The sequence below is a fragment of the Platalea leucorodia genome (assembly GCF_965183815.1).
Source record: "Platalea leucorodia genome assembly, chromosome: 19".
Lineage (NCBI taxonomy): Eukaryota > Metazoa > Chordata > Aves > Pelecaniformes > Threskiornithidae > Platalea > Platalea leucorodia.
In genome coordinates, this window is record NC_138841.1 from 1707336 (window position 1) to 1842596 (window position 135261).

The window sequence follows — 135261 nt, forward strand, 5'->3', positions numbered from 1 at the left end:
CCCGGGCTGCCTCCCAGGACTCCCCCGAGGCGTGCCTCCGTCTTTGGGGGTGTCTCGGCCCCGCCACGGGGCTCCAGGGCAGAGGGTGGGAGCGGCCCGGGGGCTCCCGCGGTGTCACGCGTGGGTCCCCCGGCGGGGCAGGGGGTCCCGAGGGGAGGGGACGGGGCAGAGGGGCCGCCCCGGAGCCGGCTGCTGGCTGGCTGGACCGGTGTCCCTCCTCCTCCTCCTCCTCCTCCTTCCCTCCCCCTCCTCCTCCTCCTCCTCGCTCCCTCTCTCCGCCCGGCGCCGGGGCAGCTCCCACCGGAGGCGCTGGGGACATGGAGCGGACCTGAGCCGGGCGCGGCGGCGGAGCCCGCACCGGCAGCGGCGGCAGCACCGGCAGCGGCGGCGGGGACCGGGGCGCAGCGCTGCAGCGCGGCGGAGCCGTGAGTGCGGCCGGGGGCACGGCCCGGGGCGGGGGGCACGGGCATTGCCCGGGGGGGGGGCACCGACACGGCCCCGGGGCGGCGAGCATCACCCCGGGGCGGCGAGCGTCCTCCGAGGGTGGCGAGCATCCTCTCGGGCCGCGGTCCCCGACTCCGGCTAGGCTGAGCGGGGCTGGGGGGGCCGCCTGGCAGGACCCCCCCCAGCCCCTTTGCTTAAACAGCAGAAGGAAAAAGGGGAAGGGGGGGTGCAGGGCCCGTCCCCCGCACAGCCCCGTCCCCGCTGCAAAGTTCAGGGGCTGCAAACTCTCCTCCGAGAGCCCCCCCGCGCCGGCAGCCGTGCGGGGCGAGGGAGAGCCGGCAGGCAAGGGGTTAAACCATAGACGACACCCCTCCCCCCCGACCTGGCTACCAGGGGTCGCGCCGCTGAAGCCCCCTCCCGGGACCCCCGTGCCAGCCCCCCGGGAAGGTTGCTCGCCCCGTCCCGCTGGTCCCCGCGGCTCCCGGCGGGACCCGGCCCCGGTCCCGGGCACCCAGCCCCGGCCCCCGCTGGCTGCTCCGGGTCGGGGATGCGGGGGCAGCGGGGCCATGGGCTGGCAGCCCCCCCAGGCACGGCACTGGGGGTCACAGCACGGACAGACAGTGTGCAGGGACAGACAGCCGCGCTGGGCCAGCACAGACAGGCACCGCGGGCCAGCCCAGGCGGGCAGAGGGCCCGGTTGCCATTCCCGGCACACGCGGGTCCCCGCAGGGCTCGGGGCCGGTTGTGGGTGTTGGTGACTCTGCGGCGCCCAGGGGTCGGGGTCCCCATCCCTCGTCCCCCGCTGCGCCATGGGGCGGGTGGGACGCTCCTGGGCCCCGCCGGGCATCGCCCACCGCCTTCTCGAGGGGCGCTCGGTGGGCAGAGGGGGTCTCATTGCTCCAGCCTGCCCCGGGGAGCCGCCTCCCCGCAGGACCATCTCCGCTGGGAAGCAGACGCGGGGTCCGGGCAGGAAAACTTGCCAGCGGTGCCACGCACGGACGTTTGTCTGTCCAAGAGGGGCTGGGGCTGTTCTAACAAACCGCGGTGACAGCATCGCCATAACGCGCCACCAGAGAGAGGGTTTGGGACCGGGGTCAGCACCAAACTCTGCCGCTTGCCGAGACCTCGGGGGGGATGAACCTTGTCACTGAGATTACGTCTCCCCCAGCAGCCGTGGCGGGTCCTGCTCGCGTCTCCCACCCGTCCTGGACAGATTTGGGTCTCTGGAGGCTGAAGCTGCTGCACAGCGGAGCCCTCCCGGTAGCGGGGTTTGTGCCGGGGCCGTCGGGCAGCCCCACGGTGCTGTGCCGGGGCCGTGGGTGCGACCGCGGGGGGCTTGGGGGATTTCACCCCATGGGTGCTGGGAGAGCTCGGCTCAGGGAGCAGCAGGGCGGGCGAGGGAGCGCAGCCCCTGCACAGAGCTGGGCGCTCGCCCCCGGGGACCTCCGCAGTTAAACACCGACAAAGTTGGTGGCGGAAGAGAGAAAGGGAGAGCTGCGTCGCCTGGCGAGCCGCGAAGGAGAGGTTTTCGTCTGAAATGCGCAAATAAATACAAAGCTTTGCTTCTTTCCACCTCTGCCTAATGATTTCCAGTGTTTTATGCAGGGGTTTCGGTGCCAGTGAGGGATGCTGCCCAGGAAAAATTACAGACCGTGGCCGCATATTGTTCGAGTCTCAGTTACATCTTGTGAGGTACATTCAGCACGGAAAACACTTGACTTCCAAAGCAAATCTGGAGTAATAGATTTTAGGAGTGAAAAAGGACCATTAGCTCAGCTAATGTGATTTTCTCCATAGCACAGACCAGATAATATCACTCAGTTACTCTCCTATTGAGCCAATAACTCGTGTTTGTAATTCATGCAATTTCCTTTTAGTTCAATTTAATTTTGCACAGAATCCATTCTGTTGACACTGATACAGTACTTTTTTTTCTTTTTTTTTTTTTTTGAAAGCCTGCGATTTCAGAGGCTTTGTGTTAAAAATAGCTGCTGTCCTTTGACAAACGTGGGCAGGCTAAGGACAGTTTTCTAAATCATTTGCGAGTGACACATTTTTACCAGCATCTCCCTTCGTGCTGTTTATTTGTTGCGCCCACGAGTGGCAGAGCCGCTGCCGGGGCTCGCCCTTGGCACCGCAGCTGGCATCTGATGCAGGAGGCAAAGTCCCTTCGGAGCAGAGTAATAGGTAGGAGCAGAGATCCCAAATTTTTAAAAATCCGTTTTCCTCTCTGACGCGAAGCTCTCCCTGCAGTCGGGCAGCTCACCTCCTCCGGCATGCCCGTGTTGCTTTTTTTACCCCTGCCAAATTGGAGCACCCAACCCGCCCCCCCCGCAAAGTCCTTCTGATGAGCAAAGTTTGTTCCAGCCAGGGTGCAAGATGTCCCGGGGGGAATAGCTGGGCTTTTTGTCTCCCTGCCGAAAGGTCCATTTTCCGTGGGGGTGCCGGGGGTGCCGTGCCCTGGCATGCAAGGCCGTCGGGAAGATGGAGCAGGTCGTAAACTTGTTATGTGCTAGAGGGGTTTTGATTTCGTTCATGGGATGCAGAGGAAGGCTCCTCTCCATGCAGGGAACACAGAAGCACAGTAAATCTAGTCTTTCAGTGGGTTTATTTTTATATTCGGTACTTGCTGGTGGGCTCCCCGGGGCGCTTGCCCGAGCCTGCCGCTCTCGCTGCCCGTCGCCTTCCTGGAGCCGAGACGCGCTGGGGCCGAGCAGCCATTACGCACCCTGCGAGCAGGCCGGGGGCCGGGGGCCACGGGTGGCTCTGGGACCCGGTAGCAGCGTCCTTTGCACTCCCCAGGTGAGCGTTTAGGGCTGGTTCGGGGGGAGATGGCGGGGCTGCGTGCCTGCTGCCGCCGGGGCTGCAGCGTGCCGCAGGCGGGCTGGGGCGCGGGTCCGAGCTGCGTCCCCGGACAGAGCATCCTCGGGGCCCTGCAGGTGCTGGAAGTTTGCTGGCGAGCAGGAGGGGTGGCAGAGCGAATCCCTGTGGGATACGGGGGGCTGTGCAGTGACCAGCACGGGACGCTCGGCTCGCTGCCCGGGGAGCCGGGTCACCGCTGCTGTCCCCAGCCCTCCCGTGTGCCCGGCGCAGCCACGGCTGCTCGGGGATCCCGCCCGTTCCCCGGCGTTCGATGAAACCAAACCAACTTTGAAGGATTTTGGCGTGGTGCAGGCGTCGCAGCAGTGCTGGTGGCTCTGCTTTTGGGGGTCCCACACTGCAGACCCAGCAGACTGGGGGGCTCGGGGACCCTCGGGGCTGGCAGAGCAGCAGCCCAGCCCGTCAGCCCACGGCCCGTGGCTGCTTGCCGTCCCGCACGAGCGGGCGCGGAGTGCAGTGAGCCCCGCTTTGTCTGCCCGCCGTGAAGCCGCGTTCCTGCTTGCTCCAGCTTTATCCCATTGTACACACTTACCGCGGGTTTGTGTCGGGCCGGCTTTGTGCGTGCACGTGTAATTGCAGAAATCAGAAAAGCTTTTATTACCGAAGCGACAACCTTTAACAGACGGCTGCGACTGACTGTAGGGATGCACTGTCGGTGCAGCTCTGCTCTGCTTTTACACCCTGAAAGTTTCCAGCCAGGCTGATAAAATGCGTACTGCTTATTTTCCTTAAAAAAAGCATTTATTTAAAAAAAAAAAAATCCACTTGCAGGCAGGGCAGTTGCTACCTACAGCCTGCGATGCCGTGGAGAAAGCCCGCTGGCCTCTTTTGTTCTCTCCTGCGGCCGCGCTGCTGAACGTAGCATCGCTACAAACTGGGAACTAGTAATGAAATATTTTCATTTTCCCTCAGCTAGAAAATACCGACGGGTCAAAGCTGGCTCTTTTTGTGCATCTGACAGCAGCCTGGTCTGGCAGCGGGGCCGATGGGGGAGTTGTGCTCGGCGGGAGGGAGAGCCCAGAAAGAGGGGCAGCCCCGGGGTCGGGCGTTCCCCGGCTGGGGGTCCCTTGCAGCATCCCGGCCACCCCTGACCAGCCGGGGCTGGGCTCTCCTGGGCTCTGCTGCTTTATTTTTCACAAACTGCATAGAGGTTTTGGTTTCATTGCACTGTGCGGAGGAAGATTTGAGCCACTCAGAAGTTTTGCATGAGGCATCGCTAATTGCCACCCCGTTTTAAGCCAGTAAAGCACAGGCAAAAGGGAAATAAATTAGTGCAGCTTATGATGGTTCTGCTGAAAAATATCTCGGTGCCTTTAGCCCATCCTGCGCCTTTTGAGGAGTAACTTCAGCAGCCAAATCGGCTACCGGGGCAGAGCTGCCGCTGGCCCGGCCGTGCCCCGGGGGCTCCCCGCGGCTGGGTGCCGGGCTGAGAAGTGCGTGGGCTCCTCCAGCGCGAGGAAAGTTGGCAGGGTCCAAGGCATCAACTTTTGGAAAATTTTCTGCTGCTTGGAAGCCCTCCCTCCCTCGCACTCCGTGTCCACCTGCTCCAGGACCACATGTCCCAAGCTGGAACCGCTCCAGCCCCGAACAAGGGCCCTTGGTCTGCCCAGTCCCACCAGTGCCGAGCTGGGGGCGGCTCGGAGGAGGGCGGCTGGGGAGGCGCGGGGGGCACGGCTGGCCCTGCGGGGCCCTGGCTCACATCAGAAACGCCCCGGCCGCTTGGGTGGGTCAGTAAAAATTACGAGCGGGGGATGCAGCGGCTGAATCTGCCTCAACAAAGCGTTTCCCCGTGTGTGCTGGGGCACACGGTTGAAGTGGAGGGCAGCATTAGGGGCACTGCTGAAGCGGCCTCGTCCCCCTCGCCTCCAAGCACCCAGCAGCACCTCGGACCCCAAATGGCTCTGCAGCTGCTTTTAGCTCAGAAGTGTTGGTTTTCAAGGGGAAAGCTACTTTTGTGAACGTCGTACTGGAGGGAAGCTCCCTTCCCTGCCTTCTTGCCCCGCTTCTGCTTGCAGCCCTTCAGCTGAAGAATGCAAATTGGGAGATGGATCTGAAATATTTGAAATTCTGCCTCTCCATAATTTAATGCTCCATTACCACCCAGGCCTGCTCGAGGCATGTGACCGTTATAAAAGATGCAGTCTGGTGGCGGCGGGGGCCGGCAGCCTCCCCCCACGTACGCCCGGGAGCCTGATCGGAGAGGAGCAAGATAATGGGGCTCATCATTAAAGCCGCCTGGAAGACCCCTGCGAGCACCCACTAGCCCAGGCCAAAATCTGCTGGCCTGAGTTATTATTTTTTAATTCTGCCTGGTGAAGGCAGCTCGTGGCAGTTCATTGTCTGTTGGGAGGAAAGAGGATAAGATTATAAATTAAATATCGCAAAGAGAATTAAAAGAACGTGGGGCAGCAGTGAGCCCAGTGGGGGTATTTGATCCTCTTTGCCCATGCAAAATGGGGTTATCGTGAGCTGGGCTGAGCCAGAGCCTAACAGGAGAAGGAAGAGAAGATGTAGAAGCAGGTAGACAGAAATACCCGACGGCGTTGCCAGCACCACACGGCAGCTTCTGCTGCCGCCGCGGTGCTGGGGCTGCCGCCGGGGGCCCATGGCTCTGCCGGGTGAGAGCCAGAAATCGAAACTCTTCGGACATGAAAGTCAACCTGGGTGCCTGGATGGCTGTGGGTTTGCAGTGAGCAGCCCTCATCCCCCGTACTCGTCCTCCCTTGTTCTGGCTGGGTGTTGATAGCACAGAGCGGCTCCGGTTTGCAGCCTTGCTCAGAGCCTGCAAACCCACTTGTTTGAAAGAGCTGAGCGAGGTGATGGTGCGGGTTGTGCTGCAGCGGACGTGCCAGGGTGTGCAGAGCCGGCAGTCCTGGGCTTGCACGTCTGCTCTGCTCCCCACGCCGGCTGGCGAGGCCACTGGGGAGCCAGGCCCCCCGTGCTGGGCAGCCTACGTCCCTCCTGCCACCACCCCGTGGCTGGCGGGGTGCTTTGTCCCCATCGTGTCCCTGCGGGATGCAGAGAGGAGAAGCAGCTCGAGGTGGGGAGAGGACAGGACCGAGGTCTGCAAAGAGGCAGTGCACAGCTCATCCCCGCTGTCCTGACACTGGGGACACGGGGGTGCCTGAGGCCACTGCAGCAGAAATGGGGGACCACGCAGAGCTGGGACAAAGCCCACAGGGCAGGGCGAGCGTGGCTGCAGGGATGAGGGGTGTGTGCCCAGGTGGGCCACCTCCGAGCGGGGCAGGAGGGTCCCCCCCAGCCGCCCCTCTGCTTCACTTAAAACCGAGCTGATGTGGGAAGGGGTTAGAAAACCCTCTGCCCTGGCCCAGGGTGGTGGCCCTGCCTGCTGCCTGCCTGCCTGCCTGCCTGCCCACGAGGGCGTAGGGGAATGCCAGAGCCTGGCTTATCTTTTGTCTGGAACAATAGAGGGCTTGGCCCTATTGTTCTACCTTGCACGCCCAGCCGGAAAGCCAGTCCCCTGGGGCAGGGGCTGCAGGAGGGGATTTATGGGCAGGGACGGGCAGGGCTGGCAGGGGCTGCAGGAGGGGATTTACGGGCAGGGCTGGCAGGGCTGGCAGGGCCATCCTCGCCAATCCGTGCTGCGTGGCCCCGCGTGGGCGCTGCCACCCGTGGGCAGCTCTGCAGGTGAATTCCCGAGCGGGAGAGGCGGTTGTTTGGGACCTTTCCTGCTCATTTTTCTTGCTGTGACCCAGGGATTTCAGGAGCTGGAGGGTGAATGTGGGGATGGTCCCCAGGGCACGGCTACCCCATGGCAGGCTGGAGCACCCATCCTGCCTGCGTGGGTGCAGCATGGGCAGAGGCAGAGCAGTGTCTGCCTTTCTTGGAGGCTCTGGGGCTGTGATTTGGGGCTCCAGGTGCAACACTTTGGGCTTCTGGTGCCCAGTCCTTCCTGCTGCGTTGCCTCAGGTCTGTGGGTCCGTCCTGGGAACTGGCTTGGGGAACACACATTTTTGCAGGGGGACGGTTGTGCCTGTGTGTGTTTTCAAGCAAGGCTGGGTACCGGGGGCTGGGTACTGATGTGGCTCTTGGTGCAAGTGGCACAGCCCAGGGGAGCACGCAGCAGGAGCCGTGCGAGTGCTTGAAGCCAGCGCTGCCCGTGAGCGCCTCGGGCTGCAAACCACGGCCCCGCGGTCCCTTACAGCCCTCCTCCTGCCTTCATTTAGGGAGGCAAAGCGAGGCTGACCCGACCCCACGCGTGACTTTGCCAGGGCGCTGTGAAACGCCTCCCGTCCCTCTCATCCTCCCCGCGCTGCCTGAGACCCCCCCCACGGCACGCAAGCGGTGCGTGGCGCAGCGGGGTGCGTGTGCCTGCCTGCGTCTGCCTGTGCAGGCAGAGCAACTGTGCCTGCCCACAGCTCCGCTGAGCCGTGCAGGGGAGCACGCCGGGACACGGCACGTGGCGGCAGGAGCTGCCAAAGCCCCTCGCTGGAGGGAGCGGGCTTCGGGACCCCAGGGAGATCGGGATTTGGGGAGGGGGGGACAGGTGCCACTGGGCACAAAGAGCCCCTTGTGCGCTGGCATGTGCTGCGGGACGCAGGGAGCCCCGCGCTGGCTGGGGGCAACTGGACACCCCCTTGCAAACGGGGAGGGCCGACAGCTTCTTGCTGGAGCGCCTCAGCCCTCGTCTGTGCTGTGTTTTTGTTGTGTAATGAAAACTATCCTGGCGGGTCAGTAAAAGCTTGTTTCCAAATTTCTCTGCTCCCCCGGAGGAGAGGAGGCAGGCCAGGAGCCGCTGCACGACCAGGATTTCACGGGCTTTAGTTCCTCTGAAGCAAGAGGGGAGAGGAGGGGTGAGGTGTGAACCCAGCCTTGCAGGACGGTCGTGGTTTGGAGGGTCGCTGCTGCTGGATCCCTTGGGTCCTGCAATGGGACGGGTGGTGGGGTGTCCCCCACCCCCCAGAGCCCGAGCCCTCTCCCTGAGCCGAAATCATGGTAGTGATAAAAATGGCATGAACCAGACTCCTGCTCCTCCTCTTGCCAACGTGAGACCTGCCCAGTTAACGTGACCACCGGCCCCGGGAGGCGATGCCGGTCGTGAGCCCCATTGCTGCTGCTGCAGGATGCTCTGGCTCGGGGGTGCAGAGCCACGGGGACTGAGCTACCTCCCGAGCCGTGAACGCGGGAGCCTGTATCTGCACCCTAAATCAGGGGTAACACCATCAAAGTGACTGCGGCTTACACTAATAAGGGGGAGAAGTCAGGCCGAAAGGGTTTTCCTTGGGGGTCTTCATCCAGACTCAGCCAGCCATGACTCTTCTGAGCCGAAGCACAGCAGGAGCGGAGTCAGGGTTGCCATTAGTAGGGGTGTGATGGTTTGGGGCAGATGATGGACAGCTCCTGGCACTGAGCACCCGTCCTTCAGGCTGCCTTTTCTTTCAGAGGGAGGTTGACGATGGCCCCGGCGGCTCCTGGGGCAGCTCCCAGCATGCCAGCAAAAAAAATCTGTTGTCGAAATGTCAACGGCCCCAGCAGCTGGAGCTCCCCCAGCCCCGAACTTGGGCAGCAGCTGGGGAGGGCGAAGTGGCTCCGCAGAGGCTTTGTACCTCTGTATCCAAGCTCGCGACAGCTTGGCCACAGGGACCTGTTTGCTGCAGCTCAGGATCCCCAGCAAAGGGACCCCGAAGGTTTCCGGGGCGCTGCCGGCTGCGGGGCGTGGGGCGCTGCGGGCGGAAGCACGGCCCCATGGTTTTCGGCTGCCATCATGGGCTCGGGTGCTGTGTGTGAGAGGTGCCGGGACTGGCTCTGAGCATCCTCAGCGCTCACGTGTGTGCCTGGCTCACCCGAGGAAACATGAGTGCAAGCAAGGTGGGATGGACCCCCCCAAAAAGGGTCCCCCCAAAAAAGAGCCCCCCCCAAAGCCTGGGGGTGGCTGGAAAAATAATGACGGTAGTGAAAGGTATAAAATGCCACAAGAAGCTCAAGGAGGGTAGGGGGTGACGGCCACCAGCCAATGCCATGGGATGCCATTGGGATGGACCACAGGGCTGTGCCGAAATAGCACCAGGTCCTGCGTGCCACAAACGTCACCCGTGGGTCCCTCGTGGCGCCGTGCATGGAAAAAGGGCTCGGAAAGCCCTGCCCTGCCTGCAGCCCCAGCCCGGGAGGCGCAGGGCAGATCACTGCCGAGGCGAGTGAGCCCCGTGTCTTTTTTTTTTTTCTAAGCAGGAGAGGAAAAGGGTCAGATGTCTTCGCCCCTCCGTCATGCGATAGGAAAGTATTGTTTACGAAGCAGCCGAGTCAAACGTGCCCTCCGCTCTGCCTGGAAACGCTGAGTGAGTGAAATTACACAAAAACGACACCGAGATTGGCCTCCCCGATAAGCCCGAGGGCCGCTTTTGGGTGAGGGGAGGACAGAAACTGCGAAGAAAAGGAGGGAGACTGCTAACCGCGCTCCCTTGCCGTGCCGTGCCGGCCTCGCTGCGCCGTCCTGCCGGGGCTGGGTGAGTTGTCCCTGTCCTTTGCCTCCTGGCTCTGGTGGCCTCCTGCTATAGGGCTGGGGATTCTTTATTTGCTCTGAGTTTGTTGATGTTTTAAATGTCTCTCCCATGGTTGATTGATGCAAATCGGTTGACGTGGGGAGTGGGGTGATGGAACAAGCCGCTGCCTGTGCTGGGGTGGTGGGAGGGGGTTTGGGAGCAGCCCCAAGGGCCCCCGCCGGGTCCCAGGGACCTGGCCGCTCCCCTGGCCACCCGCCACCCCGGGGACTGTCGGCCGCTGCCGGCATCGGTGGGACCATGGGCCTGATCCAGCCCCCCCGGGTGCTGCGTGTGAAGGCTCAGCACCCACGAGCCGGCCAGGCTCTGCTGCCATTTTTTTGCATCCAGGCAAAGCCTTGCGCGAAGGAGGAAACCTGTTTTAAAAATTATTTCTAATGCAGAAAAAATGAAAGAAAGAGTAAATACCTGTTCTTGCTTCCCCTGCATCTTCCCTGGTTAACATGCTGTGATATTTCTGTGTTTCATTGGCTTGTAATGCCGGGGAAGAAAGGAGGGGCAGGGGAGAGGGATGCAATAAGGAGGTCTCTGAAAATATGAAGATCGTGGGGTTTGCACTTTTCCCTGGAGTATTTAGACCTGCAGGGAAGGGAAGGTTCTTCTTGCAGCACTTCTCCCCGGCTGCCCCTGCCCGCGCCGCCGCCCGGACCCGAGCGGAGCGCTCGCCTCTGCCGAGCACCCCCTTCTCCCGCTGCGCACGCCTGCACCCTCCGGGGCTGCCAGGCCTTTCCTTAAAGATGCTTTCAACCACATAACCTTCCCTGGACAAAAACCCATCTGCCTGCAAAGCCGGAGACAGTGCAAGGAGATTTTTCCTTATTGGTACGCCTTATTGAGTGGAAGAAAAAAAAAAAACAAACCATCCTGCAGACTGTCTAGTCTTGAGGCCAGGAAACGGGAATGACCAGCGCAGTCCCCGGCCATCACGTGGGCTGTCGCTGGGATTGTTCCCGCGCCTTCTTCCTCTGGGCTTTGCATGGTTTTAAATAATTCCAACGCGATGGAGTTTCCTCCGCTTCCCTGATGAGATCATTCCCCGTCTAATAAATCTCGCGGCCAGGAAGTTCCACCTGAGGTTCAGTTTAATTTTTCCCCTACTTAAAACCCTCCTATCACTCATCCCAGTAAAGGAAAAATGTGTTTGGGTCGTGGCTGTGAAGGCGGTGGACCTGCGCCAGTTTACACCCGGGGAAGGATCCAGCCGCCTCTTTGTATTTGATTTCGTTATTTGGATAGTTAGAAAACTACTGGCTGGTTTTTGTCTGCATCCTCATGCCGCCGGGCTCTCGAGAGGCGGCATCCCTGGATTTTGGGTTGCGGAGGCACAGCCGGGCGACGGAGGGGGTTCCCAGCAAAGCCCTCGTGCTGGGGGGCAGCATGGCAGGCAGCGGCTGAGTAATCCTTCACGCCAAGACAGGAAAGCGTTTTGCAGCGCTGTGTCCCTCTGCCATCTCATAAGAAACCAGAGCAAGGTGACAAAAACCCCCTCAAAGCACTGTGAAACCGGAGTTAGCGGTAAGCTGGAAATTGTTAGTAAGAGGGGGCATCAGGAGGCTGGGACGTGGCCCAGTTAAAATGTGTGCCAGGCTGGATCAAATGGACCCGTGTACCCGTAGGGAATATGTTGTGCTTGTCTCATCGTTATCACGGGAGGCCTCGGTTTCCCGTTCCCAGCTGGAGCATCCCGCCTGTCCAGGCTCCATCACCGCCTCCTCGGGTCCGGCCGGTGCCGAGGCAGAGGACAGCCCTGCGCTGCAGGGACGGGGCAGGGCGCAAACGCCGAGGGGGCGAGGTGGATTTTGGCAACTGGGGTTATTCCACGAGACTCAGAAAAGCAGGAGCTGAGTCTCTGAGGAGAAAGCGGCCCTCTAAGGACTCCATCTGCTGTAGCTTAGTGCTCGCACGAGCCATCGGCCGGTGCCCGGAGACAACCTCCCCGGAGCTGGGATCTCCTGGTGTGCGTAGGCGATGGAGGACATTTAGCCGTCCTGTTAAGCAGCCCAGATCCTCTTCTTCCTGCTGCCACAGCCTGAGAACTCATCTTTTTTCTCCCTGTCTTGCAAGTGTTCACTTAAGTGAATTTAGTGATTAATACAGGTTATTTTCTCTCTCTCCTCAAGTTTTGAATAGCAGGATTGATTCAATTTCCCCTTGAACCTCCGAAGGGCTTCTCTGCTGGCATGCATCAGAGAGATATGCATTTCATTAGCAGTCCTGGATATGGCCCGGAGGCCTTTGAAGAAGGCAGGTTGGGTTTTTTTGGATAGAATTAGTAAATGCCATGCTAGCTGGTTGTAATTGCTTTAGGGTTAAATCTTCCAAGTGCTGTGCGGTAATAGGAGACCTGCGTTGCTGCTTTTCATCTTAGCAGATGGAGAATTGATGCTCCCCCCCGCAAAGAGCCGTAACGTGGCAGTGCTGAGGCTGCGGCAATAGGAACTCTTCCAGGAGCGAAGGGGGCGATATCCCCGCGGGGGACGCCAGGACGGGGTCCCACGCCTGGCTGGAGAGGGGACAGAGGGGACCCGGGTGGAAGGTGGGGTGCTCGGGGCGGCACATGCAGAGGGGTGGCCCCCTGCTCCTTCCTGTGCCGGCCGTTCCCGGGAGTTTCCGTGATGCCGATGCTCTCACCGTAGCATCACCGCTTTGCTCTGACCCTGTAGAGATGTTTCCGGAGGCCATTATCCTTCGGGGGAGAGAAATTGCCTTCAGGGAACTGCTGGTGCCTGGAAGTTGGACAAAGACCAGTCTGTTTTGTGTGGACAGTGGGAAATCCCAGCTCCTGCTGACGCCAGAGCTTTTCCCATGGGACCCCAAGTCTTGCCAGGACGGAGAGGGGCAGTTGGGGTCTGGAGGTCTCTCTGGGGTGGTGAAGCAGCCATCGGCTATCGCTGGGCAGGACGTGCCTGGCAGCTCACGTCGGCATCATCCTGCCCGTGGCAGGGCTTAGCATGCAGGTGCCAGCTTGCTGCCCAGGTCTGCGCTTGCTGCTGCCCCTCTGTGCCCCGGGGCATTACCCTCCCCAAATGCCCCCCCACCGCCAAAGATCTCCCTTCTCGGCGTCGATTTTGCAGCTTTTCCGGCAACCTGAGCTCTCGGCAGCCTTCTGGGGCAGAGGGAGGTTGTGGCTTTCCGCGGGAGCGCCGCTGACAGGTAAGATGTTAAAAACACAGCGTCTGAGGATACATAAAGTGCTGGCTCGTGCTCCCCCAAATGCAGAGTGTTTCCGTTGCTGCGGCACCCTGGTTTGCGGGGCAGCACGGGTGGGTGCGCGCCCGTGACGCAGCCCCGCGGGGCAACACGTGTCCTGCGAGTGCCGCTGCTCCGAGCGGCTGCCGCCCCCCAGGGACACGTGGAGCTGCGGCTCTCACGTGGTGACAGCATTTCTGGGGCTGAACACGTTCAGCATCCAGATGTCTTCTGGGTGTAAAACCTGCTTTTTCAGAAGCGGTAAACCCTGAGGTCTTACACTTTCTGCCCCGTTTCACCTGCAGTGTGTAGCCAATGTGCTGGCATCCCCCTCCATCCACAGCTGGGGGTGGCAGAGCCCGCAGCCCCCGCAGCCGCCTGCTTTCCCCTTCCCAGGGAATAACCTGCCGTCACGGGATGCTCCGCATCCCTGGGGGATGATGGCAGCCGTGAACTTCCCCCGGCCGGGGCCATTTGCCGTGGCTGTCCCTGGCCATCCCTGCCCGGGCACGGCGGAGGAAGCCATCCATTCTTTTATGTGCGAAGGCACGCCGGGCGGAAACGGTTGGAAACAGCCCCGAAAGGACATTCCAAGTCTGGCAGGAAAGTGGCCCTCTCATCTGGCAGGAGACGGGCTATTGTCTGTCCCGGTGGCCGGCCGGGATTCCTCGGACCCTGCTTAGAAGAAGAAAACGTCCGTGTGTGTCTTATTTTTTCCTCTGCTCGCTCTCTCCCTCGAGGGGGTGCCGGGGGCTGCACGTGGCTGGTGCGTGCATGGTGGTGGTGTTGCGCCGCCCCGGCTCTTGTCGGCGTTGCTGTGTTTGCGCGTACGGTGTTTTCCCTCTCGGGTGTTTGCCCTGTGTGTTGCTCCCCGGCTGGGTCGGTTACGTGGGCCGCGGAGGCAGGATGCGGCCACGGGGTGAGTGGCCACGTGTTGCTCGGATGGGTGGGTTCGTTTCAGGGTGGCTGGGTACCACGCTGCGCTCCTGGAGGGAGCCGTAACCCATGAACTGACAGCTTTCTGCTGGAATTGGGGAGAGAGAGGAAACCAAGAGCCCCAGGAGCCTCCCCTGCTGCCCTGGTCAACCTGATGGGCAGGCGGGGGCAAGGGCAGCCCATAAACCTGGGTGTTGGGCTGCCCCCGACGACTGCTGGCCACTCTCCCCGAGTCCCCCTTCTGCGGGGGCCCTTTGCACCGCAGTCCCCTGGGGTGGGCTCAGCCCCCAGTCGAGGGGCAGGATCAGCCCGGAGGCAGGCGCGCTGCGGCACGGGGCAGGGCTGCGGCACCATTCCCGCACTCGCGTCCTCTCCCAGGACCGGCGAAGGCGGCCGTGCCGCGGTGCCGCTGCCCCGCGCGGAGCAGCGCTGTGGCTCTTCCTCGTGCCCTGGCGGTGCGGGAGACTTTGTGTGTTCGTGGCTTTCTGGCCTCCTGCGCTCGCCGGTGTTTTTGCAAAGAGCTTAGGTTTCATGGAACCTCAGCTCCTGCAGACAGCCCCGCTGCCTTCGGGCAGTCTCCCTCCAGCCACCCTGTGAGCAGAAACCCTTTTCTTAGGACTACAGGCAGGATCTGCTGCGGGATGAAAGCCTGGTCCAGCCGGCACCACACCTTTGCCGGGGCAGCTTTTCGTCTTTTCTTCCCCTTAGTGCTCTGTGCCAGTGGGACGATGCTGGCAGCAAAGCCAGAGCCTGCACAAGCGACCGGGAGGAGGCTCTGGGTGCTGGGGGTTCTCGGCACCGCGCCAGCGCTCCCCGAGCTGCTGCGGTGCCGGGCAGGGTGGGGGCTTGCTGGCACCTCGGCCCCCCCAGCCTTTCGAGCTGTTCTGCTGCAGCACAAACGGGGCAGATAGGATCGGCCGGCGGGCAGGAAGGGTGGCACGGCCACGCGGAGAATTGCAGGACATGCCGTTCGGGGGTACGAATGGAGAAAGAAAAGCCGTTGCCATCCCGAAAATCTCAGCCTTGCCGGGCTGGAGTTTGGAGGCAAGGTGAGCACATTGATGCCTGCACAGTACGGGCATTTTAGGGCTTCAGTGCTTGTGAGATGAGCCCCCCTCGTGCTCCCCAAAACGCCGCGCCGGGGGAAGCAGCCCCATGGCTCCCTGGTCCCTTACCGAGGCCTCGTGGCTCCCCGGCAGGTCCGTTTTGGCCCTCCAAGCTGGCACTTCGCATCCCAACGCCGTTCCCTCCCCTCCCCTCCGCCCTGCATTAAATGGGAAACATTAAAGGGAAGATCTGTGACGCTCCCGGTGCCAAGGCAATTGTTCCCGGCCCTATTGTCTGCACCGGCAGCCCCGAGCCCAGCACCTGAGCCCGCAGCACAGGGCTGCCGGGAGCCAGCCCCGTGACAAGATAACGGCGCCGTTTTCTCCTTTTTCTTCTCTCAATTTTTTTTTTTTTTTTTTGTTCGGCAAACCATATAATAAATCCACAATGAGGCCCCTTTCAAACAGACCCCTATTAAAGTACCGGCCCCATTTTAGGAGTAAACTTCCAGTGGCACGGGGAGGTTAGGTACAATAGAAATGTGACCTGCCGGAGGAGTGGGACGTTGCTTTTGTGCGTGTCTCAGACCAAAGGTATGGAAGGTATCGCCCTGTGCTGCAGCATTGCTGCTGCCGCCCCATTGCCTGGGCACGCGGGCAGCATCCCAGCCGCAGGGAGGGAGGGAGGGATCCTTCTGGCAGGGATGCACTGAGCGGGGGTTTTTGCCTTTAAAAAACCAAAAAGCTGGAAGGAGGGAGTGGCTGTGCACCCACACCTGCAGGTCCCGAGTTAGGAAGGCACCCAGGGCAAGGTGCTGCAGCTGCCGTGCATTCGTGCCTCAGTTTCCCCACCTGTAGCACATCAAGAGCACGGGCTCTGGGGCAGCCTCGCAGGGCAAATCCTGCTTCGGTGGAGCTGGCAGAGCCGTGGGCACGGCTTCCCGCTGGCTGCCTGCCACCGCCGCGCCGCTGCCAAGCGTGTCCCGTTCCTCCCCGGCCGAGGCGTGTCGAAGGCAGGCGATGGGTTTTTCGGGTGGGCGCTGGCCGTGCCCAGGTCGCCCTCCTTGCCGCCGGGCTGGCCAAGGTGAGCCGGGGGCAGGAAGGGGCGACGCGGGCGGTGCCGCAGGATGCGGCAGATAGCGGGTGATGCCGATGGCGGGAGGAAGCCCGCCGGCCCGGCCAGCGCGATGGTTTGTTCAGCGGAGGGCAAGGGAACTGAGATTAAAAAAAGCCCCGCTAAGATCAGAAAGGCTGGCGCGCACAGTGCCCTATTGTGGAGCTGTCACACTTCCCTTTACTTTATTGCTTTTGTCCAACACCCTATTGTTCCACTTCCTTTTGTCCCCTATTCACAGCCCTGGCTTTTCATTACCCAGCCGGCCTTGTTGTTTTCGTTTCTTTTGTTTGAAGTTCCTGAGAGGAAGGTTTTATTTTCAGCGGTTTGATTAATTCGCAGCTTGAGCTGGGCTTTGTTTGTTATGTAATTGCGGCCCGAGTCGGCAGCCCCGGCTCAGCCCCGGCTCAGCCCCCCGCCCCAGCGCGCACCCCCAGCCCTGATTTCGGGGGGTCCCGATGAGCCATCGGGGTGCGGGGAGGCGAGAGGGAGCAGAGCTCGGGGGGTTCCAGTTGTGGGGTGCCAGAGCCCGGGCAGGGTGCTCTCCCCATCCCACCACGACCCCTTCCCACCTCGGCAGCCCCTGTGGTCCCGGATCCTGGCTCCTGGCAGTGGCCGGTGTAAATCCCTTCCTTAACAGCCTCCTTTTCCCATTATTCCTGCCTGAAAGGCGACCTTTGGGAGGGTAATATTTGTTCCCATTCTTGCTGTGCAGCGTGAGGGTCGGTGGCCCCGAGAAGGCAAATCCCTGCGAGCACGGCTGCGGGCAGGCGCTGCCCCTTGCGCACCGCTGATCCCTTTGCGGTGAAGGCTCGGCGAGCTCCCGGCTGCCCGGCACTCGCCCAGGGATGCGGTCCCTGCAGCCCTGGTGCTGGCTGTGACACGTCGTTTGGGGCAGATCCCATTGAAAATACTGGCTCTGGCCGTGCTTGCGGTGCCCTGGGGTTATACAGCTCGTCCCCCATAACAGCTCACGGTCACTTCTGCGGTGCCCAGCCGAGTGGCTGGCAGCACTGGGAGCTGGACCGGCACCCATGGCCATGCTGGTGAAGCCGAGGAGAGCCGTCCCCCAGGGCTGGCCCCTTGTCCTGGCTGCGGCTCAGCCGGTCCCAGCTCCGCGCCATGCCTGGGACTCCCGGAGGAGCGATTCTGGTGGCCGTCCCAGCCATTGTTCGGCGGGGCCAGGATTTCCATTTCCCGTCGGAGCGGGAAACCTGCCTGCCGCCCCGCCAGCTTTCTAGGCACGGCTCCTGGGGCAGCGCGGGGGGGTTGAGAGCCGGGGACCCCTGGGGTGCTGCCTCGGGTCTGGCACGGGTCTCCGTTGCGGTGAGCCTTGGGTTGCTCTCTGCCAGGCTGCTGGATGAAGCGCACGTGCTCATATTGGCCCTAAATCCCACACTTCTAGGTGGGCTTTTTTTGGGACCAGGAGAAAAAAAAGGCGTATTGGGCTTGTTTCCCTCAGAGCTTCTGGCCATTGATCCCTAAATTTGCTAAAACCCAAGCTCAAGAAGCCAGGAACAAGGGCTCAGCTTCACCAAGCCATGGCAAAAGGCGAGACCATTGCCCCTAGAAAACCAGCAGCACGGGGCACCCCAGTATGGGGCAGGGCTGGGAAAAGGGGTGCCCGTGGTCGGGGGTGCCCCATGGCTCCGCTGATGGCCCTCTCCCCCCCTAGGATGTCCATGAGGAGCCCTGTTTCTTCCCACCTGGAGCTCGATGGAGCGGGCAGCATGGTGAACTGCACCATCAAGACGGAGGAGAAGAAGGAGGGCGGCTACGAGTCCCCGCCGGGGGCTGCCCCCAGCACCGAGCCCCGTCCCCACGACCCGCCGGGGCCACCGCCGAGGGAGGGCACCGACCCCCAGGCCCTGCCGCAGGTGGGTCCCACGGCTGTGACAAGCACTGGTCCTGGCTGGGTCCCGCCGGGCTGGCAGAGCATTGAGGCCGTCCCCGCTCCGGACCTGGGCTCCGGCCCCTGGCAGAGGGGGGTGGTTGTTTCCCTGAAGGGTTTTTCCTCATCCCGAGGAAACGAAGCTGAAACCTGAGGCTCCCCAAGGCTTTCTGGCTGTTGTTGCTGCTCTCAGGTCAGCTCTGGGATTTGAGTGCTTTGCTTTTGGCGTGGAGCTCCCCGTGCCCACCTCCAGATGAGCTCTGTCCCTTCAGCCTCCTTTTTAATTGCTCGTGGGTTTTCTCTCCCCCTGACCAGCAGCCTCAGCCCTCCCATTCCCCGCACTGCCTCCTGCGGGGGCCGGGGCTCAGAGAAGCCAGGCAGTCTAAATAAATAGTAGAAAACTCCAGCAAACAAGTCTTTGTGGCATGAAGAGCATGAGAGAGTAATGCTGTATGTGTCGCAGGAGTCCCGCTCGCCCGCCAGCGATGCGCTGGAGCCCCGGCGCTCTGCCTTCGAGCCGGCCGTCAGCGGCCAGGAGAAGCTGGACTTCAACAGGAACTTGAAGGAGGGTAAGAAAGGTTTCTGAGTGGCCCCTGGGACCACCCCCTGCTGCCTTCGGGCCCCTCGTTGTTTTTGCAAAGCTGTGGGATGGGAAGAGCCACCCCGCGCCATGGCGCACAGCCTAGGGCTGTGCTCACCTGGCTGTCCCCTCCTTCCCATTGCTTTGCTGACCCCGGTGCCTGCCGGCGTGGACAGTGATGCCAACCATCGAGAAATTACTGTCCAGTGACTGGAAGGAGCGGCTGCTGGGCCGAAACACCGCCGAGTCCAAGGAAGTGAAAGGTGAGGTCTCCTCCCAGCCACCCACCTCCGCTGGCCTCCCTCCTGCGCCCCGGGCCCGGGCCGCCTGGGCGGGAAGCACGGCATTTCCGTGGAGGGGAGATGTGCCTGCGAGTGTGTGCGTTTCATAGGGATTTGTACATTTTTAACCAAAACATTACTTTGATTTTTTTGGGGGGGGTGAGCATCCCTGATGAAAGCTTGCCTCTGACTGCACAGAGGGGATGGTTCAGCACATGGGGGTCTTTATCCCCGCCACGCGTTAGCCAGCCCCTGGCTAACCAGCAGCATCACCCATCGCCCATAACCCATCACCCATCGCAGCATAACCCATCGCCCACCAGCACCCAGTGGTGGTGGTGATGCTCCCCAAGCCTCTGACCCACAGCCGCTCGGTTTCTTCCAGGAACCCAGGAGAGCCTGGCGGAGAAGGAGCTGCAGTTACTTGTCATGATCAACCAGCTGTCCACGCTGCGGGACCAGCTCCTGACGGCCCACTCGGAGCAGAAGAACATGGCCGCGATGCTCTTCGAGAAGCAGCAGCAGCAGATGGAGCTGGCACGGCAGCAGCAAGAGCAGGTGGGCCCGGGTCCCTGTGGGCAGCCCGCTTGGGGGAAGCATCTGCCGGGGACCGTCCGTCCCTTCGGGGATCCCTTTGGGATCTGCTGGCTGCGGGTGCAGGACCAGGACAGGGTCCCCCGGGAGTGGTGGGGAGGTGGCTTTGGCGTCGGGGGGCAATGGGACTTCGTCTGTCCAGAAACCCTCCCGTTTTCTGTGCCCATCCCAAAGACTCCCTGTCTTGCTCCCTGGTGCCAGGAAGATGAGGGTCAAAGGAGATGGGAATTGCACTCCTTAAAATAATTAAACCACACTGGGTCCTTCCTGGCTGTGCTCTCTTTGCTCTTGGGACACTTACTCTTCCTCTCTGGTGGCCCATGCGGTGCTAAGGGCAGGGGTGACACCCCCTGGCATCCCCGGTGTGGGGGTGACACCGTCCCTCCCAGCCTGTTTCTCTCCCCATGCCCCGGGAGGGGGCTCAGGGGCAGCTCGGCCACCCCCTGCCTGCCCTCCCCACGGCCCTCGGGACCCTCCACAGACCCCTTCTCTCCGTGTTGCCGGTGTTGGGCAGCTCGTGCCGGGCCATAGCCCCGCTGGGGCCAGCTCAGCGCTGCCACTGATGCCGCTGAGCCCCGCTGTCTCCCCTCTGCCAGATCGCCAAGCAGCAGCAGCAGCTCATCCAGCAGCAGCACAAAATCAACCTGCTGCAGCAACAGATCCAGGTAAAGGCCGAGGACACCTCCCCGTGTCCCCCTTCCCGTGCTGGGTGATTGCAGCCCCCTCGTGCGCCGGGCTCGTGTCCCCTCCCAGGGCCAGGCAAGGGGACGGCACCTGCCTGCAGTGTCCTGCAGCGGTTATCTGGTCTCTGCTTCTCTCCCCCTCTTCCCTCCAGCAGGTCAACATGCCCTACGTCATGATTCCTGCCTTCACCCCCAGCCACCAGCCTCTCCCTGTCACTCCCGACTCCCAGTTAGCGCTGCCCATCCAGCCCATCCCCTGCAAACCAGGTGAGCGGGGTCCCCTGGGACTGCCCCAGCCCTGCGGGGTGGCCTTGTCCCCCAACCCCTCTCCCTCTCCTCCCCGCAGTGGATTACCCGGTGCAGCTGCTGCACAGCCCCCCTCCTCCCACGCTGAAGAGACCCGCTGGCTCGGGCCACCTCCAGATGCAGGTACAGCCCCAGAGCACCTCCATCCCCTGGAGCGGGGTGCTGCGGGGGCTGCGCTTCACCCTCCCTCCCCTCTGCCGCAGGAGACCTCGCAGCCGCTGAACCTGACGGCCAAACCCAAAGGTTCTGACCTCCCCAGTGCCTCCAGCTCGCCCAGTTTGAAGATGAGCGGCTGCCAGTCCCTCACACCGAGTCACGGGGCCAGCAGGGACCTGCAGACCAGCCCGTCCAACCTGCCTCTGGGTGGGTTCCCAAGTGCCTTCACTGGTCCCATGCCCTCTCCTGGCCACCTCCCAGAGACAGGGGACATCTCTGCTCCCTGGGGTGGCCTGGGTGGGCACCTGCTGCTCTGTGCCACCCCCTGGGGCACGCAGTTGCGATTGCTGGGGTGGGATGGGGTCTGCGGGGTGTCGGAGGAGTGGGCGCTGGCACTGATGGGTGCCCGTGCCGGTGTCCTGCCAGGGTTCCTGGGCGAAGGCGATGCCATCACCAAAGCCATCCAGGACGCGCGGCAGCTGCTGCACGGCCACAGCGGGACCATGGAGGGATCGCTGAGCAACTCCTACCGCAAGGTGAGGGATCCCGCCGGGTCGTTGCCGTCCCCCTCTCCGACCCCGCTGTTGGCGGCCAGAGCCGGGTCTCCGTCCACGGGCAGGCTCCCTGGCTTGGAGCTGGTTCCTGACTCTCCCGCAGGACCACGTTGGGATTGATTCTTCCCCAGTGAAGGAGCGGATGGAGGAGACCCCTGCCCACCGGCTGGACGAGGCTCTGTTGACCTGTGAGATGGACGGTAAGGACGGCTGAGAGCACCGCGGTGTGACCCCCCCGCCTGCTCCTTCCTCTGGCTCCTGACCTCGGCCGGGGTTTCCCTTGCAGGCTCACGGCACTTCCCCGAGTCCAGGAACAACAACCACATCAAGCGGCCCATGAACGCCTTCATGGTGTGGGCGAAGGACGAGAGGAGGAAGATTTTGCAGGCCTTCCCGGACATGCACAACTCCAGCATCAGCAAGATCCTGGGTGAGTGCTGGGGATGGCGGCACGGAGCTGGGCCAGGATGATGCTGACCCTGTTGTAGCATCGTGGGCCTCATCCAGCCAATGTCTCGCACCCCCCTGACAGCAGCGGTCCTGCTACAGCTCTCGGTCACACCAGCCCTACCCCACGGCCATGTCGCTATTAAAAGCAAGCGATGTGGTCACCAGCGAGCCTGCCCAAAGGGCCAGCAGTGAGCGTGCAGCGGCGCAACGCAGCTGCGCCATGGGTTACCTCCGACGCCCGCACCTCGCTCTGCCATGGACTCGTTTTAGCAGCTCTGCTCGTTAAAGAAAAAAAAAAGAAACAACCGCCAAGCTTTTCCCTTTGAAGGAGCACGTGGGCAGCATCTGCTCCGTTTACCTCTCATGACCACGGGGGCCGGGGGGGGTCCAGGAGCAGGTGCTCTGTGGTGAGCTGCTTGCTGTCGAGGTAGATGTCCGTGGCTTTAAATAGCTGCCCAGGGAGCCAGAGCCGCTCGCTGCTCGAGGGGTGCAAATTTAGCAAGTGGATACCTGCAGACGGATGAGTGGGCCAGAGCAGGTATGCACCCAGGTGGGGGGTTCGGTTCCAGTGTGCTCTCCTGCTCCTGGAAACGTGGATCCGAGCCGGTGCGAGGGACCAAGCGCATGGGGAAGGAGCCGGTGGAGGACGCCTGAGCGCTGTGGGCAAGGGGCTTGCATGCCTCCGTGCCTTGGTGTACCTGGGCCCCCGGCCGTGGTGCAGGGGTGGGAGGTGGAGCTCCCTGGGGTGAGGGGCACCCAGGAAAGGGGCACACGGGGACTCACGGGAGGATTGAGGTGATGGGGGGTGCCTCTGGAGGTCGCCAGCCCAAAGCCCAGCCCAAAGCCCGGCTAGCTCCACAGTCCCCTCAGGATGCTCAGGGCTGTGTCCTGTTGACTGATGAGCATCTCCAAGGATGTTGAGGATCTCCAAGCATCTCCAGCTTGTCCTCGCTCCCAAACTGGATGCTTGTCCAGCTGCAGCCTCCCAGGTGCTGAGCTGAGGGGATTAATCCCTTCTCTCTGCCAGCCTGGCCTCGAGCCCCTCTCCAAGCCCAGCAGCCTTTGTGCTGTGCCCTGCTTTGCCCTCCTGCCTGGGGTGCTGGCAGCGATGACAATAAAGGTCAGCCAGTGGGGGAATGTGAGTCACACGCCAGCACAGCCTATTTTAGCTGCAGCACCTGCTCGCCATACCTTGGAGAGGATCGAAAGCCGTGGCCCAAGAGGTGCCCGGGGAAGGTCAGGGCTGGGGACCTGTTCCCGGTGTGCCCAGAGGGCTGGCTGCCCTCTGCGGCACGGGGCTCCCACCGCTGCAGCCGCTCTCGCCAGCTGTGTGCAAATTCAGTTCGCACAGGGGACGGTATGAGCATCACTTAACTCTGGCAATGGCTATCCTAGCCAGGAGCTGGCGTGGGTTCCATCACAGCGGGCAGGGGGTAAGCATGCTCCGCGGCTCCTCTCTGCACAGGCTCCCGGTGGAAATCCATGACGAACCAGGAGAAGCAGCCCTACTACGAGGAGCAAGCCCGGCTGAGCCGGCAGCACCTGGAGAAATACCCCGACTATAAGTACAAGCCCCGACCCAAACGCACCTGCATCGTGGAGGGGAAGCGGCTGCGCGTGGGCGAGTACAAGGCACTGATGAGGAACCGGCGGCAGGACGCCAGGCAGGGCTACTTGATAGGGTAACGCGCCCCTTGCTCTCGTCCGAGGGGGCTCGCCGAGGTGCCCGCGGGCTGGGTGCCCCGGGAGGCAGGGAGAGCACCTCGATGCCCCGGCCGGTGATTGCATTCCCCTGTCCCGCAGGCCCCAGGGCAGCCAGATGCCCCCCGCCTCCTCGGACGTGCTGTACCAGCGGCCGGTGGGCATGCAGCTGACGCCCCCCCTGATGGAGCACTACCTGCCCCGCAGCATGGACCCCAGCATGCCCGTCATCGTCAACACGCGCAGCCTCAAGGAGGGTGACGGCGGGGATGATGGGCACTCGGTGGCCGACGGTGAGATGTACCGCTACAGCGAGGAGGAGGACTCGGAGGGCGAGGACAAGAGCGATGGCGAGCTGGTGGTGCTGACGGACTGAGGGGGCCCGGGCGGGCGGCGGGTGGGGGTGGCGGGGCTGGCTGCCACCAGGAAAGAGGCCAGAGCATCCCCCGATGGGATGGGGCTCGGCCGAGGGGCTCGGCGGGAGCAGAGCAGAGCTGCTGCACTGGCAAGCAGGAGTCACTGCTGCTTGCCGGCAAATGGGTCCCCCGAAGGTGGGCATCCCAGTGTTTTGGGTGGGGGTGCTTCCCAGTGGTGTGACGAGCAGTGGTGTGTGCTGCATGGGGCCATGGCCGGGACGCGCTGACCCCGCTGGGCAAGCTGGCGAGGGCTGGCTCAGCCTTGCTGCGGTGGCGGGGGCATGGGGGGCTGAGCTGGCCCAGGGATGTGGGTGCCATGGCTGCTGAGCTGTCACCCACCTGCAGCCCCCCCAGGAGTTACCTGAGGGTATTGGGGTGTGGGAAAACCTCCAGAGCATCTCCCAGCCCTCCAGCACCCACGGGTCCCTTGCAGAGAGCCTCACCTGCAGCCGCCAGCCCCCGCTGCCGCGGACACAGGATGGGGACAGGCTTGTCCCTCGCTCAGCCCCGCCTGACCTCCCCGCCGTGTTTCCCACTCGGTCTTTAGAGCCTGCCAGCAAATTCCCATGGAGCCAATTTTAGCTCTCGCCTGGCCCAAGTACCAGCCAAGGGCTCCGAGGAGCCCTTTATGCTCCTGACAGCTCTGGCCCACTTTGTAAATAAAGTGGGTGCCTGTTCCCTGGCTGTGCCGTTACCCCGGCCCTCCGCCGTTACCCCGGCCCTCCGCCAGCCCCTGCCCCGGGCACGGCCGGGCACAAGCCCCGGCTGCGGTGGGTATGTGCCCCGTCCGTCCCTGGGCAGCTCTCCCTCCTGCACCCCGGCTCTGCGAGCCGCAGGCCCCACCTGTGATCTGCATCGTGAAAACGACAGCAGGAGAGAAAAATAGCAGCAATTAAAAAAAACAAAAAAGAAATAATTAAAAAAACCCCACAACCTTGCTCCGGTCAGAGCCCGGCCCAGGGGTGTTTGGGGTCCAGTGTGGCTGTGCGGCCGGCTGTGCGTGCACGGTGGCTGGCTGTGCGTACGCGGTGTCCAGTTGTGCACGCACAGTGTCCGGCTGAGCGCAGAGTCCGTGCACCGCCCTGTGGCAACAGCCAGAAACAGGCACCGCAGCTCGGGCTGCAGCCACAGCCTGGCCTCCAGCCTGGCACCGCGGGGACCTTGCCGGGGTGCAGAAGGAGCCGTGGCCGCCCGGGCTCCAGGCTGCAGCGGGGGGACGAGCCCTGCAACGGGGGCTTTGCAGCGGACCCGTGCGCTCAGCCCCAGGGTGGGGGTCCGGAGCAGCGGCTCTGCAGCATCGGGGCCCGGTGCTGCTCCCCTGCACCCCGCAGGGCTGCAGTCAGGCCGTTGTTTATCCAAGGGAGGGTGCTGCCTCCTCACCCACCCAGCAAACGCCTCTCTCCTCTCTTGCCCTTGTCAGTGCTTTATTTATTCCCCGTGCTGCTCTGGCAGGGGCCGGGGTCCCTGGGGAAGGGGTGCCGGCTCCCGGGGTGGGATGGGCTGTGCTGCAGAGGGGGCTGGAAGCAGATGCGCCCTGCAAAGATGCAGCTCTTCCTCTTTTTTTTTTTTTTTTTTTTTTTTTTTAAAGACTGTAAATATAGATAGAGCTTTATTTTGTTAATAAGACAATGAGTAACTTAACCTGTATATTTCACATACTTGTTTACAATTGTCCCCCCACCCCTTGGCACAATAAAGGTGACTTTTTGGAGCAGAGATCTGGGTCTGGACTTTGCCAGGCTGGGGTCTGGGCGAGCCGAGGGCTGGGCGGGCAGCTCTCACCCCAGGCAGACAGGGCATAGTTGGGGGGTGCCTGTCTCCCCGCTTCCTGAGGCTCTTGCTCCCTGCCATGTTTTACTCGTGCTGTTTCTTAGCTCTTTCTCCTGCCCTGTCCATCCGCGGTGCGTCCCGAGCGGCTCCCCTCTCCTTCCCACCTCTCACCTGTGTTTTCTTGCGGTCTCGTCCCACGTGGCAGCAGGTTTGGGGCTCAGCCTCTTCCACCCAGTGCCCGCTGCAGCCAAGTGCTCCAACCTGCCCTTGCCAGAACCGGAGCCCAGCAGGGCCTCGGGGGGCCGCGCTGAAGATGTGGGGTCAGCGCTGCAGAAGGCTGGTTTAAACCACAGGGCATCGCTCGGACAAGGCCAATCCTCGGCAGTCGCTGCCTGCAGGGAAGGGGCAGCAAGCGCTGCGTGCAAACACCCGAAGGGAGGTCAGGAGCATGGAGGGCCATCAGCAGCCCACCCTGGGAGGAGAGACCTCCACCAGCACCTCCAGCTGCAGAAGGGCCGAGTGCACCCCCAGGTCCCAGGGATGCTGTCCCTGCTCCGGCACCAGTCTGCACCAGTCCCCACAGATTCGCCATCCCCCATTTCCAGCTACCAGCAGCTTTTATTTTGCACCAAAACGAACACCAGATGCAACAACAGTCTCGGTTCTTGCTGTGCGGGACAGGTTCCTGTGCCCATGTGGAGGGGACGGCCACCTTGTCCCCACACCACTCGCTGAGCAGCCAAGGCAGGGGCGGAGGGGGCTGATCCCATACTCCAGCCAATGCACCACCACTGTCACGAGCTAGGCAGTGCTCAGCAGGCCAGCATCACCCTCGCAGAGCCTGTGGTGGGGGAGCAGCCAAGTGCCGACGGGATGAAGCTGTGTGCAGCTCATGGAGCAGGGTGGCTTCATTCAACCTCCTGCCAGGGGGTCCCACGCAGGGACACAGCCAAGAGAGGAGCACAGGGATGGTGCCCATGCGAGGGGCAGGATCGACCCCCCCAGCCCTGGGGGAGATGGGGAAGGCAGAGCTGGGAGCCCCCTGCTCCGGCAGCACAGGATGCTGAGGGAAGCCATGGTGGGAGCAGGGAGCTAATGGGAGTCTGGGAGACCACCGCCGTCGGGAAAAGCAGAGCCGGCCATGGGCTGAGCACATTGCAGGGGGTGCAGGCACCCAGTGCTCACCAGCAAAAGCCTGCTGGTCCCAAGCCTGTGTGGCTCACAGCTGTCGCTGCCCCTTGCCCCTTTGCACGATCTGAGCCGGAGCACAGCAGCACCCACCCCTCGTGGAAAAGGGTCCCAAGCCCAGGATCAATACCGACCCAAGAAAGGTGCTGGTTTGGGGGTGGGAGCCCACGTGGCACCGAGCAGACAGGGCAAGAGGGGACAGAGGGAGCAGCAAAGGCAACGGGCACGGTGTGTGCTTTGGGCAGCTAAAGCAACTGGGCAGCTCTGGGGGCTCCTGAGCAGACGGGGGGGACCCGTTTCCCCCCTCGGGGACAGCACAGAGGGAGCAAACGGGGTGCCAGGCCAAGCAGCAGTAGTGCCAGCAAAGCACGGACCTGCCAGGCACCGGGGCCGAGCCAGGGCTCGGCCTTAAGGCGATGGTAAGGCTTCCTTGCGTAGGCAGGGGCCACTCCGAGGCCGTGGTCCTCTCTAGCATCTCATGGTCCAGTCTCAGGTATGTCCAGGGTCTCCTTTAATCGGTGGCTGGGTCAGAGCTCCTCTCCTCCCTCTTCCCACCATCAGGACCTGCCCTCGCCCCCAGCTGGGTGGGGAAGGGGCGAGGGGGATGCGAGGGCTGTGGACGCAGCAAGGACAAAATAGCTCAGGGTCTCACAGGCTGGAGATGCTATTTAGAGATCTGCAGGGCTGTGACCACCGGCTTCATCTTGAAGTACTGTTTAAACCTTAGCTTTGCATATCTGCCGAGAGAGGAGAGAGGGACAGACGTGAGACGCTCGTGCCCCAGCCCTGTGTCCCCTGGCCACAGAGGATCCCTCCAGGACGGAGGGACCATTGGGATCCTCTTGCTCCAGTCATTTAACACTGAACTGCACTGGGAGCAAACGCCACCCCAGCCCCGGCGGACTCACCTTAAGAAGTTAAAGTCTATGGTAGAGTATTTATCCTGGATCAGGCCCCAGCACGCCCAGAGGAAATGGGATGCCTGCGACAGACAAAACAGGGATTGGAAATGGGCACGGAGCATCCCTGCCCGCGGGACGAGTCGCTCACGCCTCTCCTGGCCGGGTCCCAGAAGTCCCGCAGCTGTGACGACAGGACACGGGGTGGCAGCCAGCTGGGGCTGGCCCACACGGGTGTTTTTATATCCTGGTCCCAGCCCGGGCAAGGGATGCCAGCAGGAAGGATGCTAAACAGAAACACAACATGATCAGGGTACCGGCCTCTGCCTTCGCAGCCGGGATGTCCCTCCTGGCAGCTCCAGCCAGGAAACCAGCCGAGATTTTGCCCTAAGTTTCCAGAAAGTTGGCTCTGCCTGCCCATGGCATTTACCAAAGAGGATTTCCTCATGCTCAGCTGCACCCAGGGTCTGCCTGGCCTCTCTGAAGAGATGCCCAAGGCCACAGCTATCAGAGACATGCTGCCCCTTGGCACGTCTTGGTGGGAGGGCAGGTGGCCAGCGCTGTCTTTGACCTTGCCCAGGGGTTCAGTGCCTCTGAAGTGCAGCCGGGCTCTTCAGGGCAGCCCCCTGCCCCAGGTGCCCCCAAACCCCCAGGCTGGTACCTGCACCCCTGTTCTTGCCAGCCGAGCTGCAGCACGAAGCCCCGGCTCACCCGAGAGCAGAGGAAAACCCATCCCATGGGCAGCCCTCAGGAGAGGCCAGCTCCTTCCCACCTCCACTCACCAAAGAAAACTTGTTCACTTGCACGTAGAGAGCCTCCAGCTCCTCCTCGGACACCCCCGTGCCTCCTTGGTCCCCTTGGGTGAGCTGCTTGTAGGCCTGCAGGTAGGAGTGCAGCCACTGCAGCTGGGTCTCCTTGCTGGGGTAGAGGCGGTAATCCACCTCCTTCACGCCTGCGAGGGGAGCCGGGGTCAGCGATGCCCAAGGGGCAGGAGAGCGAACGGGAGGGATTCTCCAGGGCAAAGCAGCGTGACCACGGGGCTCTCCCTGCGCATGACCGGGTGAGCAAACCCCTGCAGCTCCAGGCTTGCACAAGCCAGGGATCAACCCGCTGATTCGAGGCACGCACCCAGCCCTCGCGTGGTTAAGAGCTGGGCTCGTGCAGGCATTGCATCGCCGCGGCAGCCAGGCTGCTCACCGCCGGCAGCACAGCGCCCAGCGCCAGCAGAGACCCTCCCTTGCACATCGCTCTAACCCCAGGCAGCCCGAGGAGGAGCTGCCCCATTTCCCACCATGGGACTGGGGATGCAACTTGCCTCCTCCATCCCCAGCAACGGGGAGACCCTGGGGCAGCTGCTGCAACTGGGGGGGACCTTTGGTGCCACGGAGAGGAGCCCGACTCACCCGCAAACTCATTAAAGTGGTTTCCAATGTCGAAAGCCTGGTAGTTGTAGCCAGTGTACTCGTAGTCTATGAAGCGAACGTGCTCTGCGGAGGCAAAGGCAGGGGCTGTGAGAGGGGCTGGAGATGGAGCGCCAGCCCCTGGGGAGGTGGGCAAGGGACAGACCCCTCCGCGGGGCGTGCGAAGCTGCTGCCACGAACCTTGCGTCCCGTCATAGATGATGTTCTTGCAGAGCAGGTCGTTGTGGCAAAGCACGATGGGGGACCCCAGCTGGGAGAGCGTTTCCTTCATCCAGGCCAGCTCGTGTTCAAGCACCTCCAGGCTGGGCACATCCTGCTGGAGGCTGGGGAAGGGGACGGGGTGGAATCACTGGTGCTCACGGGGAACCTCCCTCGGGGGCGGAGGGGCAGCGCTGCCCCTCGCTTCCCTCCGTGCATGTTGTAAAGGAACTCATCAGTGACGCACAGCGAGGGCTAACGAGGCCATTTTTGGTGGGGAGGTTAGGTTTGGCTTGGATGTCCTCCGGCATGCTGCGTGGTACCCAGGGTGCCTGGCAGATGCCACGGTGCAGCCTCAGCCCTTCCCTGCTCCCCACGAACACCCGCATCCATCCCCAAATTCACCCAACCAGCCACCGAGCCCCCCAGCGCTCACTCCCAAAGCACCCGACTAACCCCCAGGCAACGGGAAGTTTTTGGACCCTGCCAGGGTGCGTACCCTCTCATTAAGCTTCAATGCCAAGAAGAGAGCCCGTTAATGATTACCTAATTGGCTGCACTGAAGGCACAGGCTTGGGTAAAGTCTGCCTGCAGAGTGGCGAGTGCTGAGAAAAGCCCGTGTCCTGCCACTGCTGCTCAGCGAACAGGTTAATTATTTGCTTGCCTTCAGGTTCATTCACCTCTGCCACCTCTTGGGGCTGCCTGCATCCTTCCCAGACACCCCAGCACTCACCCAGTGTGAACCCAGGCTCCCAGAAATGGGATGAACTGGTTTGAAGTGGGAACTGGCTGCTTTAATTTATACTGGGTTTCTAGCATCCCCTCCAACATCAGCTCAACCTTGCTGCTCAGATCCCTGCTGTAAGTAGGGCTTGAGCTTCAGCTTATTCTAGGGAGGGCTTAAAATGCAGGTTAGATTTGCAGGGAGGAGGAGGAGGTGGATTATTACAGCAAGTGGGAGTCTCTGGCTCAGGCCAGATCCTGCCTGGGTGCTGTACCAACACAACCCAGAGCTGTCTCTGCTCTAACACTGCTCCCGGACTGGCGGGAGGGAAGGTGCTGAAGGGTGCACAGAGATGCCTCCATCCCAGCTGCTCTTGGGGGCCTGGCAGAGGGATCGTGATCCAGAAGCGGCCGCGTGGCCGGATCCAGCCCCGACACCATCCCCAGCCCCACTCACCAGCCCTAGAGTCCTGCAGAGGCTTTACCTGGGAACCGGGGCTCTTTCCCCCGGTCCCGCACAGGGAAGACTTAGAGACGGGTGGGCAGCGGATGCCCAAGCCAGAGCCTGGCTCTTTGGGATCCCTCTGCCTTTACCTGGGGTTGGATACCTTTGGGCTGAGATCCGTCTTCACAAGGGTGAGGTATTTGTGCAGCTTCTGCCAGAGGATGGGCTTGGGGAGGCTCCCGTTGGCGTGGATGGCGTGTACCCGGGCCATCTCCTGGGCCACCAGCCTGGAAGGAAACACGGATGCGCGGGTGAGAGGTGGGCGTGCAGCAGCATCCCCGAGGGGAGTGCTCCTCAAAACCAGCCTTGAGACATCGCCAGAGGAGCTCCCTGAAAGCCATGTTTAAAAATGCAGGGTCAGCACAGCTGAAACTCCCCTCCACTTCAGCTGCGAGCCTCTGAAGCATTTCAAGACCCTGTCTGGGTCAAAAGCAGCATTCACCTTTCCAGGGCAAGTTCAGATAAAAGCCGTGCTTCTCATGCAATCTCTCTTCACCAAAAACTAATGCTTTAAAAACGTGGTGATGAGCCCGGCTGCAGTTTGGCCCACTTATCCCCCAGCACCACCCAGGTTTGTGCACATCAGTGACGCTCAAGCACCGGTCTGGAGCAAAGGCAGCGACGGAGAAAGCTGGAAACACGGAGCAAAGCCCTCACCGGTTTCCCCATCCCACATTCCCTCCCCGGACCTGCAGACCTGAAGATGTGGGGGTCTCGCACGTGGTCGGGCCCCAGCGCGATGCCCGGCAGGAACTGGTAGCAGAGCCCGTTCTGGAAGGCGCAGTAGAGGTCGGGGGCGCAGCCGTGGGCACGCAGCACCTGGAAGTTCCTCAGCTCCGTCTCCCGGTCCACGAACAGCTCCGTCTTCCTGCCATAGACACGGACCAGCACCGCGTCCGCCATGCCCTCCTCCGTGTAGCAGGCCACGAGCTTGTTGGTGATGCCATCGGTGAAGAGCTGGAGAGGGAGAGGGGTGGCAGAGCTGATGTCTGTACATCCCTGCCATGCCAGCCGGGCACGGGGGAAACACCCTTCCCACCAGCAGACCCCAGGGAAAAGCAACGTGGCAAAGGCAGTAACGGGCAATGGGCAAAAGAAAGCACAAAGCAACAGTGCCCACAGCAGCCAGGAAAGCTCCCATGGCACGAGTTTGCAAGGCCTTGAGGCTCAGGCGTGACGTGGGCTCTGCACGGGGCCACAGGCACGAGGCTTCAGCTGCACCGAGCTGGCGGTTTGGGTGGAAAACCTGCCACTGTTCACCTGGGATCAGCTCAGGCCAGATGTGCTGTGAGCACGCTCGGCACCCGAGCAGCCCCGGGAATCGCTCCCAAAAAAAATCAGTGCAAATCTTTTGGCACAAAATGGAAAGAAAATAAAAAAAACCCAGCAAACAACACGGAGCAAACACCACCACCCCATCTCCTCCTCCCGACCCTCCCCGCGGGGCCGGGTCGCTGATAGGCAGGGATGTCTCTGCTGGGGACGTCTCGTGTCACTGCTCTGATGGCTCCTCACAGATGGAAAGAGAGTTTTGTTCTCCCGTCGCCCCGGCTTGGCCGCCTGCCCGCGCACATGCAGGGGCTGCCGCTGCCGCCCGCGCCGGGCTCCTCTCCCCATCCCGTGGCGATTTCAGTCGCCTCCGGTGCGCTGAGGGGTTTGGGTCTCCATCGCCCCACAGGAGACCCCTGCCCCAGCATCCCCCACACAGGCAGGATGCTCAGCCCCGCTCAGCACCGAGGCTGAGCGTGCTGGGGTGCCGCTGCGCCCCAGGAGAGCGATTTCTTTATCCCCTGTGGGTTCGGGGAGCCGGAGCAGGTGTGATGCTGGCGGAGCGGGAGGGGGGCGAGGGCACGTGCTGCGGCAGCAGCGGTGCTCGGGGGTGGGACAGCTAATTTTAGACATCCCACTCAGCAACTCTCGCTCCTATATAGGGTGCCTATATATAGGGCTCCCCATGCAGCCACCCGAGGGAAATTCAAAGCACTGGAATGAGACACCCGAAGTTAGACGGCGGTAACACCCCTCGCTGCACAGCTGGCTGGTGTTGGATTCGGGGCGAGCACAGCGGGTGGCGAGCCGGGTGCCACGTCCCCTCGGGCTGCTGCCCCTTGGCTGCGTCGGGGCAAGCTGAACCTTCTCAAGCAACCGAGCTGCTTTTCCCAGGCCAGATAATCTGTGTTGCCATGCTCAGCTCTCTCCTCTCCTTGTCCTGCCAGGCCCCAGAGGCCAGAAATTCAGCAAGCGAAAGGTGTCATGGCCCATCCACGCAGGAGACCTTGCGCACTGGGGCCGGTGCCCTCCATCAGCCACAAGCACATCAGCTGCAGGTGAACGGCTCCACGTCAAGATGCACAGCGCTGCCTCGCCTGCTAAGTCCTCACGCTGCTTTGTTTTGCTGCTCGACAGCCCAGTCAGCCCCTTCCAGCAGGTTTAACGGGATTACTGAGCCTTATCCCCCCTGAATTCCAGGCCGCTAACTTTGGAGACTCACACGTGGTTCGTCAGCAACCTGCACGCAGGGGCTCGCCTGGTTTGGAGGCAGCAGCTCCTCCAGCTCCCGAGCGTGGCTGCCTGGGGGATGCCCGGTGCTATTCCTTATGGATCCAAAGTGCAGTCAGCTATCAGCAGGGCCACAGCGCTGCCACCAGCCCAAATCCTTCCCTGCTGTGGCTGCATGACGGCAAGGAGTGGGGGAAAGCGAGTGTGCCTCCACAGCAGGAGCCTTGCGGCAATTAAACGCGAAGCGAGACCCAAGCCCTGTGCAAAGATGCTGAAGCGAAGCAGCTCCATCCGACATCCCAGTGCTGCGCCTGCCAGGAGACCCCTCGGCACCCCCGAAGCACGGCCGCGTTGGCTGCCTCCCCGCACAGGCACCCCCAGCGCCGCTCGCCAGCCCCGGAGGCGGCCGGCAGCCCGGGGCCGGACTGCAGCAGGGCACCTTGTTGCCAAAGTCGGGTTAAAAAAGTCCAGCCATGCCAGAGTCCTCACACGGGTTTGGCTCCACATCGCTGCTGCTCTTCTTATCACCAGATGAGGGATGGAGGAGTGCCTGCTTCCCTGATAGCGTGGCTGGCTGACTCACCGATACCGCCTGTGCCTTCTCGGTATGGAGATGCTGCTGCCCAGGGACAGAGCTTAGAGGAGGAGGAGTGGGAGCCCTGGAAAGCGGGCACAACCTGGAGCACAGGGGGCTGAAGACCCCAGCAAGCAGAGGGCAATCAGGGGAGGCCGAGCACCCAGGCCCTTCCTCCCCATCTTCCACACCCTGCCCCAAGCGCTGGGAGATGTTTTTCGGTGTCACCGGCGCAGCCTGGTACAGCCCCTGCCAGCAGCTGTGCACCGACACCGTGCAACGAGGTGGTGTGAACCGGGCACCGCTCCAGTGCGCGGAGGAAAGCGAACAGGAACGCTAATAGGAACCAGCTGGGGACCAGCGCACTGCTCCAATCCCCTCCCGAACAGCTCTTGCAAGAGCAGCTCAGGGAAATGCAACTGGAGGTTCCCCCCCCAACTCCTAAGGGTTTCTTTGCCTTTTTTTTTTTTTTTTTTTTTTTTAATTAAAAACACACACACGCACACACAAGCTGCTGTTGAACACTGACCCCCTCCGATGCCTGCAGAAAGCCTGGATACCAGAGAGCCGGGTCCTTCCCAAACAACCATTGCCACCGAGGTCCGTGCTCGGTGCTGCACAGAGCCCGGGACGTTTCCTGCTCCTACAACTCCCCGCTCCGAGGAACTCGAGCTCCGCGCTTCCTGCCTATTGCCATCTGCCCTTTCATATGTATTTTCCTGCAGCTTCTTGTATTTAATCACACTTGGCTATTAATATATTTTTAACGACACTCCAGGCATACGGGAAGCCTGTGCCTTCAGAGGACAGGCATACACACGTATGTATGTTTAAGTGCACCCAGCTCCGCCACCTCCACGCTGCCGTGCCCATCGCCAGGAGCCCGGTGAGGGCACAGACACCACCAGCCTCGCTTTTCCACCCGAGCCCCGGCTGCCCTGGGCAGAGGTGAGGAGGGGGAAAGGGACTCCCACGCCAGCCCCCGCAGCAAAGCCCTGCCAGCTCCGGACAGCCAAGCCCCGTCCCGTGCAAGGAGCCCAGCGTTGAATCCCAGCTCCCATCCGAACCTGCGCTCAGCCCATGCGACCTGGCAAAGGTGCAAACCCACGAGTAACCCAAGCGAGACCTGCCCCCGGGAGCAGCTACTCCTGCGGGCAGGGGCCTGGCAGCACCGGGTGCAGGCAGGGGTGCAGCACCTGCAGGAGAGGCTCTGGGGGCACCGGCAGTGCAGGCTGCTGCCCCAGCATCCCCCCAGCCTTCACCCACCCTGGCAGCCTCGGGGGACCCTGGGGACACGCTCGCATTCGCAGTCAGCGCTCAGTGACTGCCCGAGGGGTCCCCAAAGCCTGCGGGGGGGTGGTGTCACACCCCAGTCATGCTCGGCGAGTGGAGGGGAGAACCGGGGGTGGGGGGACAGGACGATGGTACCCTCCTCGGCAGGTCCTATAGCCCCCCCCCGGCGGGTCCTGCAGTCACCCTCACGTCGACCTTATAGCCCCCCCAGAGTGAGCTCTACAGCTGCCCCAGGGCGGGCCCTATAGCACCGCGGGGTGAGCCCCGCAGCCCCCCTCGGGCGGACCCTACAGCCCCCCCGGCTGGGCTCTGCACCCCCCGGCCGCTCCCCGGGGGGGTCCCCGCAGGCTCCCCCCGGCCGGGGCGTACCTTGGTCTTCACCCTCGCCGGCTCCCAGCCGGGTCTCAGCTCCCGCATGAGCCGCAGCGCCCCGGGCAGCACATCGCCCTCATCCACCGCAACGCCGAGCTGGGGCACGGCGGGGGTCCCGCCGCCACCCCGCTCCCAGCCCGGGCAGTCGGGGCAGCGGCCGGGCGGTACGGCCATCCCCAGCTCGGCTCTCCCGGAGCCGCGGCCCATGTGCCGGGGGCTGCCGCGGGGCCGGCGGCCGCGGGGAGGAGCCGCCCGCCGTTGGGAAGCCATGAGTCACCGGCCCGCCTCCCGCCGCCCGCCTCCCGCCGCCGCGCCCGCCCGCATTGTGAGGTCAGCGGGACCCGCACCGGGACCGCGCCGGGACCGCACCGGGACCGCACCGGGACCCCCCGGCAGCCGCACCGGGGCCGCACCGGGACCCCCCCGGGACCCGCACCGGGACCCGCACCGGGACCCCCCCGGGACCCCCCCGGGACCCCCCCGGCAGCCGCACCGGGACCGCACCGGGACCGCACCGGGACCCCCCCGGGACCGCACCGGGACCCGCACCGGGACCCCCCCCCCCCCCCCCCCCGCACCGCACCTGCTGCCGGTGCCCTCCGCCCGCATCCCGCCTCTCTCCACCCCCTTCTCCATCCCCGGACCCCCTCAGCCATCTCTGCTCCGCAGAGCCCCCCCCCCCCCCCCCCCATCTCTTTGGGGGCTGGGATGCACCCGCAGCATCCTAGGCTCCAAGAAGGACATATCCCCTCTGCACCAGCCTCTCCAGCCCCGCCACCAGCTCACCCACCCAGCACTGACCCCCACAAGGGATTTACAGGTGGGCTGGAGAGAGGGTTGATAGTCAAAGGTAGAGCACGACTCGCCCCTTGGCACAGCCCCCCGCTGACACCGCTCCAGCCCGGCTTCGTTATCAGAGGAAATAACAACTGCACATGGCTCGGAGCGGAGAATGCCCCGTCCAAAGTTTACAGCTGGCTGTGGCTGAAAACAGTTAAATGGACCATGGAGACTTGGGGAAAATCATTCAAGGAAGGGGAAAAAAAATAAACCAGCCAGTTCCCTGCATTTCTAAATATAGAGCGAGCTCTGTCAGTTTTAATAGGACGGTCATAATAGCTCCCGCCGCTTTGCTGGGCTGAGCGTGGCCTAATTGCTCGCCCGTAACAATCAGGAGCGTTAACACGGGGCAGTTGCGGGGTAGCGGTGCCGCAGCCAGGACTGCGCAGCAGCCACCGGGAAATTGCCCTGGCCCAGGCGATTAGAGGTGTTAATAGGCTGGCTTAAGGGGCCCAGCAGCAGCACCGCCAGCAGCCCAGGCATTTTGCCCTCCCGCTGCTTCAAACAACTGTGCTGAATAGGAACAGAACTGGATCCACAAAAACATCCTATTTTAGACCAGCCTGACCACTTTCCAGCTGAGGGCTATAGGCAGAAGCCATCGTGGGAGCTTAAGTCACCTGGTGCTTTTTCAAGCTCCGATCCACTCGAGTCTTCTCCAGACCAGAACCTTTGCGGTGTAGAATTGAGCAGAGGAGGCTTAGTTATTTCCAACAGGAGAGTTTCTCTGCGGCAGGAAGGAAGGGTAGAAGCTTGCCAGCATCTCTGTGCGGCCAGAAGGCTGCGGAGAGGCCAGGCTGTAGCTCCAGCGCTGACCTGTGCAGATATCCCCATGCCGGGGGGCTCTGGGCAGCTCTGCCCTCCCTCCCGTGCCCTCCCTGCCTGTGCTGCCGCTGCTTCCCAGCCCCTGGGGTCTTCCCATGCTGATGAGCCGCTGCCTGCAGTGCCCGGGCGTGCTCAGGAAACGCTGGATGAGAGCAAGATACGCTGACCGCTGGGGCCCCTTCCCTCCACCCCCCGGCCCCAAAGAGCCGTGGCCACCACTCTCCTCGCCCCCGTGTTGGAGGTGATGGATCAGCGCTGCAGAAGGCGATGGCAAGAAACAAGTAACATCGTTGGGTGCCTTGAACTTCCCATCCCTGGAGACCCAGGGTTGTGCATCCCAACTTTAAGAGGTTTAAATGCTAGACAGCTGCAGGGAGCCTCCCAGGAGGGACAAACATCCGCTTGGCCACATCCTCTCTGCTGTAAGGCTGCTCCGCGGGGCAGGGGACGAGGGGCCGTGCTGGGAGGGAGGGCTGGCCAGCAGAGCGGAGCCTGCTGCCTGCCTGGCTGGAAAGGTCAGGCAGAAGCAGCCATTTCGGTGCTGGCAGGAACATGGCTCTCCCGAACATCCCTGCAGCCTGCGAGGCCGCTCGTGTCAGCCTGTGCTTCGGGCAGCACTGGGAATTCATCAGCAGTCATCACTGGTGGCAGAAACGAGGACGAGAAGCTTCTGCGAGCGACTGCGCTCAGATGGTGGCTTGCTCCAGGCTCTGCTCCACAAGCCCAAGCATCGTGCTCTGCTGTACCGGCACATTTCCCGGGGCTCGGCTGCGGAGCACGGCAGTCACAGCACCTGAGCTGGTCGAACTGGAGATGAGAGCGTGTTGCAAATCACTTGGCATCGGGCAGTGCTTGGATTCACAGCTGCTGGGCTGTAACTTGAAGCACCGCAGCCCTCCCGCAGAACTGGAAACACCAGCCTCCGGCTGGGAGCACTGGTCTGCCCCTCCTGCAGGGCCAGCCAGCGCGGGGCTCGCAGCTCCAGCGCGCTCCCGCTGAGCATCTCCGCACACGGCCAGGACCGAGGCAAGCCTCTGGGTGTTAGCTGGAGCCAACGTGGCAATGAAAACAGATCCAGGCACTGGGGCAGCAAGAGCTGCCTTCCTGGCGGGGCAGAGTCAGCCACCCTTAATCAGACCTGCAAGCACCTTCCCCTCCCCAAAGAGCAGCAAAGCCAGGGCTGTCCCTGTCCCTCTGTCCCCGGGGTGCGACCAGTGGTCCTGAGCCCCCCGCGGGAAGGCAGGTCGAGGCACGGGCACCCACACAGCAGATCAGCTCCTGCAGAAAAGGCTTGTTTGCAAAGACCCCGATTTGCCTACACGTGGGTGCTGTGGCACTAGCTGGGAGGGTGTTTCAGTCTTATGAAACAGGGAAGGACATAAATGTAGTGGTGGATCTTAGCAGAGGAATACTTGTTGTCCAGTTCTCTTTATAAAAAGTGTCTGATCTCTCCCCTCTGCAAGAATAAGCATCCACTCAGTGTCCTGTTGCTCTGAGATTGTTTAATATCAAAGTCATGGAGAGGGGTAGGGTTAACATCAGCTAAAATGGTCATCAAACACAGCCAGATTATTTTTCTCCCATTCAAAGAATAACACAAATGGTAACAGATCATCCCTTCTCGGTCTCTCTGCAACCTGCGAGCACCTCCACGCCAGCAGCGAGCCACTGCATGCCAGTTGTACCATCGCACGTCACCCAAAAAGTCCCTGGAGGTGCAACTCCAGACACAGGATCCCGCTTTGGTTTCCAGACTGAACACGCTCGCTAGAAGATGCATTTAAGGCTCAGTTCTCCCCAGCAGCAGAGACTCTCGGGAAACAGAGCGGGGGTTTTGGAGTGGGAGAAGGCGAGGTTTTGCAGTTGCTTCAGTAAGGAGAGGAGGTGGCTGAGCTGTAAGGAAACGCTGTTCTCGGTTGCACTTCAAATCGGTTCTTCTCGGTGGTGCTTCCAGGCTGGTTCCCCCGTCCCTCTCCTTGGCTTCCCCAGCCCTCAGCGGGCCGTGGCAAAGCCGATGCGGTTGTTGTGCCGGTCGAATTTGGTGTAGTAGTGCCCGATGAAGCTGGCGCCCAGGATCCAGAGGGGACCAGCCGGGGGTGGGATGTCCAGCCCAGAGAAAGCCACCACGCAGACGTCCTCTCCATACTGGGATTGCTGCAAAGACGAGGAGACCCACGCGGTGCTGGAGGTGCCGGGAGGGAGATCTCTACTGCAGCGTGCCCGAGGAAGGGCTGCGATCCCCAGCTCAACACCCTCTGCTTGGCCTCCACGTTCCTGCCTCCAGGAAGGGGGATGCCTGCCTGTCTCTGCTCTTTGCTGCTCACCCCAAATCTCCCCAAAACCACCCAAGGAAGCAGCGACAGGTTGGTCTGCCTCATCTGGACACCTCTGCCGAATAGGAGGGTTTGGGGAAAAACAAGAAGCATCCTTCTGGGCTCATCTCAGCTGCTTTAGGGGAGCCAGGAGGGTGCAGGATGGTCCAGGAGAGCTGCACCCCGAGATGCACCACTCTCCCCAGCAGACGCACCCAGGCTATGGGAGAGCTGCCCTCCCGCCCCGCACGGAGGGACGCAGCTTACCCGGAGGACGTAGGCTGAGCCGCCGAGCATGTAGGCCTTCCCACCCAGGTGGAAGGAGATGTTGGGCAGCTGAGGGACTCGGTCGCAGTCCACCACGTACTGCGGGAAGGGGAGACAGCGCTGAGCCCGTTTGCTGGGGGAGGGATGGGCTGGGGTACAGGCAGCAAGGGGGCAGGGACACGGAGCGGGGCAGAGGGGGTTTGCTCACCTCTCCTTCGGTCATTTCTGCTGCCCCGATAGCTTTCATCAGCACGGAGATGGGGCCGGCTGGGCCCGTGATGTAGGATGCTCCCGTGTCGACAGCCACCGAGCAGCCTTCCTTGCAGAACAGCATTTCGGCCCCTACGGACACCCTGGGGCGGGAGGGGAGAGGGGTGACCCTGAGTCCCCCACGGTAGCTGCAGCTCGGCTCCCAGGGCTGTGCGTGCCCATGGGCGAGCGTGCCACAGCTTTGTCCAGGGAACACCGGCCACGCCGAGCATGTGCTGCTCCCGGTGCCTCCGCGGTACAGGCTCTCCAGGCGCGCCAGCAACCCTCCCTTCAAGCTTCTCGAATGTGAACGCTAAGCTTCATCATGTGTGGTTTTTATTTTTTTTAAATTAAACAAAGCAGAATTGTTTCAGTGCCTCACGCTCCTTCTGCAGGACTAAAGGGGGTTAAACTCTTCCACTGCAGCTTCCAAGTTGAATCAGCCCACGGTGCCACCCCCTCTGCATTCCCCAGCTCTGCTCCGGGCTCCTTGCTGAGCACAGAGATGCAACTCTCTGCTGGAGGAACCGACCCCGCTCCCCTCCAGGGGGGAAAGCACCCACCAGCAGCACCCAGTGAACACATGCCTCCGGGGACCACCTTCCCCAGCACCCAGCAAGCTTCTCCCAGGCCCACCCTCGCACGCCCGGGGAGGTTTGCAGGATGCGGCCGGCGCGGGGCAGAGGCGCTCCCTGGCCTCACCCCTTCATGCTGATCTGCCAGTAGCCGCTCTTGCTGACGTTCAGGTAGTGGAAGTCCCCGGTGTAGTAGGCTGGGTCGGTGCCTCCGAGGATTATTTCTCCCCCGGGTTTCAGAGGAGCATTCCTAGGGTGCAAAACACAGTGGAGTGATTCCCCCTCGGCTGCTGTCCCTGAAAAACCGGGGAGAAGGGACCAGCCCCAGCCGTGAGGCTCTGCTGACCCGGTTAGCAGCGGCAGAGAGCAAGATGGAGCAGAAAAAACCCCAAGTTAGTGCACAGGGTGCAAGAGCCCGCAGGAGAGGGGTGCCACATGCTGAGGTCTCCGAGCAGGTCGGTGCTGGCTCCTGCGCGGGGCGGGCGCGCTGGCAGAGCCCGGCGCGGGGCTGATGAGGCTGTGAGCTCCCACGGGCCAGTGCCCAGCTGCCAGCGCAGGGCTGGGCTCGCCTGGGGCTGGCAGCGGGGTGTGCTGCCCGGCCGCGGGGCGCGCGGGTGACTGTTAGTGGGTGCTGTCTCGAGAGCGCTCGTGCTTTTCGTCTTCTTACTTCGAAGCTCTGCAAAGAGAGAGATGCTCCATAAGCCTGCGGTCCGAGCGCGGCTGTGTCCCCGGGGGTGCCAAGGGGACCCAAGCAGCACTTGGACCTTGGACGAGGCTGCAGTTGCAGCCAGCATCATTAGGCTTTGTTTGTTATTGGTGGCTCCACCTTTAGTTGAGGTAAAGAGCTACCATGCCTGCTTTAAGTGTGCGTTTCTGGGTCTGTTTGTCACTGCACATTGCCAGGCTGCTGTACCTGGGGCTGGGGGGGAGTCCTGGGGCGGGGGACGGCATTCCTGCTCTGCCAGCACGGGCCCTCCCGCCGCTCCTGCGGGTTTGCGTGCTGCTGGGAGGAGGGATGCTGGGGCACAACAGTTTGGGGCAAGAAATGAAAGGAGGTTTGGCTGCTAGTGCAGGTTTTTCTTCAATAGATTTTTGGTTTGTTTTTTTTTTTTTTAATTTTGCTTGTAGATGAAACACTAAATCCGCTCCCGGCTGTGGTTGCTCCAGCCCCGCTAGCAGAGCTGGCAACTTTGTGCAATCCGACAGTGACAAATGAGCGGGGAGCAGCCGCTCCCAGCCTCGGCACTCTCCACCCAGCAGCTCCAGATAAGCACCCACCTGGCTCTGCCTCTTGTGCTGCCTCATTCCACCCCAGCTCCTCCAGGCATCCTCCATGTGCCCGGGCCCTCCACCCCACCCCAGGCCCCGCAGCCCCAGCCCCAGCTCTTTCCCAATCCTGAGATGCAAACCCAGCACCGCCATGGTTGCAATGCCCGTGCCCTGCAAAATAAACACCTCCCCAGCCCCGGCACCGGCTCCCCACCAGACCCACCGGCTGTAGTAGACGGAAAACACGTCCTCCTTGAGGATCTGCTGGGAGAGGATCCGGTCGAAGACGGGGGTGATGCCATCGATGGCCTGGCTGGGGTAGCCCATCCCCAGCACCCCGTCAAACCTGGCAAAGATGAAGGGGAAGGCAGGCAGCACCGTCGCCTCGGCGAAGACCTGGATGATGGGGATGTCTGATACCTGGGGAAGGGCACAAGTGTCCTTGCAGGGAGCTGGGGGGCTAAATCTCCTAAAGAGCCACCCGTACTCTTGGGTAACTGGGGATGCTCTTGTGGGGGAGCAGAGCCACGCGTGGGCATCTGCTCGCTGAGCCAGCAGCTCCAGATCTGCGAATCCAGGGCGCGCACTCACCATGACGATGTCCTGGCTGAGGAAGCCCTTGACGCTTCCCGTTCCGTAGCGGATAGCGAAGCCCGTGCCATTGGCTATGTACGTTCGTGACTTGGAGGAGTCGTAGCGGCTGTGGGAAACTGGGGAGAGGGAGAAGGCGCATCAAAGAAAGTGAGGGAGGTGATGGCAGGACCGGCTAAGGGTCTCTGCTTCCCCAGCCTCCGCGGGATGATGAACCCACCCTGTGCCAGTGCCAGGGGACCGGCAGCAGCAGACGCCGCTGTGCAAAGGTAAACCCACCCCAGCCCACTCTGAGCAGCCCTCGAGACGGAGGGACATGCCGCCGTACTCACCGCAGGCGCTGTAGAGGGGGGAGCACTTGTAGGACGGCACCCACAGGTTGGCCGAGCCCGTGTCGAAGACCACCTTGAAGGTCTGCGCGGGGGTACCGATGCTGATCTCGCCGAAATACTGGGTCTGGAAGGGGCACGGCAGTGGGGAGCATCACTGGGGTCACGGCTCAGAGAGGAGAGGGGGCTCACGCAGACGTGAGCGCAGCGAGCGCACCGTGGGGTGCAGCGAGTGGGACTTGCGGGGTGCGGGGCCGTGTTGGGGTGACGAGCCCCCACGCAGGCAGAGACTTACGTCCAGGTAGTTAGTGAGGAGGGTGGGAGCCGTCCCGTTTCTGGGGCCGGCCACGCCGCTGCGTCTGCTCTGTCTCAGCTCAGGGAAGACGTCGGACACCTTCACGCCCATCTCCTGCAGCGTCTGGCGGATGGAGGGCATCCTCCGCAGCGCGATCCTGCGGGGGGGCGGGCAGGGCTGGGGGGCCGGGAGCACCCAGGGACCCGCAGGAGCCCCCCCCCAGCTCCCTGCCACCCCCAGCACTCCCGCTTTGGGAACTCCAGCCGGGTGGCTCTAGATGGCAGCAGCTCCCCGCAGCACCCGTGGGGCTGCCAGCCGGGCCGCGGTGGGAGCCGCTCCCGCGGCCCCGCCAGCCCCACACCGGCCCCAGGGGGGGGGAGCACCGCGGCCCACCCGGGGCAGGGACCCCACGGGGGCTGGCTGCTGCAGGAGGCATCTCCCGACACCGGGCAGCCACCCCTGGGCTGAGCCCGGCCCCGCGCTCGGCTCCTTTGCTTTGCAAGTGAAACGCTTCCTCTTGGCCTCCTTGGTTATGTGGGAGCCGGGGTGCTGCTGCGCCGTGCGGTGCTCAAGGGGAGAGAGGGAGAGGAGCGAGGAAGAGCGGGTGTGCTGAAAAAAGGAGGTGGGAGGGGGTTTCCCAGCACGGCTGCAGCAGGAGGAGAGCCCTTCGGTCCTCAGCACCACCCCGAGCACCCAAAACCAAGGGGAGACAGCAAGACCCACAACATCGTGGGCCGCCTGCAACATGCACGCCTGCTACCTCTGCAAAGCCTGGGCTGGCGAGGGGAAGAAGCTGGCACCCCAGGTCACGGCCAAGACCACCAGATACCGCTGCACCCTCCTGCTGTGTCCTGCCGGCATCGCGCTCTCCCAGGGCAGCCGCCTCCTTTGCCAACAGCTTCGTTGCATCCCAAAGGGGAGGATGCTTTTATAGCCTGGGTTTCTGCATCCGTGTGGGTTTCTCCTCCCCGCCGGCCGGGGGAGGGCCGGGGATCCCGCGGGCAGCACTGAGGGCAGGTAGCTGGATGCTGACCGTGATGGCCCCCGCGGAGGGTGGCACAGCCGGGAGAGCCCCGTGCCCGGCGGGCACAGCTGACAAGCGTGGCTGGCAAGGGGAGCTGCGAACCCACGCTCCCCGCAGTTAACAGCATTGCTACGTGTCAGCGCCCGGCCATCGCTGCCACGGCGTGTGCGGGGCACGGGCCAAATGCCTGCTGGTGTCAGTCAGGAGAGCTGGCGGGTGGTGCCGACGCAGGTGGGGGTGGCTCAGGTCTAGATGGCAGTCTGGCCAAGGCGATGTCCCTGAGGTCCGTGCTGCAGAGGAATGGGGTTTTCCCCAAAGGTCTGGGGGTGGGAACAGCAAAGGGCCCTCAGCCACAGCCCCCTCGGCCACGCAGACACCAACCGCGAACCCACCGGACCCCGCTGCCCTTATGGGGGCTGCTCTGAGCACAGCGAGGGGGAAAATCCCTCCCCGCTCTGTTAAACCAGCGAGGGAGCCGAGCCTTAATGCAGAGCCTGGGGCAGAGAACAGCTAAACTCATTGCAGTTGTTACATATGATATTAGATCAAGGTACAAGTGTCCACAGCCTGGCCAGGCACACGGCGGTTGGGAGGAGCGGTCTGTTCTCCACCTTGTACAAGCAGAGCGCAGAGGAGCCCAGCCGGACTCTGGGTGCCCGAGCTGCTGTGCCCAGCCCTGCCCTGCGTTTCAGAAGGGAGATGCCGCTCAAAATCCTCAGCGTGGGCTGCAGGGGACTCCTTCGTACAAGGTGCATCGCTGGCCCCCGGCTCACACGCGGCCGTGTCTCCCCAAGCAGTGCCCAGCCCAGGGGGGTGGGTGCCGGATCAGGCCCCGTGGCTCCCAGCCCAGCGCTTGGCCCCAGGGAACCTCGGTGGGAAATGACTGTAAAGGCAATAAAAACGTTCTCGGAAGAAACCTGATGACACGCTTGCCCCTGCCTCGAAACCCCCAGCTGCGCAATCACACTGGAGCACTCCTGTTGTGGATGGGATTTGTTTAGGGCACTGCTGTCACCCTTGTCTTGGGGACACCGGTGCTGGGGGGTGAGAGGACACCCCACAAGCTACAGACAGCTCCCCTCCAAACCCGGGGCTTTAACGCCTCTTTCCTCTGTGGGATTTTGGCTGCGGTGCTTGGAGCCAGGGGAAGGCTGACCTCGGCGGGCACCGAGGCTCTGCCCCGCGGGTTGCAGCCCCGCTCCCCCGGCCCTGACGTCTTTTCCCACGCTGAGCCCCAGCGCTGCGTCACTCGGGGAAGCCTCGTGCCCCGGCACAGGTTGCAGCGAGGTGCAGAGGTCAGGAGGCAGCAGCCCGGTCCAGGAGCTGCAGCGATGCGAGAGAGCGCCTGGCAGGGAGCCACCGGACATAAATCCCCTTCCCGGGCATCCCGCGGGCTCTGCCTGCTTTGCCAAGCCCCGTTCCCCAAAGGAGAGGCCGGGGCTGCAGTGTGACTTCAAAGGCAGAGGGCCACGTCAGCCGGGGGAGGGTGGTCCCAGGATGTGGGGCCATGGGGCTCTGGCGTTTCCAGCTCCCCTTTGACCCAAGGCCAAGGGGAGGCACGTCTGCGGGAGCCCTGAGGAGCGTTAGATGCTCTGGGCATGGCTTTCCCCTAGGAGGACAGACAGACTCCCCTCCCGAGGGGCAGCCAGAGCGGGATGCAGCTGGGAAGGGCGGAGGGCTGCGGGTACCAGGGAAGGGGCAACGCCAGCCCGCTCCGGTCCCGGAGGAAGACAGCCCTTCCCTGCCAAGGGGATGGCATCACAGCCCCCTCGGAAGGGAAACCAAGGCATAAACAGGCAAAACCAACTTACCCAAGCCCGTCAGAGAACTGAGGCCTGTTGCCTTGCTGCGGCCAGTGCTAGCCCTGAGGCTGACCTGCCTCGCTGGTGGCACCAGGGCTCCAGGATGCCCCTCAGCACAGGGCTCCTTCCCCTGCGCAAGGGAAACCCCCGCAAGGCACTTCCCAGTCACCAGCAGGGATGAGCAGCTGGTGCATGGGAGCAGCGATGGAGAGACCTGACGCGAGGCTTTAAATAACCTGCAAAGGGTGCGTTTGTGCACAGGGTTAGAGGAACCAGGGGAGCGGCAAGGAGCATCGCTCTGCCGGCTCGAAGGGCCGGAGCTGTGCCGGGAGCCAGGCTCTGCAGGGCAGCGCGGGAAGGACGGCCACAGGGACATCAGCCGGCTCTGGAACCACGCTGATTTTATCCCCAGCCCTCCAGGAGACCCAGACCTGCAGGGAGGATGCTTAACTCTTCCCACACAGCCTCAAAGCATCAGGCAGCTCTAAGCAAAGCATCACTTAACCTGAATTTGCAGCGACTGAAGGTAGCAGGCCACCAGGCAAGGCTGCAACCTCCCTGCTCGATTCGTGCGCTGCTGCGGGAAACCTGCTGCAGTTTGCTGCAAAGGGCTGGGGTTTCGTACAATTATGTATCCTACAAAGAGCAGCTCATCTGGAAATAGCAGGGGAATGCTCTTAAGTTATTTCCCCGCCTACTTTCAAGGAGTGAAACGATTGAGCTAAGAGTAAATTCAAGGAAAATGCTTTCCAGAGAGAAACAAATGCTTTCCTGCAAGATAAATGTGTTCCTCTCTAGTGTTGGGCTGAACAAGCACATTTCTTAAAATACAATTTGAAATATTAAGTCCTTCCCTCTCTAAATAGAATCATTAGGAAGTTTTACTGAATAGCCTTATTTCTTGAGGGACCTTTTAAAACAGTAAAAAAGGTAGATGCATTTCTGTCCTTCCCACACATTTCACACGCTTTTTAGTTCATGGGTTTGTTGCTAGTAAAAACACACAAGGCTTGTGAGGATCCTTGTTCCGGATGACCGAAAAGCTCAAGCACAAAAGCAACTTTTGGGAAGGACTTAGAGGAGGCTCTGGATGGCACCGACACCGGGGGAATTCGGCCATTGACGTCAGCGGAGCCAGGGTTTCACCCAAAGTGCTTGCTTAAAACCAGAACTGCTCTGGCAGGGCACATTGAAATCACAATTTACTGAACCAGAGGGAAAACATTCCCCTGCAATAAGCTCCAGAAACGCAGGCTCGGGCTCGCTGCTGCCTGCTCCGTCCCGGGGCAGCTCACAGCGGTTCCCCGGTCACTCCGGGGCTGGATGGGAAGCATCCCCGCTGCCACCCAGGGATGATGCTCCATCCCGGCTTGATTTTCCTAGCAGGGTGAAGTGATGGGGGCTCACACCCTGCTCATCCACGCTTGCTGCCGTGGGGATGGGGGTGTTAAACAGGGGCAATCACACCAGCCTGCATGGGATGTCTCTAGGACCACTTCTCTTTCTCCTGGCGAAGCCCTGAAGATGAACCTTGGCCAGAAAAGGTTGCTCTACAGCCCCGGTTTTCAGCTGGGGTGAAGCAAAGACAGGAATTGCAGCTAGGCACTAGGGAGGCCACGGCTCTTGCTTACCTGTGTGATGTCCAAGCCCAGGCTTCCTCTCCCATCCCTCCTCCGCAAGCAGCTGCCCAGCTCTTGCTCTGCTCCAAACCCCTCTGCTTTATCATCAAAGCTGGCCCTGATAGCAGCAGGACTGAACCCATCTCTACCTTCCTCCTGCCCACAGCCAAGCTCATGCTAGGAGCTCATTTTTCCCCCCCCTCTTGAAAGCCTCCCACTGCAATCTGTGCTCAAAGTAAAGGCACCATCTCAAAAGCAGCAGCAAGGAGCAGCTCCCCCAAGCCAGACCTCCCAGGGACACAAAGCAACCCCACTGAGCCTCAGGGGGGCTGCCCTGATTTATACCTGCTGGGAGCTCCTCCTCTGTAACCAGGGCTCAGCCTGGCTGCTGGGCTGGGGTTTGGGTGCCCAAATGAGTTTCCCCCCTGCAGCTGAGCTGGCAGAGCAGCTCCCAGCTCCGCTTCCACCTGGTGCAAACCCACTGCAAACCTGGGCACCGGAGCAGTACCTGCTAAGTGCCAAGGGGCGCTGCCACCAGCTCAATCGGGCTGCGCTTCAATCAAGAGGGAACAGGTTTAACTCAAACTCATTAATTAATTCTTGCAAGTTAAGAAGGGTATCTGCACAGGGACTGGCTTTGATGTGATTGCCTTGGTTTAATTAAACTCCTGCTTGCACCCAGCTTCCCAAGTGCTCATAGAAACCTGGCTCGCATCCATTCAGCTTGTGTCTCTGATCGCGCAGACCCGCTGAGTTATCCAACCAGTTCTCCGGCAGTGCTGGCTGTGCTCCTGGGGAGAGGAGTTTCTGCAGCCCGAACAACATAACTCCTTTAAAATCATCTGACGTTAAGCTAGGAGAGCCCCACACTGTCCTCAGGTTCCTGCCTGCCGTGAAGGTCTCCCTGCGAGCAGCCGGCCCCTCGCACGGGGGGATGCTCGTCCTCCAGAGCATCCAGCAGCACCGGTCCTGCCTCGAGCAGGGTTTAAAAACACCTGATGTACCTGGGCCTGAATGGTTCTTGTGGCCAAATCAGCTGCAGAGAGGACACAGAGGGGACCTGGTGGGCAATGCGATGTGATGAGCCCCCAGCAGCTGGCCAAAACAGCCACTTTCTGTCCCTACAGAAACACGCTGGAAAGCAGCAGCTTCCCATCGCCCTCCCAGAAGGTGCGCGGGGGCTGGAAGGATGCGCGGCAGATGAAAAGGCACTGGGAATGCCAGTGGATGGGGCTGGATCCCTCTCCGGGCCGTGAGCCGCAGATCTCGGCAGGCTCCCCCGGAGCGGTGCAGGCATCCGGGTCGCAGGTAGGCAGCCAGCCCCCCCCAGCACCCAGTGCTGGAGATGTTCCCCTGGCTCAAACCCTGGCAGAGCTGTCCTGGTGCCCACCACCGCCGTAGCTCCAGGCAGCAGCCAGCGGGTCCAGCTCTGCTCCCCCCTGGCCGCATCCCGCAGGAAGCAGGTCTATGGGAAATGCGAGTCCTGGCCCATTGCTCAGAGATACCAGCACTGTAACTCTGTGTCTTTGCTCCAGCCCCCGCTCCCACCCCAGCATCTCTCAATTAATTAATAACCCCAGATGTCATTTGCTTTTTCATGGTCGCTGAATTTGAACAGGGTAATTTACTCTCCTCCGATCAGGTCATGAAATGTTAATGTGGTTTAATGGGTGTTTTCCTAACCTCCCCTGCCCTCTCCCGCGGCTCCCCGGGCTCTGCTCTCCACAGCCCACATCCCCAAGGGATGCATGGGAAGGCAGTGCCACGGCCACTGCCTGCGAGCCAGGGCTGCCCGCACTGGCCTCGGCCCGTGGCCAGGGCAGCCAGGGCCATGGCCACTGAAAGGTCCCCGTGCCATCTCCAGACCTGGCCATGGGAAGGTGCCCGTGCCACCTCCAGCCATGGCCATGGGAAGGTCCCTGTGCCACCTCCAGCCATGGCCATGGGAAGGTCCCTGTGCCACCTCCAGCCATGGCCATGATGCCTCTTGATGACACCAAGAGGAGCCAAGGCTGGAGCAAGCCCTGAGCCACAGGAAAGGAGCACAGTCAGAGTTTGGTCTCAGACACCCTTTTTAATTAAATCTTTCGACAGGGGAAGACAAAAAGTATGAAATAACGCTAATAATTCCAGAAGCCTGTCTGGCACAGCCTCTGGTCCCCGGAGCCTCTCTCAGAAGCTGCTCACAGGAGCCCCACGGGGCAGCAAGGCACCGTCCCCACAGCAGGGGTGGCTCTGGCTGGCGCTGAGGGTCCCGGGGCCAAGAGAGGCAACAGCTCACTGCAGGGGAGCCGGACCCAGGGCTCACTCGCGCTGTCCCATCTCCAGCGATTCGGCTCATCTCACAGGTCACACCATGGAGCTGCTGTCTCCCATCTTCTGCAAGAGCTGCAACAGGGACAGATCCTGATTAGCAGTAAAATTCTCCAGTGCATCCTCAGGGGGCTGCGGCGAGACCACCGTGACCTTCCCTGGCTGGTCCCAACCACGGTGATCGGGATTGATATCACCCGGGGACTGCAAACCCCAAAGGTCACATCTGCCCAGGAGAACCGTGCCCAGCGCCCTGCTCACCTTGCTCAGCAAGGGGATGTTTGCCAGCGAGCCCAAAAACCCAAAAGCCACTGGGAAAAAACTCCTGTACAGAAACAAAAGTCTCTGTTATCCCCATGCCAGGATTTCGCCAGGATGGGAGCAGCGGGGTCTCTGCTCGGGGCTGCAGGGCATGAGGCTTGCCCAGCTCCCGCTCGCCAGCCCGGGGCACCCATGCCACGCCGGGGAGCCGGGTGCTGTGGGACGGACCCGAAGAGGTTGATGAAGCCGTAAGCCTCCAGCAGCATGCCCAGGAGGGGCCACCGCATGAGGACGATGAGGACCCCCCCAAGGAAGAAGCTGGTGCCCTTCAGCTTTGGCCGCTGGAAGAAGAAGGTGAAGGTCCTCCTGAAGCCGATGATGAAGACCAAGCCGGAGAGGAAGAGGATCTGGGAGGATGAAGGGGAGCAGGTCAGGGAAGCCCTGCCCAGATGGACCCTTTGCTCCATCCTGGGCATCAGCGCCTGCTGCGGGGAGCCCCAGCCCCACCGTACTCACGTTCCCGAAGGCCAGAAGCACTGAGTCAAAGTACAAGAGCATCCCAAAAAAGACGAAGAAGAGGCCGAAGCCAACCAGTCCCACGCCGATCCCTGCGGAGGGTGGGAGGAGGGCTGAGACGGGGGCTCGGGCACGCAGCTCAGGCCCCACCTTGGGCTGCGGTTGCTCTCCTCGGCACCTCTCTGACCCGTTCCCTCCCAGAAGTGTACTTTGGATTTGTCTCCAAAGCTTAGAAACAGCCTTTCCATCTGCCTAAGCCTTGGGGAGACTGTCAGGTGCCCAAGAAACTCCTCTGGGCTGCCAGATAAAGAATAAACCACAAATTAAAAATGAACGGGAAGGTTGTCTCCAGCATTTTTCTGAACAGTGGCACGAAGGGTGTCTGTGCAGGCAGCCGGTGGGAGAGGCTGGCAATGCTCTCTGGATGAGCTGGGCACCTCCCCAGTTGCTGTTCCCGATGCAGACCTGGAGCAGAGGGTGAGGGCAAACCTGGCTCTGCAGTGCCCGCGGTGCTGGTCCCCATACAGAGCCCTGCCTGCTCCCCGCATCCCGGCAGGGCTCCTGCCGCATCCCCCAGCCCAGGATGGGGCTTCCCATTGCACCCTCTCCCTGCCACGATGACTCCAGGCAGCAGCTTCCAGCCCCGGCTTGGCACTGTGGAGCATCCCCACGGTGCGCCCTGGTCCCACGGGGCCAGGCATCGCCGCCGGGACACGGCCACCCCAGCCCGCCCGCCCACTTACGCTGGAAGTCGGTCAGAGACACCATCTTGCCGGCGGCGGGGCTGGGCGAGGGCGGCTGCCCTTCCACGTGCCTCCCCAGCAGTGACCCTTGGAAAGGCCTTTAGTCCCCACGTCATCCTGCAAATCATTAACGGCCCCGCAGTGCCTGCCCCGCACCAGCAGCACCTCCTTCGGGCGGGACGCGGTGGCCGGGCATCGCTGCAGGGTGACACAGAGGGGCTGGTGGCCACGGCTCCCTGCCTGGTCCTGCTCTCCCTGCGCCAGCCTGCATGGCCTCCCTGGGAAGGGATGGCTTGGAGCAATCCCCAAAACAGGGGGATGCAGGTGGCTGTGGCGTCCCTTGGGGTGTCTGAGTGGTACCTGGGGCACCGCGAGCCCCGCACGGCGCTGGGTACTGCATGCACAGCTCCCCGCAGCATCGTCGCTGGTGCATGGCGCGGGGCAGGGACCGTCCCAGCTCACAGCCAGGCTGCCCCGCGGGAGAGGGGAGCTTTGGCACCCGCCGTGCCCCAGCCCCATCCAAGGCCTGGCCCCCGGGGTTTGCTGCCCGCTGCAGGGCCGATGGCTCGGCCAGACCTGCTGCCTGTGGCCGATGCAGGGTCCCTGCATGGCACGTGCCACCCCTGGGCCACCTCAGAGGGACCTCTACCCCCGTGTCCCTCGGGAAAGCCCGCAGGGACCAGCTCTGCACATTTACAAACCAGCCACTTTCATTCCTTGGCTTTATACAAACTTGCCAGGTACAAATGTGGTGTTTTTAGTCCTCCAAGAGGGCTGGCTACTGAGCAGCTACAGCTAAAATAAACTCACTGGGAAAATACCCCCCCAGAACAGGGAGAGGAAGGAGAAGGTGCCACCAGCCCTGGAGCGAGCTACGGGCAAGGCGAGACCCTTCCCGAATGGTTGAAATGCTGTAGCCATTCGTCCACTGCCTCTTCGGTCTAATATTAAAGTGTTATCTGAGGTCACCGCTAGACAAAAGGCACCGACACCTTGTTGTTTCTTAGATACTTTTATTTCTCTAACACTAGCAAAAAAACCCAGAAAACAAATGCCTCCCTTCCCACCCTCCCCAGTGCATAAATAGATTTCCTCCCAATGCAAATTCTTTCTTGGTTACAAGTCACTGGTATATGAAGTGTTATGAAAAATAATAACCAAAATAAAATTAAGTTTTTTTAAAAAAAAAACCAACAAAATAATGACCACCGGGTTCCACAATAGGGCAGCCATGGGGTCCCGGTGCAGCGGGCTGCACTCACACCTTGGGGAAGGCTCAGCCCCGGCCACCGCGGCACGGCTGAGCCAGGGCTCACCGGCAGCTTTGGGCACGCCAGGGGCAGGAGCACCGGGATGCTCCTTGTCCCCTCCGGCCCCCAGAGATGGGAGGAATTGCTGCCTATGGGTCTACGTGCCCCCTGGGCTCCCCGCCGGGCAGCACGGCCTCTGCGTGGGCCACAGCCGTGCACCACGGGCCCGGCACGGCCCCGGCGGTGTCCCCGCAGCCGGTGTAAGCGGGGTCTGCCCCGGTTACACGAGCTGGGGAGCCCGCCCCGGCCGCCACGCCGCTGCGCTCGGGGACAGGGAAATAAACGCATCATCTCTTAAAACTTACAGTCTCTTTATATTTTATTTTAAATAAATTTGCTTTTAATAAAAGCAGAAAAAATATATATATTTTAAATAGGTTTTTTTTCTTTTTTTTTTTTTTCTCTGATAAATTGGCAAAGAATCTGCTTTTGTAACTCATTGGCAGGGCTGGTGCCAACAACCCTGCGGAGAGAGAGATTAGCACAAAACAGTACCTCCCAGAAAAGAAGAGAAAAACAAATATAGATATATATTATAAATGTATAATTTCCATAAAACATATATTAAGGCATGTAATAGCAAAATAAAGGGCCAGCTTTATGAGCTAAGAGGGCTGCGGGAGGCTCGGGAGCGGAGCAGGACTCGGGGCTCCTGGGATCCTACCAGTATTGCTAAGATGGGGTGCGCGGGGGGCGATGGGATGGAGGGGGGGCGCACGGCAGGGGTCCTGGTGGGTGTCAGGATGAGGCCAGTAGGGAAACAGCTGCAGGATGGATGGTCTCTAGCTCCTCACTCCATCTGCCTTGTCCACCCCAGCCCCGTGGCGGCAGCCCTGCCAACCGCACAGCCTCCCGTGGGATTCCACTTTTCCAGGTGGAACCAGCTTTTTTCCTCCCTCCAGAAAGCTAAAGAAAAGGGTTAACTGCTACAGGAAAACCAAACAAACGGAAGGGTCTGGAGTGCAATGGCAAGGTCTTGGGGTGAGACACGGTGCCAGATTTTCAGAGGGGCAGAGACAGAGGTAACGGCAGGATGGGGGAGCAACCGGGGCGCTGCGCCCTGCCCCGAGGGCGAGCCCCACTGCTGCCGCACGGCCCCAAGCCCCTTCCCCTTCTCGTCACCGTCCCCATCCACCGCAGAGGGATCCCTGCCGAGCCCGCGGCTTCGCCATCCCACCTCGCACCCCAGCTCCCCGCACCGCTCCTCTGCTCCTGTGCAACGTCCCCATCCCTGCCCAGACCTCCTGCTCCGTGCCAGCAGCACACCAGTGCCCCGGCAGCCCTCGTACCACTCCGATCCTGAGCACATCGCTCCACAGGCACCTCCGTGTCCTCCCCCCAGTCCCATCTCCATCCACCCTGTCCCCAACACAGCTCCTTCTTCCTCCTGCTGAGCCACCAGCGCGAGGAGCGATGGGACAGGCCAGGCTCCGCTGGTTACTACTCCCAGCCAGACGGATGCTAACAGCAGGTTCAGGGCACAGGGAGGAAAGAGGAGCCCAAGGAGCAGAGATGGAGCATCCAGGTCCAGTGTAAGGTGGAGGCACCATCCATGGTGGGGACTGGATGGTCTCCACCCAGAAGAGCCCCTTCACAGACCTCTGGGAGACCAATGCATCAGCACAGGGAGCCCAGGGAGTCCTACGCTCCCCCAGGGCCGCCCCAGCAGGGAGACGGCCGCTGTGCCGGGGGCTGCTGCTGCAGATGCCCCTGCCTGGCCGTCCACACAAGCCTGACGCCCAGGACACCGCCGATCTGTCTCTGCGCCAGCTGGCAGCCTGGGGGCTCCTCGGGGACCACGCTCCAGCAGACAACCTCCCGGCACCCGCACCTCTCCTCCGGGACGGCGCAGAGCAGCTGGTGCTGTCGGCGATGCATCTCCCCACTCGGCTATGCCGGGTGGTCTCGCCGTTGGTGGGAGGGAAAGGGGTCCGGGAGAACCAAAAACGATGGCGAGAGGTTCGGTGTCGTGTCAGGGCGCTAAAATGTGGCCCCGTGGAACTTGATGGTGCCGGCAGCAGCCAGGGCTTGAGCTGGAGGGAGAGGAGAGCGGGGCTGAGCTGCGCGTAGGGTGGCCGGTGGTGGGGCAGCCCCTGTGCCCACCTCACAGCCCCCTCCTGCCCTGCTCGGAGGAAAACCTAGCGCAGATTCAGCTCTAGGCCCCCAGCTGCCTGTGGGAAATCTCCAACCGAGCAGGGGGACGCTGCGTCCCCCCCAGTTTGCAGCCACCAGTTTGCAGATGTGCCAGGGCAGGCGTCCCCCAGAGCCTGGCCCTGAGACCAGCCCCCGTTTTGCTCCGTGTGTGGGCCCCCCCTGCCCACAGCAGCCTGCCAAACCCTCCTGCCCACACTGGGGTCCCTGGCTGACCCAGCCCAGGGGCTTCGCCTTGGAGGACACTTGTGCTTGGTCCATGGGAGGAGACGGGGCTGACGTGGCTCGGGAGACGTTAGGTGGAGCAAGCAGCGATGGACAGACACCGGGCGCAGAAGCAGCTCCCCCCGCCCGGCCCCCCATGATGGAGAGAGGATGGGATGAAGTACGAGAGAAGAGGTGCTTACTTCATGGCTCAGACACGCATAAAATGGCTGTTGTCGGCGACCCGGGATGTTTCAGACGAGAGGGGGTTGGTCGGTGGAGTCGGGGAGGCTGGGGAGGTGGGAGGGCTTGGGGTAGCGCATTGAGCTGGAAACGAGAAATGGGAGAAGGGCGTGAAGAACACAAGCTGCCGGCAGCGGCGAGGGGAAGGCAGCGACCCAGCGAGAGGTTAGCGGAGGGGAGGAAACAGAGAGGAAGGAAGGGGGGAAGCAAGCGCGGTCAGGACAAACAGCCACAGCGGCGCCCGGCCGCGGCGCGCACACGTGAGCTCCCCGCAGGGCTCCTCATGGACAAGGCACGGCTGCCACCACGCTCGCTCGGGCACGGCGTGCCACTGCGTGCTGTGCGGCCAGGCGCTCCCATCCTGCAGCCTCGCCAACGCTTCTGACAAGGTGCCAAAACCTGCGCCCGGCCGAAGAGGCTGCTCCATCCCACGGTGCTCGGCGCTGCCACAGGGGAGGGCAGCCCCAGGCACTGCAGGCAGGGTGCCGGCAGCTGCCGGCATCACCAGGCTAGCTCTCCCACTGCACAGGGATGCCCTGCGCCAGGACCGATGCAGACTGCTCTCCTGCCTGTGTCAGCCCCTTGCTCTTGCTGCCTGTCCAACCCATCAGCTGGTCCTGTGTCCAACCTGCCCGATCTGCCCTGCCCTCACCCCTCCTGCCCGCTTGGCACGTAACACTACCTGCAGTCCGCTCTCCCGCAGGACTGGCGACTCTGACCCTCCGTGCCCGCCCCACGCCTTACCTGAGAGCATGCGGCCCCGGCGGGAGGCCTCGGCAGCCAGCGCGCACGAGATCTCTATCCTCTTCTCCTGCTCCTGCAGCTGGGTCTCAGGGTCCTGGGGGGTGTCCACCTCCCCCTCGCCCAGAGGGATGACGTTCTGCAGGCTGCGCAGAGCACCCGGCGTCAGCACCCGTGCCTGGCCCCAGCGGGATGGACCCCGCGGGGATGGCCAGGGAAGGGGTGCAGGCGGGTGGCAGGGTGCACCCCGCAACAGCCAGCATGGGTGCGGGCATGGGCACAACAGCCTCACCTGGATTTGGCAATGAGGGTCTTGATCCTTTCCACCTTCTTCTGCTTCTCCTTCATCTCTTCGGGGCTGAGCGGCGTGTCTGGCTCCAGCTCGACGTACCGCTCGGGGATGACGACTTTGTCCGGTGTGGAGAGCTGGGCATAGCGGCAAGGGCTGAGCCAAGCACCAGCACTGGGGACCCATCCCCGCGCCAGCACCCACCTGCCCCGCTTGCCCCCAGCTCCCAGCACCAGTCTGGGCACCGCCAGTGGCTCCAGGATCCTGAGCGATGCAGGAGGACGGATCGACCCCCCGGTGCAGGGTGCGGAGGGAGGGACGCCCCATGCCCAGGCTGCCAGCTCCCCCAGGACAGCCCGTCCTCACCTCCTTGTTGATGTCCACATCATAGTGCTGCGGCTCCAGCTCCATCTTGCGCAGCCGAGCGATCTCCTCCTGGGGCGTCTCGTAGACCTTGCCAGGGTCGTCGGAGCGCAGTGCTGCCTCCAGGTCGGAGATGTCCACCTCGTGGATGCTGCGGTGCCGGCGCACCTGTGAGGGACCCCAGCCCCGCTGAGACCCCCGGAATGGCACACTGTCCCCTGCTGCAGCAGCCACCCCCTTCCCCAGCCCCCAGTGTCCCCTCTGCTGCGTCGGGGACCTCAGGCGCTCTGCAAAGCAAAGGCCAGTTTGCCCCAGCCCCGCGGCCAGTGCAGGGACTCACCACCTTGTAGGAGGTGGGTGCCTTTGTGCCGGGGGTGTCGGGCTGCTGGGTGCTGGGGAGCTGCAGGCTGCGTCGCTTCTCCTTCATCGAGCCGCTCTGGTGGCGCTTCATGCGGTCGATCTGCTCCTCCACGCTCATCTTCACCTTCGTCTCGTTGGCGAACACAGCGCTCTTCGGTCTCTCCTGGGGAGAGCCCAGCCCCACGGTCACGCACCCCTGCCTGCAGCAGGGTCCGGCCCCATCACCCAGTGCTGCAGCCCTCTGGGATGGGGCTGCTCAGCCTGCTCCTGGGGTGGGGGGAAGGTGCCGAAAGAGCCCAGGGGGTCCCGAGGAGCTCGATGCTGAGATGTGGAGCCATGCAGGGATGGGCTCCCCTGTGCGCTGCCCCAGCTCTGCAGGCTGAGATGCAGCCCCACTTTGCTAGCCAAGCCCCACCACCCTGGCCCCCAGCCCCTCGACACAAGCCCTACCCCAGAGCTGAGCCCGTTGGCCATGCCGCCGGTTCTCCTCCTTGGCACGCCGGCCGCAGGCACCACCTCCTCCTCCGCCGGAGACTTGGTCCTGGGGGGGACGATGCCCACTGCGGAGCAAAACAAAACACCAGGCTGAACCCCCCCGGGGACGAAGGGCAGGGTCCCAGCAAGATGCCGGGTGTTCCTGGCAAGCGTGGGGATCCCGCTGGAGTGGGACCCGCCGACCCCGGTGCCGTACCCTTGTTGAGAGCCGCTTGCTTCTCCGCCTCCTGCTCCTGCCGGCTCTGCGGGAGCCCCTCGGTGAGGGGCCCGGGGGGGGCCGGTCGCTGCGACTCTTTCTTGCTCTGCTCGAAGCTTGGCTTGGGCTGCGGGGGAAAGCAGGTCCTTGGTGAGCCCCTGTCCTGCCCGGGGGCCATGCTCTGCCTGGGAACAGACCCACTGCTCTCCGCAGCCACAGGGTGACATACGGCCCACAGACACACTCCCAGGAGTGGACGGACACACAGACACCAGCCAGGTGGTACCAATGCACCCCAAACATGTGGGGAGAGGGGCTGGCAGAGCTCTGCAGCTCTCTCCCCTGCTACATCCCAGCCCACTGGGCCTGGGCATCGATCGCTCTCCCCATAGGACAGGGTCCTGCGTGGGAAAAGCTTCCTTCAGGGGTGACGATCCCGCCACGGCTCGGAGGTGGCAGCTGGGAGCTCCAGGACGGGGACACCCTGCCTCTGCTGAGCTCCAACAAGATCTCGTGCCTGCAAGAGGGGACAGGGTCCCATGGGGGCAGAAGTCAGGGCAGACACTGTGCAGCAGCGGAGAACAAGCAGAGGGCCGTTTTTGGGGTCCTTCCCTCCCTGCATCCCCTGGGCACAGCCTGCCCAGGGCCCGGGCACTGGTGCCACGGTGCTGGTACAGTGGAGGGGTACGGCAACAAGCTGAGGAGCCCAATGTGCCCCCCTCAACTGCCCTGTGCTTTTCATAGAGATCGCGCATCCCGACACCCCTTACACCCTGTGGATCAGCACGCAGCCATGACTGCGGTACCCTGCAGCTGCACGGCTGTGGGAGATGCCACTTGTGCTCACAGTGGGGTCTGTAGCCCTTCCCAACTCGGCACGGCCGCTGCCTTGCAGTGCCAGCCCCCGCGTGCACTCATCCTGACCCCCTGGCCGCAAGGATGCTTGTGTCTCCTGGTGCCCAAACCTGGCCCCTTCCCCCGGCGGGAGCACGGCCGAGGCATTACCAGCAGTTCCCAAATCCTGGTTTCCCCTGGGTGGGCAGGAGTTGGGGGGGTCACCCCCATCGGCAGAGCTTGCCAGTACTGCATGGTGGGGAGCGGTGCCGCAGAAGGACAGCGAGAGAGGCGAGGGCAGAGGAAAGCAGAGGGGCTGATACCGGGGGCTGCAGCAGCTTCGGGGGCTGCCCAGGAGGAGCCAGTCCCCGTCCTGAGTGAGCGCAGCGGGTGCTGTGCGTGGGTGCAGGGGACCTGGTGGGGACAGGAGGGCCACGGCGAGGCTGCCGGGGGAACGCTGCCCATTGCTCCCCTTGGAGAGGGCAGGTACGAGCCACACGCTGCTGTCCGCTAACCGAGTGCCACCTCCATGCTGTCCCTGTCCCCGCTGCCAGGGCAGAGGGCGGGCAGCCCTCCCGCCCGTCTCGTCCCAGCCCCTGCCAGCTAACGTCTCGGGGAGGAAGAGGACGGGGCCGCTGCTGCAGGGCTGCTCTGGAGAGGTTTCGGTACCTGTCCCCTTTTCGCCTCGCTGCCTTGCTGCCAGGAAGGGGAGGTGGGGTACGGCCAGAGGCGGCTCTCGCCGGGGAGCGGAGGAACGGTCGGAGGAGACTCCAGGGGTACGTAGGACTTGGGGAGGGGAGGTCGAGGTGGGCCTGGTTCCTGGGGTGGAGAGGAGCGTGAGGCGTGAGAGCAGAGACACTGAGAGCCGGGAAGGAAGAGAGTTAGAAAAAGATTGAGACAACACACAGTGGAAGCGTCGAGCCAAGGAAAGGAGGAGGGAGAGCAGCCGGCCACCGCTCCCGGGGCCCCGTGGTCTCCGTGTCTCTCCATGCGGAGAGGACAGCGCTTCCCGCCTCCTGCGCTGCCCTTGCTGCTGCACGTCCCCCCAGGGCAGCGGGGCCAGGCAGCGCCGGGGGGCTGCCCAGGCGAGGGGCTCCCCACCTTGGGGCTGGCAGCCCCCAGGAGACATTGGCATTGCCTCTGCGCAGCCAGGTGGGGCTGGGGAGTCCCCAAATCCCACCCTAAACTTCACGTGGATGAAGGTCAGACCAGCACTGCTGGACCCCGAGCAAGGGCAGCGAGAGGGGTCTGTGGTGGCAGCAGGAGCTGGTCCTGAAGCCAAAGGCTGGAGCTGAGCAACTCTCAGCCTTCAGGGCTGCTTGATGCAGGAGCCCAAAGGCTGCGAAGCCCAGCCACAGCCCCTGTGAGGACCCCGATGTCACCGGGGGACAGCACAGCCCATGCATGTGGCCAAAACGGTGCCCCAGGCAGAGCCACGAGGAAACCCAGCCACGCTCTGTGCCCGGTGGGTGCCCACCCGTCCCCTGAGAGCGAGGGCTTGGACCAGCCTGCGAGCCAGGCTGGGGACCCGATGGTGGCAAAGGACTCCCTAGGGACGCCCTGGCCCACTCACCTCGCCGGGTCCTGGCTTGGTGGGAGAGCCCTGGGAGCCAGAGACGAGGGAGAAGGGGCTGAGGGGGCTGGTGAGGCTGGCCGAGCTCAGGGGGCTGGCGGGGCTGTTGGAGCTGTACGTCCCCGAGGGGCCAATGGCCACTGCAGAGAAAAGCAGAAATAAGTGCGTGCACCAGGGCCTCCACCTCCCTGCATGGGCGCTGCCGTGTGCATCATGGCAGCCCAGGCACCGGGGATGCCCCAAGCTGTGGCACGCTGGGGTTGGTGCTGTGCGAGGGCACGGATGGACCCTGCTCACCTCTGTGCTTGGCAGTGTCCGTGCCGCGGGATGGGTTGTTCTTCCTCAGCCCCTCCATCACATCCTGGATCCGCCAGATCTCCTTCTGGATCTGCCGGTTGAGCATTTCGTTCTGGAAGGCAGAAAAGGCAGTGGTCAGAGTGGTTCCCACCACTGCCAGCCCCACTGCACCCCAGCCCCGCTGCACCCCAGCCCCGAGCGGAGCCGTGGGACCCACGGGCGCTCAGCTGAGGCAGACACAGCCCAGGGGGGGTTTGAGCCATCAGGCCCACGGCTCGTCTCCTGCCAGCAGCCATCTCTCCGCTCTCCCAGGTGCCCGCCGCAGGCTGGGGGGAGCTGACGGAGCCCCAGCAGCACAGGGAGCGCTGGGCTGCAGCCCCTCGATGGCACCCAGGTGCCCACGGTTCCTCAGCCCCTCTGCCCTTGCCCAAAGCTGGACACTGAGGGCTGAGCACGGAGCACCCACTTGCAAACCGGCTCTTTGGGGGGAGCGGAGGGCTGAAGGAAACAGGGGGTTTCCACCTCCATGGGGATGGCGGGGGGACCCCGGGACTGGCAGAGGGACCCTGGGACTGGTGGGGTCCTGCTCACCTGGATGTCCAGGTTCAGCTGCTCCCAGAGGTCGTCGTGCAGGGCGGACACCTCGCTCTCCAGGCTCTCGTACTCAGCAGTGCTATTCGCCAAGGCCTGTGGGGGAAAGGTGGGTGGGTTAGGGGGTCTTTGGCAGGTTTCTCCCCCAGCTGGCAGCAGCCCTGGCCAGCGCAGCATGGGAACACCCAGGAAAGCACGAGGACGCTGCACCCAACACAACCCACCCTGAGCCACGGAGGGGCTGGCGGTGGGGCTGTGCCCCAGCCAGGCTGTGCCCGTGGGAGCGCCCGGTGCCGAGGGCACAGCAGCGCAGGGCAGCCAGAGATGGAAGCAGGAGCTGAAATGGCTCTGGGCACGTTTGCCAGCTCAGCACCACGAGGGTTAATTTGCTTTGTCCCCAGCGAGGGACTTTGGCTCCTCTGGGACCTCAGCCAGCCAAGGGGATTTCCCTTCTCTTTTTTTTACAGGAAGGGAGAAAAGGGGTCACGGCGGGTGGGGGAGACAGTCCCAGCGGCTGCTCGGGGCTGGTGGGACGGGGACCGCAGCGGAGGGGGAGCCGGTTACCGTGCTGGCCTGCGACAGCTCGACACGGATGTTGATGAGCTGGTTCTGGAGCGATTCCTTCTTGTGCAGCAGCTTCTCCGGGTAGGCAGGCTGGCTCCCGAACATCTCCAGCTCCTGGTGCGTCCCCATCAGGGCACTCTCCAGGCTCTCCTGGAGCGGACAGGAGGAAGATGCAGCCATGAGAGCCCAGCCAGTGCAGGAGCTGCAGTCCCCCTCCTTAACAGGCCATTAACGCACGGGGAGTCCCGGGACCATGGCATGGCCAGGACATCTCCTCCAGCTCAGAAAATCCCTGCTGAGCTGTCCCCAAGACAGCAGGACATGTCGCTTCCTCGCCACGAAGGTGCTGCCTGGGCACGGCCATGACCACGCAGCCAGGTTCGTCCCCGGATGGCCGCCTGAGCTGCCCACCACGTACCTTCTCTGCTCGGAGCTGCTGCACCAGCCTCTCCTGCTCCCGCAGCACCTTGTTCTGCTCACAGAGCTTCCCCAGCAGCTTCTGTCCCCAGGAGGGAAAGAGAAAGGGAGGAGAGGATGAGAGCCCAGCGATGGGGTGTGCGGGGTGTACCCGTGCAAATGCCTCTGTGCTCAGCCGGGAGACGGGATGCAGCCAGGACATGGCCCATGGGGTTGGCTTGATGGGACAACACATGGCCCTGGGGAGGGTTTCCAGCCCGCTGCTCTCATTGCAGGGACCTCATCCCCGGCCAGGGTGACACGGGCCAAACCTGGACTTGGGGCAAGACCAAGCAGCTAAGCTCAGCGGAGGATTTAATCCCCGAGCAGCACACACCGCACTTGGGGCAGCACCAGGTCCCACCCGGCTGTGCAGGAGCACTTGGGGACAGCAGACCTGCTGCGGGGGACGGGGACAACAGCATGGGGCAGAGGAGGGACACACAGGACAGATGTTTGCTCTTACATCGGTGTCTTGCTCGCTTATCTTGTAGGCGTGCAGCGTCTCCCTGTAGGCCTCCGGGAAAGGCGTCACCTGCAAGCAGAGCGTGGGGTGAGCCCGGCTCCGGAGCCCCTGGGGAAGGTGAGGCAGCTCCCAGCCCCTCTCCCAGCCCCGGGAGCGGGGAGTGAGAGGCGAGAGCCGAGTCTCCGGAGGCGGCGGGTGCTCCCCGCAGCCGGCACAGCCGGGCAGACGCAGCCATGGGTCGGGAGGCAGCAGGTGCCGCAGGCAGCGCGGGATGTCGGGGCTGGAGCTCTCACCCTGGCCAAGCCCGGTGGCTTGGATGAACGCACAGCCTCCCTCCCCGTTCCCAGCCCCAGTGCCCATGGCTGGGCGAGCCACGGGAATTAGCCGTCTCCGCAGGACGCCAGGAGCTGAGTTAAAGAGAGGCCTCGTGAATCATTAACTGCCTGGCGTATAACTGCCACCATTTCACAGGCAGGGAAACAAAGGCAGAAAGATTAAGCTGTAATCCCACTTAGCAGAGTGGAAACACCTATAAATCAGCAGGTCCATCAGGGCCTGTTTACCATCCGGCTTCTCTGTGAGTCATTTTCCTTTCCTGGAAATCTAAATTACTAATGGGACCTCAACAATTAAATGCCTCCAAGATCTTGAGATGAAAGGCATAAGATAGGAAGAAGGGGATCATTATTGCTAGAAAGCAAGACGCTACTTTAGAGCCATTTAAAACTATAGGACAATGCAAATAGACCTGAACCTGGGAAATGCCCAGCACTGGAGGCAGAGCCTGGCAGACGGCGATGCTGCTGCCTCCAGGCAGGGAGCCCGGCCAGCGCAAGCATCTCAACACCTCCAGCTTCGTCCTCCAGCACGTCCCCGCTCCCCGCGCACAGCAGATGGGAACAGGCACCTTCCCTTCATTGGAAAACCCCAGCGATCGCCCGGTCGCTGCAGGCTCGCGCAGCCGGGAGATGCCCTGGGCGGATGGCGGGGCCCCACGGCCCCCTGCCCGGGGCTGGCAGCACGATGGGCTGTGGGTTGCAGTGCACCTGGAGACACGTTCCTGGGTGACGGGAGCTGCCTGTGCTTGGAGGTGCAGCCCAACATCAGCAGGGACATCCTGATGCTTTTGCAGCCCTCTCCAGGCAGGGAACAGAACGAGCCAGAGCCTCAGGGGCTGAAAGGCTGTTTTCCCTCTCTGTTAGGGGAATTATTGCTCTGGTTTAAGAGCCTTGGGCTGGATTCCTGTCTTTAAGTCATCCCACGCCTTCTCCTTGCCTCATCAACACACGATGGCAAACAGAGGGTGAGCAAAGCACCCGAGTCCAGCCCAAACGAGGATGAGTTCCAGACCACTGCATCCCTACCTTGTGCTCTCAGCACAAGGATTTACTGGGTTTTAATGGCTCATGGATGGATTAGCAAAGCCTGTGATGGACTAGCAGGTCACCGAGAGCGTGATGTGCCGGAGCTGCATGGATGCTGGAGTCTGCATGAGTGGAAATGGCAGGAGGTGACCTCAGGGATGAAGCGCGGGGCGGCTGGCGTGGCTGCCATGCACGAGCCATGTGCGGCCCGGCGGCCGGAGGCTTACTTGCATGTAGAGCTGAGCCCTAGGGGAGGAGGTCTCCACCATCCTGTTCACCATACTGATCAGGGTTTCGCTCTCGCTCATCTGCGGCAGACAGGGAAGGAAAGTTCAGAGGTCAGCAGAGATGGGCTCGCGTGCTGCGGTGCTCGGGTGCCGTCGGAGCAGCGGCGCGGCTCAGTCCAGGAGCCCTCAGGGCATCGGGCTGCAAGATGCCACCTCCAAGAGATGTCCCAGGGGCTCAAGCCACAAGGCGACAGCTGCCCCAGGCTGCTGCTGCTCCATTTTGTGCAGTCAAGAGCGTCCTGGGCTGGTTGCACGCCCTGAAAACTTTGTTGAGGGGAAGACACAGATAAAACCGAGCCAGCCCCGAGCTGGGCGCCAGCAAACCGCACACACAGACACAAGCTTGCACAGAGACTCCACGGCTGCAACGCACAGTGTGGTCCCAGCGGACAGACAGACGGGCCCCCCTCCTCGTGCTGACAAACGGCTCGGTGCCCTGCCCTTGTGGCGGAGCCGGGGCTGGGATGGCCCCGCTCAAAGCGCAGACGAGCTCCAGGCACAGGGGAAGGTGACGGAAGCCTGGGGCTGGGGACAGCAGCGTCCCCCTCTCCAGTCCAGCAGCCTCAAGCAGCAGAGCCAGCTGGGAACAGGGTGCTCCCGTGGCGATGGCACATCGCGGCCATGCTGCCCAGCAGGGCAAGGGTGCGACGGTGCTCAGCATGCCTGTACCTCCCCAGAGCTGCAGCCGGCCGGCAGCGCTGCCCCGGGCTGTGCCGAGCCCTCCAGGGGAGCGGGACAGACCCCAGCCCCGGGGCCTATTCGCAGCCCTGCAACCCAAAGGGTTTTGCTGCTCTCACTGCTGCCAGGACGTGCAGCCGGCAATGGCCGCAGGGTCCCTCAGTACCGTGCAGTGGAGCCGCTTAAATCAGCGGCACCGGAGCTTCACCGCTGCCTTTGCCTGCAGAAATGCTGCAGGAGCCCGCAGCCCAGAGCGGACGATGCAAGGAAACGTGCCCCTGCGGCCACGACCCTCGAGGTCCAAGGGGCAACGGCAATTTAAGCACAAACCAGGGACGAAACACCGACTGGGGCAGGTCAGCAAGGTGGGGTGCAGCCGAGGGAGCCATCCCCACAACCGGACAAACAAGGAGAGAGAAAATAAAGAAGCAAGCTGTTTGAAAAGAGATACTTGACAGCGTCACTCCGAATTAGTCTCTCCAGAGGTCAGCAGGAGAGGAGGAGGAGATGCAGAGCCTTTTTAGGGAGTGTTTTAAAGAGCCTCGGAGAGCGAGCATTGCTGCCGACGGCTGTGAAATAATCCAGAGAGCTTTTATTGCAGCGAGTGCTCCTGCCTGTCCTTGGCTCTGCTCCAAGGCAGACACAGATCTTGGCGATTACTGCACCGATGGAGATTTGCAGACTAATGAGATTGTCTCTGGAGCAGCTCCCTTAGTGCAAGCCTGGCTTTTGCAGGCGAGCGCCGGGGCTGCAGCACTGGCCGACACCTCCTGTCCCTGGCTTTGACTTCAGCCTGTGCCTGCCGTTTCCACCCCACCAGTCCCAGGGGTCTCTCCCGGCCAGATTGCCCCCACCCCGCTCCTGGGATGAAGTCAGTTCACAGCTTTCCTCCAAACACCCCCTGCCATGCAAAAACCTGGGAGCTGCTGCTTTGGTGTCAGTCCCAGCGGGTGCCTCACCCCAGCCCTGCATCAAGCCTCCCGCCTTCGAGGAGGAACAGGGCCAGCGCGTCACCGCAACCACCTCGCACCCCGCCGGCTCCCCACGGCTCGTCCGGCCGCCCCCGGCACGGGGGGCACCAGCCGCAGGACCCTGCAGCAGCCCGGCTCGCACCAATGCCGGAGGCACTGCTGGGCATGGGGATGTGCCGTCCAGCACGGCCGCGCTGGCACCACGCACCGGTGTCCTGCGCTGCCCCGAGCCAGCGCGGTGCAGAGCGACCTGGTGCGGGTTTCAGAGCTGGCTGCACCCCGGGAGCAGCTCCCCGAGGCCCCGGGCACGTGGGAAGCTGCCCTGGCTCCCCCCAGGACCCCCCACCACCTCCAGCACACCACACAGAAGGCACTGTCAGGGGGATTTTTCTGCCAAGCAATGAGTGACCCTACAGACGGGAAGGATGGAAGAAGCAAACCAAAGACAACTCGTGCTGCTTTAATGCCAAGAAGGGTGAGGATGGATGTTAGGGGAAGAGATGCTGCGCTGGACGGGAAGGGGACGCCGCAGGGGACAGGGCACACGGGGACGTAAGCAGTGTGAGGCTTGCAGCCAGCTCTGCCTACCTGCTGGTCCAAATACTCTAGGTTTCTTTGCAACTGAAGGTCTAAAAGTTCATCCTACCAGGAGCCAGCAGGCATGCGGCAAGAAACGAACACACAAAACATATAAAAGAAGAAGCAAAGCAGTTAGGTGAGGGCTACGGAAATGCCAAGACCTCTCGGCCGGGGAAGTGAGGCACCTCCCTGGCACAGAGCCGGGAGAGCTGCTGGGATGTGCCCTGCGGGAGACCCGCTCTCCTCCCGGCTAACGGTGCCTGGGAAGAGGTACGGCCCTTTCCCTGCGTCTCTGGCTAGCGAGGATGGATGGCAGCGTGGGTGGCTTATGGTAACTCGTGCTTCTCTCTCCTCCAATGACGGGTCCTGCCCTATGGTTTTGGGACCGCGCTCTGTGGGGGGATCTCCCGGTCTCACCCCACCGGCTCCAACCCCTCAGCGCTCCGAGGGGAAACACAACGCAGGAAAAAGCAGCAGCTGTAGCCAGAAGAGAGGAAGCAGGAGGGGGAGAGGTGCAGGGTGTGCGCCAGCCTCAGCCCCGTCCTTGCCGGGGACCGCCCAGGGGGTGACGAGCCCGGCCCAGCATCGCAGGGCGTATGGGGGTCCCAGGGTGTCCCACTGCCCCTGTGACCTGGGGCAGGAACCGGGGGTCTTTCCACAAGGACTTCCTTCGGGCATGGCCGGGAGGGACCAGAGACACCAGTAAAAGGACCTGCGGTCCCGACCTGCCCCAGAGCAGCCCAGCTCTGACCCAAAAAGCTGCCCCTGGAGCGGAGCCGTTCCTCCTCAGCTGTCCGAGCAAGGAGCCCCTGAGCTGGCCCACCTCCCCGAGGGGCTCTGTGCACGCCCGTCCGCCGGGGCTCAGCCCCTCGGCGCCAGCAGCGTACGTACCATCTTGTCATGGACGGTGGGGGATGCCGGGTAGTGGTACGGATACATTCCCACAGGGATGGGCCGTCTGTCGCCCAGATAGTCGTACTGAGAAGAGAGGAGACCCCCCACCCCAAAACCAGAGACACGTGAGAGGTGTGCGAGAGGCCAGAAAGCATGTGCAAGGGCAGACCCCGGCCCTGCAGCAGGGTCAGCCCCGGCTTTGGGGCACGCAGCAGCGCGACAGGGACACCAGCACTCCCTGCTCCGGAGCACAACACTCGTGGTGGCCCTGAGCACCCCTGGGCTCCCATCCCATCCCCTCCTGCCCCATCTCTCCAGGCTCGCAGCAGCGCAGGAGCAGCCAGGAGGGAACAACCGCAACCTGGACAGCTTTGCAGGATGGCAAGGAGGGACCTAAAGCCATCAGCTGCTGCAAGCCTGGCATTTTGAGGCCAGGCTTTACATGCAGAGGGGACAGGCTGTGCTGCAGCATCCCTGCCCTGACGTCCCCAGCGAGGGTCCCCCTCCAACCCCGTGCACCCTGAGCGCTGACGGGCATTTACCTTTGGAGAACTGATGGATCGTCTCATCATGAAGGTGGCGGGGTCGGCGTAAATCTCCTCTCCCCGGGGCGGCAGCCGCTCGAAGCGGGCGCTGGGCGAGCGGACCGGGGAGTATACCCGCGCCCGGCTGTAGGATCCCTGGCTGGGCGAGCGGGGCACGGAGCGGGAGCGGGGCTGCAGTGACATCCGTCGCAGAGAGCCCGAGGCTGCATCCACCTCGTCCAAGTAGGTCGGCTGCCTCCCTGGACCCGGCAGCCAGAGCGGGACATCTTGCCGGCCGAAACCGGGGTGCTCCTTCCAGTCACGGAGCTGGTAGGTGCCACCGTTGCGGAAGGAGTGCCGCTTGTCCTCCAGCGCCCAGGGTGGGCTCACCCGCTCGTAGGCGGGCATGGAGCAGATGCTGTCGGGGCGCACCCCGGGCGGGTAGTACTGGTAGTCCTCAGGGTACTGGGGTGAGTAGGGGGAATAGTAGTCGGGCACTCGGCGAGACACAGGGTAAAACCTGGTGGGGCTGGAGGGGAAGAGAGCTGTGAGAGCCAGGCTGGCGGCCAGGCGGTGCCCGGCCCCTCGCTCCGCAGCCGGGGGTCCCGGTGGGTGAGGACAGCCTTAGAGCAGGCAGCTCTGACACCAGCACCCAGAGAGCTGGCTGGCTGGCATCCCTCCTCCCCGGGACCCCGTGGTGGCCTCCCCTCCAAAATCCACCCTGCTCAGCTTTTCAGGGTGTCCCACGCACAGCTCGGAGCTGGCATGTGGGGACAGCCCAGAAAGGAGATTTTCTGACCCCAGGAGGGGATAAAGCAGCTGAGAAGGGGAAAAACATTCCCAGAGCATCACCTGAGGGACAGCCCTGGAGAAAAGGAGCAGGACCCTCCTCTGCCCCCGGCCAGCCCCCCGCCGCCCTCACCTCCGCAGCTCCTCGGGGGGCACGGCCCCCCGGCGCGAGTTCACCCACTGCTGCAGCTGCGTCATCGAGCTCTTGCGCTGGGCGATCTTCTCGGGGTTGGTGCGGGGGGCAAAGCCCCGGCGGTGGGCCACGCTCTCCCCGTCGGGCGGGGGGTATGCGGTGCTGCCGGGGCGGCTGGGTGACGAGTACGGCCAGCCGTTGGGCTGGGGCGGCCGCTCCACGCTCGCCGGCACCCGGGGTGCCTCGGGGTATGGACTGCCGGGCTCTGAGGGCATCTCCTGCCCAGTGATGCCGTTGGCTTTGGCCAAGGGCTCCTTCTTGCTCTCCGTCCTCTCTGACTTCCTCTCGATCTTCTCCGAGCCACGGCCGTCACCTTCTCCCCGGGTCTTGGTGTCGGGGTCGGCTTTGGGGTGCTCGCGGTGGGCGGCATTGCGGTGGTGGTGGTGGTGTTTGCTGGGGGGGATGTTTTCAGAGTCTGGCTTCTCGTGCCTGGAGGGTGCCGAGACAGGAGAGAGGGTTACCTTCCCTTTGCAACGCCCCTGGCACGGCCGGTGACGTCCCGTCCCTCCCTCAGCCTTGGGGGGCCAATGCTCCCCCAGCTCCATTCTCCAGAGGGACCCTCACGCTCCCAGGAGGTCCCTGGTCACGATGCACAGCCCCTCCACCCCATCTCCAAGAAACCAGGGGAGAGGGGTGGCACGGGGAGATAGCGGGCACTGACCTCTGAGTCGGGGGGATCTGCACCCGGGCGGCTTCGCCCATGGCTTGGATCCAGGACTCCTGCTCCTCCGTGTTCTCGGCGCTGAAGAAGTAGGTCCGGATGCCAGCATGCTCGGCCTGGGGAGACAGGGACTGCTCGTTACTCGCTGGCATCTCCTCCACCCAGCACACCGTCACCTGCAGGGAGGCAGAGAAGCGGGGAGAGAGACAGACAGGAGGGTGAGAGCTCCATTTCCACCCTGGCACGAGGTCCTGCCGCAGCAGGAGAAGCCAGGCACGGTCCTTCCCTCCCCTGCCTGAGCCTCACGGCCACATGCACCCTCGGCGGCACCGAGCGGGAGGAAGGCTCTGCGGGCAGAGCCAGCGCCAGCCCTCATCCCCTCGCAGGGGATCCCCCGGGGCCACGAGTCCCCTGCGGTCACCCCCAGCGACGCTCGGGACCAGCCCTCCCCAGGGCCCCGCGCCGGAGGAGCAGCACCCCGGCGCAAAGGCTGCTGCACCCAGCGCTGAGCGGGTCCCCGCGGGGCGCAGGGGGCAGGCAAAGGACACGTCCCAGCGAGAGCGGCAGTGCCAGATGGAGCATTATCCTTCATGCAGGGTTAGGGGGAAGGTGGCTTCTGGGCCCAGACAACATTTTAGGGGAAAAAGGTTCGCTTCTGGTCCAGGATGTTGGTGCCCACTCTCCACCCCACGCTGGAAGGCAGGTCTGGCTATTCAGGGCCTTTTCGAAGCTTCCACCTTCCCCCTCTCTGGAAAGGGACGGGAGGCAGCGAGGAGGAAGGAAAGGGAGAAAGCAGGAGGTTTCTCCCCCTGAACGATGGGAAATGGGGTTCTGATTAAAACCCTCCCTCGGGTTTCCATCTTCCCCTTCCCCAGAGCACGCAGCCGCCGTGCCCAGCTGCGGGGTCACCTCCTGCAACCCCCATGCACTCCTGCCTCTAACAGCTCTGCAGCCAGAGCAAAAGTTCAAACCAAACCGATTCCTCCCCTGGATTAGTGCGAGCGGGGTGAGCGGAGCATGCTGGCAAGCCTGCGGGTCCCTCACCCTTCTGCATGCATCAGAAACACAAGAAGGTACTACCTAGGTGGTGGCTGGGTGCTGGCGTGGTGGACGGGCATGAAGAGAGACCGCCTGTCCGGGGATCCTCACCCACGGAGAGAGGAGGAAACACAGACAAGGGTCAAGCTGCAGCGTGGCAGGAGCGCGGGTGCTGCACCACAGACCTCTCCCAGCCGTCAGGACCCTCTCTACCCTTCTCCGAACAAAGCCATCCCCCAAAACTCTCGTGTGCAGACGGAGAGGCAGGGACGCGCCTGCAGAGCTCAGTTCGCGGGCAGCGGCTTTGCAAGGCTCTTTCCCCACCAGTGTCACAAGCCAAGAGACGCTTCAACACCCCCAGGCCACTTCTCTGCTCTCACCTGCAGAAGCTGCAGGCAGAGACACCTCGCCGGCTGCCAGCACCAGCACAGGCACATGGGAGAGCCCATGCTGCCACTTGCCAGTGCTCACCCTTAAACCGTGCTCAGCCGCAGCTTAAATGCAGGTTTAAAAGGAGGCAGCTACAAAAATCCATCCCTTAGATTGGAAAAACTCTGCGGCAGTGCCCTGCGGGGACCCCAGGCGCCGGCTCCTGCCGTGCTCACGGGCAGGAAGGTGCACGCTGGGTTTCTGCACAAGTGTACACGAGTGCAAGCCAGCCCGTGCATCGGTCCGTCACCAAGCGAGTGCTAACGCAACCCTCCCAGGGACCATGGGCAGCACGAGCAGCTGTGCCAGTTGAAGGTGCACAGTGATGCCGACAAGTGCTGCGCGGTGCCGGGGAAGCTCAGCCCCTGCTCTGAGCGAGGGACAGCCAAGGTCTGCTGCCGGGGACGGGCGCGGGAAAGCCCCGGCTGCAGCAGCCGCCCTCCGCCTCTCGCTGCTCTGCTTTCCAACACCCGCTGCTCTGCTTTCCAACACCCACGGCAGCGCAGGCTGACGAGCAGCAACTCATTACAGGCTACCCCCTTGCAATTACATTTCCATTTGCACACCAGTCAAAACAGGCTAAAAAACAAAGAGGAGTTGGGGACACCTCTCTAGGTCTGGCTCCGGGAGCGCTGCCGAGAAGCGCCGCAGCAGCCGGCAGGGACAGGCTGGCCGGGAGCAGCGATGCAGAGGGGAAAGCGGGACACGGAGAGGGCTGAGAGCATCGCCGGCGAGGGCAGCGCTGCTGCTCCCCTGCACCCAGCACCTCCCCGGGCTGGGGAGCAGCGGTGCACCCCAAGGGGCAGAGCCCAGGAGCAGCTCAGGCCTGGGGTGGGTGATGACCTTGGAGAGGCTGCTTTGCCCCGTGCGTGCCTCAGTTTCCCAGGCAGAAGGCACATCCGCGCAGGGTATCCCCGGAGGTTACTGCAGTCACCCCTCTCCCCAGCTGGCTCCATGCCCCGTCACCAAAAAAGCAAGAAGAGGGAGCAGCAGGGACCCTGCGAGCATCACCGCCACCCCAGCGCTGTCCCGGTGCTCCGTCCCCTCCAAGCCCCGGCACAACCACGCACTGACCTTGAACGTGTGCTTCCTGCTGATGTTGTCAGAGGGCTGCACGGCCGCCACGCGGAAGCTGAGGAGGGGGATGCTGCCCAGGATGCTCTCCTCCTTCTCGTCTGGTGGGCAAACGCAGGGGTTACACGCACGGAGGGGCTGGGAGCCCCGGCTGCCCGCCAGCAAAGACCCACGAGCTGCTGTGGGGACACGGGCCCATCGCTCCTTCCCGTGGCAGCCCACCTGTGGGAAACCGCTGCCTGCCTGTTGCTCCCCGGCAGCTCTGTGCAGCTCGGCTGGGCTCGCACAACAGCCTGCTCAATTATTCATGCCCGCCCTGGGCTGCGCTGCCAGGGCTGAGCCCAGCGAGCTGCCAGGGAAGGCGCCCGCATTAACCCCTCGGGTCCCCGATGTGGCAAATGCCCGCACAAAGGGGTGCTGTGCACGGCCACCGCTCCCCGGCGGGCTGTCACTGCACGGCCACCGCTCCCCGGCGGGCTGTCACCCCCAGACCCCACCAAAACCTGCTCTGAGCCTGGTAACGGCCCGGGTTCACATGGAGGCACCTGGCTGGTGGCCGCCAGGTCCTGCCAGGGGGGACAAGCTGCCGGGGGCACCTGAGGCAGGTACTCGCTGCCGTACCTTTGTAGTAGAAAAGGCAGCGATCCACCAGCACGAACCAGCGCTTGTTCCACTGCTTCACCCCCGAGCTGGCCTGCGAGAGAGGGGCAGTGAGAGCAGCACCCACCCGGGGAGGGGGTGCTGCCGCAGGCGGCCGGGAAGGGGAGGGATGGCACAGCCCCAGGGGGGCACCGGCACGGCGGGGGCTCGGGTACCTGCTTGTAGAGCCAGCCGCTTTTCGTCACGGCGGCGTTGGGGTTCCTCTTCATGGAATTGGAGCGCTTCCCGAAGGCGATGCCCTTGCGGGAGGAGCGTGAAGCCTGCAGAGGGGGAGAGGAGCCGCTCAGTCCCCGGGGGGGCCCCCGGCACCCCGTCTCTGCTGCCGCCTGCCGTGCCGCACGGCTCTGGGCACCCACCCGGCCTCCGGCGCGCTCCGGGGGCACCTCCGACACCATGGTGTGGTTGGAGGGCTCGCTGGTGATGGTCGCCGGTCGCTTGCCGCCCGCTTTGCTTGACATGTCCAAGGTCAGTCTGCGGCACAGGAGGAGAGCTGAGTCAGCAGAGCTGTGTTTCTCCACCCCGCAGGAGCTGGTCCCCAGCATCCCTGCCCCGGGCACCGGCCCCCCATGCCCCAGCCCACCTTCGTCCCCCACCACAACCCACTCCCAGGCCCTGAAACCGGGGGAGTCAGAAGCCAACCTACTTTTGCAAGTCAAGTCTTGAGTTGTCCTCGGGGACCTGTCCCGTCACTGGGTGCAGGAACGTGTTCCGCCTTTCATTGTGGCTGTGGGAGACAACGGCGGGGCGGTGGTTAGCATCTCCCATCCCCGTAACCCTTTGCCTTTGGCACCACATTTGCTGCTCCAGCCCCAGCGTTTCGCTGTCCCACCCCTGCCGCGGTGCCGGGGCTGGCTCCCTGCGCCCGGCCCCGAGCATCGCCCTCCCCTACGCCCCCGCTGACCCCACGCTTCAGATCTGCTCAGCACATTTCATCGGCGTTTCCCAGAAAGTGCTTGCCTCACTGGGAGCTGAAACGAGGTCTCTGGTGGCCGAGCCCTCGTTCCTCCTGCGGGACACATCCCCGACATTACCAGAAACCCCACTCCCGCCCTCAGAAGTCACTGCAGAAGCAGCGGCAGCGATGGCCCATCCTGGGCTGTGCCAGCAGCGACGTCCCCAACGTCACATCCTCCCCTTCGGCTCGCTGCTTTTAGAGCCATTTGCCAAAACACCTTGAGTCAGGCTAAGAGAAGGGTCACCTGGCCACGCAGGGCTGTGCACCACACAGACCCCGACCACCAGCCCAGGACGCACCAGCAGAAGCTGTTGCAGCTGGATCAGGCCCAGCTCGGCCCCAGCCCTGGTGCTGCTTCGGCGATGCTGGGGTGCAGCCAAAGGCGGCCGCTGCCGGCGGTGCAGGACTCCCTGGCAGCGCCGGGAGGAAGGAGGCAGGGCTCCTGCCGGGCTCGGCTGGCAGCGTCTGCCGTGTCCCTGCCCTGTCCCGCAGAGCCGGTATTGCCAGGCACCCCGGCACCTCGCTGCTCCGGCTGGGGAATCTGCTCACATGCTGCTTCCCGGGGGCCCTCGCTGCCGGAGCTGTGTCAGGAGGAAAGGACAAGGAGCACCCGCAGGTTCAGGGCTCCATCCCGGGAAGTTTGCCTTGGACCCCTTCCCTGTGACAGCCCTCCTTCCCAAAGCTGCCAGGCACCAGGACACGGGTGCCCCCAGCCACCCGCGAAGCCAACGCGCCAACAGCCCGGAACGCTGTTGAACTTCTGCGTGTCAGCAAAACAGGGGAAGTTTGAGCAAGAAAACGCAGCTGCCAAGACCATCCCATCCATACACGCTTCACCCCGAACCTGGGCTCCAGCCAGGCTCTGAAGATATTAACTGCTTTCTGTCCAAAAAAGCCTCACCAAGAGCTGCTCCCCCTTGCAGGTCCCATCCTGCGCCCTGCTGCGGATCTGCTCTCCTCCGCCAGCCCTCCCCCTCGCTTGGGGTCACCTTAAAAACCTGGGCAATGTGTATGCACCCCGCAACGAGGGGCAGCGCTCGCTCCCCAAGCCCCCCCAGCACCGGGCTTTTCTGTGCCACGACTGACACGAGTTATCCGCCGAGAGAGCCTGCCCAGCCCACACTCCCACAGCAGCGAAGGGGATTTCTGTCACCCAGGGCTGGAGCCGCTCCTGGACCGTTTGCCCCCGGCAGGTGACTTTGGAGGGGCACAACGCGGCGGTGCCGGGGCAGGTGCCGGGCCCCCTGTGATGCTGACACATGGGGAGGGCGCAAAATGCCGAGCGAGCAGCACCCCGACTGCCCCAGCACTGGAAAGAGGGGGCTGCTGGGACCTGTCAGCGTGCCCGAATCCCAGCCGGGGACGTCCCCCCAACCCTGCTTGCAACCCCACGCCACAGCAGGTTTCTGTTCCAGCAGGCTGGATTCTCCCCCCGCCCCGCCGCCAAGCCCAGGGCACCCACCCTGCTTTGCAGCCCCCACGGCTCCTCCTGGCACCCACCCCGGCGCCTCTCCCCACCCCCTCCCAAGTCTGCCCCCACCCCCAGGCATGGAAAGACCCCGGGAACAGCCGGGGAGCCTCCTTAAACCACCCCCTGGCAGCGGCTCCCTCGGCTGACCCCGCTCCAGAAACTCCCGAGTTCACATCGCCTCCCAAGCACTGCAATGCAGCAGCCACTGCCCGGGCTGAGGGTCCCCCACCACCGCCTGCCCATGGCCCCCGCCAGCCCACCCCGGGGTCCTACCTCACTCGCCGGTCTGCCCGAAACTTCAGCATGGTGCCAGAGGCCTTCCCAGCTCAGCGCTGGCTCCCGGCTCCCACCATGGCAGCGGTGGGCACAGCGAGCCCCGTGCCGCCTGCTGCCACACTACGAAGCGATGGCACGTGCCATGGGGGCAGCAGCCCCACGCGGGCAGGGGGATGCCGGCAGCGGGCGAAGGGTCTCACTGTCTTCTCCCAAGCGTCCCAGTCCCTCGAGCCCTGCGCCGGTGGCATTGGCGTTCCCGGTGGCAGTGCTCTCGCGGATGCCGGCGGCTCCGGTGCAGCCGGGGCTGGCGAGCCCCGGTGTGCGGCAGCCAGCCGGCAGGCGACGGGGACAAACAGCTCCCGCTCGCGTCCCCGCGCAGAGGAGAGGCGAAGGGCAGCGCTGCACACGCCGCCTCCCCCAGCCCAGGTGCAGTGCCGGGGAGCCGCTGGCGGCAGGCGAAGGGCGAGGGGGGCAAGATGGGGGGCTCCGGGCCCCCCCACCCTGGCAGGGCAGCGGTGCGCGGGGGGCTGCTGCCCAGGAAGGGGGGGGTGTCGCGGCGAGCGAGGCAGCTGCGCCGCGATGAGCTCTGTCGCTGCCCTGGATTCACCGGCTGCATCCCTTCCCCCTGCTTCTGTCCCCAAACCGTCCCCGCTCCCCGCCCCGCACCGCCATCCCTTCCCCAGGTCGCACCAGGAAAAAATCCCGGGGAGCAGGATGGGCAGGAGCACTGAGCACCGAACAACCCAGCAGCGGCGGGGGGGGACGGGACCCTGCAGGGCATCCAGCAACGGGGCTTCAGCACCCCCGAAAGTCTGGGGAGCCCTTTGCACCCCAGCAGGTTAAGAAAGGGAGCAGGATTTGGGGTGACCCACCCTCTGCCCGGGCACTTGGAAAGCAAATGCAAATACATCGGGACTGTTATGATAATGGGAGGGAGGGAAGGCAGCGCTGACATTTCAAAGAAACCTCCAAAGAAGGAAGCGGAGCACAGAAAGCCAGCTGGCCTCCATCATGCCACGTCCCCGCTCCGCCAGCACCCCAGGACCACCTCAGGACACCACACGCCCGGCCAGCCCGCGGTGCTGCTCAGCCCGGCCTCTCCCGGCCATGGCATCATTCACCTGCTCCTCCCAAAAACCGGTGCCCTGAAGTTACAGCTATGCCAGTCGGTCAGCGAGCTGGGTCGGCACCAGCGCCCGGCTCAGGGACGCTCCCGCTGCTCCTCGGCTGGCACAAGCGGTCCCTGCCAGGAGGGTGGTGGGGAATAGCCAGGGACGGGAACCATGTCCTCAGTGCAGGCAGAGGATGTGCCAACGCAGCGGCGTTACCACTCCCAAACCAACTAAATCCACCCCTTTAGGGCACCCTGGGCCAGAGCTGCTCTCTGGGCACGGAGGAGCCAAGCGGTGCGGCCGCTGCCCTCCTTGCTGGCACGCTGCTGGCCACCAGCCACAGGGCCAGACGCGCGTGCACGGAAAAACCTGCCCACCACAGCACCCACGGGCAACACCAGCCTCGTGCCTGCGTCCGCACCGCTGGCAGACCCACGGGCGCTGGCTGTCCCCACGTCCCCGCAGCCGCGACTCACCCGCTCCGCAATCACCGCCGCCCTCCGCAGCGAAGCAGCTGGGGGTCAAGGTCCCCCAACATCCCGCGGGTGCGTGGCTCCCGCCCTCCACTGTGCAACAAAGATGATGCTCACCCGGTGGCGGGGCTGCCACGGAGGAAGGGGAGCCGCCAGCCGAAGCTGTGGCCCCTTTTGGGGACGGCAGCCCCGGGGACGCGCGCCAGGAGCAGGAAAGGCGGCTCCTGGGCAAGCCGGACACTGCAGGTAGGAGCCACAGAGTCCGCCCGCAGCCGCACCGGAGGCACCGTTCCCCGCAATGTGGGGCTTTCACCCCCCCGTCACCCCCGTTCAGTGGCACAGGGGGCTGCACCGGGCTCAGGTGCTGCTCTGGGAGCCTTTAACCCGGGTACAACCCCGGCTTTGCCAGCCCGGAGCAGGCGCTCTTCTCCCTGCACCAGCTGGGCTCTTTCACAGTCATTAGTAGCCGGGGGTGGGCAGGGACACGCCATCCTCCGCGGCCGATCGAGCGGACACGCGTCAGGGCTCCGAACAGCAGCTCAGGGGTGGGGGGCTCCTGCGGACCTCCCAGGAGAGCCACGGGGGAGAGGAGCTGGTCCTTTTTCTTGGGGTAAATATCAAAGAAAATCCCTCTAAACCTTCTCTTGCTTTTTCATAAAGGTAAGGAGCAAGAGAAGGGAATAAATGCAATAACTGAAGAACAAAACTTTCACTCAATGCTGCTTTTCTTCTTCCCCAAAGCTGAAGTTTGTTGAGAGCAGGAGGACAACCCGCCAGGCTCCCCCTGCCCTTCCACAGCCCGGGAAGGTCACGGCTTTCCAGCTCTTGCAAACCCCAAATCACAGCTGGGGCACATCCCCAAGCAAAGCCCGAGGACCCCCACAGTCACCGGCACGGTGCGTGGGTGCCACCCCCCACCCACATCGCCCTGCGGTGTGCGCCGGAGCAGCACCGGGTGCAACCTGGCTGTGCCAGAGCAGCAGCAGGCAGGAGGGCAGGGGGGTGGGCTGCTTTATAGCCGCTCTCGGCTGCAGCTGAGGGTGCGAGAGCGTTAACGCCGCCCCAGCTGGGATGGAGCAGGTGAAATGGTGACAGGAGGGAGCGATTTCCCAGCACCAGCCCACGCTGGGGCTCGGTGCATCCAGGGTGCTGGCAGCCAGCTCCGGGGGAGCGGGCGTGGGGAGCAGGGAGCTCCCAGCACGCCTCGCAGTGGGGCAAAGCGCCGGAGGGTGATGCCAGCCATGCTCCAGCTGGGCAGGACTCCTGGCTCGCTCCTCGTCAGACACGGGGCCGGTGGGATGGAAAAAGCCCGCTGAGGGCTGGTGTGGGGCGCGTGGGGAGTCCTCTCCAAGAGCAGACAGCAAGAACAGCTCGGCTAGCTGGACACAGCCAAGCAGCCCCCAAAACCCCCCAGCGCGCGGCAGACGTCAGCTAATGGGAACCATTCCCACGCCACAGCCCTCCCCGGGGCATCGGGGCTCCTGGCTGCTATCTGGCGACTGCGAGGGCAGCGAGCGGGCGGGAGGAAGGGAGGCGCAGGCTCACCGCCCAGGCGCTGGAGCCTGCCAAGCCCTAAATCCAGAGCAGAGCAGCCGGGCAGGGGGGCTACGGGAGCCCGACCACCCCCTCCCCACCGGCCCTGCCCAGGCTGCGCCGGCCGGGGTGCGATGCCGGAGCCCCTCCGAGCGCTCGCCACAGGCTAACACCGTCCCTCCAGCTCCCAGGCTGGCTGCGTGCCACGGGGACCCAACCGCCTTGTCCTCCCACGCCCCAACCCGAATTTCAGCTCCGGCAGGCGCCTCGCCGCCCCCAGCGCCCCGGCCCCGCGGGGTCTCGGCTGGGACGGAGGGGTTACCATCGCGGCTGCTGGGCTCTGTCCCCCTGGGACCGTGGCAGGCAGCAGCAGGAGGAAGAGGAGGCAGGCGGCCAAGGCTGCCTGCAACTCCCCTCCAAAGCGATAATGAAAACCCTTCGTCTGGAGGTTTTACCCGTGTTCTCGGGGCGAGCATCCAGGCAGCTCCCAAGCAAGGGGCTTGCGTGGCCACCAGCCAAACACGCCCTGTGTGTTGGCCTCCTTCCTCTGTTTTTCTAGCCCTTTCTTCACCTCTCCCCCTCCTCCTGAGCCACATCCCTCTCCTCCGACCGAAACCCTTGAAAACTCTTTTCTCCCAGTTGACTGCAGCGCTCAGCACCCATGGGAAGGGATGCGGGGTCACCCTGTCACCCGCCGCCCCTGCCAGGGGCCTGGCAGAGAAAATCCACGCTCAGACAAGCAAGTGCAAACTGCCGAGTCCCATCTTGCCAGGGGCGCCCGGGGCAGGAGCAAATGCATTATAAAGCACTAATAAACCGGACCCTCCAGCCCGCGGGGCCGTCCCGCTTGGCGCAGGGGGTGCAGGGGGCTCGGCTCTGCCCCGGGGAGCCAGCGCAGCGCATGCTCGAGATGCAATAGGGGGAAAAAAAAAAAAGAAAATTTAAATTAAATTCTGCAGGCGCAGCGCGAGCGGGTCTGGCGGAGTCACTGCAGCCAGGGGACGAGTGCCAGCAGCTCGGCTGCTCCAGCGTCTCCGTGCGGGGCCATCTCCAGCTCCGGCTCTCTGCCGAGCGAGGCCCCGGGCTGCTCCATCGCTGCAGCTACTTCAACCCCCGTTGGATGACTCAAGCAGGAAAAAATAAAAGCTACCCCTGTGCACTCTCCACGCCCTCGGCAGGGCTGAGCCGGCCGCGGGGCATCCTGTGCCAGCCCCGGCCCTGGCCAAAAGCCTGGGCCACAACCCAGTGGGAAATGCTGCTCGGCGTTCCCAAATTGCCCTGGACTTACAAGAGTTATGTGCCAGCCCTGGGAGAGGGCAGCAAAAAGAGAAAAGGTTGCAGGGGAAGAGGAGATGGAGGCAAAGGCGGGATGGAGAGCTGCAAGAAACTCCCCCAAGCCTGGCTGGGCACCGCCACGGGCCCGTCAGAGCTGACCGGCAGCCCTGGAAATCCCAGCGCCTGCCGGACTTGCAGCGAGATAAGCCTTTGGGAAGAAAGCAGCTTGTGGGCACTCGAAAACCAGACCTCGGTGCGGAGCCGCACGCTGAGAGCTGAGGTTTCCCTCCGGCCCATCCCCGCAGTGCTGCCGGCTGGCTGGCTCCCGCAGCTCCCAGCACAGCAGGGACCGGCAGCCGGTTCTCCTCCATAACCTCATCCCTGTCCTAATCCCGGCCCCGCCATCCAGCTGAGCAAGCGTTTCCGGCACCGCGTCCATCAGGGCCGGGGGCCAGGAGGCAGCGCAGCCCTCCGTGCTAACGAAACCAGGCTCCCGCGCACGCACAGCCTCCTCCTGTGCCCGGCTGGGTGCCGGCACGGGGGCACAGCCGAGCAGCGCCCGCGCCCCTGACCACGGTGCCCCTGACGACGGTGCCCCTGACCACGGTGCCCGCAGGCATGCTCCTGTCGTGCTCCCCCTCCAGCGCAGCTGCTTCTGGGGTTAATTTGGCTTCTTGCCCTTGTCCGTGCCGGGTGCTGCTACGACGCAGCCCCGGGAGGGAGGGTGCCGGTTTGAGCACCCATCCCTCTGCCACCTCACCCCTGTGACAAACTGCGCACGTCAGCTGCCATCATGCATCACGATGGCCAGGCAGGGAGCACCCTGGCTCACCGCCCACCACCGATGCCGGTGAGAGCCTCCCCGGAGCAAGCAGCCTCTGCCCGGAGAGCTTTGCCCCATCCAAACCACCTCGGGAGGGTTTCGGTGCGAGAGGCTGCAGCCAGTGAGCACCGCGGCCAGGCCAGGCTTTACCACCCGCTTCTGCAAGCTCGACATCAACCCTGCGAGTCCCCACGGGACCCTTGCTGGGAGGGAAGGCAGAAAAGCCTGAGCTGGATCCGGCTGGGAAGCAGCAGGCCTGCTGTGCCGGGCTTGCCGAGCCAGGGCAAAGTCCTTGGCAAGGGCGGACAGCAGCTCCCACGCACCCACAACCCGCACGCAACGTCACCACCGCCACGCAGCCGGGCTGGCTCAGGAGCAGCAGTGGCCCTGAGTAGGGACATCCCGGCTGGCCAGAGTCCACAGGGATGGAGAGTGGGAGAAGCCCCCGCTGTCCTCGGCACGGCAGAGCGGGATGGCCGGGAGCAGGGGGAAGTCAGGGGATTTCCAGAGAACAAAGCAGCTGCTGGCAGCCAGCATCGCCGGTGGCGGGGAGGGCGAGTCCCCCACTCCCGCTCCAGCTGGGGTCGGGGAAAAGCACAAAAAGCACCGACAGTTTGTGTTTTATCTCCCTGGCAACCCCGGCTCCGTCACAGGCATGGCCCACAGGGGCGGCCCGGCCAAACCACGCTGCTGCGGGAGACGGAGAGCTCGGCGCAGGCAGAGCAGCGTCCCATATGCACGGGGTGATATTTGGGGAGTGTCACAGCGGTGTGACAGGGTGGGCCAGGACCCGGGGCAGAGCAGGTCACGGGCCATGCCATGGCAGTGCTGAGCGCGTGTCCCTGCTTTAACCACGTCGCTCCATCGCCCCTTCTTGGGGACAGAGCCCAAACCCCATGCGCACGGGATCGCCAGGATCCCCGAGCCACCGTGCCCACAGGGGACAGAGCAGTCTCACAGCAGCTGGCAGCTCTCCTGTGGCATCACCGGCCAAGCATTCTTACCCATACCCCTCCAGGGGACCAGCAGGGATGAAATCAGTCATGGACAGATGGAAATGCAGACCGCGGGGCGAGGGGCCGGGGCGGGAGGCTGCCGGCACAGCGAGCCGGACTCCAGCAGACGCCAAGATGCACGGGGCACCAGCATGGGTGAGTGGGCATGGGACATCCAGAGCGTTTATTGGATCAGGATGCAATCCTTCAGCCTCTCCCCCCGCACTCTGCAGCCTCCCACAAACCTGGAACAGTTGCGGGGCTGCAGACCTTCTCCCTCCCTCGGCCCGGCACTGGGGCCGCAGGGGGCCGGCGTGGCAGGGCCACGGCTCGTGGCTGGGCTTGGTGCTGGGGGGGACAGAGGTGCTTGGGCAGCTGCAACACCTCTGCCAAAGGTGATCCACTAATGCAGCCTCCGAGCCGCAAGCTGGACCCAGACCTGGAGGGTTTAAACCTCTCGCTAGGCTCTTTAAGGAACCACTTCCAGTGGGCAGAAATACCTGTCCTAAGCAATCGCTGGAACGAGGCATCAAAACAAAGCCGGCCCCAACCCCTCCCCAGCCTGGTCAGGTCAGGAGCGGGGATTATGGCAGCGCACTGGGAAAATCCTGCTGGGACAAATCCTCGGCACCTGCTTAACCCATCGCACACGATAATCACACCGGCATCCCAACGGCGACGGGCACCTTCCCTGCTGCGCACCGCGCCTGCCAGATTTCCAGCTACGCCCGTCGCTGTGCCGGCCGCCCTCGGGTCCCCGGCTGCTCTCGGCCACCTCCAGGCACCGGCCAGACAATGGCCCACGTGTGCCATGGCCGGGCTCCATGCCGACGCTGCACGCACACACACACGCACGCACTCACCGGTGCCACTGCGCATCCCCTCCGTCCGCGCCGCTTGCCAAGCCGGTGGCTCTCGTGCGGCCAGGGTAGATGATTTTCTTCCAAGCCCACGGAGACCGTCACTGGTATCAATCATTAACAGCCACCGCAGCTGCCAGCAGCCTTAACCCCCTCGGCACCGTGCCGCTGCGGGATGAGCATGGGAAGGCATCCTTTGCTTGCACTGAAAGGCCCTTTAACGGCACCGCGGTGCGGCAGGCCACTGCAGCCCAAACCGCCGGGGATGCAAAGGGGTTTCCAAGCGGCTCCGCACACCCCATGCACCCGCAGCCGTTCCCACAGTATCATGTCTCTATGCACCCCAAACCGCTCCCGCGGCAGCACGGGCCCTGGGAGCAGCCCTGCACATCCCCATGCAGCCCTGCACATCCCCATGCAGCCCCGAGGGCTGTATCCTGCCTCTGCATCCAGCCGAGCCATAAGCAGCTCAGCCACGGGGAAGCCCCAATCTCCTCCACCCTCGGGGGCAGTGGGCAGCGGCCATCCCCGGGGGGCCGAGCCCCACAGCCCTCTGCCCCCCGAGGAGCGGGACAGCGCGGCAGGGCAGGGGGCTGCTCCCCCCCGGCTGCCCGCAGAGGCAGGAGGCAGGTCCATCCCCTCCTCGCTGCGGGAGCCAGGGCAGGATGGGATCTCTTGGCTCAGGGGTCCCAGAGCTCGCCCTCCGCGCAGCTTTTCCAAGGAACATCAATGGCTGTAACTTTATCCGAGCGTGTTTACAACCCAGCCGCGGCTCTTGGCTCCCTCGGCCGTACCGGGGGCCGGCTCGGCTCCCGAGGCTGCTGCTCAGCTGGCGCGTGGTGCTGCCAGCGCCCTGATGCCAGGGTCTCCCGCACGCCGCGGTGCCATCGGGATCACCGCTGCGTGCATCCCCATGGAGAGGAGGCACAGGCACCCGGAGCTGGAGGAGGAGCACAGAGGCTGTTCCTATGTCTGCGGTCTGGAAAGCAGATGGACAGATGTCCCCGTCCCCCACTGGCTGCAGTGCCGGTACGTTACCCAACCTGCTAAGGGGTTGAATGATTAACCTCCAGCCGTGCCATCGCCAGGAGCCGGGAGAGCCCTGCTCTGCCCATGCACAGTCCCGGGGCACAACGGCACCTGGGGAGCAAACCCCTATCCCCCCTGGCCCCAAGCCCAGCCGTTGTCACCGGCCCCCGCTGTCCCAGGAGCATCCCGTGTCACGCTCCGGAGCAGGGACACGTCCAGCTTGGCCAGCCCGGGGCAGCCGCCACATCCCCCTGCAGAGGGGCACAGAAGGGGCTCAGCTCCCGTTCCCGTCCCAGCTCCCATGGGTCTGGAGGTACTCACAGCCCGCGCCGCCCCGCTGGCACCGCAGCCCAGCTCCGGCTTTCGGACACCGACGCGCAGCGAATTTTGCCTTCTCCAGCCCCAGCCGCGGCCCCGGGGGCGTCCGGGCTGCGACTGCTCATAAATAGCCTTGGACAAACATCTGCACGGCACCACCCCGCGCAGGCTGGAAAGCGGAGGGCTGCTGTGGGGATGGTTTTAATCATGATATAAGACCATCAAATGGCTAAATAAACCACAGACGGGAGTGAGCTGTAAATAAGCACAGACACAGCGGCTGATAAGACCCACCGGCAGCGGGGCTCGGCTCCCCGCGCCCACACAGCTTTTGAATTTCCCATTCCCCACACCCACGCAGGACACAAAGCCACAAGCTCCTTGCAAACACCCTGAGTTGGGAGCACTCGGAGGGCGCAGGGCCCGGATCAGGGTGCAGCGATGCTCCGGTGCAGGGTGCCTCTGCTCCTGGCAGTGGGTCCTGGGGCTCTGCACAGCCGGGCACTGCTATTCCCGCTTGCCTCCAAGCCCACCGGGACAGGGAGCGGAGCGAGCCCCAGCCTGGGCTCGATCAGCCACGGCAGGTTGTACCGCTCCCTGCAGAGGCTCTTGATTGTTTTTGTCTAAATTACCAATTTTCCACTGTCGGATCTGCCACAGACTGCTCTCACTCCAGTACTTCAGCAGAGTGCGCTCATACGGATGAAAAATAAAGTCATAAATGCAGCACCCCAGGGTGCGGGGGCACAACACAGCGCGTTGCTCTGCTAACACCGCCGTTGCCAGCCTGCACGGCATGGCAGCCACCGCGGGACCCCGGCAGAGCGCTGCCGGCACGCTTCCCGCGGGCGTTTGGGTTCAGGGAGGCTCTGGGTTAGGGGGTTGTGGCAGCTCTGGCTCTGCCCCAGCTCACGAGCTTCACCGTGCCGCTGCCAGCCCTCCAAGTGACTCATCAGCTGCTCTGCGCCCCGACCTCCCACAGTCAAGTCCCAACGCATTCGGCACATTCCTGGCATAGCCCGCTGTGCCGTGCCGTGCCGGCACGGAGCCCCACACCTGCCGGAGCAGTGAGACTGGGTGGAGGCCAGCGGCACGCTTGGGTCTCTGCAGAGTTTCATGCATCCCCAGGCTTCATCATGGTCTGCTGACCAAGATGGCCCAGCGTGGCCACGTGTGCCTGTGGGGATTTGCCCCCGGGCGGGAGCAGCTCAGCTCTGCCTCCCGTGCCGCACTGAAGCTGGCCCGGCCAGGGCTGTCATCGCGGGCAGCCTGTCATCCTCCTCAGCGGCACGAGTGCTGTCCCGGTTGCCTTCCTCGTGCAATGCCACACTTCCCTTACGTCAGCATGGGTGTGATGGCAGTATATGGAGAAACTCTCCATTTTTAGATCTGATCCTGTACCTTCACAGGCCTCAGAACAGCTTGTAATCGAGCTGTGATGCAACAGTGCACGCGTCTCGGTTGTGCAAGTGCATTGCACCAAATAGCTCCCAAGGACGGGGCAGGCACCGGCTCGGGGCAGCTCGGGGCTGGCCGAGGCTCTCCGACCCTGCAGCCGTCTGCAGCGCGTCCCACAGCCCCGCAGCGCAGCTCGTGATCACAGTGTGGGTGCCAGCGGGTGCAACGTGTGGAGCAGCCAAAAGCGCTCCCGAGTGCCCGGGAAGAGCCACCACGGCAGGGATCTGCCATGGGCAGGAGCCGAGCCTGGCACCCACCGATGCCTCTGGTTCCTCCTGGCCCCAGCACCGACAGCCCCCAGCCCCGGAGCCACCCGCACCACCGGCCTCTGTGTACAAACAGAGCGGGAACCAAAGGTCCCCCAAACCGGGAGGTTTGTTTTTAAGCAAACACACCAAACCAAACACGCACAGGCCCCCCCAGACCCCAGGCACAGGCTCAGGATCTGCTGCCTTTGTAGAGCTTGCCTCCACCTCTGGCAGCGGTGCCATCCCGGCGTGGGGCATCCCTGGTGGGGGGAACCGCAGCCGACCCCCCCGAGCCCCGTGCCGAGCTGACGCAGCCAGAACGGGTCTCCGGGGGCAGAGATAAATCAGCGTGTCAGGGCTCTCTGCACCAGATCCCAGTGGTCCCGTAAACCGCAGCTGACCAAGGTGCTGGCCCCCGCTGCCGAGCTCGGAGCGGCTCTGCACCAGGACGTGGGTGCTGGGGAGCTGGGCATTCCCTGTGGCCCTGGGGGATCTGCCAGCTCCCCCCTCCAGCACAGCCGTCCTGGGGCACAGCCTCCAGCGGGCAGGTCAGGCTGGACGCCGTCCGGTTCCTACGAATGCCTGCTATCTGCAGGTGCTTGCCATATCAAGCCATTAGCCTCCTCCACCAGCCATTAAACACTCAGCCCAGCCATTAGCCCCAGTGCCAGGATGGGCGCAGCAATTCCCTCGCTGCCCTCGGATGGGATGGCCCTGATTTTATTGCTCTCTCCAGCCCACCACACCCTGGTGTGGCAGGGCCGCGGCCGGGGCAGACGGGCACAGCTTCCCGGTGAATCACTGGTCCTTCCCAGCTTCCCAACCGTGTCCTAATTAGTGCACGAAGCCGAGAGCAGCCCTGGGGGGCAGCTGCAGGGGAAAAGCAAGGAATTTGCCAGGGAAAGAGCAGAGGGAGCTGCAAACCTTCCGCACCCCTCCAGACCGGACCCTCAGAGTCTCCCAGGGTGGTGCAAAGCCAGCACGGGGACAGGGCATGCCTCTGTGCCACCCAACAGCCCTCGTCTTGTTCCCCGTCCCCCTCCCGGCAGCCACCTCCGCAACAGTGCAAACGCCGCGAGCGAGTTTAGTAGCACGGCGTCGGCTCTGCAGAACGAGATCTTCCCCTGAATGAAGTTTAGTCACCGTGGGATGTTTCCAATTGGAAATCAGGACAGTTCCAGGCTGAACGCACGCCAGCTTTCCACTTCCCAGAAATCCCATTTGCAAGCGAGCCTGTTGCCGGTTCCCCCTTCTCCCCCAGCATCACGTAAGTAAACACCGCCCCAGCCCTCCCTCTGCCGCGGCGGGGAGATGCAGCCTGCGGGCTCCGGCTGCAGCCCAGCCAGCCCGGCCACGCAGCCTCCGGCCCCGGCCCCGCGTCCGCTGCCATGCCCGGGGAGGGAAGCCGGCAGGACGGGAGGCGCTGGGCCGGGCTGGAGCTGGGCCAGTCCCAGCCCGGCGAGGGCCCTTGGCGATGCCTTTGCCGCCGGCGGCGCAGGCTGGATGAGCCCTTTGCCGACACACCTGCGCGCAGCGTCCCCCCGAGGATACTCGCGGGCAGCCGGGACGAGGGAGCTGCATCAGGGTTAGTCGCGGGAAGCAAGCGCGGTGGCTGCCCGCTACAAGGAACTAGCTTGCTTGGCGCTGGGAAGAGCCGGGGGCTTGTGCCGAGTTTTCAGAGGCCAGAGGTGGGCTGGATACCCATGGGAAGAGCAGTCGGGTGCCAGAGAGGTGGGAGATCGGTTTGCCAGGTACCTGCGGCACGGTGGCTCCTGCTTTCCTGTGGGTTTGGGTCAGGGGAGAATTCTCCACATGCATGGAGACCAGTGTCCCCAGCCCAGTCTGGCCCAAAAGTCACTGGGAATCAAGGGGGTGGACAAGGGAGAGTAATCACAAAGCTCAACTCCTTAGGAAACCAGTAAGTGGAAAAAAGCCAGCCATGCACCTGACTTGCCCCGATGCGTTCTCCCTCCCCGTACGTCTCCCGGCCCCAGCAGGACAGAGCAGGCACCGCGCAGGGAGCACAGAGGTGACATCCCCGCTCTGTGCTACACTGGGCATCGCCAGAAGCTGCTAAAGGTCCCTCCTTGTCACAAATCAATTAGTGGCCCTGCAGCACTGGGATGGAGTGAAGGACAGCTGCCGGGAGGAGGGAGCGCTTTGCTCCGGACCAGAGCCCGGTTCTTTGCCCGCCATCGCTGGAGCAATAGGGAGGGAGGAGCAGGATAGTGCCAGGGCCAGACTCAGCTACGAGCCCACCGCCCTGTCAGCGCTGGAGAGAGGTGGGGAGATCGCTCCCATTTCCCAGGCATCCTTGCAGATGGCTGGGAGCAATGGGATGGAAACCACAGCCATCCCACGCTACAGGCCAGAGAAGAGCCACAACAGCCACCCGCTGCTGCCAGCTGCCGAACAGGGGCTGCAGCACCCGCCTCTGCCCGGTGCTGGAGCATCCTCTGGTGCTTGCAGGGTGCTGGCATCACCCTCTCTCTCGCTGCTCTGCAAGACGGCAGCAGCTTGGCTGGAGGGTCTGGCTCCGGGAAAGCAGAGGGAAGCATGGCAGGGTACAGCAGAGGCTATAGCAGGGTACAGCAGAGCGTTGCTTTAAAAAAAGCCGTTCTTAAAACATCCCTTTAAACAGAACAAAGCAGGCGATGCAGCTGGGTCTCTCCCCCAGGAGGAGAGGTGATTTTAAGCAGCACTTCCAGGAGATCGTAGCATGATTCCCCAGCCAGCTCAGCTAAGGGCAGGGACGGCGGCAGCCCCAGGCTTCAGAGCCAGCCCATGGCACAGGGCACCGGCACAACCCCTCCCAGCCAAGAACCACCGGGTGGGCAGGATCCCACCCCACATCCCGGCTGGAAGCAGAGCTGTGTGTACGAGCTTGGGTGCCTCTGCCCCACTCCCAGCCCTGCCAGCCTTATCGTGCTGCCACACCTTCCATTTAGCTCCCTGCAAGGAGTTTAACCCCTGGGAGAGCGCAGCCGGGCTTTCCTGTGCGCCATGCCCGTGCCCGTGCCCGGTGGGATGCGCTGCTCGCCTGTGGGCACGGTGCAAATGCCTCCAGCCTGCTGACACCCAGGGCTGCGCCCACGAGCCCCTCTCCTCGTGAGCCCTTGCCCCAGGAGCAGCCCTGCAGCCGTCCTCCAGCAGAGCCCGACTCGCTGGCTGCCCCAGCGCAGCGCAAACCCCTCCAGCATCTCCATCCCCTTCGCTCCAGCCCTGGGGGCTCTTCCTCCATCCCCCTGGGTCCCCCTTGTCCCTGCCATGGGCCAGGCTGCAAGAGCAGAGCACCCACAGCCGGCACAGCCTACCTGCTCGCTGGGTGCTGCCGGGGCCATGCCGTGGGGAGGGCTGTGGGCTCGGTGCCAAGGCGGGGAGCCCCGGGCCGGTGGGAAAGGGGGAGAAGCGTCGGCCGCCTCCGAGAGCCACCAGGTCCGAGCGCGGCAGGGACGGCCCGGCTGATAAACGAGGTCTGAAATCTGAAACTGCAGGTTGGCTCCTTCCTATATAAACAGGCGCTCGCACACACGCGCACACACACACCCCCGTGCGCGCCGGCTCTCACGCCACTCCCGCTGCTCCCGGCCACGCCAGGCACCCGCCAGCCCTCCACCGGGATGGCCACGCCGCCCAGCCGGCGGCCACCGCTGCCTGAGCCCCTTGCTGCCGGTCCTGGCCCCGAACGCGCTGGCACTGGCTCAAAGCGAAGCCTGACGCTGGTTTATATCATGCTTCAGATGTGTTTTCATTCCCCAGACAGCTCTGGCTCTGCCTCCGGGCAGTGGGAGCGGGATCCGTGCTTTGGGAAAGGAGCAGGGACCCACCGGCGGGCACCGGCCGGGCACCACCTGCCTGGGTGCTAAAAACAGCAATATGGGAAGACCAAATAGTGTCTTTTTTAACCTCATAAAATGGGTCAGAGGGACTCAGCACCATGCTGGATCATCTGATGGGGTGCCTGCGGTCACAGACAGTTTTGGTCCCCCTCGCCCAGCAGTGACGGGCAGCGATGCCGTGGTGATGACCCAGGGTGGTGGGTGCTCGTCACCGTCCCTGCCGAGCAGCGCACGCAGCTGAGCCCCTCCGCTCGCCAAGGCCATGGTGGCCAACAGCCAGAGTGTCGCTGTGCCGTGCCACCACGGGGACTTCCTCATGCCAGCGCCGCCATGGCCGCGCTTCCTCCAGCGGGAGGAAACACTCAAGAAGACAAAACCCTGCCCTGTTTTTCCCAATTCTCCAGGCTTACCTACAGCCCGGAACCGGGGCGGCCACATACCACGGCTGCTTGCTTCACCCCGGCTCCAGCCCGCGGGGCGAGCGGGGCCATGCGCTGCGCCCTGTTCGGGGACGCGGGGCCGGTCCGGAGCATTTCCCAATGGAAATGGGGAGTCCCAAAACTGCTTCGCCCGCTGGGGGTGAAGCCGCTTTGTGGCACAGAGGGGGTCTCGGTGGGCACGTCCACGAGGAGCTCGCCACTGCACAGCTGCATGTGGCATCTCTGTGCTGGGGAGCTCAGTGCTGAGAAGGGGCAGCTCGCATCTGGGGGCTGCCGGCTCTGCATGAGCACAGCCCGGGGTCTCCCTGTGCTCCTGGAGCTGGATCCGGCCGAGGCGTCTCCATCTGGGATGCAATGAGCTCCACAGTGCTCTGAGCCAGCTCCCCACCCCGGTTGCACAAGCGGCCCCGGGGCGCTGCCGGGCAGTGCACAAACAATAACAGCCTGTTTACGAGCAGGCAGCACGAGGCCCCGGCTGCGGGCAGGGCATCGCCCCAGCCACCTGCCTCCGGAGCTGTTATCGCCCCGCCTGATCGCGGGGAGGAAGAGCGGGAGACGCGCCGAGCCCCGGCCCGGCTGCCCGCGGCTCCCCGGGCACCCTCTGCCGTTCATTCCCCCTGGGGCTGCCACCGGAGCCACACCGAAACACCACCGCAGCACGAGGACCCTTCCCGGCACAGGCACCGGCACGGCAGGTCTGCCCCGTGCACCACCCTGACCCCCAGAATCTTGCAAAGGCACTTTGGAAGAGTAAATTTGCCTTCACAGAGACTGGATTGACCGGGCGCGAGGGGGATGAGATGGCCTCGGGTGGGGATTTCCTCCCCAGGGCCACCCCGCGGGACTTCGGCCCCACGGCGGGTCCTCCTGCCCCGCCGGGACAGCACCCACCGTGCCCCGCAAGCAGCCCTGTCGCCGGGCAGCACTTCTGCACGAACATCTCCCCTCTCCAGCTCCTCCAGTGCACACCGACATGGCCCAGCAGCACCCAAAATTGTCTTCTTCCAGCAAGCCATAAATCCACTGGGAACAGAGCAGAGACCACCAGCAAGGTCCGGGGCTCCTGCCGGCACAGGCTGACATTTTGGGGGTTGGGGAGAGAAGCTGGGGACCCCTCCTCAGGTATTTTGAATACACCACTTCTACTTAAGCAGCTACATGAGCTCACTGCCATCTTCTTGGCCTAAAAATGGGTTTTTGCACTTTCTTTTGCTTCAAGAGAAGAAGGGACGGGGTCGAACCTGACATGCAGCTCCCAGCCCCGGTTTCTGCACCATCCAAAGGCGCATCCTCCACCCGCCGGCGGGAGCGCGGCAGCCGTGGGGGCTGCTTCGTGCTCCCCCCCCGGCACAGCGAGGTGCTGGGGAGCCGAGACAGCAGGACCCCGCACCGGTGCCCCCACCCCGAGGGGGGGGACTTGGCCCCCACGGTGCATCCCTGCTGCCCACCCGCGCCGGGGCCCGGAGCATCGCTCCCCGCCGCCAACCGGCGCCTGAACCCAAGGTCCTGCTTATCTGCAGCACAAGCATGTCTGGTGATAAGCCCAGCGCAGGAGGGATAAGATAAGGCCCCGCGCAGCCTCGCTGCTATCACAAGCCCTTCCTCCGGCGCTGCGCCCCAAGGCTGAGGGGTGCTGCACCACCGAAGCCCCCCCCAGCACGCACACAACCTCTCGCTGTGAGGAGCTTTAAAAGATTCATTACGTTCACACACAACAGTTGCTTGTTGTTTCCGAATCAGACAATCCGCTTGATTCAGGGCAGAGGGGGTGGGAAAAAAAAGAAACAAAAACCACACATCAAATCAAACAATTTGTCTGGGGAAACCTGGCAGCGAAGGCGGGGGGGTGACGGGGAGGGGAGAGGCGCACGCAACCCGATGGCATCAGGCTCGCAATAAAAACCGGAATTGTTCATCATTGCTGCTCAGCCGACCTGAAAGAAGAGACGCTGCCGAGGAAAACAAACCCACAGGACGCGAGCGTGGGGCACGTGGACTTCACCCGGGGCAAGCACACACACCTGAGCCTTCCTCGGACGGCTTCTCCTCCTCCTCACCGCCTCTCACCGCATCACCCCTGCCCGCGCTGCCCAGAACCGGGGCTGAGCATCCCTCGCAGGGCCACGCCACATCCCAGGGCGGGAGGATGCAAACCCCCCCGGGGAAAGGGGGAGAGCGGCTCTTGGGGCCACCCCAAAAGATGGGCTCTCCCCGGCGCCCACCCATACCCAGCCCCTTCCCCCCCCCCAGCTCAGCGCCAGCCGCGCCTGGGCATGGCGAGGGAGGAGGCGGGGTGGATTGGCACGCTGGGTCCCATTCCCAGGATCGACAAAGGGGATCTGCCAGCGCGTGGGCACCCCCACCTCCGGCAGAGCCGGCCTGGCCTTTAAAATAGGAGGATTGAGGGAAAAAAAAGACCAAAACAACCCCCCCCCCATGCATGTTTGCCTCCCAGCATCCGTGCCAGGCTATTAATACCCGGCACTCCCTGTTCCGGCTGCGGGGTGGGGGGGTTTAAATGGGACCGGAGGGAAACGGCCCCGCAGGGTGGGAGGAAGGGAGGGGAGCCCCCTCCTCACCCAGCGGCACCGGGGGGGACATGGGGCCAGGATGGGGTGGCTCTTGCCCTAGGGCAATGTGGGAGCAGGGCACGGTGGCCACAGGTCGGGCAAGCCGGACCCTGCCAGCGGGGTGGCCGTGCCAGCGGGGTGGCCGTGCCAGCGGGGACAAGCGGGGGCGAGGCAGAGGAAATCCCCAAAGGGCCCTGGAGGCAGCGGGACGGGTGCCAGGAGGGAGTGAAAGGCAGTGCTGATAGACACCGGGGCAGCCTGCCAGGGGACATGCCAGCTCCCAGTGCCCCCAGTGCCACCCGCTGGAAGGAGCAGAGCGGGAGGGGGGTGAGCGCAGAGGAGAGCCCTCTTTCAGGACATCCTGCCCCAAAGCTCTCCATCCCGCTCCCGGGAGGAGTGGAGCCAGCGTTGACCCCACGGGCAGGCACCCACCCACCCCGGCACCCTGCAGAGGAGGACGGGGCTCGGGGTGCGATGCCGGGGGGCTGCAGGGAGCGGCCCAGGGCGGGGGAAGTCCTTTTAAGTGCAGCCCCGCCGCAGGATTGCTCTCTCATTACAAAGCAATTACAGACTAATTATATGATGGTAACACCCAAACCCCGATCAGGAAATGGGACTGCTGGGTGCCAGATAGTGCACGCGTGCACAGGCGCACACACACGCACGCTCACCCCACGAAACCTCAGGAGCTCTCTGGAGCGGAGACAGGACCCATCAGAGGGAGGCATCTGGCTGGAGAGAGGACCCCGGCTCAAATCCCCTCTATGCTGGCTCTGTGCCTCAGTTTCCCCACTTGTGGCTGGGCATCCCGCTCCCAGCCATTGCCCTGCCCCAAAAGCACGGACCGCGGCTCTGCCTCGGCGAGGAGCATCCCCGTCCCACCAGCCCCATCTCGCCGCCCTCCCCTGGCCTCACGCTGGCAGCGGGATGCTGCCGCCAAGCCCTGGTCCCACCGGGCTGGGAGCTGGGGTCTGTGCCACCCCACTGACCACGAGCACCCTCCCGGGAGCCGGAGCAGCCCCGAGAGCCCGCTCCCAGCAGGGCCAGGGCTACGGTGGCACCCAGATTGGGGCCACCCTGCCACCCCAGGGACTGGGCAGCCCTGCTCTCGGCCACCCCAAACCCGCCGTGAGCATGGGCCCAGGACAGCTCCTAACAGCAGGTGAACTTTAACCGCATAAATAACATTCCTGTTGGCCCGCCGCCGGCACAGCCCTTATCTGCGGAGGGCTAGCGCAGGCCTGTCCGCAGCCCGGAGAGGCCACCGGCCCTATCGCCATGCCCAAGGACGCCAGGGAAGGGGACAACTCGCCGGGAGCGTGCGGGGCCAGCGGTCACAGGCAGGAGCTGGACCCTCCCCACTGGCACCCCGTGCTCTGCTACATCCCCCCGTGGCACCGCGAGCCCGTCCCGGGCTGCCCACTGCCCGGGACCCTCGGGGACAGGGGGGACGTTTTGCCACGGGAGCCTCCTGCGACGGCAGCAGGGGACAAGGTCACGCCAATAACAGATTGCAGCTAGCAGGGAGGAGATGCAGGGAGGACGGGGACAGGATGCGAAGAAGCAGCGCTGGTGGCTGGTGAAGGGCCTGGCATCTCCGGGCACACAGGGAGAGATGGGAAACGAGCTCTTTCCTCCCCTCTGGGAACTCATCACCACGATTACAACCGAGTGTTGGAGCCCAGAGGCCCTGCAGTTTGCACATAGCTCTCAAAACCCTCATCTCCCTGACAAGCAGGCGAGCAGCCGGCAGCCAGAGCCGGAGCTCCGGGTGGCCCCCGCGAAAGGTCACTGCATTTGCACATTCACAAAACATGCATTTGGGGGGAAAAAAAAAAAAAGGGAAAAAAAAAAATCCCGTGCTCACACAGCAGATCAGGCAAACGCGCTGCGGGAAGATCAGCACGGCGGAGAAGCGGGCGAACAGCAGCCCACCCTGCCCCAGCCCAGGGTGCCCCCAGCCCCCAGCACCCCAGACTTGGCAGGCTGGCACCATGCAATTGGCTTTAAAATAATCAGACACAGGCGAAACCAGCAGATTTATATCTCCTGATTTGCTTTCTCTTTCTGGGCCCTGAGGGTGCAATCGCATTTTCAAATTCTCTGGAAGAATAAAGGCTAGAAAATTAGTTTCATTGCATCAAGCAGATGGCCGGGGCTTTGGGGGACCTCCCGCCCCCCGAGCATCCCCCTGCAAGGGGGGGCAGAGCTGAGCACCCCGCCAGGGCTGCAGGGCCCTGGGGTGCAGGTCCCGGCCGTGGGACCCCCGCAGCCAGCCTGGCCCCGAGGACGGCTGCGCAGGGGGACACGGGGACAAGTGACAGTGACTCCAGGGACCGGGGATGGGGGTGAAAAGGGAGAGCGGGAGCCTGGAGCAGGAGCTGAGCCGCCTCCGGCCGCGCTCGCGGCGGGTCGGGGATGCTAAAGCCGCATGAGCTGCTCTCTCCAGCACGGCTGGAAACAGGCAGCGTTGTCTCGCTGCCCCACGCACCCTGGCCTCATCCTGCACCCATCCGCCGGGCCCCAAGGAGCACACAACACCCACGCCACCAAATCACCCGAGGGTTTTACATGGCTGGAAGTGAATCCCTGCAGAGCCGGGGGGGTTCACCTCCCACAACCACAGCGAGAGGCAGAGATCGCGGTGAAGGAGGGGAGGCTGGGCTGAGCCCCCGGCACAAGCAACCTGCAGCCGGGCTCGCCCTCGTCAGCCCCACCTGCGCCAGCAGAGCCCTTTGAACCCCGCCGGCTCTGGGCTGTAATTAGTCCTCGCCCGCCGGATCACAGGCACCGCACCACTCACCCGCCGGCTGTGGCTCAGCGCCCGCCACGGAGGGGCCGGGACCTCCCACCCCAGCTGGGTCCCTCCAATCCCTCCCGGGTGCCTGGCCCAGAGCGGGAGGCTGCTGGGGGCAATGCCAGTGGGATGGAGTTTTTAAGTTTCTCCCCACCCCAGCCTGGGATGCTGTGCCCAGCGCTGGCTCTGCCGCAGGCACACACACCCCATCCTCAGCCAGCGCCGAGCACGGTCCCCCCGGGGGCCCAGCACCCCAGGAAGGGTGCTGAGCCCGGTGCTGAGCCCGGCACCACTGCATCGCCCAGGTGTGCAGCAGTTCCGCCGCTGGGGCGCCCGGCCGGTGCCCCGGGAAATGGTGAGCACGGGGCTCGCTGTGCCGGCTGGTGCAGAACCGGCCGAGCAGGGCTGGGAGGCGGCCGGTGCCGCCAGCGCTGCCAGACTGGTCTTGGCTGTTCTGCCGGGCGCCAGCCACGGACGGGAGCCCGACCCACGGCACATCATCCCCCGGGTCTCTGGGGCAGGAGTGGCACTCCCGCCCCAGCTGCATCTGGAGAGGCAGCTCCTGCTCAGCCCGGCCCCAGCCGAGCCCGGTGATGCCGGTGCCGGTGCCCCCACCGCACGGTAGAGGCAGTCAGCAGCCATACGCCTATTGCCAACGTGGTGCTGGGATGGCCCTTACCTGGCTGCCAGCAGCCGGTGCGAGGCTCCAGGCCCCGGCAGCACCGAGCTGCCTGTGCTGCCTGCACTGCCGAAGCGGCCGCGCTGCTGCTGCCGGCGGTTATGTAAGGAAGCCTCGGAGACGAGCGCTGGCTCCAAGTCCCCGGCGACTGCAGGCAGGCGGAGAGGAACAACAGCCTCTCGCTGCTCGGCAGGCACGCGCGGCCCCGCCGGCGGTGGCAGCGGGAGGAAGATGGGTGCCGGAGCGGTGCGTGGTGGGAGGACGCGGGAGGATGCTCTCTGCTCGGTCACCGGGCGAGCCGCGGGGCCAAGCCCCAGTCCTCAACCCCAGTCCCTGAGGGGCCGGGGACACTGCGAGAAGGGGGAGGGATGGTACCTGGCGAGGGGAGACGGTGGCAGTGGAGGGGGCCGCCCGAGCCCCGCGTTGGCCGGATCCTGCCTCCCTGCTCCGCGAACAAAGGGCTGCGCTGCGAAGGCTCTGGTGGCCACTTAATCACCAGCGGGACGCGGGGGCTCGGAGCAGCTGAGCTGCCACCCGCGTCCCGCAGAGCAAGGACGGGAACGGCTCTGCTTTAAATGGTCAGAGGAGCATCAAGCGGCTCTTTTGAGACCTGGCGTGGTGGGGATGCGGGGTGGTGGAAGAAAACCCCAAGCTGCCCCAGTCTGCCAGGCTGGAGCAGTGGGGCAGGCAGCGGGGCAGGCAGCGGGGCAGGCAGCGGGGCAGGCAGGGAGATGGGCCAGCGGGACACGGCGCAGGGGGATCACCGACATGGTACAGGGGGACCACAAACATGGCACAAGGGGATCACCGACACAGTGCAGGGGGATCACCAACACGGCACAAGGGGATCACCAACACAGTGCAGGGGGATCACCGACACGGCACAAGGGGATCACCAACACGGCACAAGGGGATCACTGACATGGCACAAGGGGATCACCAACAGAGTGCAGGGGGATCACCGACATGGCACAAGGGGATCACTGACACGGCACAAGGGGATCACTGACACGGCACAAGGGGATCACCAACACAGTGCAGGGGGATCACCAACACGGCACAAGGGGATCACCAACACGGTACAAGGGGATCACCAACACAGCACAAGGGGATCACCAACACAGCACAAGGGGATCACCAACACAGTGCAGGGGGATCACCGACACGGCACAAGGGGATCACCAACACGGCACAAGGGGATCACCAACACAGCGCAGGGCGTTTGTGACAGGATGCCAGGCACACACAAAAGCCGTCTCATTATCCCCTAATTAGTGCCTTGCCATCTCCTGCAATTAACACCCATGCAAGCGGCTGTTGTTGAGGTAAACAGAGGGTTAGAAGCACCCTAGAGAGACGGGGGGGCCCTGGCAGGGTGCAGACCACCCATGGTCGCGCACCGAGGAGCAGGTGGCCCCGGTGCTGAGCCCGGGAGGGTCCGACCCACCTTCCCGAGCCCCTCGGCTGCTCCGGGGGAGCCTGCAGGGCCGGGCAGGGTGCGATCGCCCTCGCTGCAAGGCTGCCCCGCACCTTGCAGAGAGCAGGACGGCAGCAGCGGGACCTTGCGAGGCCGGTGGCACTGCCCAGAGCATCCCGGGGAGCGGGACATCGCCCAGCACCCCGCGGCAGGGAGCACCCGTGCTCCGCAGGGAGACGAGAGGCTTTCTCCCGAGCTCGGCCCGTGACTTGGGAGCGGCCGGGGCTGGACTCCAACCTGCGGGTCCTGCCGCGGAGGTGGCCCAGCCACACGCCCTCCTGCCCAGCACACGCTGGCACGGCGTTTAGTCACAAGTCCTCTCCTTCAGAAACATCAAAGGAAAGCAATCGCCCAGGTCTTAAATGGCCTTTCTCCAGCTGACCCAGAAACATGGATCAAGAGCTGTCTCATCCCTTAATTGAGAAGTTGGTGACTTTGAATCTTTATTAAAGAGCTTTGGTGAATTCACAGATTAAGGGCACAACCGGCCACTGGGATCATCCAACCTGATCCCCCGCATACCACAGCCGGAGCAGCCCTCGCCGGGCTCTCGCCGGGCTCTTTGCGCTGCTGCAGAGTAAAAACAGAAATAAAACCAGAACCGCGCTGGAAATCAGGAGGGCCCCAACCTGCCTGCACATAAACAACCCGTTTCTAGGACTTTTTTTCCAGCTTCAGATGCTGGAAGGAGCGGGCAGTGCTGGGGGGTGGGAGTGCATGTGCCCCCTCCCTCCCTCTCCCTGCAGGTCGCCTCTGCCTTCCCGTCCGTCCCTCGTCCCGTGCCGGGGGATGCTCTCCAGCAGTGCCACGAAATCAGGGGGGTTTGCGGAGAGGAGGGCTGGCAGGGCACAGGGCACCCCCTCCCCGCGCCGCGGTGCTGCCCGTAGGGCGGTGGGAAGGGGGCTGCGCGGAGCAGGGCTTCCCCGGGCGGGTGCGGAGCTGCCAGATCCCAGGGAAAAACGAGGCTAAAGAGGAGACGGCACATTCCTCAATGTAGTATTTCTGCCTGCTGCGGATTATCGTGTTTCAAGCTAAGGAAAACAGAAGGGGGGGATGCTACTACAAATGCCTGAGAGAGCGGAGCAGCTAAAGAGCTGCGCTTTCCCCTCCAGCGAGCAAAGACAGGCAGGAGAAATCCCCAGCCCAGCTGATTCCCAGGGGCACAGATGGAGCAGAAAACAACCCAAGACCCTGCCCAGCTGCCGAGGGTTCAGGCGGCCCCAGCAGCCTCGAGGGGGATTAAGCCCCATGCTGCCCATCTGGGTTGGTGTTTGCACCCAACGCCAGGCCTGGCCGCAGAGCAGCAGCGCAGCGGCATGCACGGGTGTGCACACACACGCACACACACACGCCGGGGCACGGCGAGCCACGGCCGGCAGACACGGTGATGCTGGTGCATCTTCCCCGTGGTGGGGAGCTGGCATGGCTGCCGGCACCCTCGCAGCAGCCAGCACCTGGTGCAGTCGCTTCATCCCGGCAGCGCCAGGCGTGGAGCTCATCCTCCTGCCTGCTCCTGCCCGTCCCTCCTCTCCCTCGTCCCGCCAGCCCGGTGGCTGCTCCCGCTGGTTTCTATGGGAACTCAGCAGGAAAACATGGTTTCCAGCAAGGCCAGCGCCGGCCCCAGCAGCCCAAACCCAGGCGGTGAGCTCCCCCATCCCAGGGTCTGCCGGGGGTCCCCTGCACCTGGCCTTGCCAGGAGGGCAGGGACCCCTCACCACAGCCCCTCGCCCCGAGGGGACAGCCAGGGACGTGGGCAGGGTGATGGGTTGCTTGGAGCCAGGATGGTGCTGGTGGCCCGGTGCAGCGGGATGGGTGCCACGGCCGCCAGGCTCCCCAGCGTGGGCTGGGGGTGCTGGGGCTGCTCCCCCCAGGCAGGCTCCAGCCGCGGCAGCCAGAGACCGGCCAGAGGGGACAGCTTTGCGCTCGCCATGTGATTTTTAGCAGACGCTCAAGAATTTTAATGCCTTGGCCACCCCCTCCCCAGGAGTCTTAATCCTGGCTCTGGCTCCCCGAGGGACTGGTTCAGGGTGGGCGACGGGGCCGAGTGTCCCTCAGCCATGGCTCCTGCCAGGCGGAGGAGGGAAGGAGGCTCCCTCGGGGCCGTGCGGGGAAGCCTCGTCCTCTCCCGGTGGAGTGAAGTGGACAAGAGGGACCAGTGCAGATCGGAGCGGGACTGGAGCTCTCCTTCCCCGCGAGGAAATGCCAGCAGGGTTCAGGGGAAGGAATCAGAGCGGCTGCATGCAGAGACACAGCCCAGCGTGTGTGCATGTGTGTGCACACGCATGTGCATGGCTGTGCAGCATGGGATGAGCCATACTGGGAGTGATGGTGTGGGGAGCAGCGGCCCCAGCTCCCGCGCTGCGCTCAGCCCCGGGGATGCATGGCAGGATGCACAGCGGGATGCACAGCGGGATGCACAGCGGGATGCAGACGCTCTTGACGTGGAGAAGTGGGAGAAACCACCGGGTGCTGCTGATTCCCAGCTGCAGAGCAGCACGCAGCGCCGCAAACAGCCTCGCCTGCCTGGGAGGACGTCTCCCCCAGCAAATGCCACCCTGGTCCCTTCCGGGCCCGTTCCCTGGCAGGCCTGCCTGCACCCCTGTGCACCCCGGGATGGCCATGCGCCCCCTCCCCGCTGCAGCTTCCCTCCCGCCTCCCCGCATGGAGGGATTACACAGCTGCTCCAGCAGCCATCTGGAGGGGGGAGCCGGCCCCCCGCACCCAAGGGACCGCGGCGCACGTCACGGGTGGGATGGCGGGGCCAGGCGGTATGGATCGAACCGTGCAGACGGGACTCGGCCCTCCCGCGCCACAGCACAGCCCTCGTAGGATGGCAAAGACCCTGCAAAGAGGTGATGGAGGGGCTGGACCTCCCTCCGCAGAGGGGCACCGCGCCTGGAGCTGGGGTCCCCACCAAGTCCTGGGGCAGGATGGCCCACAGCGGCCAGTCCAGCCCCTGCTGCTGGGGTTTAACAGACTTGTGGCGTATTTAATGTGCCCCATCATGTGATGAATCAGACCCTGTTCCCTCAGATCTAACAGCGGCGCAACAAAGCTGCGATTGACTGCTCAGGGTAGCGGCTGTGGCTCACGCGCCGTCTCCGGCACCGCCAGACACCTCGATGCAGGGGGGGCCAGGCAAGCACAGCATCTCGCAGGCGGCGCATCCCCGAGGTGGTTCGCTCTTGCTCTCTGCCGAGGAGGGGGAGGCTGCCTCTCCGCTAACAAGCAGGCAGCGAGACGGGAGCCACGAAGCCCATGGAAGCGCTCGGATCCCTGGGAAGCGCCAGACGACATCTCGGGCTCCATCCATCACAGCCTGTCCTGGCTGCGACCTCAGCAGAGCGCCAGCCACAGGGACCAGCAGGGCTGGGGGGTCTGGCCCACCCGAGCCCCTGGTCACGATCACGGGGGTCTGGGGGTGCTGAGCCAGGGCTCCAAAAGCCGGGTCTCTCCCTAAGCCCACCTGTGCGCAGAGTCGGGTCCGAAGCTGGGGGACCCCAGCCCGCAGCCGCGGGGTCCGGGGACGCGAGCCAGCACGTAGCACACAAACAGACGCGGGGACAGCTCAGGGGTCCCCACGTCTCACCGAAAGCGTGGCGGGGGCGGGGGGGGTGCAGGGGCAGCCTGGCCCCCGGCTCCTCGGGCAGCCGGGAGGTGCTGGTCCCCGCAGCGCACCCTGCGCTGGCCATGGGGTGCGCTCAGGGCGCCCCCCCCGGCTGGAGCACAGGTCCCCCCCGGGAAAGCCCCCCCTGCACGGCTCGCTCCCCTCCCGCCTGCCCCATGGCACACCTCCCCGATGGGGGGATGCTCCGCCGCCCCCCGCAGCGCCCGGGAGGAGGAGGAGGAGGAGGAGGAGGAGGAGGAGGAGGAGGAAGGCAGCCGCGCCGGGGACACTCACCGTGCGGGGCGGGCAGCGGCCGGGGTCCCCCCGCTGCCTACGGGCGCAGCATCCTCCCGGGCAGCCCCAGCCCGAGCCGCAGCCGCAGCCGGAGCCGGAGCCGGAGCCGGAGCCGCAGCCGGAGCCGGAGCCGGAGCTGGGCATGCTCGGGGGCCGCCGAGCGGCACGTGATGCCGGGCTGGCACCGAGCACGGCGGGGGGGCCGCGGCTGCCGCCCCCGCCCCGCCGCCCCCCGCGCTGTCCCCCCCCGGCATCGCCCCGGGGAGCGGCGGGACCGCACCGCCCTCCCCCAGCATCACTCGGGGGGAGCCGCGGCCGGGCTGCGCCCCCCTGCAGCGCTTGGGGGGGGGGGGGGGGGCTGGACCACCCCGCCCCCCCCGCATCCCTGGGGGAGCAGCCGGGACCGTGCTGCCAGCCTGAAGCCCTTGGGGGGCTGCAGCCGCATCCCCCCGCATCCCAGCATCAGGGGGACAGCCCGGAGCGCGCTCCCCCCGCATCCCGCATCCCTCCGGGGTGGGGAGCCCAGCCCTTCCCAGGCAGGCCCATGGGAGCCGCGGCAGCGGGTCAGGCAGCACCCCCGGGCTCTGCACCCCGGCAGGGAGAGGATGCAGCACCCGGAGGACGGGCAGAAAAACAGCTCAACAACCACAGCTTGTCCTCTGGAGCACAAAGGCCACCGCTCCGTCCCCCGGGCCGTGCCAAGGGCCAGCGATGGCTCAGGCCGGGCTGGCAGGACCCTTCCCCAGCCCTGCTCAGGCCCCCAGCCCTGGCCCGGTGGCAGGGTGACTCCCGGTCTGCAGAGCCGGGCGCTCGCAGGGGCGCTGGGGAGCTGCAAACTCCAGCCCTACAGCAATGGCACCGTGCCCTGATCTATGGCACTGCCCTACTTCTGCCTGCCAGAGCTGCCAGGCAGCATGGCCGGCACCCTGCCTGCACCCAGCCCGCACCACCCCGCAGCACACAGGAACCCTTCATCCTCCGCGGCCGAGCTGGCATGGGGAGGGACACGGGCTCTCCAGGAAGGAAAAACCAGCGGCTGCCTTTGATCCTGTAACCCCCCGTTAGCCACAGGCATCAGGGGCTGGGGAGGGGGCTGGCTTTCACTGGATGCTCTGCATCCTGCATCGCTCCCTCCCTCCCCTCCCTCCCCGCCAGCCCGCAGCAGAGGGACCCCCGCATCCCCAGGGTTACACGCTGTGCCCGCGGGTCGTTCCCTCTCCAGGGTCGCTGTCCCCAGCCATTCCCCTGCTCCGCGGGCAGTGGGGACCCGCTGGGGTGGCTCCACACCCCACTGCCCTCCTGCTGCCCAGGAGAGCCCTGGGAGCTGCAAAACAGCCCAGGAGGCCCCTGAGCAGCTGGGGAGCTGCGCTGCTCTCGGGGAGCCCCCAGCCTAGCCAGGCAGCCCTAAGCACCAGCCGCGCGTGCACCCCGGCCAGGCTGGGGCCGGTTGTTCCCTACCCCGTTGCACAGACAAGAGGTGCGTGGTGCTGCCACATCGGCTCCCAGCCGCATCTCAGCCCGAAGGCACAGACACAGCGGGGCCTTTTCTTCTGCAGGCAGAGAGCTGGAGACAGGAGTGGGGTGGAAAAGAGCCCTTTTGCTCACGGTGCTTCCCCGCAGTGCAGCAGAGGCGGGAGGGTGCCCAGCATCGCAGGGAGCCAGCAGGCGAGCGGGCCCCTTCTCCGCAGCTGGGCCCTGCACACGTGTGCAGCAACGTGCAGGGCATGCACCGCTGCGCCAGCCTCAATGCCACCTTGTGGGTGCTGTCGCAAAGGCAGGAGCCAGCGCAGGCCATGGCAGCCAGGGCTGGGGGGAGCAGCTCCCGGTCAGAGCCCCCCACCTCCAGCCCCGACCCTCTCCTTGCTCAGCCGCGGCATTCCCAGCTGGCATGGTGCACAGGGAACCACGAGCACGGATAATATGGTGGGCACACAGCAACAGCTGACTGCGGGGGAAGCCGGTCCCTGCCATGCAGAAGCATTGCAGACGTGCTGCAGGCACGCAGCTCAAACCTGACCGGGAGGTTCACCACCGCAGCCCTCGCCCAGCAAGCCCCACTCCCGGCGATGTCTGCACGACTCAAACACGGGGCTGATTCAAGGCCACCTTGGTTCTGCTCAACAGATTAGACCGGATAATCCCGGCGCTTTGCTCCAGCCCTCAGCCCACCTTGGGATCTTTGCTCTCGCCGGGTTTATTGCCGTCTGAGCACACAGAGAAAACTCCGTGCGTGCCAGATAGGGACGGGCTCAAAGATCACGTCTGAAACACCCTCACCCAGCAGGGCCTGGAGCCCCACGCGAGGCGAGGTGAGGCGGCGGCGGCAGCCTGCAGCTCAGCCTGTCTAGACACCAACATCACCCCGCCAGGGTCCCGGTTCCTGGACTGGAGGCAGGGAGGGGGCACGAGGCGATGGGAAACAACCCGCTGGGATGAACCGAGGCTCTCGGAGCAACGCCTCGGGCCAGATCCTCACCAAGTTACGCTCCTGCTGCATTCACCCCACAGCGCACAGCCAGCTCTGCACTGCATGCCCCGGGAAGTGCCTGCCCCGGGGACCCTTAGCACCACTGAGCGTCCTCCCACAAGGGCTGGGTGCTGCAGGGCCCTGGAGAAAGTCCCTGCTGGGCTCCAGGGGACCTTTCCCGAGGGCTGGCGCAGGGCGGGGGGCTGGCTGGCTCTCCCACGCCACCCCGGAGCTCCCAGAGCCCTCAGAAGAGACATTTGCATCTGAAACGGTAACTTGGCACAGGAGCTCCCTGGCGAGATTCGCCTGTCCCAGCAGCGCCGGTTGCAGGATCCAGATGCAGGATATAGCCCGGAGCTGGGTCTGGTCCCTGCTAACAGGGACCGCCACGGCCACGCAGGGACAGGTAACTCCAGCCCGGCCTCGCTGTGCTGTGCTGGCACAGGCTTTAGCCCCCTGCTAAAGCTCGCCGTGCCCGAGTAGGCAGGGCTCGCTCACCGCAGCATCCAAGCAGCCTCTGAGACATGGCCCCGCGCATGTCTACCAAACCCAACGCGCTGCTTTCTCCCTCGCCAGCGGCAGCTCCGGGTTTGTTCAGCTGCTGGGACCGCGGGACCACCACAGCCACGTCCACAGCAGCGTGGGACGAGCCACAGCGGGGCCGTGGGCACCCAGCCGCCCGCCCAAGCCCAACACGCACCAGCAGCACAGACCCCAGCCCCGTCCTCTAGCAACTGCTGCGCTCCAAAGCCTCCCAGACTGCATCTTTCCTGCCCTGGTCCTCCACGAGGCTGGAGGACAGCAGCTCGCGCTGCACTCGCAAGCATTTTGGTAGCAGCTGCCTCTGGGCAGAGACGAGCCCAGGGAGCAGCATCCTCCGAGGGTGCAATGGCACTCGCGAGCAGGAGGCAGAAGCTTCTCCCCCCCGGTCCCTGCTCACTTACTTGATGAAGTAGAAGCCCCCGTGCAGTGTGGTGTCCACCTCCCAGCCTCGGGGCAGCCCTGGAAGGACAGGGCAGAAGCAGCGGTCACCCTCCCTCGCCCTGCGCAGCCCCTGCCCTCCCCACCGGTGCCCTGCTGCGGGCTGTGGTGTTGCACCGGAGCAGAGCGCTTGCCCGAAGGATCTGCTGCTGGATGGTCAGCAATGCCCCGTGTTGCACCGAGGCCCCACTTCACCAGGAGGCAACTGCAGAGACCGCCCTCGCAGGAGGCAGCACTGGAGAAGGGCAGGAGCGCACGGGCAGGGAGCCGTGGGACGATCACGACACTCGTGGGGTGCTGCGTCCTGCTGCGGTCGGCTCTCATACACTCAAACCACATTTTTAAAGCAGCTTGGGTGCCCTCCCCATCAGTGACAGGTCTCAGACACCGCAGGGAGTCTCTCTGTGGAAGGGAACTCTTAAAAGCCCCCCGAGAACACCTCTCCAGCTAGAAACCCCGTGCCTGAGAGATGCAGCATCGCCTCGTGCATCGTTCGAAGTCCCCCGACCCTCCCCAGCTGCAAGGCAGCTCCTGCTCGCTCAGCTTTTTGGGTCTCCTTTGCATTTCTGGAGGATTTCAGTCCACACCTCCAGGTTCTGGTCAGTGTCCGGGGAGGGCAGAGAGCAAACGCGGAGACGCGGGAGCCGACCCTTACCGGCGCAGGAGAAGTGCCCGCTCTGGATGGAGTAGCCTGTGCCGGGGTGCACCCAGCTCGTGGACTTGGTCTCATCGCTGCAAAAGACAAGGAGTGGGGCTGTCAGCACCCGCGGGGCCCGGGGAGCCCCTTCCCACCGCCGGGGAGGGGTCCCTGCAGCACAGGTGACTTTTCCAGCCAAAGGAATGGAAGGACGGGACTTTAGGGAAAGAGGGGAACAGCTTCCATCAGGCTGGGACAGCGGTGAGCCCCAAGGAGAGAGAAGTGGGGGGAAAGGAGAGATGACCGCGTGTGATAGGAAAGCAGCCGGACGCAGAGGCTTGCAGCAGGGCGCACCCCCTGTTCCCAGCCCAGACTAAGCCCCCCACCCCCTGTAGCCCCCCGCCATGCACCCAGCTGCCCCCGCACCCCAGCTTGAACCCCATCCCCGCGGCGGCCCCCACTCCGTGCGAGCTGCCAGGCAGGACCGTACTTGATGAAGAAGACGCGCCCGTCCCCGCAGACGCCGTAGGTCCACCTGCCCGGCAGGTCCAGCCAGTCGATGTCATCCGCCATGGGGGCGGCGGCGGGGGGCTCGGGCGCAGAGCAGCCCCGCGCTGCGAGGAGGGACGGTGCCCGGCTCGGGAGGTGCCGAACAACTCCCGCTCCCCCCGGGAGCAAACACTTGCTCAGCTCAGACCTTCCACCCCGACTCTGTTTGCTGCAAATAACCAAGGAGGGAGGGAAAAAAAAATCCCAACCAAACCCATCGGCTTAACCCTCTCGGAGCCGGGCTGCCACCCCGCCTGCGAGACGGGGTTCAGAGGGCATCCTCCCAGCACCGCGGCATGGCTCTCCAAATGACTCTTCGGGGCTAGCCCGTCACAGCTTCCTCCGCTGCCTACTCAGTGTAATTACCGTCAATTAACTCGGGGTGAGTAATTATGGAGTTGTTACTTCCCTCTCCTGTTCATTTTAAACAATGTCAAATTCTTCTCCCCGTCTGATCTCGCAGCCAAGCCGAGGCAGTATGTAGGGCACCCTGATGATTATCTGCAGCGCTCTCCGAGCTGCCCAATGGGTATTTTCTCTCTGCTTGTTCTTAGCCGTCAATTAAATGTCTTTTAAGGGGAAAGGTGGGGTCTGGGAGGCACCTGGGCTGGGTGGCTGTGAAGGAGGCAATTGCCCTCGTGTCTCGGCGGCGCCTTCGCAAAGCTTCTCATGGCACAAGGAGAAAGATGCTGGTTCAGGAGAGGCCCGAGAGGTGGAAAGGAGGGAGCTGGTCCCCGAAGCGGGGAGGAAGGGGCCTGCCCTGCCGAGCTTCAGTGCAGTCCCCACATCAGAGCAGTTCTCTGTCATGATTTGGGGAAACCAGTTCACCCGAAGCCTCGGGAAGGCTCTTCCTATGGTTCTTTGAACCACTGGGTAGGAAAACATGTCTGGTTAGTCCCAGTGAGTCCATCAGGAGAGCATCCGATGGGACCCCGGCGTAGCACAGAGCGATGCCACGGTCCTGGGCATCGGTTCACCTGGGGAAGCTCCATTTCGTGGGAGAAATGCTTGGCTGCAAACCATGGGCCAAGCTCACGTCCTGCCTGTGCCGTGGACGCGGCCTGAGGAGCCCACAGGCGAGGACGTGCTCAGACCCCCACGCTTGCAGCCCCGGGGGGGCTCGGAGCACAGCTCCCCAGGGTTACGTTGTACGTTGGCTTTCTGAAAGATTGGGCTTTTTGCCTGGGTTCGGGCTGACGGGATAGCGTTACGCCGCGCCTGCCTGCCCCAGTCAGGTTACGGTCACGCCGGGGCGGCTGGGGAATTGCCACCCTTATCACGTTACCATCTGTGAACCCGGCTGCAGCGCTAAACATCAATCACCGCCCGATTAACGACCACGGGAACTCCCGGGGCTTTGATGCTGCGATGCGCCCCGAGATTGGGGAGGTCAGGGCATGACCCCGAGGGAGGCAGCTCTGCCTCCCCTGCTCCGCTCGGCCTCCGCCGCCACGCAGGGGCTGCACGCCGGGGCCAAACCCCAGCGAAGAAATCCCGGAGCTTAATGCTCGTGGCCGAACCTCGGGAGCGCGCGAGCAGCTCGGTGCGGTGGTGCTTCAACCCGGGCAAACTCCACCTGGGAGCCAGGACATGCCACCCCTCACCTAAAATAGGCATCCGTGGGCAAAGCTGCCGTGTTAAACTGTTTCCATCGTGGTTTTTGGGGGGGGAATCCCCACGGCCAGCCCTGGCCGAGAGATGGCTTGTGGCATGCACTGGCTCAAGGCAGAAATAGTTTTATAAAGTCAAACGCGGCAAGAGGTCTGTTCCTAAGCTGCCCTAATCCTATTCCAGCACTGGGGGAGGCACTGCGGGGATAACCACGGCGCTCCTGGAAACGACGGGTCCCCCGGGGCACCCTGCCTCCGCAGCCGGGGTTCTCTTTACCGGGAGCGGGCTGTAACCTGGGGCACGGCTCGCGCGCGCTGTTACTCCTCAGCACAAACATTTCGGGGAGCCGGGTCTGCAAGCGGCTCCAGACACCGCTCCCGAGGCTCCTCCGGAGATCTCCCCATCGTACAGCTTTCAGGACGGAGCTTTCGAAACCGATGCCAATTTATTTATACAGACGTGAAACAGAAACCTTAAGAGAAGCAGAAGCGAACGAGGCCGCCCTGCAGTCCCAGGGTTCGGAGCCCCCTGTGCATGGCTCTCACCTTCCAGCCCCGGGCAAAACCTCTCCGTTACCGTTACCGCAGCGTTATTCTCACACTACCTCGAGGGTACGCGGGATCAGGGTCCACGCCAGATAAGCTCAGCTGAGCCTAAAAGATTTCCTTCCTTCCCTAGGACCTCCCAGGGAGGGATGCGCTTCCCTCGCCACACGTGCTCTCAGGTCCCCCTCGCTCGTCCCTGGCAATGCCAGGGGACGGACTCACCAGACGCCAGCACCAGAAAGGCGAAGGAGCTGGGGCAGCCCCCGGGGTAAACAACGCGGAGGTCCTTGGAGGGCTTTGCAGGACCTTCAGCCAAGAATCCCAAGCAGCTCCAGGCTCTCTCCTGCCAGGTACATGAATCAACTTTTATTGCTTTCCACAAGAGAATTTTTTTCTCCTATTTCGTTATATCTTAATCCAATGGAAATTCAAAGGGGAAATACCAGCGGGGCTTTTTGTTTTCATTTAGTTTAAAATCCTTTTAAAAGCTCCTTGTTTGCAGCCACCCAGGTTAGGAAGGAAGGGGACAGCAAGCAGGCACACACCCAGGTTTTCTTCGCAAAACCACCCATATTCAGTGTTTCTGCTGGCGGTCCCACGGAGGCTCCCACAGCATCGGGCACCACCACCTCTGCCCCGTGCACCGTGTCCTTCCTTTAGCGGGGACACGGGGGGACGGGGAAGCCACGGGTCTCCCACGGGACCATGCTGAGAGCAGAAGCCCACCAGCGGGGAAATGGATTTACATCAGGACCGGGCACAGGGAGGAGATGGAGCCGCTCAGCCGATGTATTTGCTATAGCAAAAACCAGTCCCAGCACATCAGCCATCCTCTGGAGACGCACGGCCACTGGCAATTCCAGCAGCACCAGGCACCCTTGTTTGTGAGACGCTGGTTTGGGCAGAAGGATTTCGCTTGCCGACGTGCCAGGAGCAGCGCGGCACCACAGTCCCCACGGAGCAGCCACCGGCAGCCACCTCCTCCTCCATCCGCGCAGCGCCCAGCCTTCGCTTCGAGCCACGCCGGGACCACACGGAGAACAAAAGGCAAAGCACGCGGAACAGGGCTGCGCCGGGTGAGCACCGGCGTGACACAGGCACCGCCGCGGCGGAGCTGCGGTCCCCGGCTGCCCGACGCCCGGCTCCCAGCCCAGCGTGGGTGACCTGCCCCGCCGAGAGAGGCGAAGGAAGGCGGAGGGTTTCCTGCGCGGAGCCCTCGTGGGTCAGGCGTCAGGAATGCCACAAAACCGGGCGTCTCTGCACGGACGGGGTGGTTATCGCCCTTGCCCCACATTCGCCCGTCCTGCCCTGATGCTCGCTCCAGAGCAAGGCGGCGGAGCATCGGGCCACCGCGGAGGGGTGGGTGGGAGCGGGCTCCGCAGGGGGGACAGCCAGGGACCCACTCGGCCAGGAGCACCTTGGGGTGGCCCCGGCAGCGTTCCGGCTGCGAGTCCCGCGCTGCCGTACGGTTCTGGCACCATCTCCTGGACAAAAGCTTCCCCAGAAACAAGACCAGCAATGCAGCGGCAGAGCGAGTCGGCCGGGCGCTCCCACCGGACCCAGCCTGATGCACCCCGAGATGCACGTTGTGCCCCTTCCCCGCCCGTTAACACGCAGCGGTCTGCAGTCTGCCCCCCGTGACTTCACGCTGTTATCTCCTCCCTCCGTTACTCCAGACGCGGCCCAGCCAGCTGCTCAAAGGCCCCACCTGGGAGCCAGGCTGGGACGCGATGGCCATCGCACCACCGCGCTTTGCGATACCGGGGCAGACAGGAGCACCCCGCTCCCTCTTGGCTTTCCCAGCTCGAGCACGGGGACCAGCAATCACCTCAAGCGAGAGGGAGTTGCTAAGCAAAAAGCCTAATTGCTCCATGTTCTTTATGTCTGGTTGTAAACTGCTTGTAATTTGATAGATGGTGCCAGGGAAGGCCGCCGTCGGAGCGCTGCGGGGTGCAGCTCAGCGGATCCTACCGGGCTGGTACGCTGGAGCCCAGACACCCAGATTGCAAGCAGATGTTTAACAGCCTTTTATCACCCATCTGGGTAACACATTTACCACCAGGCGCAGCAGCCCCCCGCTCCCACCTCCACCCCAGAACTCCAAACCCGTGTACACCTCGTTACCATAGCTCCCACCGGCCGGCACGGGAGGAGGCATGGAAGGGTGCCAGCCTAACATCCCCCCCAGTTCTACAAGTGAAATCTTTTTAACCTGCTCCTGCTTCCCCTTCGCCAGAAGCCTTGCTTAACTTCAGATCTGGCCTAAATTATCTCAGCAACCTGAAACAGCAAGCCTAAAACAAGAAGCCTGGTGCAGGAGAAGGGGAGAAGGTGCCGAATCCAACTGCCCCCGCTGGGTCTTTGTTTCTCCTCGGCACAAAGTCCCTGCGAGAGACCGGGGACCGGATCCCGGCTGCTGGCAGCCGCAGGCCGCTCTTTGCATGCAAAGGGGCTGCAGCGGTAGCTGATTTCTGTTCCTGAGGAGGCGCCTGGCGAGGGGGAAGGAGGCCAGCCGGCGTTTGCCACGGGGCAAGGAGCGGCTCGCGCCGGGTGCCGCGCAGCAGCGGGGTGGGAAGAGCGGCTCCAGAGCGATGTTGAACACGCTGCTCCCATGACACAGACCTCCACAGACCCATCGAGCGTCAAAGCCCTGTTCTCCCGGCAGGACCTTTCTTTGCTCTGCTCTTCGAGTTCTTCTTTGTGGCAGCTATCTTCCCTAAAGACAGGCTTTCAGACTGAGCTTAAGACAGCACCATCCAGAGCTGTCCAGACCGTATCCGTGACAAAGACAGCAGGAACTTATCTTCAGCAGCTTCGTTTTACAGCTGGCGGGCTCACGCAAACCAGGTTTGTCCCTGGAACCAGTAAACCGTGCTGAGAAAGAGCTCCTTTCCCCCAGCCGCTTCAAAGCTCCGAGTCCAACCTGCCGGAGCTGGGCACCCCAAACCGCGCGTTTCTACAGGCAGGGCTTTGGTTGGATTTGGGTTGTTTTCTTCGGGAAGCAAGACACCTAGTGATTGCAGGAGGAAGAATGGAGAAGACAGTTCACGTGCTTGCGTGCCAGCCTGAAAACAACAGGCAGGCGAGGAAAGCAATGAAGATCCCACGTGCTCCTACCGCCGGGGCGGCTACGAAGCAGCCAGGGTTTGATTGCTAGCAGCCTCACCGCGAGGGGCAGATGGATGCCTCCCGCTAAGGGGCTCTAAGGCTTTAGACCCTCACGACTAATGGACAGCTTTTACCAGACTGCATCTCCCCCCCGCCACCGCAAACAAACCCTGGCTTACAGCCGAGTTACAGCCCGTCAGGCCGAGGCCGCGCGGCTGGAAGGCCGCGGGCTCTCCCTGGAGCCGCGATCACGGCGTGGTTCACTGCGTCGCTGCCTTCTCCTGCCTGCCGGTCTCAGAAGAAACTTGCTTTTGTGGGACCAAACCAGCTCCGCAGCAATATTAATTTGCAAATGGCATTTTAGTGGCTGCAGTCAGTAGCGACTACAAAAATAGCAGCTTATTTACTCCCCGTGCGCTTTGCTGACAAACAAGTTCTTAAGTCCCGTGGAGAAGAGACAGCTACCAGAGCAACAATTCAACTGTAAGACAGATAAATTGTCAGCTAAACTCCAACTGCAGACCTCGGTGCCGATAGAATAAAGAAATCCCAGCGGGATTTCTACACTCCAGATGGCATCTGGATGCACTGCCGGATACAGAGCAGCTTTCGTTGAGCACAAACGGCGTTTCCTTAAGCCACCTCGCTGATTGCAATGCTCGCTTTGAAGGCAGGTTTTAGAGCCAGCAGAACAGGTGAATAGGACTTTTAAAAACCACTGCGGTTCGTAATTATTACGTTCGCTGTGTTCGGCTTTGCTCACTATTTCAAACAGAACGTTGCGGGAAGTTCAGACAACGTTTTTCCTTGCCTAATCCAGCAGTTTTCTACCCATTGCACTCTTACAGACACAAACGCTGCTCAGTGGTGGCTTAGAGATGCCCCGAGAAGATGCAAGCACAGGGAGAAACACGGCCTGTGCTGCAAGGCAGGAGCAAATAGTACATAGCACCATCCCCGTCCTGAGCTCTAAGCGGCACTTTTCTTCAAGGAATAAACTAAACGACGAGTAACTTGAAAGCTCTCCCCCCAAAACGTCGCTCTAGAAGAGGTGTGACCAACCCACGGCCCTTGAAATCGTTCCAGAGGTTCCTACGCCATCACCACGTCACACGCGGAGCGGAGCTACCGGTGACACTCATCACCAGCATCGCCAGTATCGCCGCTCATCACCAGTATCGCTGCTCTGGAGCAAGTTCGTCAGCAGGGCTTTGGCGGAGGCCAAAATCCTCACGCCCAGCCAGGCCAGCCTCGCTTCCCAGCACGCTCCTGGGAACCCCCGAAAAGCCGGTTTGCGCCTGCAGACCACCCCAGGCCCCTTCACCCCGTAAGGCCGAGATACAAAGCCCGGGTCTCGCTGCCGCCCGGGTCTGCGCCCGCTGCCAGCCTCCTCCTTCCCGCCCAGCGAGGAGCCGCCGACCCCACCGGCCCCCGCCCAGGGGCGCAGCGCCCCGGAGAGCACCCAGCTCCTGCAAGGCACTCCGGCTTCGCCCTCGGGGAAGGGTGCCAAAACCACGGCATTCCCTAGTCTGAAAAACAGAGGGATAGATGCAGCTTTACACAACAGAAGAATCCTTCATTATTAAAAACAAAAAATCCTTCATTAAAAAAAAGTACTTAAAAAATAATCACTTTTAATTATGCTGGACAATGCCGTGCAGGATTAAGCACCACTGGGTGTTGCCACCTCTCGTGGCTCCTGAGCTCTGTACCAAACATTTTACTCCAATTCATCGAAAGGAACACGGGCACAAGTAACTCCCTGCCTCTGTGCTGCTGTTGGCTGGGGCATGTGGCTCTGATTTGGCTTTGTGCTGGAAACGGTGCCGAGGACGCCGGGATGCTGCAGTTCCTGCTGAGCAGGGCTGACACGGAGCCAAGGCCTTTTCTGCTCCTCACCCACCCCAGCAGCGAGCAGGCTGGGGGGCACAAGAGGCTGGGACAGCCGAGCCCGACTGGCCACGGGGCTATCCCATGCTGTACGGCGTCACGCTCGGCGTGTAACGCTGGGGGAAGAAGGAAGGGAGGGAATCGGAGAAAGATCCGATGTCTGGCACCTTCGAGTCTCACAAGGTGACGCCTCAAATTTGTTCCAGTGCAAAGCCTGAAAATACTTCAAAGAAACCCTGAAACACCTTCAAAACCATGCAGTGTTGCAACGTAAAGTTACACCAACCAGTCAGCAAACCAAAACCAACTCTCAATGCTTCAATTCGGGCAACAAAACGTTAACATCCCTGCTTACACCGAGCCAGCCCCTCATTCGACTACAAGTAACTGCACTTGCACACTGTATTTTAGCTTAAAAGCTTCACCCGTACGAGGAGCCCTTACCATCACAGTTACCCGTTCAGAAGGAAACTCAGCGGAGAGCGCCTGCTTCTAAATTACCATAACCTCCTCCGAAACACCAAACGTGATAAAGCCCACTCAATATTCTCATAAAGCTAAGCACGCGGGCACGAATCGTGCCTTCGCAGTTACCTGATGTCTCCCGTAAGTTCTTCCAAAGAAACCAGTTTGGCATTATCTTGCAAATATCTTTATTACAATTCACAGATTAGTTCTGAATAGTTTTATTATGTACAGAAATATAACTTTAGATATAAAAACCCAACAAACTCGACACAAATCAATTAAAATCTGTATAAAGCCAATGTTGAAGGTTTTCTAACTTTCTCTAAATTATACAAAAATAAAATCTGATAATTACAGTTTTGATTTAAAGTTCAACAAGTGTTATTTTTACTTCTCACTCAAAGCACTTAGACATGTACACACCTTGTATGAGCACTTTAAGATACGTTACAGGGAAAATGGTGACAACCAAGGTTAGCTTGCTTTTCAGGTGATGGTTACGGTGACGAATTTAGTGTTGATTTCCTATCACCTTACACTGGATACTTGAAAAACGTGAGGTTGGAGAGGGGGAGACGCTTCCCCAAGCAGGTATGTTTCAGTGAGAATCAGCAGTGTTACAACAGAGCGCTTGACGCACTGCAGGTTGGAAAAAAATCATTTCTCCCATGTTAGAAGCACTTTGGAAGTAGCCGGTTTTAATCTAGTTTACATCCAATTTGTCAATTCCGTTCGTTTCCAGCTGTAGCCTTTTCCAAGCCTCTGCAAACAGCGGATCGGTATTTGCAGGTGTTAATTCACACCACTCTAAAGCTTCTTACAAGCACCAGTAAACCAAGTGAGTTGTCCAGAGTAACAGAAGCACCAACGAGTTCTCCAAAATCGAAGAAACTAGGAGAGTCACGGAAAAATCACTATAGTATATTTTACCAAGAGCAACGAACAGCATTTTTACTTATTAGTCACACTTGGACCGTAAGTCAACAAATTTTCTATTGCAATTCTACATTTATCATCCTGCAAGCTTTTTCCTAAACCAAAAAGCAGAACGCCTGGGATCAAATACGATACAGGAAAATGAACTCCTAAAAATTAAAAGTTATTTCACAGGATTTGAGGCCATGATTAGAATTACGATTTCACAACTAAAATTAGCTTTTGTAGGAAAGGAGAAGCCAATATTTTTTTATGCCATGGGGATGAAAAATGACATTGCTGCATTGCTTCCAAGAAACCAGTCTGTAGGGCTGCTGGAGTTTCCTCTGTATTTTAAGTTTACACGACAACTCTACTGTAGTTCACAGTTAACCCTCTGAATTTCCTAACTGTAGCACTTCCAACTTGTAGCAGAGAAATTTTTAAATTCAAGGAACACACTTCATGCAACAAGAATAAAGTATAAACCCAAAAACTCTGAAATTTTTGAAAATTAAAAGTAATGGCCAAAAAGATGGCACGATAAAGCAGAAAATTCAGTAAAGCTCTGTGAAGCTCTTCTGTATCTGTAATTTTCTTTCACACTAAAAATGGAAGTCATTAATGAGCTGACAAATCTGAAGTGTTTTTAGGTTTCTCCCTTAAAAAAGGGAAGCAAGTCTATCAGCTGAACGAACCAAGGAGCAAATATTTTATTCGCGCAACTTCGTGCAAACAGATACGAATTCTTTGACGTTTGCTATTTATTCCATTGCATGACCCCATACCTGCTCGGGTAACGGCCACACAACATCCTTCAGGTCCAAACACATATCCAAATGGTGCTGCTTTTTATTTTTACTGAAACAACAATTAAACATTTTAAGTTAGGAACATAAATAAGGAGTGTCTTCCTTCCACCGAGGACCTCAACTTTCAGACCCCAAACGTGAAATGTTATATTGGTACCAGATGAACAAAAGTGCAGACGCAGAGAGGTATTAATACTGGCTTTTGGTAAAGAACACAGCGATTTGTAGCCTTGGATTTCAGTAAGTCAAAGATAATTCCCCTTACAATTACCAGAACAAGCATATTGGATACAAGAAATATGAAGAATTCTTCACTTCAATCCATCTTCAGAAAGCAGAATCAATTACGGCAAAGTTACTCTAAGATTGACTAAAGAACCAGGGCCTAGTCCCCTTTGCGTGGCTACCTAAATTCAAACTATCAGCCACAGCCTTGATACATACCTTGAAGCTTTAATTATTGATCAGGATGAGGCCTTTTATTGCCCTGAAAGCAAGGAGGTTTGGTGCACAAGCAGCCAACACCCTTCGGAACAGTACTGGGTAAAGGTATTATTTAAATAAAGACAAACCAAAGGGCTTGTAGTGCACCAGAGTTCCCCTGAATCCCCCAGTGTGCTAGACTGAAATATTAAGACAGCAAAGCGTTACATCAGCACTCAAACATAGATTACATGCAAAACTGGGATCTTAAAAGGAAGGAATAAACGATCTGCTTTGCACAGTAAAGTTAACATTATTAGCTAACAAAATTTGAGACTTTTGTACAAGTTAGAGAAAATGGAGAACCACAAGAAAGTAGCATGTACCTCTAGAAACTTTAAATCAAAACTGCAATAACTAGGTTCTGAGCCCCATAAATATTTCCTTCAAAATAGGTTTTGCTTTTTCAAAGTGCAAAAATCCAACTTAATAGTCACCACTTCTCAACATACGGCAGACAAGGCATTTTTGGAATGGATTTAACCTAAAGCAGTCCGTTTCTCAAGTGTTACTTAAAAGGAATGCAATTATACCACCCTTACCCTTGATGATACTCAAAAGGTTTTGTCTGGATATCAAAATGGGACACACAGCTGTATTTGTTGGCTGAATATTGAACTGGGAAAAAAGTGTAAAAATCCCATTTCGCTCCCCATTTCAAAATAGCACATGCAGCTGCCACTTCTTGTTTTGACGTTCATGAGTGCTTCGGGTCGCACAACTACCAGGTCTTTTAAGGTGCTAGAAGAGATCAATCCTCTTGTAGTAGGTTTCTTGGAGTCTATTAAATACTCTTTGTCTATGCTCTGTTGTGAAGCAGTACCCTATGGCTTCTTCTGTTTCTTGGATACGTTTCTGGAACCTGCATCCATCTCGTGCAAGCTCTTCCCAGGGTCCTTTACGATCCTCCTCGCCGCTTATGTAATACTCAGTAACTTTTTCAAGGAAGGTTACCTGGAAAAGACAAGTCATTTAGTAAGGCATTAGCCAAACACTCATGCAAAAGGTGCTTAATATCTATTTGCACATGTGGTTTTTGTTTTTTTTTTAAAAACAGAAGCTATTAAATGCCTAAAAATAGTAAAAATCCTCAGATACGCTACCTGCACATGCTACATCTCTGCACCACCTAGGCCAGAGTATATTTCACGCCTCAGCTTTAAAAGCAACCAGTTGCTGACCTCTCCCTCTACCAAAAGTAACTCTCAAACTACTACAGAGTTTCTAAACCGCAGCCTAAGGGGCCTCTTTAGGCTGAGGGCAGATCACACCGTGTTCCCGGTGAAATTCCACCCCCCTGAGCTCAGCACCGGGTTATAACCTCACACGGATAAGGTTCAAGCAGGTTACTCAGCAGGACATGCCAGGACACTCACTCAAGGCTAGAAATATGCTACCAGCCAACATCTCCGATTACTGAAGCTTACATAATACAAATTGAGGAAGAATCATTGTTCTGTAGAGTAAGTAATCATGTGAGTCAGCTCGTACTTCAGCACCAGGAAAAGAAATCACACTACGCTACATATAAGGAAGCAACACTCATCACTACGGGAACGAAACAAACCCATCTATTTAGAGCTGGTATCAAATTCCAGCGTATTTAAGTCATGCAACGAAAGTCACAGTCGCAGCACTTTAAAATACATACGAAAACTTTCACTCTCTGCTATTTTTAAGAACTATTAAGCTATTTTAAGAAAAGAAAGAAACTTATAGGCTCAGATCTAAATTTGACAGTATTTAGACTATTACTATACTAAGGATTTAAGTCTTTCTGTTATCAAGCGATAAGAAAAGGACAGACTATTTCAGGCTCCTACTGAATTGTGCATTGCTTTTAATTTAGCTACACAAAAGGCACAAAACTGCAGGACAAACTAACTGTCAGCACCCGTCAGCTCTCAGCCTAGGACCAATTCTTGAAGACAAGCCAAACACTGTCGTTACAGACGACTCCCCTGGATTTGCTGCGGGACAGCTACTTAGGGAAGGTCAGGACAAAACGTGGGGAGGTACAAAAAACTTCCTCCTGCATTCCTATGTTTTATTAACACAGAACTCTAGTTTCACACCCAGTTCGTGCTAACACAACGAGGAGCGTAGAGTGAGATTGCATTTTGTGGTAGAGCCATCTTCCAGCCCTCACAGAAGACATGAAGGTAACAGTTATGGAAGAGGTGACCTACAGGAATAATCAGCAGTTGAGGATACAGAGCCACAAGAGACCACCTGAAAGCAACCTCTGGAAGTCATCTAATTCCAGTGCAGCGATCCCAAATTACTGCCGAGTTGCCTGTGAAAGCAGGGGCATCAGACCCCACAGGTCCTCGCACAGTGCCAATGCACTGCTCACTCGTAAGTGAAACAAAACGTGCCCAGGTTTTATGACTTTACAAACGTGAATATTGCTGCTCTTTGATTGCAGGATGCCAGGTAGGAAACAGCCTTCAGCAGGATGAATGACTTGAAGATTTCCCGGGAACAGCTCGATCACTGCTGGGCAATCTGCTCTGTTTTGCAGACAGGTCTAATTAAGGATCTGCTCTCCAGCACACGGAGCTGTTACATCAGCCTGCCCCTTTGTGAGTTCCTACCTTACATCCTTTTTACATCAGTCCAAGCCACCCTTGGGCACAATTACTGCATTTTGTAACATCGTGCTAAATATTGCGTCTAGATCATCGTTCTTTCACCATGTCAATAGATTACACAGAGTCACACAACACATTAGTCAAGAAATGACTACCGTTAAGTCTACATCCCTGACACGCAGCAAGATTTTAGGTGACAGCAGTATGAACTTACAGCGGGGCTCACCAGAGCATTTCCGACAGATGCGGTCAGTTACAAAGGACCCCTTGCAGAAACTGTTTATTTTCAATTTAGATTAAAACATAATAGTTTATCCTCTGTGAGCCATTAAAGGCCACTTGCCCTAGCAAAAACAGGTACAAAGTTACCTCCAAGTCAAGCTTTTGATTAAAAAAGCAAACAAATCTCTGGCTGCAAGAAGGCTAAAGCAAGCATTATGCAACTTTTCTATTTTGATAACTTGTTACACCAGCCTATTACCCTGGGACTCGGTGTCACAACTCACACAAATGTCTGAAGTATCACGCAGGACTCAGACATTATGCCTGAAAAGCCATCCTGTACATCTGTAGCATCATAAAACTCATGAGAAGACGAATTTGTTTATTACTATTTACCTGAATCCTAGCACATGTATACAAAGTTTTTTAATGCACTAATTCGTCATAAACACATCACACTTCCAGTTAGTGCTCAAAAGCCCAGTTCCAGATTACATACTTTTAATAAACGACCGCTGAATTGTAATAGTCTCTTAAATGGAAATGGGAGTATCGCTATACTCTCTATTGAGCCTTCAGCGGCTTACTGGAGCACGTTAACCCACAGCAGAAGAGTTCTTCCTACTCCAAAAGACGTCTGTAACTCAAGCAGGCTTCTCACAAGTCCTAAAATGTTTACAACGCTTTAAGTCCCGATTACACTATGTGCACGCAAAGGTCCTAAAACACTTCATCAACACCATTCATAACAGAAACGGGTATTTTCCAGAGGAAAAACTTAAGTCACAGTTCTCATATGTTTCCCTGATGACAAGAACTACGTCACAATGCAAATATGGAACGAAAACTACATCTTAAAAGGAAAATCTAACTAACTTCAAGTCTAGAAAAGAAATTTAAAGACATTATCTGTCCCGTGCCACTGAATTATGAAATCTACCATCACGTGCAAAGGATGAGGCACACTCATTTCAGTCAAATAATTAGAGCATAAGCTCACAGGGGCATGATCTGCCTACCGCTGTGGCTGGAATCCTGGCACAAGTGACCTCACCCACTTGGCGCAAGGCGGGTTTTGTTGTTTGCGTTTTTTTGTTGTTGTTTGTTTGTTTAAGCATCCCCAAAACACAAAAACATAAACGAAGTATATACCTTTTTCCGCTTGGTACTTCTACATTTCTCACCAGAAAGAACGTCGTGCTGCACAAAGTCAGTGACCCCACAGTTATGTTTTTCCAACTGCACCCGACAGACAGTTAAGTGACTGCGCTCAGAAGCGACCAAACTCGACCTCTCGGCTCCTTCTAAACCAGGCGTCCCTTTTTTCTCTGCTGTTTGAAAGGCTGCCTTGAAGTTTAAAGGATTATATGGATCATCTGAGGTACAGAAGGAGTTCCAAAGTTTCAAGTTTTCTTCCTCATCCACACTGCTACAGTCCCAGTCGTCCTCCTCTTCAGAACTAGGAGGAGGAGAGCCTGAAGACTCCTCTGCCCATGAAGAATCTTCCTCCTCCTCTTCCTCCTCCTCCCCATCCAACATATCCCTTCCCGGATCGCTGGAAGATGTCTGAATGGTGGCTGTGAAGTTCTGAGGGTTGTACGGATCCAAACTGTAGAAGGAATTCCAGAGATGAAGCCTCTCCCCGTCCTGGCTACCAGTGTCTGAATCCGAGGGGAGCCCTTCGCTGTCAAACCCATCATCGTCATCATCCCACTCTTCCTCGTCATCTGCACTCTCCTCCCCACTGGAAGCTCCCCCTATGATATAGTCTATTAATTTATTCGCACAGGCGGGTCTGGTCGAAACTGGAAGCTTTTGCTCTGTTTCGGAGTCCTCGTCGGCCTCCTCGGTCAAGGCTTCCCCCTCAGGTGCCCCCTTCTCCGCTGAGCCCCTTATCCCCTCCTGCTCCAAGGGATCACCTCCAGGTTGTCTCCCCGGGTCGCTCGGCTCCTCGGGCCACTTCAGCTCCCCGGCATCGCCCCGCTGCTCCCGCCGTCGCCCTACCTCTTCTTGACAAACACCCTTGTGCTGCTGCTGCTCCTCCTCCAGGCTGTGATAGCCGTGGTCCGGGTCTGGCACGGCCAGGCCACTGCTCGCCAAATGCCACCGCTGGAGAAAGGCCAAGCGCTTGCTGCGGACGAACTCAGCCTCCGGCAAACCGCCCCGGGCGGGGCAGCCTCGCCAGGCCTCGGCGGGGACCTCGGCTCGCAGGGGCTGGGGCAGATGGCTCTTGCCGGAGCAGCAGGCCTGGCCCTGCTCCGGGCCCAGCACGTAGAAGTGCACTTGCGGTACCAGGCTCCGCACCAGCCCGCTTCCCCAGAGGCCGGCCGGCGGCTCCGCGCCGCCTTCTCGCCCCTTCTCCAGGGGCTCCTCCGGCCTCGGCAGCGTCTCCTCGGCCCAGTCCAGCGAGGCGGCCGGCTCCGACAGCAGCAGCAGCGGCGGGGGGCCCTTGGCGGGCGGCTGCCCGGCGGCGGGGCAGAGGGCACCGCTCAGCGCGGGGCCGGGCAGCAGCCGCTGCAGCAAAGCGGGCAGCGGGGAGAGGAGCTGCGACATCAGCCGCAGCCAAGAGAAGGGCGGGCTCGCCTGGGGCGAGGCGCCGGCGGGGGCCGCGCTGGGCCCGGCCAGCTTAGGCCAGGCCGCGGCGAAGCCCAGCCGGGCCCGCCCCAGGCCGGGGCCTTCCCGACCGCTCGGCTCCATGAGCGGCGGCGGGCAGAGGAGGCTCCTCAGCGTTCCCAGCGTTGCGGTCGGGCTTGCGGAGCGGCGCTCCGTCGAGGGGCTGCGGGACGGCGGGCGACAGCGGCGGCGGGCGGCTTCCCTCGGGTACTCGGCTCCATCCTGCTGCGGGCGGCGGCACAAAATGGCGGCGCGGGGGCGAGCGCAGCGCCTCAGCCCTCCCGCCGCCACCGCCCGGGGGCGGGGCCCGCCCGGGCGCAGGCGCCTGCCCGCCTCCGCAGCGTCACGGCGCTCCGCCGCCGCCCATTGGGCACCGCCGCGGCGGAGGCCCCGCCCCTCCCTCCGCCCGGGGATTGCATCAGCCAGAGGGCGGCGGGCGCCAGCGCGCCCCCTGGCGGCGCGGCGGGGCGCGGCGGGGGGGGGGGCGGCGAGGGCGGGCAGGGGCCCGGTAGCCACCGGCTTCGTGGGGGCGCTCCAGCCGGCTGCCCACCCCCCGTTAGCCTTCATCAGGCGGCTGTGGGTGCGTTTCGTCAGTCCACGGGGAAGGGGAATGTCCCCGTCAGTCCACGGGGAAGGGGAATGTCCCCAATAGTCCACGGGGAATTTCACCAGTCCGTGGGAAATTTTGCCAGCCCACGGGGGAATTTTGCCAGTCTACGGGGAATAATGATGGCCGAGAGACGAGGTGGAAGGGGCCAGGGTCCCTGTGGGTGCCAATAGCACGGTGCCCGGGGACTGAGGGAGCCAGGTCCCCGTCCCCCCCAGGACTTGGCCTCCTGGGATCTGCTGCGGGCAGAGGTACAGGCAGAGGTGCAGGCAGAGGTGCAGGCAGGGCCCACGCACCACCCCGTGCGTTTCATCTCCTTTATTTTCACGCCACCGTGTTACAGGCAGGTGGGTCCCGACCGCGGGAGGGGGCCAGCGCCAGCAGCCCCAGCGCCGGCGGGGCCAGGCTACTCCCCCCTTTCCACCTCCCGCTAGATACAATATTTAAAACTTTTAATATAAAGGTTAAGTTCATTATTCTCGATCCTGAGAAACATTTCGTCCGTTTACGGAGCTCTCGCTGTAAACAAAGCACCACAGGCACCAAGCCCGCACCCCTGTGCAGGCGTCCCCGGCTCCGGGGCCGGATGGCAGACGAGGAGATGGATGTCCCCGCCGGCATGGGGACGGGAAGGGTGGCCGGTGGTCCCCTTCCCGCGGCGTTCGGGGGGTCAGCCGCGTGGGGCCGGCTCCACGCACGGCCCCGCCACACCGCTCTCCTTTGGGAGCGAATTCCCTGGGATGGGAATTGCCCAGATCCAGGCAGGCAGCTCCTGGCTGGAGACAGACCCCGGGCTCCACGGGTACACGCACCCCCAGCCCACAGCGAACCTCCGCGACGCCTCCCCTCTCCTCTCCGCCCCGGTGCCCGGCCGCACGCTACTCATTATTAAAAAAAATTAAAATACAGATATCCCAAAGGAAGAAATACCCGCCCGAAGCACCCCACCGGTCCTCCCTACCCCTCCCTCCCCGCGTTGCTCCCTTGACACAAGGTAAACTTAAAAAAGAAGACGCCTGCGGCCTGCCGTGGGTGCCCGGTCCCTACGGGCACATCCCAGGGCGGGCAGAGCCGCGGCGGCGGTGCCGTGGGTCCCCAGCCCCGGCGGTGGGACCTCAGAGGGTGCCGTGGCCGCGGGATCCCAGGGCGAACCAGCCCATCTTCTCCTGCGCCAGGTCGAGGTCCCGCAGGCGGATGCCGACCTCCCCGAGGAGGATGTTCTCCCAGAAGCCTTCCTCGCTCAGCACGCTCAGGCGCAGCTCCCGCTGCTGCAGGTCCCCCCTGGGGATCCCGTCGTAGACCAGCTGCAGGGCAGAATGGGGCAGACCCTCAGCCACGGCCCCCCCGAGCCCCCCCGGCCCCAGCCCCACCCCACGTACCATCTCGTTGTAGGTGGGGTTGCAGGTTTTTCGGGCCACTTTGGTTTTCCTCTTGGTGGTTTTTTGGGGGTCGGGCAGCAGGTAGGTCTTGACGTAGGGGTCAGGGTCATTGCCATCCTGCAGCAGCGGCTGTGGGGCAGAGCGGGGGGCACCCCGTGAGCCCGGCAGCGGGGCAGACCCCCACCCTGCCACCGCTGGGCGCCGCGCACCTACCAGCCCCCGGATGTGCATCACCATGATGAAGAGCTTGTTGTTCTTGTAGGAGATGGAGAGCTTCACCTCCCCGCCGACCTTCCCCAGGGGCCGAGCCCACGTGGCATCTGGAGAGGAGAAGAGGGGCACGGGTGGGACGGGAGCCCCCCGCCATCGCCCCGCGCGGTGCCAGCCGGCTGCCAGCACTGCCGCCAGTCCCCCTACCTGCTGGCTTCGGGGTCGGGTTGGTGCCAGCTGCCTTCTCGTCCCGTGGCAGGGGGTGGAAGAAGGTGTAGATGAGGTCACACTGTGGGGCGAGGAGGTGACATTAGCGGTGACGGTGGTGACCATGTCCCTCGCCATTCGGGACCGGTGCACGGTGCACGTGCTGATGCTTTATGTGGTGCATTGGCCCCCGAGCACTTTCCCACCTCGCTGGCATCCCCGGCACCATCCCCACCTCTCGGGAAGCAGCAGCCCCCCCTCCGCCCCGCTGGGACCCCCCCAGCTCCGCACCTCCGCCACCTCGGGGGCCGCGTGGATGAGGTGCCAGATGTAGCCGTTCAACTCCTCCTTCCGCCGCTCGGCCACCGCTTCACCCCGCGACCGCCCGATGACGAACCTGCTGGGGAAGCTGTGGGGACGGACACTCAGCAAAGCCCTGGGGCGGCGGGGAGCCCCGGGGGCCTGGCGGGGGTCTGCGGGGGTACCTGGGCAGCAGCGAGGAGGGGAAGAGGAGGCGCAGCTTGTTGTGCAGCTCCTGGAATTCTTCGAAGGTGCGGTGCACGAAGGCCACCTCACCTGGGCTCTCCCGCTGCACCTTCACTACGTAGGTCTGCGGGGAGACGGGGCTGCGATGTGGGATGGGGACCGCAGGGTGCCCCGAGCCCGTACGGGGCCGGGAAGGAGCACTGGGACAGAACTGCCCGCGTAGTCCCTTTGCCTGTCCCCAACCGTCCCCACTCACGTAGCCCTTGCTGGGGTTGAAGACCCTCTCGTGGCGGCAGAGGAAGACATCGCGGATCCGGCCGGACGTCTTGATGGTGTGCGCGCGGGGGGCGAAGGAGAGGGTCGGGCGGACGTCGGAGCCCGTGAACTTCATCTGCGCCAGGTTGTGGATGAAGAAGTTGAGCTTGGTGGCCACACTGCCCAGGCTGGACTCGATCAACCTGCAACAAGGCCACCACGTGTTCAGCACAGAGGAGCCTGTCAGCGTGGCAAGCCGGTGCCCGCGTCTCCCTCCATGGGCTCCCTCCATCCTCTCCTGCCCCATCACCCACCCGTGTCCTCTACCTGGTGAAGTAGGTGGTGGCATCGGCATCAGAGTCCTGTGGCCTCAGGGCATCGTAGACGTATTTGAGGTCCTCCAGGTCGGAGAGCTCGGGGATGCCACAGGACAGCATCTGGGAGGCAAGGCAGGGGGTGAGGGCAGGCGGCGGCAGGAGGACCCCTCTGCCGCGCCTGGGGGGGACGGGCGTGCGGCCCCCCGGCTCTCACCAGCCCCAGCAGGTTGAGGAAGAGGTGGGTGTGCTTGCGGATCAGGTTGTAGGCCTGGCAGCACAGGTCGACGAAGTCATGGAAGCGGCTGGAGGGCTTGTCCCCCCCGTTGATGACATACGCCATGTCCGAAGTGAAGACGAACGGCGCTCGGTCCCTGCACCGGGAGGGACAGACAGTGAGCACGGCTGGGGGCCACCCGCCACCGGGACGAGGAGAGGGGGCTTCACCCACGAAATCGCCCTACAGGGATGAGCCCAGACAAGAGGGAAGGGGACGCCATAGCAATTTCTCACCTCTTGATGTTGCCGAACATCTGTGCGTGGCCCAGGAACCTGCCAAAATCGATGTGAAACATGTGGCCGGTGGTCTTGAGCATGATGTTGTCATTGTGCCGGTCGCAGATCCCCAGCACGTAGGTGGCCACGCAGCAGCCGGCGCAGGAGTAGATGAAGTTTTCCACAGCCTGGGAGGAAGGAGGGAGGGAAGGAGCAACCAGGCGTGGAGAAAGGCTGGACACCTTGGGAAGCCAGGGGTCTCATCCCTGGAGAGGGGGGCACGAGGAGTGGGGACCCTGCCAGGCTCCTCCTCACCTTCTCGTACTCATCCTCCTCAGGGTTGTGTTTCTGCAGCCAGTCTGCCAGCGGCCGGTCTTTGAAGGAGCCTGTCACGCCATGCTCCACCTGGATTTTGCGTAGGGTCTCGGCGTTGGGGATCATCTCCACCATGCCTGGCAGCCGAGACAGCAGGGTGAGACCCATCCATCCCACCTGGGGGGCACCAAGACCCCAGCCCCCCTTTGCCACCAACCCAGCCGCTCCCCAGCCATCACCGTTGAGTGACAGCCTGCAAAGCCACGCTCCTACAGACGGGCTGGTGGGATCAGACCCAAAGGTGGATCACAGCTACCCACAGCAGCTCCTCTCTAGCAGAGCCCCAGGACCTCCTGTGCCATCACCAGCCCGAGAGCATCGTGACCTGGGGCCCATTGCCACCGGGGGACACCCGATGCCGGGTTACCTCGTCCGCGGCCGGTGGAGAAGCAGCGGAAGATGACCATGCGCATGTCCAGCCCCTCCTGCACCCAGATCTTGTTCATGATCCGGATCATCTGCAGCGTCAGCATGTCCTGCCGCAGGTCGTCGCCGCACTGAGAGCCACAGCGGGGGAACCATCAGAGCCGGGGGGCGGCGGGGGCAAAGCCAAGCCAGCCCCACATGCGCTGGGGCAGCCGTGCCAGGGGTTTGGGCATCGCTGGGAGGACAGGCTCACCTTGAAGATGACTCGGATGTTTTCCCCAAGGGGATCAACATTCTGGAAGGAGAGCTTCAGGGGGACAGCGTTGGAGTTGAAATAGGAGCAGTCCTGCCAGGGGGAGGAAGGTGCAGCCCGTCAGGGTGAGCCGGGTGCGGGTACAGGAGCCCCCCGATGCCCCGGCTCCGGCACTCACCTGGGGCACGATCCCCTTCACCAGCAGGCTGGGGCTGAGCGGCAGCCGGCACGACCCGTTTGCGTTGAAGAACTGCTTCACGTCCTTCAGCCCCTCGCGGAGGATGCCCTGTGGGGTGGGCATGGGACGGGGGGCTGAGACAGAGCCCAGCACCCCCTGCACCCCCCCCCACCGCCCCGGCACCCACCTGGCGTGCGGACGGGGCGGCATCCCGCACTTGCTGGGCCAGCCTGGCCAGCGTGTTGACGAGCAGGCACTGCCGGTCAAACTCCTCCCGCAGCCCCTTCCCGCAGCAGCAGAGCAGCGCTGCCAGCAGGTACTGGTAGCGGATGCTGAACTGGGAGTCCTTGAGGCCGTCCTTCAGCAGCCTGCTCGGAGCAGGGGCACACAGGGTCAGGCGAGCCCCAGGGTCCCCCCCGCCGCTCCCAGCCCCCCCAAACCCACCAGAAAAAGTAGTGGGTGATCTTCAGGTCGCAGATCGCTCGCTTCATAAGGAAGCGCACCAGCGGGCTATCCAGGTAGCACTCGTACTTCAGAGCCTGGAGGGGGGACAGTTTTGGGGCACAGCGGGACCAGCGTGCACCCCATGCCACGTCCCCGTCCTGGCATGCACCCCATGCCACATCCCGGTCCCACCACACACCTGGACCAGCTGGGGCAGGTAGTCCAGCAGCTCGGTGTCGGAGATGGAGTCAATCCACTGCACGGCTGTCCTCCTCACCTCCTGGTCCGGGAACCTGCAGCCGGGACAGGCGTCACGGGGACAGCATCCTCAGCATCCCCCCCACCATTCCCACGCTGTCCTCTCCCTGCCTGCATGGGGAGGGCAGCGGTGCCCGAGCACGCATCCCTCTGGCACCCGCAGCCCACTGGTGGCTTACGTGGCATGCAGGAGCCCCAGGGCATCTTGGTGGCTCATGTGGGTCCACTGGCTGAGCAGGGCGTAGATATCGGGCAGGCAGGCCCACTCCCAGCTGGGTGCGCTAGCCAGCAGCATGGGCAGCGCGCCGGGCGCCGCGTGGCAGTAGTAGCGCTTCTCCCACAGCCGCTTGCGGTCGGCGTCCATCAGCCTACGGCAGTGGGGAGACGGGGAGCCCGGCTCAGGCTCGGGGCAAGGGAGGGGATGGCATGGATGGGATGGGGTTGGCAGGTTGGGGATGGGGCACCCTGCTCCTCGAGGGACAGCCAGGATCCGAGCACCCATGCACAGAGGTGACGGAGCTGCTGCAGGGATGACCCGGCTGTCCCCCTGCCCGGGGACCCCCAAGCCGGCCGGGCTGGCCATGCACCCCAGGCATTTTGCAAGGAGCGTCAGCACCGTCCTGCGCAGCAGATCCCGGCGCAGCTGCCGACACCTGATCCTCCCGTTTATAGCCAGCGCCGGAGGAGTCCAGCCGGCTCGGCCGTGCTGGGCTGGAGAAGGGGCCGGGCAGCTGTCCCCGCTGAGGGGGGCACGTGGCTGGAGAGACCCTCCCCAGCAAGGGGCAGCCGGGGAGGGCAGAGCGCAGGAGGACCGACGACGGGCAGCTGCAGGCAGGCAGCTCTGCCAAACGCCACGCTCCAGCTTCATCCCCAGCCGCCGGCAACCAGAGGCAGGGTCAGGCCCCCCGATCCCCCCTGTGCATGCCGGGGCAGTGCTGGGGAAGCTCAGCAGGGTCCCCCTGGCAGGGTGATGCCATGTCCCCACCCCAGGCTGCTTACCAGTAGAGCGATTTCTTTTGCATTGCCTCTCGCAGCTTGCGCTGGTCCTCCTCCCCCAGGCTGCCGAACTCGTACTTGGGGCTGAATTCGGCTGCCGGTGGGCTGGTGAACTTCACCTCAAAGGCGGAGGTAGGGAAGTCGATCTGGGGCAGAGGCAGGGGGTAAGCGGGGGCCACGTGCATGTGTGTCCCCGCCCGGGACCCCCTGCCGCTGGGACGCACCTGGAGGATGACGCTGTCAGGCTGGTTGAAGTTGGGGGCACTTGACCTGGCTCTGGAGTTGTCCTGGGTCGCCGGCCACAAGCCCAGGAGCTTTCGCCCGCAGGTCAGGACCCTGGAGGAGAAGGCGGGGTGAGAGCCCAGCACTGGGGGCTGCTCTGATGGGGCAGGAGGGTGGCACCACGCAGTGATGCTGTCCCCAGGCTGAGCCAAGGCGCTGGGGACCCTCCTGCCCCACTCTGGGGATGCTGGCACGGTCCCTCGCCATGCCAATCGTGGCAGGACACCCCACGTACTGCCTGAAGTTGAAGAGCGGGGTGGTCACCCAGCCCAAGGCCTCGGGGACCCGCCGCTGCTTGTTGGCGTCAGAGGAGCTCCCTGGGGGTGGGACGGGCACGGCGAAGAGTGTGACGCTGAGCAGCGTCTCCCGTGGCAGACGGTTCACCTGGACAGGGAAGCAGATCCTGCAAGAGAGCAGCCAGCGGCTCAGCCATGCCGGGGACGGGCGCTGCCAGCGCCCCGCGGCACCAGCCAGCCCCCCGCCTTGGGATGCCAAGCATGCCCTGGGACAGCCCAGCCCAACAAACGCCTTTGCTGCTGGCACCGGGGGTGCCACGTGCCCCCCGGCGCAGGACGGAGGTCCCGCATCATGGGCAGACACCCCGTGGGAGACAGCTGGGTTTGGGGAGAGATGGCCGCTCGTGTACCCCCATCCTCTCCCAGCACCAGGGATCCCTGCTGCTCTCTGTCCTGGGAAGGTGACCGCGGGGCAGGGGGGCCGCCATGGGGGACCCCCACCGCACACTGACCTCGTCCCGTGGCCAGGGGGGGCTGTGCGGGACCCCGGGGCTGAGGCTCCTCTCCGACGCTCCTGGGGAGCCCAGGGCGGCAGCTACATCCCACCCATGGGTGGGCAGGGGCAGGGGATTGCCCCACGGAGGGGACCGGCCCGACTCTGCTCCCTGCCGTCCCGCCGGCCGCTCGGCCCCTGTCCTTGGGGGGCACCAGCGCCTTCTAAAATTATTCTCTTCCCATCCCCACCTCCCCGGGCTGCTGCGAATGCCAGGCGTGGCGAGGGCTCGGCACAGCCTCCCTGCCTGCTCCCAGGGCTATTTTTGGAGCAGATCCCCTTTCCCGGGTGCAAACACACGGGTCCGGGGAGGGCAGGGCTGGCGCCGGGGCCGGTGCTATTCCCGGGGATGACACAAGAGCTTCCAACACCCAAAAACTGGGGAGAGGCGCAGAGAGGAGCCGCTGGAGCAGGGGAGGAGGCGGCGGCAGCAGGCGAAGGCACCAGGCACCCCCTGCCTGCCCCGTGGATGGGGTGCTGACTTACTGCTGGTCCCATATGATGAGGTGGAAGAGGTATTTGAAGACGTGGGCCTTCCTGGTGAGCAGGGGGCTGCACAGCTCCTTGCCGCCATGGCTGAGGGAGCAGGAGAGGTAGAAATCTTCATAGCTGCAAGGGGAGCAGAGGGAGCCGTGAGCCAGGGGGGCTTTGCCTGGGGCAGGGGAGCCGGCACCCGTGGGTTCACCCTGCCATGGGGCAAACCCCACACCAGCGGGGTGGGGAGGATGGAGGTGCTGCCCCTCGGTGCCTTCCCCAGGCTGGGCTTGGGAAGGGGGCTGCTCCAGGGAGGGGGCGCAGAGCCGGGAGCCCCCGTCCCCATCACCATATGCCACCGTGCATACCATCACACGGGGGGCTGCCGAGGGGGCCCTGCCATGTGGCAGGTGCCGAGTGACAATCCGGGGAGGGCTGCGGGGCGCCGGAGGTCAGGGGATGCCGGCATTTCCCAGGCTACCCGCTTTGTTCGGAGCCAGTCACCAGGGGGAATACATTAAGGACAGGACAAAGGCGAGGGGTCCCCGGCGGGGCGGCTGCTGCTGGCGCCGCTGCCTCGCATGCCCTCCCCGCGGCGGGCTCCTGCCGCCCGCCCAGACCCCCGCCGTCCCCCCGCGCGGGGCCGAAAGCGGGTACGGGCACCGAGGCACCTAACAAAGGAGCATGCCGCCGATGTGGGGCGAGGGCAGCCCGGCCCCGCTGCACCAGGGCCATCTGTCACATCCCCAGGGTGACGGTGAGCCCAGGAGAGATGCTGCAGCCCCAGGGATTCGTGGGGTTGGGATGGGAGAGCACGGCAGAGCCCATCCCACCCGCTCGCACCCAGAGGGTCCGGCATCAGCTGGCTCTGAGCATCCCTCATCGCCCGTCGAGCACCAGCATCCCCATATTCCTGCCCTTTGGGAGGCTTGGAGTGGATTAGCTCTTATTCCCTCCATGCCTGCTGAATATCTGGGACAAGGACACACTCCTCAGCCACCCAGGAGAGGGACACCCCTGCTATGCTGTATTTAACACAGGTGTGAGCCCCAGGACGGGCAGGCAGAGGCTGAGCAAGGTCCAGGCAGCTGCCCTTACCTGGCAGCCCAGGTGATGGGGATGCGGTGGGTGGCGTAGACGGTGAAGGAGAGCGGGCAGGAGAGCAGGCGAGCCTCCTGCGCCACGCCGTGCTCCCGGCTCCCGTGCACGGCCGTCTGGAAGTCGGCATTGAAGGTGCTGCAGTAGAGCTCAACCAGGTTGAGGATGGCGGCCGTCAGGCTCTCCACGATCCTCTCTGAAGGGGAGGTGGGAGAGGGGTGAGACAGGGCGGCTGCCGGCCCCGCTGCCCCCGTGACACCCCTCTGGGCTGGGGTCGGGATGCTGGAGGGACCCCGGGGCCGGACCCCGGGCAGGTTTCCCCTGGGACAAAGCGGGTGAGAGGGAGAATTTCAGGCTTCCCATTTTGCTGAGTTCATGGGGAAGAACAACAACCATCGCCTCCAGAAACCCTCTTTTCTTAACCAGAACGGTTTCAAACACATTTTTGGCCTTAATAATTGAGGGGGAGGGGTTTGAAGATTAAAAGCACCGAGAACTTGAGCCCAGAAGGGGAGGAGGAGAACAGAAATACCTCGATTTTCCCTCTTGGCCAGAACATTTGGATCCTGTTGAGGAAAAAAAAAGAAACCACAAGAGCAAGATCAGAATCAGCCCCACGCTGTCAGCGGGGAGCAGCTCGCCAAGCCAGCCGCTTTACGTAACCCGGCCGGGCTCCTCGGCTGCCGGAGCAGGCAGCGCGGCCAGGCAGCTGCCTGCTCCCAGCTATTGAGGAATTTTCCACGTGGTACAGCGGGAGGAAGGAGGGAAAGAATTCAGATGTGAAAATGTGCTTCTCCTCTGCACCTCCCGGCCGAGCCCCCCGGTCCCGCATCCCCCAGGGACCGGCCCCCCGTGCCCACCGCTTACCTTCTGGATTTTGGGCTGCATGCGGGAGGGGCAGGGGGGCATCTGGTTGAGGGCTGCCGTGATCTCCTGGGACTCCACGGCGGCCAGGGCGTTGCAGATGGCCATGACCGACTGGATCACCCGCTCCGCCTTCAGCGGGAAGTCTCCCTGGAGGGCAGACGGGCGGCTGACGCAGGACCCCCGGGCAGCCGAGGGGGCAGGGGCTGCTCCCCGCAGCCCACAGACCATGCACGGGGAGGTGCACCAGCCCATGCCTCAGTTTCCCCTACTTTCATGGCCTTTCCCCTTCTCTGATGCATCCTTAGAGGCCCATAACAAAAAGGGGAGAAAGTCTGCAGCAAATAAGACAAGGTGGCCCTAAAAATGCCCCCTCCATCCCTGGTGCTCACCTCGGCGGCCAGGAAAGCATCCACCTCGTTGTGGAAGGTGTCGAAGAGGAGACTCAGGGCCTGCCTAGGGGACAGAGAGCAGAGCTCAGCGCTGGCCAGGCGGGCACCCGGCACGGGGGGCCGGTCCCGCCGTGTCCCCCCTACCTGCTGATGGTCTGCTTGATGGGTCTCTCCTGCAGGTGGATGTAGTGGTTGAGGGTGGAGGGGCTCTGGTCATCGTTTGCCTGGAGATGGAGAGATGCTGTGGCATAGCTCGGCTGCGTGCGGGTGCTCCCGCAGCAGGGAGGTGGCACGGGCATCCCCGCGCTGCCCCACACACCCGGGCACCCACCGTCCGGGCCAGGTCGCTGCGCACCCCCTTCCTCTTCATCAGCTGCAGGCGGATGTCGATGTCGAACTTCCTGCAGTGCTGGATGTACTCGTGGCTGCCCAGCGCGTGCTTGCTGCGGGGACAGACACGGCATGCTGAGCCCGCGGCCCCTCTCCAGCCCATGCGACACCCTGCAATTCACCCCGGGATTCCCCATCCCAGTGCCCCGCGGCCAGGCAGCGTTGGCTGGGGCTCGGCTGCGGCCAGCTTGCCTGCAAACGGACGTTCATGGCACCGGGTTGCTCGCGCTAGGAAACCTGAAGAATAAGCTATTGTTTTCCCTTCTTCCCCTGCGCCCTCCAAAAAGCCGTGCCCAGCCCAGCTGGCGCGACGGAGCTGGGAGCGGGCACGGAGGAACCCGTCGTGCCTGAACCTGCCCGCCGATGCGTGGGAAGCAGAGTGTGGACGTGAGGAGCCGGAGGATGCTCCAGCTGACAGCGGGACTGGGGTGAACCCGCAGAGCTCGCCGTCCAGACCTGCTTTCTTTGCCGGCTGTGGGGCAGAACGAGCGGATTCAGCCCTGGCCAGCGCGGCACAGCCACGGGCACGGTGCCGAGGGGGTGCGGGAAGCTCCGGGCAGGATGGAGCTGCAATGGCAGGATGCGGTGGGGCAGGAACACGGAGTCCGATCGGCGCGTGGCCACCGGTGCCGTGTCCTGCCCCGTGGCCGGGGGACGGGGAGGAGGCGCGTGGGGAAGGCGCCGCGGGAAGCCTTGCCCGCAGGCAGCTGCACAGGCAGCAACGCGCCCACGGGCCGGCACCCTGCGCACCCCTGCCCGGTCCTGCCTCCCCCCACGCCCTGCAAAAGCAAACGGGCAGCAAGTGACGGCAGCTCAGGCTGGTTTGCAGAGCTCAAGGGCCCGACCGGCTCCGCACAGAGGGTTTTGGCACTTCCAGCATCTCCTCCGCTGGGGGAAGACGTGGAAAGAAAAGATTGGCGACAAAAGGGCTTTATGTCCCAGGGCTTTCTCAAAGGTCCTTTGAGGGCCCTGGAAGATACGGCAGTGCCTGCCCGCACCGGCTCCTGGGGTAATGCTCGCAGGGGACAGGCTGTCCCGCTCCGTGCCCAGGATACCATTCCCTGCCAGAAAAGCAGGAGGTTCATCCCTTTGGGAGATATCCCCCAAGGTGGCTGGATCCATCCTACAGCTGGGTGCTCCCTGGCAGCCCTGAGCCACCCACAGCAGAGGTTTGCTGTATAGGTCGGATGTATGGGAGTGCTGCTGTACCCATGGCTAGTTAGCAGCTTGCACCACTGCTGCATGCAAGCACGCATGCACACACACGCACACACGTGCACACACATGCGCTGGGCTGCTCGGCAGCAGGAGGGCTCAGCACCGATGGGAATAACCCCTTCAGGTGGCCGTGCCGGGCAGCCAGGAGCAGAGGCTGGGCTCCGCTCGCCCTCCGCACGGGTGCCGCGCAGGCTCTCCCGGGCTGAGCAATTCCCAGCCGCCCCTTTAGGGCCTAAACCGGCAGCTCCTGGAGACCGTGGCAAAGCTACCGCAGATTTCCCATGGCAGGGCCAGGCCCAGGGCAGCTCTCCAGCAGCAGGAGCTGGCTCGCTGCACCGATCCGCCGGGAAGGACGGCATGTGCCTGTGCATGCATGGCTGTTGCATTTTCTGCAGAGAGCTCTCCCGAGCCGTCAGACCCCAAAACCCCTATGGTAACACAGCCTTCCTCTGGGAAAGGCAGCAAGGGAGGGCAGGAGGGATCTGCGCAGGTCTCGGTCCCCATCACCCATTCCCGGCTCTGCAGCCGAGGGAGCCCACCTGATGCTCCCGTGCCCCCCACACCCACTGCCCCCCAACATGTCCCTTTTCCACCTTCTGCAATTAAAACAGCGGGCTGGCAGAAGCCGGGCTCGGCCGCTCCGCTCAGTGACACGGCTGTTATTAATACTCCTCCAAAGAGGTTTTTTGGCAGCTCCCTGGTTTTCAGGCCTTTCTCCAGGCACGCGGGGGTCAGCGTGACAGACACCCTGCCACCGGGAAAGATGCTTCCAACATGCTGCTTTTGGCAGGAGCATCGCCGCGGCTCGGGAGGCAGGAAACGGAGCGGAGAGGCTCCCGCTGCGCGCGCCGGGATCAGCCCTGACCATCCATCACACCCGGCCGAGGCCACGCACCGGGCAGGCACGGCCGAGCGCGTGAGCCCCGGGATGCCTGGGTTGTGTCGTGTCCCCCACCCCCAACACTCACTTCTGCAAGAACTCCTCCAAGCCACAGATCTTGAGCACAAAGTCCTCGACGTCGATGGTGTGCAGCTCATCGTGCGTGTAGCACAGCGCCTGGTAGATGAGCAGGTCCACGGTGGAGGAGCCTGTGGGGAGAGGGAGCAGCGTCCTGAGCCCCGGGGATGGTGGGACCCCCCCCAGATCCTCCACCCAGGTGTTGCTGGGGTCTTGTCCCTGCTTTGCATCACCCCGGGTCCCCCCCGATTGCTGCAAGGGGGGACGGGCAAGCGGCTGCGCAGCACGGGACACTTACAGTCGCAGGTGAAGGTGAGGGGCTCCCGCAGGCTGTCACACACCACCGTCACCTTCAGGCTGACGCCGTGGCCCAGCTGCTCGGGGCTGAGGTTGACAGCGCTCCACACCAAGCCGGTGAGGGAATAATCCTTGGTGCTATAGCCGGACCGCAGCCTGGGGAGGCAGGGACAGGTCAGAGATGCTGCCCTGCTTTGGGGTTTGCCCCACCCTCCAAAAAAACGCCAGTTTGGGGGCATTTTGCAGTGGGATGCTCCAGGCTCGGGGTGCACCGAGAGCCCCGGGAAGGGCTCGGGCACGGCCGGGTACTCACACATCCAGCATGTGGCAGAAAGCAGCCACCTCCTCATCCCGCTCCTCGGAGACTTCGAAGAGCTCATAGCCGTTGGCGAAGGAGTGCGGCCGGGGGGCAACCTACGGGGCAGAGCACGAGCCCATCAGCCAGCTGCAGTGTCCCCGGGGGCTCCAGCCCACCGCCCGCCCGGGACGGGGTTTGCCGGATCCTCCCCATTAGAGCACTGGGCACCGAGAGCCTTTGCTCACCCCGGCGTTGCTGCGGCTGGGGCAAAGGCAGCTCTGCGGTGGCACCGGGGGGACATGGTCCAGGAGAGGAGGGGTTTGGGCCAGGCAGGCACCAGCTGCAGGACACATCACCCACCTCTGCCCCGGCACCTTCCCCACGGCTGGGAGAAGGGAGACCCAAGGTCTCGCTGCCCCCAGGTCTCGCTGCCCCCAGCCCCTGCCCACCAAACTGGCCATTTCCAGGCGGTTTCCAAAAGCCCCAGTGGGGAGATTCCCCAGCAGAGACAAGGGATGGGCAGAGGTGGACCCGAGGATGCCACAGGATGGGCAGGGACCGTCCCCGGGCCACCGGGGTGTTGCAGCAGAGCCCTGCCCGTGCCCGGCCCTGCACGCCGCTCTCCCGCCGCGGTGCCGGGGCAGGCGGCACCGCCGTGCCAGGCTCCCC

At 62.7% G+C, this 135261-nt stretch overlaps 7 protein-coding genes across 11 annotated transcripts in view; 1 reads left to right on the forward strand and 6 right to left on the reverse strand.

Moving 5' to 3' along the window:
* The first annotated feature begins 316 nt into the window (after positions 1-316).
* On the forward strand, positions 317-23701 carry SOX13 (SRY-box transcription factor 13). Of its 2 annotated transcripts, none has more exons than XM_082330293.1 (14): positions 317-425; positions 17803-18004; positions 18482-18587; positions 18775-18861; positions 19265-19437; positions 20070-20138; positions 20309-20423; positions 20503-20585; positions 20666-20825; positions 21045-21154; positions 21276-21372; positions 21459-21602; positions 23088-23304; positions 23426-23701. In XM_082330293.1, the coding sequence occupies exons 2-14, from the start codon at positions 17804-17806 to the stop codon at positions 23697-23699; spliced, it is 1836 nt and encodes a 611-aa protein (XP_082186419.1). In that variant the 5' UTR covers positions 317-425; position 17803; the 3' UTR covers positions 23700-23701. The 2 variants fall into 2 exon arrangements, with proteins under 2 accessions (XP_082186419.1, XP_082186420.1); XM_082330294.1 differs by having other exon boundaries at positions 20312-20423.
* Positions 23702-27361: 3660 nt separating this feature from the next.
* Positions 27362-35388, reverse strand: ETNK2 (ethanolamine kinase 2; the record flags this gene model as incomplete). Its single annotated transcript, XM_082329991.1, has 8 exons — positions 27362-27434; positions 27606-27679; positions 28379-28548; positions 29000-29083; positions 29198-29340; positions 30533-30670; positions 31141-31400; positions 35179-35388. 8 exons carry the CDS (start codon positions 35386-35388, stop codon positions 27362-27364), a joined length of 1152 nt encoding a protein of 383 aa, XP_082186117.1.
* Positions 35389-38838: 3450 nt separating this feature from the next.
* Positions 38839-43594, reverse strand: REN (renin; the record flags this gene model as incomplete). The annotated part of the gene is made up of 9 exons (XM_082330063.1): positions 38839-39000; positions 39426-39524; positions 39634-39778; positions 40377-40499; positions 41733-41938; positions 42110-42228; positions 42442-42565; positions 42734-42890; positions 43494-43594. The coding sequence occupies 9 exons, from the start codon at positions 43592-43594 to the stop codon at positions 38839-38841; spliced, it is 1236 nt and encodes a 411-aa protein (XP_082186189.1).
* A 5933-nt stretch (positions 43595-49527) lies between these two features.
* GOLT1A (golgi transport 1A) lies at positions 49528-51036 on the reverse strand (the record flags this gene model as incomplete). The annotated part of the gene is made up of 5 exons (XM_082330130.1): positions 49528-49566; positions 49753-49816; positions 49981-50159; positions 50269-50360; positions 51012-51036. The coding sequence occupies 5 exons, from the start codon at positions 51034-51036 to the stop codon at positions 49528-49530; spliced, it is 399 nt and encodes a 132-aa protein (XP_082186256.1).
* A 3851-nt stretch (positions 51037-54887) lies between these two features.
* On the reverse strand, positions 54888-72979 carry PLEKHA6 (pleckstrin homology domain containing A6; the record flags this gene model as incomplete). The annotated part of the gene is made up of 21 exons (XM_082329966.1): positions 72929-72979; positions 72642-72756; positions 72441-72545; positions 72247-72319; positions 71626-71726; positions 69064-69200; positions 68364-68852; positions 67460-67970; positions 62145-62213; positions 61641-61721; positions 61223-61372; positions 60659-60754; positions 60068-60179; positions 59771-59910; positions 57364-57490; positions 57123-57232; positions 56653-56835; positions 56316-56480; positions 55953-56086; positions 55664-55806; positions 54888-55003 (listed from the first exon to the last, which is right to left on the reverse strand). The coding sequence occupies exons 2-21, from the start codon at positions 72741-72743 to the stop codon at positions 54888-54890; spliced, it is 3144 nt and encodes a 1047-aa protein (XP_082186092.1). The 5' UTR covers positions 72744-72756; positions 72929-72979.
* Positions 72980-113244: 40265 nt separating this feature from the next.
* On the reverse strand, positions 113245-120990 carry PPP1R15B (protein phosphatase 1 regulatory subunit 15B). 4 transcript variants are annotated; one of them, XR_014230164.1, is made up of 4 exons: positions 119249-120918; positions 115823-116234; positions 114774-114846; positions 113250-113961 (listed from the first exon to the last, which is right to left on the reverse strand). XR_014230164.1 is itself a non-coding variant. In XM_082330136.1 (2 exons), the coding sequence occupies exons 1-2, from the start codon at positions 120791-120793 to the stop codon at positions 116022-116024; spliced, it is 1758 nt and encodes a 585-aa protein (XP_082186262.1). In that variant the 5' UTR covers positions 120794-120990; the 3' UTR covers positions 113245-116021. The 4 variants fall into 4 exon arrangements, 1 of the variants encoding a protein (XP_082186262.1); XR_014230162.1 differs by having other exon boundaries at positions 113246-114846; XR_014230163.1 differs by having other exon boundaries at positions 113248-113961; positions 114774-116234.
* Positions 120991-122300: 1310 nt separating this feature from the next.
* PIK3C2B (phosphatidylinositol-4-phosphate 3-kinase catalytic subunit type 2 beta) overlaps positions 122301-135261 on the reverse strand; it is a 23426-nt gene continuing 10465 nt past the window's right edge. Inside the window, exons 3-33 of the mRNA XM_082329965.1 lie at positions 134608-134708; positions 134296-134450; positions 134008-134128; positions 131763-131874; positions 131576-131655; positions 131432-131495; positions 131043-131189; positions 130708-130741; positions 130176-130371; positions 129090-129212; positions 128050-128217; positions 127757-127868; positions 127536-127678; positions 126716-126904; positions 126478-126571; positions 126279-126373; positions 126022-126202; positions 125835-125942; positions 125657-125749; positions 125405-125534; positions 124978-125114; positions 124681-124850; positions 124385-124541; positions 124181-124290; positions 123855-124056; positions 123598-123722; positions 123404-123521; positions 123113-123194; positions 122909-123015; positions 122696-122824; positions 122301-122620 (exon numbers count right to left, since the gene is read on the reverse strand). Coding sequence (XP_082186091.1) covers positions 122432-122620; positions 122696-122824; positions 122909-123015; positions 123113-123194; positions 123404-123521; positions 123598-123722; positions 123855-124056; positions 124181-124290; positions 124385-124541; positions 124681-124850; positions 124978-125114; positions 125405-125534; positions 125657-125749; positions 125835-125942; positions 126022-126202; positions 126279-126373; positions 126478-126571; positions 126716-126904; positions 127536-127678; positions 127757-127868; positions 128050-128217; positions 129090-129212; positions 130176-130371; positions 130708-130741; positions 131043-131189; positions 131432-131495; positions 131576-131655; positions 131763-131874; positions 134008-134128; positions 134296-134450; positions 134608-134708 — 3972 coding nt within the window. The 3' untranslated portion in view covers positions 122301-122431. The remainder of the gene's footprint in view (positions 122621-122695; positions 122825-122908; positions 123016-123112; positions 123195-123403; positions 123522-123597; positions 123723-123854; positions 124057-124180; positions 124291-124384; positions 124542-124680; positions 124851-124977; positions 125115-125404; positions 125535-125656; positions 125750-125834; positions 125943-126021; positions 126203-126278; positions 126374-126477; positions 126572-126715; positions 126905-127535; positions 127679-127756; positions 127869-128049; positions 128218-129089; positions 129213-130175; positions 130372-130707; positions 130742-131042; positions 131190-131431; positions 131496-131575; positions 131656-131762; positions 131875-134007; positions 134129-134295; positions 134451-134607; positions 134709-135261) is intronic.

Excerpts from the sequence above, each read along its gene's own strand:
- PPP1R15B (XM_082330136.1), bottom strand. The coding sequence starts at position 120,793 with ATGGAGCCGAGCGGTCGGGAAGGCCCCGGCCTGGGGCGGGCCCGGCTG. Across the intron at positions 116,235-119,248 it reads GAAGTACCAAGCGGAAAAAG|GTAACCTTCCTTGAAAAAGT; the intron begins GTATATACTTCG and ends TGTCTTTTCCAG.
- SOX13 (XM_082330293.1), top strand. The coding sequence starts at position 17,804 with ATGTCCATGAGGAGCCCTGTTTCTTCCCACCTGGAGCTCGATGGAGCG. Across the intron at positions 18,862-19,264 it reads CGAGTCCAAGGAAGTGAAAG|GAACCCAGGAGAGCCTGGCG; the intron begins GTGAGGTCTCCT and ends GGTTTCTTCCAG. Across the intron at positions 20,424-20,502 it reads GCCCATCCCCTGCAAACCAG|TGGATTACCCGGTGCAGCTG; the intron begins GTGAGCGGGGTC and ends TCCTCCCCGCAG.